The 130,748-nt window shown below is 40.8% G+C and overlaps 2 protein-coding genes across 4 annotated transcripts; both read right to left on the reverse strand.

The window, feature by feature from the left end:
• Positions 1–1,006: 1,006 nt before the first annotated feature.
• On the reverse strand, positions 1,007–104,770 carry LOC126416378 (probable peroxisomal membrane protein PEX13). Of its 3 annotated transcripts, XM_050084057.1 has the most exons (7): positions 104,720–104,770; positions 97,480–97,627; positions 21,314–21,625; positions 20,936–21,183; positions 20,589–20,780; positions 10,288–10,581; positions 1,007–1,584 (listed from the first exon to the last, which is right to left on the reverse strand). In XM_050084057.1, exons 2-7 carry the CDS (start codon positions 97,560–97,562, stop codon positions 1,304–1,306), a joined length of 1,410 nt encoding a protein of 469 aa, XP_049940014.1. In that variant the 5' UTR covers positions 97,563–97,627; positions 104,720–104,770; the 3' UTR covers positions 1,007–1,303. The 3 variants fall into 3 exon arrangements, with proteins under 3 accessions (XP_049940014.1, XP_049940013.1, XP_049940015.1); XM_050084056.1 differs by lacking the exon at positions 104,720–104,770 and having other exon boundaries at positions 97,480–97,684; XM_050084058.1 differs by lacking the exon at positions 104,720–104,770 and having other exon boundaries at positions 1,008–1,584; positions 21,314–21,622; positions 97,480–97,684.
• Positions 104,771–122,964: 18,194 nt separating this feature from the next.
• LOC126416968 (uncharacterized) lies at positions 122,965–123,804 on the reverse strand. Its single transcript, XM_050084849.1, has 2 exons — positions 123,260–123,804; positions 122,965–123,097 (listed from the first exon to the last, which is right to left on the reverse strand). The coding sequence occupies exons 1-2, from the start codon at positions 123,802–123,804 to the stop codon at positions 122,965–122,967; spliced, it is 678 nt and encodes a 225-aa protein (XP_049940806.1).
• Positions 123,805–130,748: the final 6,944 nt, after the last annotated feature.

Raw genomic sequence — 130,748 nt, forward strand, 5'->3', positions numbered from 1 at the left:
TAGTTGCTATAAAACGTTATTTTCATACACGACTGATGATAGTGGACCAGTTGTTACAATCTTTACTAATTTTACTACATTTGTTTTGAGGCTTTTTTGTTACTTTCTTTTTCATCTTATTCATTCTACGTTGTTTTAAATTTTGTTCAGATAACCACTAGAAAATAACCTTGGTGACCAAAACTGGTCATAGTAGTCAAAAACAAAAGTGCAATTGGTGCTGTCATTTGATACCAAGTAATCTAAAGTTACACAACTTGCACCACCATGCTCCATATGCTGAACATGAAATCTTACTATTGTCTATTGTGTATTCATATGTAAGAGGCAAAAAATGTGTTTGTAGTTTAGTTTTCTACTGGTGATGAATTGTTACACCATAACTTGTTACTGAAACCATTTATGTGGCCTTAGGCTGAAATTATATCGCATATACATTTCCATTTGTATATGACAGCCTCACTGGGTAAGCTTCTACTCATTCTCTGTGTGCCATGTACATTAAACATGTGCTTATATTTTCACACAACATTCTTTATGTGAAAACTGGTATGTTTCCGAGTCATTTGGCCTAATTTCGCATCCCTACATGTTGCTCTTCACTTGACAACATTTTCACAATTCGAGAACAGAATCAATTCCGTGATGTGTCGACTGACGGTACTAAAATAGTTTCCTTTACTTGCTGCTTCATTTCAGTTACTAAGCACATTCACACACCACTGTGCTTGCTGGTCTAGCCTCTTCTTGATTGTATTTTGTAAGATGGTATAAAACTGCACAATTCACCCAAAACCACTGGCTTTTTTTTATTATTTTTTTAGTGAGTTATCATTTTTCATTGTCACAATTTGAGAATTTTGATTTACTGCTGAAAAGAAATCAAGTTGAAAAGCTCAATGAAATAAGAAATACTAGTACACAGAAAAACAAGTACTTTGTGCTTTATAAATGTGAATATATTATAAATGTGAATGTATTATACAGCTCTGAGTAGCTGTAGAAAAGATGGTTCAAAATGTACATAAAAACTGTTTATATTTCAGTTACTGTACATTACAAACATATGAAAAACAAAACACAACCAAAGTCAACATAAAAAAAACACAAGGTTTGTGAATGGCAGTTTCACAAAACATGGAATTGGAGTTGTTCCCAACATATTAAAATTCTTTACAATTATTTAATGACACATTATGATCAGTGATCAGTAGATCTATCTCACTTTGATGGCAGCACACTGACATTTGTCAACACTTTATAGTCCATTTTTGCAAATACGTATTGCAATGACAACATTTATTCAGGAATGATTAATGGGACTTTGTTGTTGTTGTTGTTGTTGTTGTTGTTGATCCTGCTGCTGCTGCTGCTGCTGCTGCTGTAGCAGTTGTGGTTCGTCCTGGATTTGTTTGGGTGGTAGTGGCATTGGCATTTCTAATTCGGTCCTATTAGACAAAGAAGTGGTGCCTTCATTTACCAAGGTGTGCACTGAAGCTGCATCAGTGTGAACAGATGTGATATCAGTGGCTGGCTGCCATGCCATTTCAGGTGTTTCAGGTGTCTCTGGAAATTCAGCAGCCACTGGAAGGTGAGAAGGATAATCTTATTTGTACATGTTAATCACATAATCAAACACTACAAAACACTGTACCAGCATCACTATGCAACACTGTACTAGCACAATCGAGATCATTATTTTCAAAAGCCCTAAAAAATACTAGTCCAGACATTCTTAAAACCTTTAACTAAATGGATAAAAGAGGAAACAGTGGTATAAAAACTGGTGGTTAAGCCCAGTGTTTGAAAGCATAAGGAAACTAAGAAAGGAAAAGGAAAAGAACGAAAATCTCAACCCATACAAATCATGATTATTCTTCCGAACATGAAGCAAAGGAACTGAGGTAATATGATTAAGAAAACATGCATGGTCATACAAGAAATGAGGCAAACATGAAAGGGAAAATGTTTCTGCAGGTCTCATGTGACAGGAAATCCCCATTCCTTTAGTGTCGGGAGAGGAACCAAGTCATTCTAGATTAAAAAGTAAAGGACCAGACAGAAGCGTGACCATGCTGTTCATGTCCCCTCTCTGCAATGACTCCTGCCAACCATACTGCATGTTGAAGTCACCTACAAGTCATTCTTAATTTATTATCATGTCCTATTTAATACATCCACTGCCTTCCAATCTCACCATGATCTTTCCATCTGTGTCCAACTTTTTTTAAAAAAAAAAAAAAATAAATAAATAAATAAATAAATAAATAAATAAATAAATAAATAAATAAATAAATAAATAAATAGATTTACTTACTAGCTTTGTGTCCACATCTACAAGAATATTCTGCACACCACTGACGAGCATGGCAGAGGGGTACTGCCCGTTGCACCTCGTATTAGAGTTTCTCCCATTTGATTCATGTATCATGTGGGAAGAAAGAGCACTTTAATGCCTCTGTGCACACTGTAATTAACCTAATCATGTTTTCAGGGTCACTACAGAAGTGACACATAGGAGTCCCATTAGTCTGACAACACTTTGACCTTTTGTAATGTTGTTCTTCGTATATGTTCTATACCCCGTGTTATGCCTGTACTTATATGGCATGTGTATCACACATTTGAGCAATGTTTTATAACTGATCACATGATCTGCCATCTGCTTTCCACTTTGAAATATTATCAGAATCCGACTGAATTTTTGTGCAGCTTTTTTCAAACAGTAAATTATTGTAAGTATCTGCTTCATCTGTAAAAAGTCTGATGATGTTATTCATTTTCTCTCCCAGGACACTAAGACAAAAACAAGGAGCACTCATTAATGTACCATCTAAGGAATGCTCCAGGGCCCAACAGAATCCCCGTAAGATTCTATACTCAATATGAGCTAGCCTCTCTTTTGAATACAATCAACGGATAGATCCTTTGAACAAAACCCCTCATCCAGTAATTGAAAGAAAGCACAAGCCACACCTGTTTACAAGAAGGGTAGTAGAAGCAACCCACAACTCTTACATCCAGTATCCTTGACGTCAATTTGTTGAAGAATCTTAGAACATATTCCCAGCTCAAACATAATGAGATATCTGAAACAGAATGGCTTCCTCCGTGTCAACCAGCCTGAATTCTGAAAACAATGACTGTGTGAAACCCAACTCTCCCTTCTCTCATACGACATACTGAAAGCTTTGGAACAGGGCAGTGAGGTAGGTGCCATGTTTCTTGAATACTTATTGTCAAATCATATGGAGTATAAGAGAAATTTCTGACTAGATTAAGGTTTGTGTGTGTGTGTGTGTGTGTGTGTGTGTGTGTGTGTGTGTGTGTGTGTGTGTGTAGGACACAGCAGGTTATCTTGGATGGAGAGTCATTGACAGATGTAGAAATAATGTTGAGTCTATCCCAGGGAAATGTGTTGGGACCCTTTCCATTCATGTTGTATATTAATGGATCTTGCAGACAATACTAACAGTAACCTCAAACTTTTGCAGATTACATAGTTATCTATAATGAAGTAATATCCGAAAGAAGCTGCATAAATATTCAGTCAGATCTTGATAAGATTTCAACGTGATGTAAAGATTGGTGACTTGCATTAAATGTTCAGAAATTTAAAACTGTGCACTTCGCAAAACGAAAAAATGCAGTATGTTTTGGCTATATCATGAGTCACAGCTACCATCCGTCAACTCATAGCTGGGTGTAGTGCTTTGTAGAGATATGAAGGGGAATGATCTCATAACGCTCAGTTGTGGTTAAAGCAGGTGATCAGTTTACTCGTAGAATACTAGGGAAGTGCAATTGACTAAACAGAAGATTTATGACAAATCACTCGTGCAACCCATCCAAAAATACTGCCTAAGTGTGTGGGATCTTTAAGAAGTTGGACTAACAGGGGATATTGAATGTATACAGAGAAGAGCAGCATGACTGGTCACAGGTTTCTTTGATGCACAGGAGTGTGCCACAGAGATTCTGACGAAACCAAACTAACAGACACTTGAAGATAGACACCTATCATCAGAAAGCCTTATCACAAAGTTTCAAGAACAGGCTTTAAATTATGACTTTGAGTATACTCCAACCCTCTACAGACCACTATCACTCCCACAGGAATCATGATGACAAGATTAGATTAATTACAGCATGCTCAGAAGCTTTTAAACAATCGTCCTTCCTGCACTCCACACATGAATGGAACAAGAAAAATCCAAATAACTGGTTCAGTGGGCTGTACCCTCTGGCATGCACTTTTTTGTGGAGTATACATGTAGATATAGAATACAAGCAGTAATTTTGAGCTAAACTGTGATGGACCACAATAGAGGCCCATTCTTGATTGAAACAAGAGTATGGTGATGAATGTATTACAGATGTTTAAACAGTTGAAAGAGGGACGAGAAGGGATTGAAGATGGTAACATTTACAGTGACCTTCCATGTCAGCAAAAGGCAGAAACATTTAATATAAAAAGACAGTCAGAAGGGTATTCATATGATTGCTGATATTATAAGAAGAAGCAAAGAAAGAGTTCAGAAAATTTTACACAAACATTTTCACACGAGGAAAATGTTTTAAAAAATAGTCCTCAAGAACCTGCTGCCTGCCATATTGTTTTTGGCTAAGTATGGGATCACTGTGTAGCAACAACCGTCTTAATAACTAGATCTTGCTCTGTGTGAAATTTTTTATGTCACTGAAAGTGAAATCTGCACTGTATGGAACAAGACTTATGATAGTTCAAGGTTTGAAAGAAAAAGTGGCAGAAACCATGAGCAAGCTTTCAGAAAACAATGTCAAACACCGATTTGAGCAATGGGAATTTCAATGAGGGGATTAATTACAGTGGAGTATTTTGAAGAGGCTAACGAAAAAGTTGTGAAGAAGTACAAATAAAGAATGTTGTATCCCTAATCCATATATATATATATATATATATATATATGATGTCTGCTTGTGTCTGTATATGTGTGGATGGATATGTGTGTGTGTGTGTGCGAGTGTATACCCGTCCTTTTTTCCCCCTAAGGTAAGTCTTTCCGCTCCCGGGATTGGAATGACTCCTTACCCTCTCCCTTAAAACCCACTTCCTTTCGTCTTTCCCTCTCCTTCCCTCTTTCCTGATGAGGCAACAGTTTGTTGCAAAAGCTTGAATTTTGTGTGTATGTTTGTGTTTGTTTGTGTGTCTGTCGACCTGCCAGCACTTTCATTTGGTAAGTCACATCATCTTTGTTTTTAGATATATATTTCCTACGTGGAATGTTTCCCTCTACAGCATGCTGCATCCCCCTAAGAGAAATCCTCAAAGCCATAAATTTTAGTTGATTTCCCACACAATTGTACTTTTTGATAATAAGCTTAAGTGTTGCACTGTGTCAAAATTTTTTTTGGAAGTCAATAAATATTGTACTTAACACAATACCTATATCCACAACTTTCAGGATACATGTGAGAAAAGCATGAGTTTGGTTCCACATGACACGTTTTTGAAAGCCATGCTGGATGGCATGGAGGTCATTCTACTTGAGATAACTCACTATGTTTGAGAACAGAATATCTTCTAAAATTCTACAACAGATCGTCAGCAATGATACTGGACAATAGTTTTACGGATCATTTATGCTACCCTTGGCCATAATGTGACAGTTTACTGACACTATCACGCTTTATGCTTTTCTCCTGCTGCACTTTCACATGTCTCTTTCTTACAACCCCTCTCAACTGTGTATTTTATTAAGACATCCTTTTCAACAAAGAACCATTATATGCATCTACTCTGCAAAAGAAGGAAAAATCAGGGTTCAAGTTCCATCGACAATTTGGTAGTTAAAGGCTGAGAAGAAGTTCTGATTGGAGGAGGACGGAAAAGAAAAATGACCCTGTGTTTGAAAGGAGCATTATTAGATTTTTTTTAAATTTAAAGAACACAGTTAAAAGTTTACACATTGATACCCAGAAAGTTAATTGAACACTTCTCCTTCTGAATGAAAGTCCAGCATCTTCACAACTTACCTGTCTCACTTGATACTTGGTTGAACTAAATGATTGGTGGCTACTTGTTTTAGTCTGTATTAGTACTTTTGTAAAGAGTTGCACTGTTCAGAGGGTCTAATGGTTAAAAAGATTTTTGAATTTGCTTTTCTCCCTTGAGCACAAAAACAACCATCTCCACAGTAAAGGAGATACAGAAGGCATGCCCCCTTCACATGCACTCCTGTCACACTTCCCTACTGATCCCTGAATAGCCCCATTCCCACTAAGCCCTTGTAAATTTTTTCACTGATCATTATGGCTACGGCTTTTTGTCTCCTCCTGTTCGTAGAGGTGAGTGGCTACTTTGTTAGTTAGTAGCAGCTATTTTATCTTGTTACATCATTTTAAAAAATCAAACAGAACAACTATGATATGTAGAGAAACTACTGGCCAACAAGTACGAGGGTCACTCCAAAAGAAATGCACAAAATCCATCTTTTATTCTACATGTTTGAAAGTTTTATGGTGTGTAGATACATCCTTTAGGAACAATATTTTCATTTCTCCACATAATTTCCATTCCTCTCAACTGCCTTATGCCATCGTGGAACCAGCGCGGTAAAATTCTGGACCAACCTGTTAGAGCCACTGTTTGGCAGCGTGCACAAGGGAGTCATCATCTTCAAACCTTGTTCCACGAAGAGTGTATTTCAGTTTCCCAAAGAGATGATAGTCACATGGAGCCAGGTCAGGACTGTAAGGCGGCTGTTTCAGTGTTGTCCATCCGCGTTTTGTGATCGCTTCCATGGATTTTTGACTGACATGTGGCCGTGCATTGTCGTGCAACAGCAAAACATCCTGCTTTTGCTGATGTGGTCTAACACTTGAAGTTTCTTCAGTGTCGTCACATATGCATCAGAATTTATGTTGGTTCCACTTGGCATGATGTCCACAAGCAAGAGTCCTTCGGAATCGAGAAACATTGTAGCCATAACTTTTCCAGCAGAAGGTGTGGTTTTGAATTTTTTTTTGTCTTGGGTGAATTTGCATGATGCCACTCCATTGATTGCCTCTTCGTCTCTGGTGAAAAGTGATGGAGCCATGTTTCATCACCTGTCACAATTCTTCTAAGAAATTCATCTCCACCATTCTCATACTGTTCCAAAAGTTCACTGCATACTGTTTTTCTCGTTTCTTTTTGAGACACTGTCAACATCCTGTGAACCCGCTTGGCACAAACCTTTTTTACCGCCTACACTTTCAATATTCTGCAAACACTTCCTTCCCCTATCCCAATGTAGCATGATAATTCATTCACTGTGATGAGTTCGTCAGCAGTCACCAATTCGTTAAATCTCTCTGCACATTGTGTGTGCAGTACGAGGCCTGCCGCTACGAGGAGAATCCTCAATATTGCAGTGCCCGCTTTCATCACGTAACCTGCTTGCCCACCGACTAACTGTACTGCAATCAACACCAGCATCTCCATACACCGTTTTCAACCTCTTGTGGATGTTTCCCACCGTCTCGTTTTCACAGCGCAGGAATTATATGACAGCACGTTGCTTCTGACGAACGCCAAGTGTAGCAGCCAGCTTGAAGACATGCTGTGACAGCGCCACTCACAGGAACAGGTTGAACTAAGTTTGAAAACAAGCGAGAAGGATGTGTCTACACACTGTAAAACTTTCAAACATGCAGAATGAAAATTGCATTTTTACAAAAATAGTGTGCATCTCTTTTGGAGTGACCCTCGTATTAAAAAGGTTATTAATACATTCTTATTATTTGCGAATGATTTAGAAGAGCCATGAAACTTATTGTGTCACTTTTAAGAGCTGCATGAAGGATCCACTACAGTACCACATGGGGACCTTATTTAAGACTCATTTTGAGAACAAAGTGCTTCCTATTACAACAGGGTTGCAGCTGGAAAATACTAAGAAATTACTATTCACAGAACCTTATCCTTATTCCAATTTAGTTTGCTACGGTCAAACAAGGAAACAGGTTTCAAACAGAGGGGACTAGAGAGAAAACTTGTCCACTATCAAAACAGCCTCAACTTGGATACAGAACCTCAGATAAAGAAAGAGACAAGGTTAGTGAGCCGGTAAGTCTCACTATTTATTTTTTTTATTTTTAAATCACCCGCCTTCTCAGTATTCACCACGATGTCAAGATCAAGATCGGACTGGAGTCTCTGGTCGCCACATATCTTTGTGAGTTGGCTTCCCGAGTGCTGTGAGGCAGGAGAACAAGGAAGAAGGGGGGGTTGCGGGTAGTTAGCTCTGGACTGTGCATGAGGACAGATGTAGGTGTTGGAGGCCAAGGCCGCTTGGTCAGTGGGCCCAGCGAAAGCAGTCGGTTGGGGACAGAATGCTGTAGATTTGAGGATCCTAGTGTGGAGGGCCAGTGTTGTCCCGATGGCGATCATCGTATGGTCATTCGAGGGCTGAGCAGTGATTTCTTGGTTCTGCCCTTGGATTCTGATGAATAATTACCGCAGGTTTGGTGTATGAGGTGAACATCAGAATTCTAAGAAGGTGCACACTGGCAGCGTGTATATCAGACTTGTGAGTAATGTAAGCTTTGGTACTGCAGTCTCCAGTTAGAGCGATGCTTGGCAGGAGAGTGTTGAGATCAGCATTGTAATCTATTTAAATGTTTTAAAGTAAATTACTGTTTTGGATCGAAGGTGGATCCAAGTGAGGGACCAAAACATTGCTTGTCTTATTAAGTAACCAACGTTGGCCCCCAGCAAGTTAAACAGTTATTTACAGTTATAATGGGTAATTGACACTCTGGTAGTGTCCATGAGAGAACTTTGGAGATACTGTTAAGTGTCTGTAGTAAGGGAAAGATTGACTGTGGAGCTTTTCAGTTGGACACTTATGAATCGTGGTAATTGCAGTTCACTTCTTATGATATTTTCCAGTTCTACTTGTTGTAGCAAAATCACCAATAGTATCTACATAATTTAGCTTAAGACATCATTCTATGGTTTGGTGTGGCCCTCCCAAGAGTTTAAAGTCCCAAATATTCTCTTACTGTTGATGAGGTTGCTGTGCAACAGTCGTTGATTTGTCTCTTGTCTACCCCCTGCTGTCTGGTGCGGTCCGGTATAGTCGAAGTGTTCATCTACTCCCTCGCCTGTTTTAAGATCTGCGAGCCACATCCACATTGACGTATAATCCCAGTATGCAATTTGTGTAAGTTCATTGCATCCTGTTAACATTTTGTACATTGTGAAAAAATCTTTCCCGTGCCGCAAGTGATCCTGAAGGAGATATGGTGCACAACAGCGCATGACCATGACGAAATCATAACATATGTATTTTAATTTTTTTTTAATGGATGTAACCATTGAGCTCAAGAGTTGATTTCTGCATTTTTTCGATTTATTCTGAAAATAAAAGATCTACATACCTGGTTAATTACAACATTTATGCTTGATTATTTGTCATAATTTGTTGGGTGTAGAATGCATCACATGTAGGGAGGTTTATGGTGTAACGTGTTGAAAAGGAAGTAAAGTATTTTGTGATATGGTGCGCATCATAGAGGCTACGGGGTTTGAGTGTACGTTGATATTAATCAGCTTTTATTGCATTTAAGTTGTTGTTTTAATTAAAATTTTGTGATCAATATTTTATTGCCTTAAGAGTTCATAGGTGATATCTAGGAAAATTTTAGTATTCCATGGGGTGTTAGAACCTTTTATTTAACCTTCAATAATGCATGTGGCATCAGAACCTTTTATTTAACCTTGCATAATGCAATTTGCATTTTTTTCCTTTGCTTAAAAAGGGATTTTGAGTTTTAAGCATCGGAAACTGATTTTGACAGCTGTCCTTTGATCTGTTAAAATAATGCTTCAGAAACTTTCATTAAGAAACTGTATTGAGGATATTACTGTTCATGATAGTGAATGTTCACTTGCTATTTAAAAGCACGTTAATAAAGTTGTAAAACTTTAAAGATAAAAAAAAAGAAACTTTTACTAGAGAAACTGTGCCTGCCCGTACTCACCACAACTTCCACATATTCAAGGTATTGGCCTTTGGGCATTGTCTGTTTTCCCTGGTATCTATCCTAGCTTACGCCAGCCGGGGCCATGTCAGTTAGGAAAAAAATCAGAAGTAACAATAAAAAGCTAACTTCTCCTTTGAAGTTATCAGGTATACAGTTCAAGTATGAAATAGTCACCATCCCCCTCCATCAGATGTTAATTTATTAACAGGTTATGAAATAGTGGTTTTGTAAAAAATATAAGTACAAAAAAAAAAAGAAAAACAGAGGAACACTCACTGGCATTCTGCTGTTTTTGTGGTGGCACCTTGACAGGCACAGCACGGTTATAATGCATTTTTCCAGTTATCCTCAAATAGTTGAGTGGTACAAATCCAGCCTTCTGTCCATCAACAGTAGCTAGAACCCACCCACTCTGCTGTGCATTGGGTGCCTGGAAGTTCATAGGTGCTACAAGAACTCTGTCACCAGCACAGACAGAAAGTTCCTCCTCGTTTGCTGCCTTGAAATCATATTCCGCAACAGCAAGTGTTACAGGCTGCTTACTCTTCTTCCATTCAGCAAGGCTAAAACCTGGATAAGGAAAAGATATGTATTAGCTCCTGCTATAAGTAATCATTCATCCATATATATGTTATGGAGTAAAACATTTTTTGAGCATCAAATACAATTAGAAACTAATTTGTTTTCATGGCATTGAATTCATGTATACTGTTTTAATTTTTCACAAATTAGCATATGAAGTGAGCTCATAATAGAGTTTTCTTACAACTTACACACGGGTACACATCAGTTCAGTGGAACTGCTCAGCAGAGCGAGCATGACCTGTAATTAGCCATACTGTTGCTAGTTGTGCTCTGTGTACATACTGGAATATCTTCTCTGTTGTGTAACAGGTCTTTCCAATTCTCATTTTCACTTTGAAGCATAAGCTACTCTACATGATTTTTCCTAAATGGATCTGTAATAGAAGGTGGTGGAACTGGAGATTAATGTGTATATCTTCAATTCTCTTACTTCTGCCATCGGCCTGGCAGATATTTCAGCAACTTTGATGCTGAAGGCCCAGTCATAAAGGTTACTGTGCATCAAATTTGTGGTACTGGGTGACTCAGTATCAGTCCGTTGATGTAGACCTTAGTAGACTACATAAAAATGTCGGCCAGTGCCACAATTGTATGCTGTGGATACCATCTCATATTGGGATTTATGGTAATGACACGATAGACCATCTCGCCAATATAGGTACTTCAATACAAAAAACGCAACATCAAGCACTATCATCCACCCATGCAAAAAATAATAAAAAAGAGGAGTCAAACATAAATAATATTCAGGTATAAGGTATACTAAACATTTATGTATCAGAGCAGATGTGGTTTGCTATTAATCAATCTCACAGAATGTAATTTAAAGAAAATTTTTATTTATGAGCACCACCTATTACAAATAAGGAAGATTGAAATTTCAACCATTTCTACATCAACCAGCACATCGGTGTCCAACACTATGCTTAATATTTCTTTTATAAATAGAAAAAAGTGCACCACATTTCTTGCCAGGTCCTGTCAAAATTGCACAATAGACATAATCTATCACATCTCATTATCTGACACCCCACCATGCACTATGGTCTCCTGCCAACAAGTACTGAAATCTACATGAGTTTGTTCTCTTATATTCATCCTTGATTCGTAGCCACTTGCTTGCAGTAATGGTGTAAACCTGTACTATGAAACTGCAGAGGAACCATATACTTTGCAATAGCAGTTATCACTAATATGGACTTTCATAATTAAGTGACATGGCAATCATATGAAACTAAAGAGACTCCACCTGAACAGGCTTTGGAAGGCCCAGGCTGACCACCATGTCATCCTCAGCCAACAGCTCCCACTGGATATGGGTATGTAGGAGCATGTGGTCAGCACACCATTCCCCCCTCCATTGTCAGCTGCTACTCATCAATCAAGAAGCACCTCAACTGGCCTTGTGTGGGCTAAGTGCATCCCACTTGCTGGCAGTGGTAAGCAGACCCAGACATCACGCATCCTAGTGCTAGCCAAGCACAACAGTACTTAACTTTGCTGATTGGACGGGAACTGGTGTTACCATTGTGGCAGGCATAAACAATCTGCTCATGTTACGATCACTTGGCTCCAACATAGTGCACTCAGAACCACACAGAACACTGCTCTGACACTTGCAACATATCGAAGGCAGTGAACAGGTGCCATTCATGGACAAATAGAACAGCACCACTTGTGGGCTTGGATAGCGTATGCGTTTATGTTCATGATGCATTTTGCACAGTGTTCCTACATGCTGTGTCTAAAAAGTTCGGTGAATGCTATCTGACAACAAACAAAACAACAAATACAAACAAATGTTTTTATTGCCCTTCAAAATAGTCGCCACCTGCTACAACACACTTTCGACAACGTTCATACAGCTTCAGGAAACTATCAGCAAAGGCCTCCTGTGTAATCGGTCTCAGAACGGCTGTCACACGATCTTTGATGGCATTTATGTCCGCACAACATTCACCTTTCATGGGTGCCTTCGAGTGGAGAAATAGGAAGAAGTCTTCAGGAGCCAGATCAACAGAGTACAGAGGGTGTTCGAGAACATTTACCATCTTCTGCACCAGGAATTGGCACACATGGATCGAACAGTGTGTAGAAGCATTGTCATGGAGCAGAATCCATTTTCCAGTCCTGTGCAGCTCTGGCCAAACCTGCTTGATATGCTGTAGCAATCAATTCAAAACAGACTAGTAAAATGCTGAATTAATGGTTTGGCCTGCAGGACAAATTCCTTGTGGATGATGGCATTGCTGTCAAAGAAGGAGATCAACAGTGTTTTCACCTTGCATTTTGGCAGGCAGCTTTTTCTATTGGTTATGGGGAAGACTGTGAACACCATGACATTGATTTCCGTTTTGATTCCAGATCGAACTGGTATCACCAGGTCTCGTCTCCCACGACGATGGTGTTCAGAAGCAAGGATCCCGGTCATACATAGAAATAAAATCACCAGCAGGAGATGAAGAAGCTTGCACAGGACAGAGTAGCATGGAGAGCTGCATCAAACCAGTCTCAGGACTGAAGACCACAACAACAACAACAGTTTCCATCCATTTTGCTTTCTGCTTGTCAGTGAGCTTGTGCGGCACAAATTGGAGGCAGATTTTACACTTACCCAAATCATCGTAGACAATAGTGTGCTCTGTGTCCTTGCTAATGCCCAATTCCTCCGAAATCAATATGAGAGTCCGTCCCAATATTGTGCTACTATTTGTCGCACCTTCTCAATCTTTTCTGGTGTTCTGCTTGTTGATGGCCAACCTGAACATGGCTCAACTTCAGTTGTTTCCTTCCCTTCATGGAAGTGTTTAAACCATTTGTAAACACATTTTCTGCTCACGGCTTCCCTCCTGTACACCTGCACCAACATTCCATGTGTCTCCGTTACAGTCTTCCCCAGTTTGTAGCAGAACTTTATGTTTACACGTTGCTCCATTGTGCTGTGACACTTCCTCTCACACTGACTGCATTCAACTGGTTGCACTCTAATTACACAACCAGTAACATGCAGTGCACACTGTGTATCGATTCTCCTCAAGTCTCAGAAGACCCCTGTGCATGCACTCACACATGCGCCAAGTTGCCATTCGTACATGACAACATCCAACAAACTTTTTATACATAACACGTATATTTTTGTCCAGCTCCCATAGCTGTATAAGACTACCTTGGCATAAACACCACAATAAACACCACATGAAGTCACAAGTAGTTCATTTTTAAAAATGAACTGGTGTGCCAGACTTCCAGTACTTAAGGGTTGTAACTTTGCAAAATGGTTTCACTTTTCAAACAAGTAACGCCTTTTAAGCGTTTACAAATGACCATTAGATGTGTTACTAAGCTATGACATTACTATCTTTTTAAATTTGTCATCTACTGTTGTTAAAACAATATCAGCTCTGAAATTTGTAAGCAGCTGGTTTAGAGTAGCACTTAAAGAAACTGTCATACAAATTGCAAATTCGAGGCAAGATTTTGTCATACAAAAATTGCAAATTCAAGGCAAGATTTATGAGTATACTGATACAGTGTTACTCTAGCTTACATTTTCATTCTGTTGGTAATGTTTCCAATTTGTTGTTGTTGTTGTGGTCTTCAGTCCTGAGACTGGTTTGATGCAGCTCTCCATGCTACTCTATCCTGTGCAAGCTTTTTCATCTCCCAGTACCTACTGCAACCTACATCCTTCTGAATCTGCTTAGTGTATTCATCTCTTGGTCTCCCTCTACGATTTTTACCCTCCACGCTGCCCTCCAATACTAAATTGGTGATCCCTTGATGCCTCAAAACATGTCCTACCAACCGATCCCTTCTTCTGGTCAAGTTGTGCCACAAACGTCTCTTCTCCCCAATCCTATTCAATACCTCCTCATTAGTTATGTGATCTACCCATCTAATCTTCAACATTCTTCTGTAGCACCACATTTCGAAAGCTTCTATTCTCTTCTTGTCTAAACTATTTATCGTCCATGTTTCACTTCCATACATGGCTACACTCCATACGAATACTTTCAGAAATGACTTCCTGACACTTAAATCAATACTGGATGTTAACAAATTTCTCTTCTTCAGAAACGGTTTCCTTGCCATTGCCAGTCTACATTTTATATCCTCTCTACTTCGACCATCATCAGTTATTTTGCTCCCCAAATAGCAAAACTCCTTTACTACTTTAAGTGCCTCATTTCCTAATCTAATTCCCTCAGCATCACCCGACTTAATTAGACTACATTCCATTATCCTTGTTTTGCTTTTGTTGATGTTCATCTTATATCCTCCTTTCAAGACACTGTCCATTCCATTCAACTGCTCTTCCAAGTCCTTTGCTGTCTCTGACAGAATTACAATGTCATCGGCGAACCTCAAAGTTTTTATTTCTTCTCCATGAATTTTAATACCTACCCCGAATTTTTCTTTTGTTTCCTTTACTGCTTGCTCAATATACAGATTGAACAACATCGGGAAGAGGCTACAACCCTGTCTTACTCCCTTCCCAACCACTGCTTCCCTTTCATGTCCCTCGACTCTTATAACTGCCATCTGGTTTCTGTACAAATTGTAAATAGCCTTTCGCTCCCTGTACTTTACCCCTGCCACCTTCAGACTTTGAAAGAGAGTATTCCAGTCAACATTGTCAAAAGCTTTCTCTAAGTCTACAAATGCTAGAAACGTAGGTTTGCCTTTCCTTAATCTTTCTTCTAAGATAAGTCGTAAGGTCAGTATTGCCTCACGTGTTCCAGTGTTTCTACGGAATCCAAACTGATCTTCCCCGAGGTTGGCTTCTACTAGTTTTTCCATTCGTCTGTAAAGAATTCGTGTTAGTATTTTGCAGCTGTGACTTATTAAACTGATAGTTCGGTAATTTTCACATCTGTCGACACCTGCTTTCTTTGGGATTGGAATTATTATATTCTTCTTGAAGTCTGAGGGTATTTCGCCAGATTCATACATCTTGCTCACCAGATGGTAGAGTTTTGTCAGGACTGGCTCTCCCACGGCCGTCAGTAGTTCCAATGGAATATTGTCTACTCCGGGGGCCTTGTTACGACTCAGGTCTTTCAGTGCTCTGTCAAACTCTTCACGCAGTATCGTATCTCCCATTTCATCTTCATCTACATCCTCTTCCATTTCCATAATATTGTCCTCAAGTACATCGCCCTTGTATAGACCCTCTATATACTCCTTCCACCTTTCTGCTTTCCCTTCTTTGCTTAGAACTGGGTTTCCATCTGAGCTCTTGATATTCATACAAGTCGTTCTCTTATCTCCAAAGGTCTCTTTAATTTTCCTGTAGGCGGTATCTATCTTACCCCTAGTGAGATAGGCCTCTACATCCTTACATTTGTCCTCTAGCCATCCCTGCTTAGCCATTTTGCACTTCCTGTCGATCTCATTTTTGAGACATTTGTATTCCTTTTTGCCTGTTTCACTTACTGCATTTTTATATTTTCTCCTTTCATCAATTAAATTCAATATTTCTTCTGTTACCCAAGGATTTCTACTAGCCCTCGTCTTTTTACCTACTTGATCCTCTGCTGCCTTCACTACTTCATCCCTCAAAGCTAGCCATTCTTCTTCTACTGTATTTATTTCCCCCATTCCTGTCAATTGCTCCCTTATGCTCTCCCTGAATCTCTGTACAACCTCTGGTTCTTTTGGTTTATCCAGGTCCCATCTCCTTAAATTCCCACCTTTTTGCAGTTTCTTCAGTTTTAATCTACAGGTCATAACCAATAGATTGTGGTCAGAGTCCACATCTGCCCCTGGAAATGTCTTACAATTTAAAACCTGGTTCCTAAATCTCTGTCTTACCATTATATAATCTATCTGATACCTTTTAGTATCTCCAGGGTTCTTCCATGTATACAACCTTCTTTCATGATTCTTAAACCAAGTGTTAGTTATTATTATGTTGTGCTCTGTGCAAAATTCGACCAGGCGGCTTCCTCTTTCATTTCTGTCCCCCAATCCATATTCACCTACTACGTTTCCTTCTCTCCCTGTTCCTACACTCGAATTCCAGTCACCCATGACTATTAAATTTTCGTCTCCCTTCACAATCTGAATAATTTCTTTTATTTCATCATACATTTCTTCAATTTCTTCGTCATCTGCAGAGCTAGTTGGCATATAAACTTGTACTACTGTAGTAGGTGTGGGCTTCGTATCTATCTTGGCCACAATAATGCGTTCACTATGCTGTTTGTAGTAGCTTACCCGCATTCCTATTTTCCTATTCATTATTAAACCTACTCCTGCGTTACCCCTATTTGATTTTGTGTTTATAACCCTGTAGTCACCTGACCAGAAGTCTTGTTCCTCCTGCCACCGAACTTCACTAATTCCCACTATATCTAACTTCAACCTATCCATTTCCCTTTTTAAATTTTCTAACCTACCTGCCCGATTAAGGGATCTGACATTCCACGCTCCGATCCGTAGAATGCCAGTTTTCTTTCTCCTGATAACGACGTCCTCCTGAGTAGTTCCCGCCCGGAGATCCGAATGGGGGACTATTTTACCTCCGGAATATTTTACCCAAGAGGACGCCATCATCATGTAATCATACAGTAAAGCTGCATGCCCTCGGGAAAAATTACGGCTGTAGTTTCCCCTTGCTTTCAGCCGTTCGCAGTACCAGCACAGCAAGGCCGTTTTGGTTATTGTTACAAGGCCAGATCAGTCAATCATCCAGACTGTTGCCCTTGCAACTACTGAAAAGGCTGCTGCCCCTCTTCAGGAACCACACGTTTGTCTGGCCTCTCAACAGATACCCCTCCGTTGTGGTTGCACCTACGGTACAGCTATCTGTATCGCTGAGGCACGCAAGCCTCCCCACCAACGGCAAGGTCCATGGTTCATTGGGGGGGGGGGGGTTCTAATTTAATTAGTGAAAACACTGCTTGGTGTGGTGAACAGTTAATGTCAAACATAAATTCTCTATTCAATCCCAATCCAGTCCAGCAAGAAATTAAGAAACCTGTAGGAGAATTCCCAGTATGTTTTAAGAGCTCAAATAATATTTTACATTTGCTTTATTTCTGAGTCCAGCAGGAGTGATCAAACAGCAGATATTCAGACCTTTCTGGATAAAACTAATAATTGCTGCATACTGATCTAACTTGGTATTCTCTCTGTTATACGCTTTTGGTGACCTTTAATTCAATTTGCAACTGGTTCTGTCTCCAGTCTTGCTGAAACTGAGCTGGTATTTTCAATGATCTCACAGCCCATCTGTCGCTGTACCTTAAACCTTTGAATGTCAAGGTAACGCTCAAAGTGCCGATGCCAGGACTGTTAAAGTGCTGATTCTTTGGTACTCTGTTTACTTTCATTCAGTTTATAAAATTCAATGCTATGTAGCAACAAGCTTGGTATTGATGTTCAATGTTTAGATTTACATGTACACTGATAGTTATCAGCTTTAGAGCATCGCTGAAGTGAAATATCGACAATCGATAATGCTGTTACTATGCTGTTTGTCTGTTGGTGTTGTGATTTGTAATACTCATTTACATTTTGTCATTTCATCTGATGTTGTTGTCTTTGTGCATTGTTGTTGTTTAACATTATTTCTGAGCTACTTTTCTTTGTGTTAATGTTTGAATTTTTTTATTTAATTTGCTTTTGTGACTTTTTTATGAAAATGTGTCCAACAATTAAATTTGTGTGTTACTGGAAAACACTATTAATACAGAGTATTTTGGTGAAAGCAGTTGCAGTTTGCTGATACACTGATTGAAAGTGAAGGCAGAATGGAAAAAACACAGTAACAGTACGTTCAAACGATTGCACCTGAAACACTACAGCTGTTACCACAACCATATCATGAGGTGCCTGGACCACAGCATTCGCCACTAGTGGAATCTTCGGCAAGAGAATATTTCAATTTGGTTCTCACTGCAGCATTAAAAGAAAAAAAAAATACTGCCGCCAAAACAAAAACAATTGCTCAGTTAGCCAATTTTTATCCAAACATGCTGCTACTTTGTCCAGCCCATACAAAAAAGTGGTTGTATGTCACAATAGCTGAGGTAAGAAGTTTTATAGCAGGCTTACTGAATTGGGACTTAACAAAAGACCTACATTTTTATACTGAAGTACAAAAACATCTAAGGTCTTTCCACAGTTTGGCAAAACATATTCTGTTACAAAAAACAAATGTCAGATGACACAGAACTGCATACATCCAACAGACTAATGTACTGTATAATTATTATAATTATTCTCCATTTCATTTTTTTACGTCGTTTATTCACAAATTTGCATAAATTTTGTGAACATTAGTGAGCTTTCTTGAAATCAAGAGTACTGTTAATTATATGGACACAAAATCAAATTTATATTATGTTTTAAAATAATTTTTATTTCTTCACTTATAAACAATTTAACAAGAAGAAGTGTGACAATCTGCAAACTAAAGCGATAAAGTATGACAATCTGGGTATGTCATAATAAACTACCTACTTTTGTGGGTAGGTGGTATTTTTTCATATTTTTAACCTGAGTGCAGTATGATATATGGCAGTTTAAATAGAACACTGTTTGGAATATAAAAACAAATGACATTTTTAGCATTCATCACTCATGCTCAAAATGGCTGACTGCAAAAGGGTTAAAACTACCTACTGGGAGCCAGAATAGTAACACCAGTAAAATAGCAAAGATTCCACAAACGTACTCTAGCAGTCTTTCAAAATTGATGATGATATAAAACCTACTTTAATAGGGAAAGCAGAAGGGACCCTGACTCCAGGAACTACAATTTTGTTTTTCTGAACTGTTGGAATGGGGAAGAGGCAATGATATAAATCTGAAAAGAACCAAAACTCTACAAGACGTAGCATGCATGTCACGAGCCCACTGACACTGTGAGGTAACCTTTACCAGTGAGGCAGGCTCTCACCACATATTACGCTCCAGCCCATTCCTTGGATTCTGGCAGCTGGTATATCGCTTTTGGCCCAACTAGATGAGCCAGGGATGGCTTTGGAAGTAAGTCTGAGAAATACGTTGCACTATTCAGTACTTCATATTAAAGTGTGAGTAACATCTTCTTACATATACATGCGCAAAGTCTTATAGAAACCCTACAAAGTAATGGCAGTAAATCAAGTGACCAACTGAGAGTCTGTTGCTTGACTTCAGTACTACAACTGGCTATTGCTGTCTCTGCATAATGGAGAGGCTGATCCTGAAACAAAGAGTTTTTGACAGTAGGCCTATCCTAATACTGATGGTTCAAAAAAAGCCACAACGTTGCTATACATTGCACACATACCTATCAGAAGTTATAGTTTATTGGAAAAAGTTCAGTCCAGTGATTCACATCGCACTAAATGCATGCAGCACTGCTATGTCCCTCCCCCCTCCCCCCCCCTCCACATCATGCAGAGGCTCTTGAAGTAAATGACTAGGATTTCGAAGTAAATGACTAAATGACTAGGATTTTTCAGAATTTCAACATAAATTGTTCTGCAAAATAACTTACCTCAATAAATGCAGCAATGATTCACCAGGACAAGGAGTTTGGCGAGGATGGTAGGGGACTGGGAATTTCAGGATTAACTCTCTCTCTCTCTCTCTCTCTCTCTCTCTCTCTCTCTCTCTCTCTCTCTCTCTCAAGCATACACGGCAACAGCCAGTTGCAGTACTGGCTTTGAGTAACAGAATCTGAACTGGTCCGTCGCTGCACTTCCGTTACTTTGTAAGATTTCAGTTTGAGCACGCCAAAATAATTTTATCAGGCTTGTTTCCAAGGCTACTCTTAACTCTTCTAGTTCTCCTGAAACTGATATACTACCTATCAGTGTCTGAGAATAGCTGATCATGTACAATGCCAGACACAACAGTTGTGTAGTTGTGTCATACGTGAAACACTGTATTTAAAAATATTGAGTAATTAGATGTAAGAGACACTCCTAAAACATTTTCAGGGTATGCTACTTAGACATATCACAGTTATAGAACTACTTTTATTTCAGTATTACCTGAACCAACAGATTCATTCAGTGTACTAAGCAGCTTCCACATCAAATAAGGGCCACTAAGCATAATGCCCATGAGAACAAGAACAGGCCAAGAAAATCGCGACTGGCCAGCAGCTGCTTCCTGTTGCTCTTCTGCCCTCGATGCAGCTTGGAGCCATATATCATCTTGACTAGGATCACACTTCAGCACACCTGGAACATCACTCATCTGTAACATTACAGCACTAAGCCTTATCTTTCTATAGGAAAATATTATTTTGTGCAATGATTAATAAGTATTAAGCTATATATGTGGCTGTAACAACTGAATTTTCAAAGGTTTGAAAAATAATGTGTCAAATACATACCTAATAAATAGAGGCATTTTTTATAAAGCCATTGTAGTGTGCGAAAAATTGTGAAAGCTGAGAATAGTTGACTAAAAACAGAACGTAGCCTCCCCATATTTTCTGCAACACTAAGTACAGCCCTGAATGAATTGTGTATTGCACCAAATGTTGATTCCAACATGAAAGTTACAGAACTGAATGCCTGGACCAAAGATTCTATAGACTGGAAAGCAGGCCGTGTACTTTCTTCTGCCACGCGTATGAACCTAAAAAAAAAAAATAGGAGCATGTATTAGAAAATTAACAAATGTGAAATGCAAAAACCTTTTTTCCTACTTACAAACATAAAAATATAGCAAACAGAACTACATACGAAATACAAAATGTAGAACTGACCTGCTTTCCAATTCTGGTCTTTGTAGGTATCCTCCATACCTATTCATACCAACACCATATCCTCCATAACCATATCCACCTCCGTAACCCCCATATCCCGAGTAGCCACCATAACCACCATAACCTCCATAGCTTCCATAGCCGGATAATCCAGAGTATCCTCCATATGAACCATAGGATGGATATGTACTTGACGTCATTGGTGCATAAGTTGATTGCCTATATGTGCGAGATGGAACAGGTGGAGGTTGTTGCTGCACATTTCTTGTAGGCAAATTAGATGGTATAGATGTAGAAGGTACTGGAGCCCTGCTGTTGTGAAAAGAGATTTATCATTAATACTTACATGAACTGAATTTACAAGCATAGAAGTTTGTTGCAGTTAACAGAATATATTAAGAGGAAAACTTTTAAAGTAGAAAAAAAAACTCTGTGTTTACTAACATTCTACTGCACACGTTATGTTCCCATGATTATGCCATTCTCACAGTGGTTCAAATCTCTCGAGCATGTTCTTCCTACGTGATTCCATTCAACAAAAAATAACAATGGAATGTGAATTTAAAAATATGTTTATGGTTACTTAAAACTTTTTGTGCTTCCTTTAACTGAATAATGCAACTTCCCCCTTTTAGATGTAAAAGAGGACCTGATGGCCTTAAACTTGGCAAGTTAAATAAATCAGTAAATAAATAAACATTAAATTTAAATTGGTGGCTACTCAACTCTGATGAATCTCTCTCCACAGAAGTGAACAAAATAAGTTTTAGTTTGTAAATTGAGTTGTTCAATGAAACCTAATTGAGCACCTGAGGTGCATTATCATTTTGGTAAAGTTATCTTACTGTATCTAAAATACAGCTACAAAAATGAATTATTTAGATGTCAGTAGCAAAAAGTTTCTGAAATTGCTAGCCTGGTGTAACCATTGGTATGATCTATGTCAAGTGCATAATTAACGTGTTTATCGTAGCTGCCAAACAATGTATAATTTCTACACACTTTTACAAAAGGCACACATGACTGCTTTTGCAATAAAGCTGTACTTCAACAAAAGAAAACCACGAAGCTTCAACCCATCCTCAACTGTAAAAATGTGACACTTCCATACAGTAAGGAGTTCCCAGTTTTAATAAACTAGTTTTGTTCATAATTTGTATCAATGAATTACCACACCGAAAATATGTCTAGTCTTGTACTGTAGACAGATGTATAGCTTGTGGTCATTATTGTTCACTACTTCGGTGAGATGCTGAAACTCCATAATGATTGTTTGTCAGACGCCTTCCTCCACATTCACAACACCAGCTGACATCCTACTACAAAATAAGCAACTGTTAGCAGTGGATACATGATGCAAGTGGGTTGCATGAGGTAGTTTGGTGCAGCAGTTAGAACAATATCTACTGTTGCGTCAGCTGCTTTGAGTTTTCTCCCAAGTCATTCCTGATTAAGTTACTTTTCACTAATTTATCTCAATCATAGTATTAATGGGAGGCAATTTGAAACACTGAATTCTTCTACATCTACATTTATACTCTGTGAAGCACTGAGGTGCATGGCAGGGGGTACATCCCATTGCACCAGTTATTATGGGTTTCTTCCTGTTCCATTCACATATGAATCGCCGGAAGAATGATTGTTTGGATGTCTCTGTGCATGCAGTAATTAGCCTAATCTTATCTTCAAGACCTCTATGTGAATGATACATAGGGGGGTTGTAGTATATTCCTGGAGTAATCATTTAAAGCCAGTTCTTGAAGCTTTGGTAATAGATTTTCTCAGGATAGTTTACGCATATCTTCTTAGTCTCACTATTCTACAGTAGAAGGGTTACAGTGTGAATATTCAAACCCTTCTTCCTGCTTATGAAATGGAGCAAATTGGATCGTTCTCTTTGCATTTGATGTTGATGTGGTCTACAGTGGGATTCTCAAGGCACCATTACTTCACAAACAGTTCCTCAGAAAACCCCACAAGGTTTTTTTTCACTATTTTTCGCCATTACAAAATCCAGCAGAGGATTTCAAGACTGCCACGCATAGCAAATGGCTAAATTTTTTACAGTATGTTCCCAAGATCCTGATCTCGAACAACCTTGAAAATTTTCGTGATATCTGTATCAGTTTTCAAGATACAGAGGGTCAACGTTACTCTATTTATAAACGTAAAATCTGATAGGAGGCGAAATCTAAACAATAAATATTCACAGCAAGTTGCTAAAATTGTGACAGTATTTTATTTACGCATTCACCTCGAAAAGGCATCTCCTTGTCTGGAAAAATTTTCATCCGTTACTGAGAAGCGCTCCAAAACCCAGCCGCAGTTACCAAGATGACTACGCACAGTAAAAGGCTGCAATTTTCACGATGTATTTTTAAAATCCCAATCTCTAACAACCTTCCAAATTTTCTTCGTATCTTTATCTGTTTCCAAGATGCACATGTTCCAAGTTATCTTACTTGTACATATAAAACACACACGTAAAATCAAGTGTCAGGAAGAAACTTGGTTTATAAAGCAACATAGCACAGAGAAATATGCTCTAAAGTGTCTCCATTATCATCTGAGAAAACCATGCTGTAGTACCGACACGTGAGACTCCACCCCTACCCCACATAAAATCCAGTTTGAGGTGTAAAATTAGTTTTATGTTATTCTGCAGCAGGGAACCAGCAAAAAAGGGTCCTATCGGAGTACAAAAAATGCGGGTATGTTCCCAGTTATTTAAAAGACTAACCACAAATTGGGGTACCAGGACAGAACAAATGGGACTGTGGCTGTGACTAGGTGTCAATGACAGAGAAACAAAGAGATAATGACAATGAGTTGGGCTGGATGTGTGAGTGAGAAAGGGCAACAGAGAGTAGATAGGTATGAGCGATTTACAGCGATGGACTAGTGGATTTTATTGCAGATCTAGATTTCAGCTAAAAGGGTAGCTATCATCAGTGCGTTACAGGTAGTCATGTAGACACAGTGTAGTTATAACGACAACTTTTTTTGTTTTTGTTTCCTATGGGCCCAAATTGCCAAGGTCATCGGTCCCTAGACTTCCACACTACTTAAAACAACTTACACTAAGGACAACATACACACACATGCCCGAGGGCGGACTCGAACCTCCGATGGGGAGAGCCGCGCGAACCTTGGCAAGATGACTAAGATAGCGCGGTTACGCCGCGCAGCACGACACACATTACGAAATAACTTCGGCATGTACATGCATGAATCAGTCTGACTGATGCTGAGTCTACATGACTACCTGCAAACCACTGACAATGGCTGCGCTGTTAGCTGAAATCTAGATCTGCAATAAAATACAGATGACATTACGACCAAGGCTGACGTTCTTTCTTTCCTGGATTACGTCGCGGTCATTGGGCAAATCATTCCAATAGAATCGAACCTGATGACCTTTAGTAATGTTACATCTCAAGTATAACAATCACGGGTGAACCAAGAATGAGTGCCGAAATTGAAGGAAGATCGGAAAGTCTTTCACTCCAATAAACAGGCTACAAAGAAAACATCAGAGCGTGTATTATTTGTGGATAACATTCAAACGACACAGAGAAGGAGCTAATCGTGCGACGAGCAAAATGTGTGTCCACACCAAACGCGCAGCAATGCGGCGAAGGATCGATGTCGATAGTCAAATGCTCCAAACTACATGGAGTGCCGGCCCACACAGGAACAGTCGGCACTTCAAATGGAGTGGTTGCTTGGTTACTGAGTCTAGAATGTGTGAGGTGATATTTAACACGCTGACCGCCGCGAGTCCGCCGTCGGACGCAGCAGAGATCCAAGCCTGGCGCCATGTGCCCGACAGCGACCACACGCGACACCATGTTCAGAAAAGTATATAGTGCAGAACATGTATTAATTTCTATTACTAGAGTGATCTGATGTGGGTATACAGAAAATCGGGTACAATATATTGTCCAACGTTATAACTGTTTTTTGTGGCGTGTAGACTCAGCATCAGTCAGACTGATTCATGCATATACATGCCGAAGTTATTTCGTAATGTGTGTCGTGCTGCGCGGCGTAACCGCGCTATCTTAGCCATCTTGCCAAGGTTCGCGCGGCTCTCCCCATCGGAGGTTCGAGTCCGCCCTCGGGCATGTGTGTGTATGTTGTCCTTAGTGTAAGTTGTTTTAAGTAGTGTGGAAGTCTAGGGACCGATGACCTTGGCAATTTGGGCCCATAGGAAACAAAAACAAACAAAAAGTTGTCGTTATAACTACACTGTGTCTACGTGACTACCTGTAACGCACTGATGATAGCTACCCCTTTAGCTGAAATCTAGATCTGCAATAAAATCCACTAGTCCATCGCTGTAAATCGCTCATACTTATCTACTCTCTGTTGCCCTTTCTCACTCACACATCCAGCCCAACTCATTGTCACTATCTCTTTGTTTCTCTGTCATTGACACCTAGTCACAGCCACAGTCCCATTTGTTCTGTCCTGGTACCCCAATTTGTGGTTAGTCTTTTAAATAACTGGGAACATACCCGCATTTTTTTGTACTCCGATAGGACCCTTTTTTGCTGGTTCCCTGCTGCAGAATAACATAAAACTAATTTTACACCTCAAACTGAATTTTATGTGGGGTAGGGGTGGAGTCTCACGTGTCGGTACTACAGCATGGTTTTCTCAGATGATAATGGAGACACTTTAGAGCATATTTCTCTGTGCTATGTTGCTTTATAAATCAAGTTACTTCCTGACACTGGATTTTACGTGTGTGTTTTATATGTACAAGTAAGATAACTTGGAACATGTGCGTCTTGGAAAGAGATAAAGATATGAAGAAAATTTGGAAGGTTGTTAGAGATTGGGATCTTAAAAATACATCGTGAAAATTGCAGCCTTTTACTGTGCGTAGTCATCTTGGTAACTGCGGCTGGGTTTTGGAGTGCTTCTCAGTAACGGATGAAAATTTTTCCAGACAAGGAGATGCCTTTTCGAGGTGAATGCGTAAATAAAATACTTTCACAATTTTAGCAATTTGCTGTCAATATTTATTGTTTAGATTTCGCCTCCTATCAGATTTTACGTTTATAAATAGAGTAACTTTGACCCTCTGTATCTTGAAAACTGATACAGATATCACGAAAATTTTCAAGGTTGTTCGAGATCAGGATCTTGGGAACATACTGTAAAAAATTTAGCCATTTGCTATGCGTGGCAGTCTTGAAATCCTCTGCTGGATTTTGTAATGGCGAAAAATAGTGAAAAAAAAACTTGTGGGGTTTTCTGAAGAACTGTTTGTGAAGTACTGGTGCCTTGAGAATCCCACTGTAGACCACATCAACATCAAATGCAAAGAGAACGATCCAATTTGCTCCATTTCATAAGCAGAAAGAAGGGTTTGAATATTCACACTGTAACCCTCTACTGTAGAATAGTGAGACTAAGAAGATAGGCGTAAACTATCCTGAGAAAATCTATTACCAAAGCTTCAAGAACTGGCTTTAAATGATTACTCCAGGAATATACTACAACCCCCCTATGTATCATTCACATAGAGGTCTTGAAGATAAGATTAGACTAATTACTGCATGCACAGAGACATCCAAACAATCATTCTTCGGGCGATTCATATGTGAATGGAACAGGAAGAAACCCATAATAACTGGTACAATGGGATGTACCCCCTGCCATGCACCTCAGTGCTTCACAGAGTATAAATGTAGATGTAGAAGAATTCAGTGTTTCAAATTGCCTCCCATTAATACTATGATTGAGATAAATTAGTGAAAAGTAACTTAATCAGGAATGACTTGGGAGAAAACTCAAAGCAGCTGACGCAACAGTAGATATTGTTCTAACTGCTGCACCAAACTACCTCATGCAACCCACTTGCATCATGTATCCACTGCTAACAGTTGCTTATTTTGTAGTAGGATGTCAGCTGGTGTTGTGAATGTGGAGGAAGGCGCCTGACAAACCATCATTTACGGAGTTTCAGCATCTCAAAGTAGTGAACAATAATGACCACGAGCTATACATCTGTCTACAGTACAATTCTAATTTATTTAAAAGGATGTTGTGGTTCACACAATCAAATGCCTTAGACAAATCACAGAAAATACCTGCTGCTTGTAATTTGTTATTTAATGAATTAAGTACATTTTCACTGTAGGTGTAAATAGCCTTCTCGATATCAGAAATCCAAACTGTGTTCTTTATAATATGTTATTTGTGGTCAAATGGTTGAGAAGCTGCCTGTACATTACTTTTTCTAAAATTTTTGAGAATGCTGGCAAAAGTGAAATCGGTCTGTAGTTTAGAGCCCAGTCACTGGAACTGAAACTGAAACTAGAAGTAGCATAGCAAAAGCAGAAAAGCTCAACTCCCTTCTCAAACGCAAAGGAAAATCCAGGAGAATTACCCCAATTTAATCCTCGTACCACTGAAAAGATGAGGGAAATAAGTTTAAGTGTCAGTGGTGTTGAAAAACAGCTGAAATCGTTAAAACTGAACAAATCTCCAGGGGCCGATGGAATCCTTACTAACGAATTTGGGGCTGAGTTATTTACTATAATCTATCGTAATTCCTCAACTAAAAACTCGTGTCCAGTAGTTGGAAGAAAGCACAGGTCACACGCGTTACAAGAATAGCGGAAGTGATTCACACAACTACTGTCCAATATCGTTGACAGCGATTTATTGTAAAATCTTGCATATTCTGAGCTCGAACATAATGATGTACCTCAAAGATTATGACCTCTACCATGTTAAGATGTGTGAATTTTGAAGACATCTATCATATGAAACCCAACTCTCACTTTTTTCATACAACACACTGAAAACTTTGAACCAAGACAGTCAGATAGATCCAGTGTTTCCTGATCTTCGAAAAGCATTTCACTCAGAACTAAATACAAGCCTATTCTCAAAAGCATGATAATATGGGGCATCTAGCGAAATTTGTGAATGGACTGAGATATATTGGTAGCGAGGACGTATCATGTCATCTTGGATGGAAAGTGACTGTCGGTTGCAGAAGTACTTTGGGTGTGCCCCAGGGAAGTGTGTTGGGCCTCTTGCTGTTCATGTTGTTTATTAATAACCTTGCGGGATATATCAATAGTAACCTCAGACTTTTTGCACATAATGCAGTTATTTACAATGAAGTACCGCCGGAAAGAATCTGCATGAATGTTCATTCAAATCTTGATGAGACTTCAAAATGATGCGAAAACTGGCAACAAGCTTTAAATGTTCAGAAATGTAAAACTGTGCACTTCACAAACTAAAAAAAAAGTAGTATCCTAAGACTATAGCACCAATCAGTCACAGTTGGAATCGGCCGACTCATACAAATATCTAGATGTAACACTTTGCGCGAATATGAAATGGAATGGTCACTTAAGTTCAGTCGTGGGTAAAGAAGGTGATAGACTTCGTTTTATTAGTAGAATACCGGGGAAATACAGAATACTGGGGAAATGCAGTCAATCTGCAAAGGAGGTTGCTTACAAATCACTGGTACGACCCATTCTGGAATACCGCTCAAGTGTGAGGACCCGTACCAAATAGTACTAAGAGGGGACATTGAACGTACACAGAGAAGGGCAGCACGAATGGTCACACGTTTGTATAGTAGGAGAGTGTCACAGAGATGCCGGAGAAACTGAAGATAGACGTAAACTATTCCGTGACAGTTTCAAGAACCGGCATTAAATGATGATCTTAGGAATATATTACAACTCCCCACGTGTCGCTGGCAACGGGATCGTGAGGATAAGATTAGATGAATTACATCACGCAAAAAGGCATTTAAACAACCATTCTTCCCACGCTACATACATGAATGGAACGGTTATAAAACCCTAATATATGGTAGAATGAGACGTACCCTCTGCCTTGTACTTCACAATGGTTTGCCGAATGTAGTAGAAGATCGAACGACAACGGAGCATGTGGTCGCTGGCGGACGCACGGCGTCTTTCGTGAAAAACCCTGCTATGTCCGCCGGCAGCCTCGCGGATTCGCTACCCATCGTTGGATGGTGATTGTATCGTATGCGAACTATGTGCATTGTATAGTGTTTGTGGTCTAAAAAACCTTTCAGATTGAAGATTAGAATTTCAGTTTTATTTTACTCTGAGGTGACATATGTCGCGATATAGCGATACGCTGCTTTGGCGGAGCTGTCGTTTGCACTCAGGTGATTCACGTGAAACTGTTTCCGACGTGATTACGGCCGCACGACGGGAATTAACCGACTTTGAACGCGGAATGGTAGTTGGAGCTAGACGCATTGAACATTACATTTCGGGGATCTAAAAAATATTCAATATTCCGAAATCCACAGTGTCAATAGCGTGCAGAGAACACCAAATTTCAGGTATTTTCTTTCGCCGCGGAGAACGCAGTGGCCGATCGTCTTCACTTAACGACCGAGAGCAGCGCCGTTTGCGTAGTGCTGTGTGCTAAAAGACAAGCAACCCTGCGTGAAATTACAGCAGAAATCAACGTGGGACGTATTCGTTACGAAGGTGCGGCGAAATCTGGCGTTAATGTGCTACGGCAGCAGACGAGTGCAGCGCCTCTCCTGGGTTCGTGGCCAGATCGGTTGGACCCTATATGACTGGGAAATCTTGGCCTGGTCAGATGGGTCCAGACTTCAGTTGATACGAGCTGATGGTGGTGTTTGACTGTGGCGCAGACGCCACGAATCCATGGACCCAAATTGTCAACAAGGTGCTTTGCAAGCAGGTGGCGTGGCTGTGTTTACATGGAAAGGACTGGATCCTCTGGTCCAACTGAACCGATCACTGACTAGAAATGGTTATGTTCGACTACCTGGAGACCATTTGCAGCCATCCATGGGCTTCATGTTTCCAACCAACGATCGAAATTTTATGAATGACAATGCGCCATGTCACCGGGTCACAATTGTTCGCAATAGGTTTGAAGAACATTCTGGACAATTCGAGCGAACGATTTGGCCACCAAGGTCGCCCAATGTGAATCCCATAGAACACTTCGTGACATAATCGGGATGTCAGTTCGTGCACAAAATCATGCACCGGCAACACATTTGCATTTTGGACGGCTAAAAAGGCAGCAAGGCTCAATATTTCTGCGGGGGGCTTCCAACAACACATTGCGTCAATGCCCTGTCGAGTTGCTGCACTACGCTGTGGAAAAGGAGGTCCGACACGACATCAGGAGTCACCGTGTGTACTCACAACATACTCATATGTCATATACCGTCGCAAATGGAGTAATCATTCTGTGTCACTAATCTGTTGCAGCCACCTGTAAACTATTACTGCGTCCATGTTTTCAGCCTGTTCCTTTAACCTCTATGAGCTCACAGTACTAACAGCTTTGTAATGACAATTTTTCACATCGATGCTTCCATATATAGTCAATAAAAAGTAATAGACGACTTTCAATCATTAAGAGACATGCACTGAGAATTGTTTCTATTCTTGGACGATTCCAACAGATTTATCAAGCTCTTACGTGCAATCCCCAATAGCCAAAAAGTATATAGTAATGTCAACTAGTGAAACTTCCTGGCAGATTAAAACTGTGTGCCGGACCGAGACTCGAACTCGGGACCTTTGCCTTTCGCGGGCAAGCGCTCTACCAACTGAGCTACCCAAGCGCGACTCACGCCCCGTCCTCACAGCTTTAATTCCGTCAGTACCTCGTCTCCTACTTTCCAAACTTCACAGAAGCTCTGCTGCGAACCTTGCAGAACTGCCACTCCTGGAAGAAAGGATATTGCGGAGACATGGCTTAGTCACAGCCTGGGGGTTGTTTCTAGAATGAAATTTTCACTCTACAGCGGAGTGTGCGCTGGTATGAAAGTTCCTGGCAGATTAAAACTGTGTGCCGGACGGAGACTCGAACTCGAGTTCGAGTCCCGTTCTGGCACACAGTTTTAATCTGCCAGGAACTTTCATACCAGCGCACACTCCGCTGTAGAGTGAAAATTTCATTCTATGTCAACTAGTCTCTGAAATGTAATTTTCCAGTAATTTGCGTCCTTTTTATTTCCTTCTGATTTACAGTCATACGATGTTCAAAATCTTAATCGAATGATACTCCATGAAAATTTTCGAGCACTCCATTACGGTCTGCGAGTGGTTCACCGATATTTCCGCAGTATATTTAATAACTTCTTAAAATTGTGTAACCAACTACCGACGTTTCTTCTCCTTTTGTATGGATGGTGTAGCACAACGAACAGCAACACTTGCAATTTTGCCTCGACCCATCTTCGAATGTACGAGCGCTACAACTGAAATTAACCTCGCAGGCCACTTGGCTCTGTGCTGTGGATCGATCTTAAGGAAAACAAGAGCTACTTCAGTCCCCACTCACTCCAGGGAATAACTATAAAATTGAGCAAAATTTATTTCGAGATCTACAAATTGTTTCAAGTGTGAACTCTGAAAATATTTAGCTGCCATTGCAATTGTGCCTTTGCAGCAATTACGAAAACACGTTACGAGGGAACTACTTTATTTTTTTATCCGGTAGTGTAACAGTTATCTTGTTTCGTTAACGGGTCCGTTCACTCGGTCGAGGGCACAGCCGATACGCTCACACGAGCCGAAACCTATCATGTAATTAGGCGGGCGGATATCGCTTCAAGATTGGTGTGGGTAAAAAAAACCAGTGTCTCGCTGGGTGATGCAAAAACAAATTTTAAAAAAAGTGTCTGTGCCTTTATTGGAAGAACCCAAGTGATTTTGTGTGCTGCTGTGTTACAGTGGGTAGGACATGGTCATCGCTTCATCTCAGAAGCGAAAAGTCAAAGCAGTTGGTCGCAGCCACGGCCCTCCACTACCAACACACTCGTGTTCATCTGCTGAAAAGAATATAGCCTGTAATATGAATGCGTGCGTGTACGTTATTTCGGACATGTCCGAAAGAACAGACACTACGCACTCATGTAACTGATTCGCCTCGACGGTCAATGAATCCACCACCAGCAGGGCGGATGCACAACTACGTTCGACCTCTTACGGGAATCTCAAACGAGCGAGCATAGCGGACATGGACGTGGACTACGGACAACTTGCGCCAGGTGGGAATGTGGGTCGGACGAGAGGCGTGCTGAAATAGTGTTTATCGCAATTGTGCGGACTATGTCCGAGTGGCACAGAGGTTAACGCAACTACCAAGTAAGCGGGAGACCCCGGGTTCGATTCCTGGCACACATTTTCACTCGTCGCCGCTGATTTCGCATAAATTCCCAATGCAGCTGACACCAATAGTTCCTTCCAATTCCTTTCTTTCTCTCTCCAGCTTCAATTTGCATATTGTTGTCTGTTTCTGCAGGGCCATAAAGTGAGTTCTCTTACGGAATCGGTCAACTCTTACACACAACTGTGTATAACAATTTGTTGGGATAAGAAATCGAATGATCACATAGGCTCACTCGTGGGTGAAGCAGATGGCAGAGTGCTGTTCATTGGTAGAATACTGGAGAAATCCAAACAGTCTACAATGAAAACTGCATACAAAACACTCGTGCGATTCATTCTAGAGTATTGCGCAAATGTGAGGAGCCCGTATTAACACGCGACATTGAAAGGATACAAAGATGGACAGCACGAATGATCACAAGTTTGTTCGAACCATGGGAAAGTGTCACGACGATGCTGAAAGAAATGATCTAGCAGACGCTTGAAAATGAGGTAAGTATCCCGCAAGAACCAACTTAGAACATTTCTAGAGTATAGGAATGGGCTACAACCCCGTACATACCACACACACAGCGATCGCAAATACAAGATTACACTAATTACACCACGCACAGAAGCGTTTAAGCAACTATGCTTCCCGTAATCCATACGGCAATGGAACGGTTAAAAGCCTTAACAACTGATACAATGGGACGTATCCTTTGCCGTGCACTTCACAGTGGTTTCCAGAGTATAGATGTAGATGCAGATGGATTACCATGCAAAGGGAGAAATACAAGTTGAGTGTTCAGGACTAACTGAACGAAAAATTCGTGAGAGAGTCCCGAATTGCAAAAGAAACTAATGTGGTTGCAGGACAATGAGTTTGTCCACAGCAATCTTTTAACAGCGAGAGTTTAATGTTCTGTCGACGAAGTCATTAGAGACTAAGCACACTGCCAGTTTGGGGAACGGAGGCAAAGAAAATATTCACATCCTCTTACAGGAACCGACGTCACATACATATATTAAGCCAATTTGTATACGACTAATATGGAAAAGCCAATTATGACAAAAGTTCACAAAAAAAGCAACGAACTCCATTCAAATTGTCAGAAAAAGTCCATACCTAGCAGAATGTGGGGTAGACGATTTAATTCATTTAACTTCTTCATATTTCAAAGTTTGTGCACAGTGGCAAAATACCAAGTTTTTTAGCACTTTTATTTCAGTTTCTTTTTCTATACACTACATGCCATTAAAATTTGTACACCACGAAGATGACGTGCTACAGACGCGAAATTTAACCGACAGGAAGAAAATGCTGTGATGTGCAAATGATTAACTTTTCAGAGCATTCACAAAGGTTGGCGCCGGTGGCGACACCTACAACGTGCTGACATGAGGAAAGTTTCCAACCGATTTCTCATACACAAACAGCAGTTGACCGGCGTTGCCTGGTGAAACGTTGTTGTGATGCCTCGTGTAAGGAGGAGAAGTGCGTACCATCACGTTTCCGACTTTGATAAAGGTCGGATTGTAGCCTATCGCGATTGCGCTTTATCGTATCGCGACATTGCTGCTCGCGTTGGTCGAGATCCAATGACTGTTACCAGAATAAGGAATCGGTGGGTTCAGAAGGGTAATACGGAACGCCGTGCTGGATCCCAACGGCCTCGTATCACTAGCAGTCGAGATGACAGGCGTGTTATCCGCATGGCTATAACGGATCGTGCAGCCACGTCTCGATCCCTGAGCCAACAGATGGGGACGTTTGCAAGACAACAACCATCTGCACGAACAGTTGACGACGTTTGAAGCACCAAGGATTATCAGCTCGGAGACCATGGCTGCGGTTACCCTTGACGCTGCATCACAGATAGGAGCGCCTGCGATGGTGTACTCAACGACCGACCTGGGTGCACGAATGGCAAAACGTCATTTTTTCGGATGAATCCAGGTTCTGTTTACAGCATCATGATGGTCGCATTCGTGTTTGGCGACATCGCGGTGAACGCACATTGGAAGCGTGTATTCGTCATCGCCATACTGGGGTATCACCCGGCGCGATGGTATGGGGTGCCATTGGTTACAAGTCTCGGTCACCTCTTGTTCGCACTGACGGCACTTTGAACAGTGGACGTTATATTTCAGATGTGTTACGACCCGTGGCTCTACCCTTCATTCGATCCCTGCGAAACTCTATATTTCAGCAGGATAATGCACGACCGCATGCTGCAGGTCGCGTACGGGCCTTTCTGGATACAGAAAATGTTCGACTGCTGCCCTGGCCAGCACATTCTCCAGATCTCTCACCAACTGAAAACGTCTGGTCAATGGTGGCCGAGCAACTGGATCGTCACAATACGCCAGTCACTACTCTTGATGAACTGTGGTATCGTGTTGAAGCTGCATGGGCAGCTGTACCTGTACACGCCGTCCAAGCTCTGTTTGACTCAATGCCCAGGCGTATCAAGGCCGTTATTACGGCCAGAGGTGATTGTTCTGGGTACTGATTTCTCAGGATCTTTGCACCCAAATTGAGTGAAAATGTAATCACATGTCATTTCTAGTATAATAATTTGTCCAATGACTACCCGTTTATCATCTGCATTTCTTCTTGGTGTAGCAATTTTAATGGCCAGTAGTGTAGTAGAAATATACACTGATCAGCCAAAACATTTGGAAGCCTCCTGGTGGCGTTACGGGCACGTGTCGCGATAACAAAAGTATAAGCGGGGCAGACACGGATGGGAGATCACCCTAGCGAAGAGCGGGCTGCAAATGGGGAAATCGATTGAGATAATCAACTTTGACAAATGGAAGATCATTATTACGCAGAGCGTGTGAACGAGTACCTCGAAAACGGCGATGCTGTTCAAACGTTCAAGTGCTACTGTTGATTGGCTTTCAAAAGAACCATCCCGGCATTTGCCTGAAGCGATTTAGGAAACTCACGAAAAACCTAACTCAGGATGGCAGGATGCGGGTCAAACCCGTCCTCCCGCATGCAAGTCCTGTGTGCTAACCAATGCGCCACCTCGCACGGCGTGCTATAGTCTTGAACATCTACGGAAAGAGGTAGGACAGTGAAACCACTACTTAGCGTTAAATGGTTGGACGTCCACGACTCTTCACAGAACGTGGGGTTCGGAGGCCTGTCTGCTCTGTAAAGGAGGACAGATGGTGGCGTCTCTGCCGAAAGAACACAATGTTGGTGCACGCGTAAGTGTTTTGCTGGACACCGTTCATCGCACACTGTTGAAGATCGAGATCCGCAGCACACCACCCCTACGCGCTCACATGTTGACCCAACGACATTGTTAATTACGATTACACAGGGCACGCGACCATCGGAATTCGACCGTCGATCAATGGAAACGTGTCGGATCTTCAGGTGAATCACATTTTTGCTACACCAGTTCGATGGTCGTCTTCACAAAGGCTGTCATCGAGATGAACGGCGGCTCGAACCGTGCAGTGCGCTACAGACGCAGGCTGTTGGGAGTGGTATTGTGCTATGAGAGACATTCTCCTGCGCTTGCAAGGGCCCTGGGACCTGAGGTGGTAACTGAAAAAAACGACGCATCTCTTCATGCTTGGAGTCTTCCCCGACACTGATGTTACCTTTCAGCAGCATGGAACCAAAATAGGTCGCTATCGGGCGCTAACACGGCGTACGCAAATCTACGGCCCGCTATTTTCACGAATTATATGACCTGTGCGTAGACATTTAATGCTACGTACCTCCACAAACCTACCAACAAACTAATGGATCCCTGACACAGAATCAGTGATGTATTTCGTTCCGGAGACGGGCAAACAAACTATTAAGCAGGTGGTCACAATGTTTTGGCTCATCAGTATATGTTATACATTGGAACTGAACATCTCACTTTGCCGTACGGCCAGTATATACAAGGTGGCCAGACACAGTCTCAAAAGCTTGTAACAGTGTTGCAGAATAGGTTGTGCTGAGAAATCATTGCCGGCCGTGGTGACCGTGCGGTTCTAGGCGCTGCAGTCCGGATCCGCGGGACTGCTAAGGTCGCAGGTTCGAATCCTGCCTCGGGAATGGATGTGTGTGATGTCCTTACGTTAGTTAGGTTTAAATAGTTCTAAGTTCTAGGGGACTGATGACCTAAGATGTTAAGTCCCATGGTGCTCAGAGCCATTTGAACCATTTTTGAGAAATCCTTGTTAACAAAAAGGTCGACACGTTGCGCTGTTTCAGAGTTAATTAGCACTGAAGTTAGCCAGTCAGGCCGTTGTGCGACAAATTCAAGCGGCCTGCCATATACAAGATGATGATGATGATAATGATGATGATGATGATGATGATGATTGGTTTGTGGGGCGCTCAACTGCACGGTTATCAGCGCCCGTAAGAATTTCAAATCATTACACAGTCCATCTCGCCACTTTTAAGAATACTGATGAAATGATGAGGACAACACAAACATCCATTCCAGGGCAGAGAAAATCCCCAACCCGGCCGTAATCGAACCCGGGACCCTGTGATCCAGAGGCAGCAACGCTAGCCACTAGACCACGAGCTACGGACCGCCAGATACAGTTAGTGACATCTGTTCTCATAGCGTAGATAACAGCGCACGAGGCTGCTCAGTCTTTAGCCCAGGTTCGATCCTTACTAACGCCCCATATGCATGTTTGTGTAGCTCTCTCGTTCGCTTTTAAGAAACCGAAAGAAGAACACGTTTGACGACACCGTCTCTGCAGGGCCGCCTGAATTTACAAGCGCTACGGCCTGGCTGGATACTTCAACTTCGGTAACGGAGCAACGTATCGAAAGCTTTTCTTAACAATTAATTACCAGCACAACCTACCCCGCAACATCGTTACAATCTTTTCTGGCTGTTTCTGACCACCCACCCTATACAGCATGTGAAATTGCTATTGTACGAGGGTAAGTCAATTAAATTATATTTTTTATTTATATTTTTGTTTATTTTGGTAGTACTGTCGTTTTACGTTGATGACGCATGCTTTGTTTATTTGTTGTTATATCTTTGCAATTTTCAAGCTGCTAGGTTAGTTTCGTTATCGCTGCCGTGCTGTTAATCATAGCTGCTCTGCTGTCTATTTGCACCTAAGAAGAGCAATGTTCAGTGATCCGTTTCTTGTGGTCGGAAGGCGTATCAGGGATCGAAATTCATCGAAGACTTTCGGTACAGCAAGGGAACAGTGTATTGTCACAACGGAATGTCTACGAATGGATTGAAAAACTCCGAAATTGTCGCACAAGTGTTACGCATGATGACAGAGCCGGACGACCGTTTACCATCACAAATGAAGAAACCATTGAGCGTTCACGTGAAATGATTCTCTTAGACGGACGATTAACTATTGACGAAGTGGCACATCGTCTGCATATTAATCGCTGTTCTGCCTACGAAATCATCCACAACAGACTTGGGTTTCATAAAGTTTGTGCAAGATGAGTCCCAAACAACTCACACAGTTGCATAAACAAACGTACTTGGACATCTGCAAAAAACATTCAGATCGCTATCATAACAATAAGGACAACTTCTTAGACAGGATCATTACTGGTGACGCGACATGGATCCATCGTTACGAGACGGAGAGTAAACGGCAGAGTATGGAAAGGAAACATCCAAATTCGCCGAGCAAGAAAAAGTTGAAGACCCAACCGTCCGCAGGAAAACATGCTTACGGTTTTTTGGGACGCCGAAGGTCCAGTATTGGAACATTATGGGGAAAGTGGCAAACAATAAACAGAGTACGTTACAGTGAGATGCTTACTGCCAGGCTAAAGCCGAGGATTGCTGTCAAAAGGTGGTGTATTGTTGCACGACAATGCCCGTCCGCATACTGCTGCCCACACTGCTGAAACGGTCCAGAAACTCAGATTTGAAGTACTGGATAATCCTCCACATAGCCCCGATCTTGCCCCTCCTGATTATCACTTGTTTGGTCCACTCAAACAGGCATGAAGGACCCGTCGATTTGCCTCGGACGAAGCAGTGAAAGAAACGGTGCACTCCTGGTTCGCAACTCAACCGAGAACCTTCTTTTATGAGGGCATCAGAAAGCTTTTGGTGCCCCTGTTCGTCTGTCTAAGAGAATCATTTCACGTGAACGCTCAATGGTTTCTTCATTTGTGATGATAAACGGTCGCTCTTTCATCATGTGTGACACTTGTGCGACCATTTCGGAATTTTTCAATCCATTCGTAGACACTCCGTTGTGGCAAAACACTGTTCCTGTACTGTACCGAAAGTCTTCGATGTATTCCCGACATTTCATTACTCTACGTTAAATATTTTTTAGTGTTACGATTTCTTCCGTAACTGCATGTGAACAGCAATGAGCAAATGATGTTTATATATAATAATGAGTTAGTGCTGAACTCCACTTGAGCTTAACTACAACTAGTGACGTGTGAATCACAATAAATGGATGCCCAGGAATCACCAGATTGCACACAAAGTACGTGACTGAATAACGCATAGTGAAATGTTCTAGAACGTATTTTATACTATATAAACAGAAACTTGAAATAACAGTGTCCAAAAACTAGGTACTTTGCCACTTGGCACAAAATTTGAAAACCTGCGTATGGAAAAAAGTGGTAGTAATCAAATATGTAGAGAATTTTGTGCGCTCTTGAAAAGGAAACACACGCCAAAGTGCTTGGAGCACAGAAACGGATTTTTTGAAAAAACGAAATCTCCAAAATTTTCAAAGATTTTGACCAAAGAAAAGTATAACCAACGTAACTTTTGTTGGCAAAGCTTTGTTCTTCAATCTTTCCAATCATATGAACAAATTGTAGAAATAATCTTCTACGCCACCTTTTGCAAAGTACGAGGGATGATCCGAAAAGCAACGCGCAATAATTTTTCTCTCTCCTGGTATTGCAACTGGAGTGATGAAATTTCACAAGGATATAATCTGAAGTGTGTACTACCGAAGGTACTTTATTTTCATGTGCAGCTCTGGCGAGAGAATGCTGGAATACGAAACAAACATGGTGCGCATGTTACTGTCGTCAAATTATGAAGATCAGAGAAATATATATCAGTATTTGTGGGCTAAAGGGCATCAACTGAGTAAAATTCCCAGAGACTTGCGTGGCATGTATGGGGACGACTCTATGGACAGTAGCAGTGTCTCCAGGTGGTGTGCATTCTTCCAAGAGGGCCGTGTAAACCTTAGTGATTCGCCATTCTCCGGGTGCCCTGTAACAGTTGCAACCCCGCAAAAAGTCGGCCCATTGAGGCAGCAATTCTGAACGACCGGCCTGTGCAACTGCTAATCTTATAGCAGCAGTTCCTATGATGCGATGTACGACACTGTTCACGACACACTGAAATTTCGTAAATTTAGTTCTCGCTGGGTCCCTGAGAACATGAGGGCCAGTAAATGATAATGGAGTTGGATCACTTCACGTGTTACACCGCATATATGCATGACTTTCTGAAAGGATTCCTCACTGGCGAAGAGTCTTGGGCGTACCACTACATGCCCGAAACCAAGCGGGCCTCTGAGTCGAAACATGCTAGTTTCCCTGTACGAAAAAAATTGAAAGTGACTGGATATGCTAGGTAAGTGCTTGTGACAGTGTTCTGGGATATGAAGGTGTATTATTGGCGGACTCCGCTGAACACAGGACCACTGTGAATAATGCAGCCTATATTAAAGAACTTTGGTAAAGTTGCGTCGTGCCCTTTGTGACAAATCCCGTAATATTAATGTTGGCGGTGTCGAACTTTTCACCGATAATGCTCGCCTCCATTTTGGTGCTCCTGTTCGTCAGAAAATCATCAAATTTGGGTGGGAAGTGATTCAGCATCCATCATACAGTCCATACCTTGCACCGTCGGACTTTCATCTGTTTCACCCCTTAAAGAAATTCCTGGATAGCCAATGCTTTGCGACAGTTGCAAAAGTGAAATCAGCAGTCCGCAGATGGTTATAATCGAACCAAATGGACTTCTAAGAACAGGGCATACTGTAACTGGTGCCACGGTGGGAGAAATGTGCTTAGAACGTTGGTGACTATGGAGAAAAGCAGGTAAATTATGTAAATTCATTTGTGATTTTTTTGTTTTGTCATCTATTAAACTTTTTGGTAATAAAATTATTGTGCTTTACCTTCTGAGATTCCATAGTATATCTACTGGACTAACAGGTTTAATCGATTTACGGAACTATGAAGAATTTAAATCTGGATGGCTGGACGGGGAACTGAACCGATGTCCTCCCGTATGCGAATCCGGGCCACTCTGTCCTATAACAACGGAAGAAATCTATTTGCTTACAAATTGTAACATCCGCCTTATTCGCCACATCTGACAGCCTCTGACTGCAATTTGAATCTAGTTCAGTCAAATCGAATTTGCAGAAAATTGGGGCTACCAGTTTACAAAATCGTCAGGGCAAGGATCTAAGACAGGACACACAAAAAGAAGCACGTAGCATTTCCATACCTACCAACTTTCGAAAGAGACTACCAATAAAATTCACGCGCGACAACAACAACAAAGAAATAAAAAACTAACAATTTTCAACATACTCCGGCTTGACGAAAATAATAATACTCCTGGGCTACAAAATACAATAATTCATGCTTTAAACAGCATACTTCAATGAAATCACATCTACTTACATCATAGGCCAATGATATGTGTATGAACATAACATGAGAGACGAAATCCATGTTTTAGCAGCAGGCTTGGTGAATGTTGGTTTGGAGCATACGTAACAGGGCTTCCTTGATAAATTGAGCAGATATACGATAGCTGAATAAGGGTTTACACAATAAAACTTGTTTTAACTTAGAAATGCAGGAAATAATATAATACACACTGCAAATTACATGTTAGTTCAATTTTAAAGTTATAGTTGTGGTCTTTTTAGCTCCCTGCAGAAAGTCTTGAGAAAATGTTTTGCCGTAACAGGGATCATAACTCCTGGTTTTCAAAACAAAAATACGCTCCAGAGATTCACTGGAGATGGATGATGTGAACTCTGTTCTGTTTCTCTTCACAATACTGAAAACACGTTCACATCCTGGATTGAGTCGGGGTATGGTAAGAATAGAGTGACTGCATTACTATAGAAATTCAGGTTTACTTAAGAAGCCCGTCGGCTCCACGAATTCTTCATATTTATACCCAACTAGAATCACTCGCGACATCTTGATTTGCGGCCAAAGTGTGATTGAAGAGCTGTGAACTGCCTCTAAAGCTCATTCACCACCTCATCTGTAGTTTCATTCTCTTCCTTGCATAACATGGTAGGAAACTTTTCGAAGAAACAACGAATAGATGAAAACTGTGGATCTTCAATTTTGTCCAACCTAAGAACTTGAGCATGCTTTAACACATCATCCTTGAGTGGAAACTTGTTAATGGTATAGTCACAGGCAGAACAAAAGTAGTTTCTCACTGATGAAAAGAAATTTATCCGTATCCTGGAGATCATTCTAACTCATCACTTCTTTGATTTTGAATCAAGTTGTACCCACCTTCAAGCAATGAGGAGCTTTTGACAATTTTGGGCTTAATAAACTTGGTGAACAACGGCTTTAGCAAATCCATTAGAAGTTCTAATAAAAAGTGAACTTGTGGAGAAGAAGTCTGAAGGGCAACATACTATTTGTCACACACAGGAATAGTCACACGAAGGGAAGTGTAAAACGCCTTGTTCACGTTTGAGAACAGAAAATTTTTTCTCACGTGTTGTAGCAAAAGTCTTACTTTTTAGAATGGGTTTGTCACATTTGGAAGAATAAGCTATTCTTTTGGAGGCATGTGTAGTAGCAGAATCAAGAATACTCTTCTTCTGATACGCTTTGGACCCACTTTGTTCAACTCTAAGTATTCTGAAAGATGTCAAGCTTGTGAAAATGTTTTGGGTACATAATATTACCTTGTCCTTGAAGAAAGAAAAAGCAGATCCAACTGGTCCAGTAATGTATCCAAACATGTGCCTTAAGACAATCACATAGTGCATAAATGCTTCAGAATTTTCTTTGCCTCTTTACTGTGCAAGTTCTGAAATTTTTGAAGGCGTTCTTTTCTTCTGACAACCTTCTCTAAGAAATAAAATATATCAACAAGGATCCCACCCACTGAAAGAGGTGATCTTCCAGCTCCTTTTTCAGCCGCTAAATTAATCAGGTGTCAAAATATGATGGCAATACCTTGTTGAACTTCCTTCAGAACTGCTGAAAACCCATTTTTTGTGTCCTATCATAACACAAGCATTGTCGGAGCAGAAAGCCACACAGTTTTCAATTGGTATGTCATGAGAATTCTGCTGCGATAACATCATCAGGTTACCTATGTTTCGTTCTGCTGAGTCCAGGTCTAACTCTGGTATTGGTAGCATAGCGTTCAATGCTTTTTCACGCGGGAATATCATAGAATGTAACAACAACAGGATACAACTTGGCATTCGTGTCACTGCTTCCAACCGTTGCCAAAGAAAACGGTCCGTTCTGAAGGCACTTAAACAACTTCAGATGATGCATTTTTTGCCATTTTATTTATAATGCATGTCGTCTCCGTGCAACCACTGCCAAATTTAAATTTGCAACTGATGTGGGCACAATCTACTTAAATAAACCACCAGGGGGATCATCCGCACTTAAGGGCACATTGTGTTCCACCAACGCACCAAAAGGGAAGTAAACAGACACTCGGCCCTAATATCGTCACTGTCAAAATTACCAGTTTGGGCAACAACAAAAAAATGTGTGGATTTTCTTGCTACCTTCCTTCGATTTAACATAACTTACGTGTTTACCGCACTTCACATGATTACTCAAATCGTTTCTTCCACTAATTTGTAAATATGTGGTAAGATCTTATGGGACCAAACTGCTTAGGTCATCGGTCCCTAAGCTTACACACTACTTAATCTAAACTTAAACTAACTTACGGTATGGACGACACACAAACCCATGCCTAGGGGATGACTAACCTCCGACGGGGCGGGGGGTGTTATAACACATACCGTGCAAAAGGTAAATTTTTCTCCCTTTCTTGATTTTAGTATTCACGGAAAATCGACAGAAAATGATTCTTTAAATGTCTGGAAGTACTGTTTCTTGTTGTCAAAAGGAATATAGCGTATGAAAACGTCGGAGAACAAACGTCTCGATATGTACTGAAACACCGAAAGGAACCTGGATCACTGGATGTCACATAAAATTATGACAAACACTCAAGGCAGTCAGTTCAATGAAACATGTCAAAGCACACAAAGGTTTAATCTACTAAATGAACACGACGCCAACCTTGTAGACGAAGAATATCCACATGGTAATAAACACATAAACACACACACACACACACACACACACACACACACACACACACACACGGAATGAATGTAATTAGTCTACATGTGGTCAAAAAATATGGATTAAATGTCAACATGCGAACGGAACGGAACAAAGGGTATTCACATGGAATAACTGCTATCCCGGGTATAAATTCAAGTGACAACACAAACATCGCACGGTTAAAAGTACCGATATCAAAGAACGAGTTATCGACTATTGCAGATTTGCCTACGATCCACAGTAGCAATAGATTGTACAGATGTGGCATGATTATCGAATGTTAACGTTTCTATTTTTTGTCCGCGGAGTCGTAAAATGACATCGCCCATTTGCAAAACCGTAAAACGCTGCAATTTACGTAAATATAACGGATAAGCCATAAAAGTTGGCAGGTTTGCATTTCTGTCATCAGACAAATATTCCCCTATAATTTATGACGACCAAAGTTGGTTTAATGCAATGATTTGAGTTTGTTAATACTACTAATGCGCCGTTTTTCTACAACTTCCCTGCTTGGCGCCGCCAAGCGGTTGATACGTATAAACACTCTCCGAAATGTTGTGTATTGTGAAGCACATTCAACATGTAAATCAGGCCATATTTTTTAACTGATTGTGGCGCCGTAAAAAAAGAAAGGCGTTTTGTAATGTCGGATAAAAAACTGAAAATAACAGGTTTTCCATTTTTAGACGTAAGATATCGATAACAAAGCAGACCAGAAAGTCTGTACAGACACATTTGTATAAGAAGTCAAAACAAGGAAAGGTGTACGACACGTTCATTCTCACTACTGCTGTTTATCTGTTTGTTGAAAGGGGGAGAGTAAAGGCCATTCGTTGTTTAAGGGCAGAAAATTAGCAGAATCCGATTCATTTATGATGCAGCAGTTGTAGCCGAAAGAGAGTAGCAACTTCGTTTTGTTCTAGATGCAACGGAACATATTCTAGCTGTAGGTTAAGATATGCACAAGAAGAATGCATCACAGGTGGACACGCTGAAGGACTAAAATGTTACAGCCGGGAAAGGGACTCAGGAAGTAATATATACATTTTGACCCCTTAAAAGAAGAATAAACATTGTAGGTAAACGCAAGGCACAGAACAAGGACAAAAGGGCTTTTACAACAATAAATAGCGGCTAGTATCCAACAACTTAAAAATCGTTCGTAATTTTGAATGTTGTTGTTGTTGTGGTCTTCAGTCCTGAGACTGGTTTGATGCAGCTCTCCATCCTACCCTATCCTGTGCAAGCTTCTTTATCTCCCAGTACCTACTGCAACCTAAATCCTTCTGAATCTGCTTAGTGCATTCATCTCTTGGTCTCCCTCTACGATTTTTACCCTCCACGCTGCCCTCCAATGCTAAATTTGTGATCCCTTGATGCCTCAGGACATGTCCTACCAACCGGTCCCTTCTTCTCGTCAAGTTGCGCCACAAACTCCTCTTCTCCCCAATTCCATTCGATACCTCCTCATTAGTTATGTGATCTACCCATCTAATCTTCAGCATTCTTCAGTAGCACCACATTTTGAAAGCTTCTATTCAATTCCTGTCCAAACTAGTTATCGTCCATGTTTCACTTCCATACATGGCTACACTCCATACAAATACTTTCAGAAACGACTTCCTGACACTTAAATCTATACCCGATGTTAATAAATTTCTCTTCTTCAGAAACGATTTCCTTGCCATTGCCAGTCTACATTTTATATCCTCTCTACTTCGACCATCATCAGTTATTTTACTCCCTAAATAGCAAAACTCCTTTACTACTTTAAGTGTCTCATTTCCTAATCTAATTCCCTCAGCATCACCCGTTTTAATTTGACTACATTCCTTTATCCTCGTTTTGCTTTTGTTGATGTTCATCTTATACCCTCCTTTCAAGACACTGTCCATTCCGTTCAACTGCTCTTCCAAGTCCTTTGCTGTCTCTGATAGAATTACAATGTCATCGGCGAACCTCAAAGTTTTTACTTCTTCTCCATGAATTTTAATACCTACTCCGAATTTTTCTTTGGTTTCCTTTACTGCTTGTTCAATATACAGATTGAATAACATCGGGGAGAGGCTACAACCCTGTCTCACTCCTTTCCCAACCACTGCTTCCCTTTCATGCCCCTCGACTCTTATAACTGCCATCTGGTTTCTGTACAAATAGTAAATAGCCTTTCGCTCCCTGTATTTTACCCCTGCCACCTTCAGAATTTGAAAGAGAGTATTCCAATTAACATTGTCAAAAGCTTTCTCTAAGTCTACAAATGCTAGAAACGTAGGTTTGCCTTTTCTTAATCTTTCTTCTAAGATAAGTCGTAAGGTTAGTATTGCCTCACGTGTTCCAACATTTCTACGGAATCCAAACTGATCTTCCCCGAGGTCCGCTTCTACCAATTTTTCCATTCGTCTGTAAAGAGTTCGCGTTAGTATTTTGCAGCTGTGACTTATTAAACTGATAGTTCGGTAATTTTCACATCTGTCAACACCTGCTTTCTTTGGGATTGGTATGGGTATCTATCTTACACCTAGTGAAATAAGCCTCTACACATCCTTACATTTGTCCTCTAGCCATGCCTGCTTAGCCATTTTGCACTTCCTGTCGATCTCATTTTTGAGACGTTTGTATTCCTTTTTGCCTGCTTCATTTACTGCATTTTTATATTTTCTCCTTTCAATTAAATTCAATATTTCTTCTGTTACCCAAGGATTTCTACTAGCCCTCGTCTTTTTACCTACTTGATCCTCTGCTGCCTTCACTACTTCATCCCTCAGAGCTACCCATTCTTCTTCTACTGTATTTCTTTCCCCCCATTCCTATCAATTGTTCCCTTATGCTGTCCCTGAAACTCTGTACAACCTCTGGTCTACTCAGTTTATCCAGGTCCCATCTCCTTAAATTCCCACCTTTTTGCAGTTTCTTCAGTTTTAATCTACAATTCATAACCAATAGATTGTGGTCAGAGTCCACATCTGCCCCTGGAAATGTCTTACAATTTAAAACCTGGTTCCTAAATCTCTGTCTATAATCTATCTGATACCTTTTAGTATCTCCGGGATTCTTCCATGTATACAACCTTCTTTTATGATTCTTGAACCAAGTGTTAGCTGTGATTAAGTTATGCTCTGTGCAAAATTCTACCAAGACGGCTTCCTCTTTCATTTCTTAGCCCCAATCCATATTCACCTACTATGTTTCCTTCTCTCCCTTTTCCTACTCTCGAATTCCAGTCTCCCATGACTATTAAATTTTCGTCCCCCTTCACTACCTGAATAATTTCTTTTATCTCATCATACATTTCATCAAATTCATCATCATCTGCAGAGCTAATTGGCATATAAACTTGTACTATTGTAGTAGGCCTGGGCTTCGTGTCTATCTTGGCCACAATAATGCGTTCACTATGCTGTACTGGAAAATAATTCAAGTGAAGCTACTCACAGAGATCCAGTGTGTGCTGTAATTATCGTATGACAGCGAAACTTGATAGAGATTGTAATGCGTTAATGTGGAACCGCTTTACATTTGAGAAATATTAGTTCCGATTTTGGACATCAGGTGCTAATCTGGCGCTGTGAATGTAAGAAAGACGTATAGAAATATTTCCATTTGTAATAGATTGGAGATGGAACGTGTGCATTAAGGTCAAACATGAGAGAAAGGCGCACCGGAGACGTCCACGAGATGCAGTCCGGCGCTGAATTTGCATCTGGTGGCCAAAATTAGAACCGATTTTGTTCCAATATACATCGGTTCCGCATTGACGCGCTAGTAGAATATCTACAGAGCCCCGCTGCCATACAATAATTACGGACCACACTGCAGCTGCGTGATAGCTGCGCTTTAACTATGGCCTCCCGCTATTAAAAGGAGTCCGATATCTGTAAAGACACTCGCGAAACTAACTCCAATACGTGCAAAGCATCAGAAAGTATGCAGTAGGCATGCTAATATACACATATTCAGTTCCTTTTGAACTTAAACACATCAAGTCACAATTCACTTCTCATGTTAAAGGATTTTCGATGACAGGATTAGGTCTCTGCTACTGAACCGCATGTATTACATAGCATTCAGATTTTATTATTACTTGTTAACATTAGCAGGAATTGGAGTATTAGTTTAATTACATTTTCTACTGATACTGTATAAATCACCGCCACGTTTAGTGGGTGGAAAATACGGAAATACAGCACTGAAGATAGCAGTTTCTCAACTGACATCATGCCATTCCTGTGTTAGTACATGCCAGCCGCGCAGAGTCCTACCGTCGCCGTAGGTGTCAAAAGGTTGCATTTTTTACACTACAGTGTTTCGCGACTGTTTGTTGCAGACTGTGATCAAACGACGACGAAAACAAACTGTGCTACATCTTACGAATTCAGCTATTTATGACTCGTGCCGATGCAAAGACAACGCCATAATTGCCGATTTTGATCCCCCCAATACTTCCCCCTCGACTAGTAATACATTTCACTTACCTGCTTCTGTTTCTCGCGATACAACCCAAAATCCCTTGACAATACAGCGATACTGTAGACATCAATCACGAACGCGTTAGGTTTTCATTGGCCCTCTCAGTGAGCGAACAACTGACTGGCAAAACAATGAACGGCAAGCTAGGCGGCAACTCTATGGGTAACTCGACCTCTCTGTAGCACTATCTATGGAGTAGGCATTCAGATACTCAGAATTATTGCCGCCAACGTAAATTGCCTCCAACAGTCACGTACCTTTATGGTACTTTATTATGATAAAAAAACTCTTCGCCCTTTCACGTATTTCAATTTTCATCCGTAGCTGTTACAATCACTCTCTATTGCTGTTACAACGAACGTGAAAAAACTTCATATGCGCCTAATATTAAAGTTTCGATCACAGCGCGAAATGCAGACAGGATTTCCCACAAGTTACGTGACATTTACCGTTGGATTTTGGCGACATGCGTAGTACAATATAGGCTCTCTCCACACATACATTAAATGTATTCGCAGTTGCGAATACGGATAGCCATCAGCTGTATAGGGGAATTAGGACAACGAAAATTTGTGCTGGACTGGGACCCGAACCCGGATTTCCCGCTTTACGCAAGCGGTCGCCTTGATCGCTTTTGGCTATCCGTGCATGACTCACAACCAGACCCAAACCTCTACATGTCGTCGTTCATGCGTCACAACATGCACTCGTACAGTTATAGTAATTCAAATGGCTCTGAGCACTATGGGACTTAACATCTGAGGTCATTAGTCCCCTAGAACTTAGAACTACTTAAACCTAACTAACCTAAAGACATCACATACATCCATGCCCGAGGCAGGAGTCGAACCAGACTTAAGCGACTAGAACCGCTCGGCCACACCGGCCGGCAGTTATAGTAATTCCTTCCCGTACGGGAAGAGGGAGGGGGGCATTTTAAGTGAAAGTCGCTATTTGGTATCGGCGGATAAATAAGATATTGAAGTGCCTGTGTCCTTATGAAGCGCTATGCAACATTTCTTTGGACATGCCAGAAGAAAAAGTATACCTGAAAGATGACGTCGACTTTGATCTGAGGGACTGACAGCAGATGTACTGAATAATGGTTTCTGCGTCGTACGACAACAGGTAGCGTAATGGCATAGCTACCATAACTACCAAAGCACTTCCTTTAATACGGAGTACTCACAGCCAGAAGGCTCAGTGTGGTGCAAACATGTGAAGCAAGAAGATAACCATGTTACAGAGACGCACTCGTGCTGCCTGCAGCCAACTGAGCGTGTTTGAAAGGGGGTCAATTTGTGGCCATCCGAGTGGCGGGGTGATACCTTTTGAAGAATTGTCACACAAGTTGAGCGCACTGTGTCAGTTGTGCAACAACGCTGATATCAGTGGTCACATGCAAAATCTCACACTTATAGATGAGGTCGGGACGTCCATGCAGCACAGCCCCCCCCGCCCCCCCCCCGGACAGAATCGTCGTATTGTAAGGTCAGCAATGGAGCAATGGCAGATCGTACAACTAGCTACCACAGCACAGATAACAGGTCTTGTCGAGAACCAGTTATTAGCAGTGGGACTACGGGAACACACACCTGCACTCCGTCCTCCCCCCACAGCACTGCATCGACGTGAACGGCTCAGAGGGTCACTTGAAGACGGAATGGCGCGCTGTGATCTTCCGTGATGAAAGCAGATTCTGCTTGCATGCTAGTAATGGTCGTTTGTTAAAATGATGCAGACCTAGTGAGTGCTGTCAAGTTGTGTGCATTCGTCCAAGACCCCACTGCAGACTCCTAACTAAGGTACGAGCATATGGGATTGGTTCCCAAATATGTGAGCGGCTTGAAGACTTCTTAAGTAATAGAACCCAGTACGTTGTCCTCGATGATGAGTGTTCATCGTAGGTGAGGGTATCATCTGGACTGCCCAGCGAAGTGTGGTAGGTCCGCTGTTGTTTTCTATCTACATAAATGATGTTTCGGATAGGGTGGATAGCAATGTGCGGCTGTTTGCTGATGATGCTGTGGTGTACGGGAAGGTGTCATCGTTGAGTGACTGTAGGAGGATACAAGATGACTTGGACAGGATTTGTGATTGATCTAAAGAATGGGAGCTAACTCTAAATATAGATAAATGTAAATTAATGCAGATGAATAGGAAAAAGAATCCCGTAATGTTTGAATACTCCATTAGTAGTGTTGCGCATGACACAGTCACGTCGATTAAATATTTGGGCGTAACAGTGCAGAGCGATATGAAGTGGGACAAGCATGTAATGGCAGTTGTGGGGAAGGCGGATAGTCGTCTTCGGTTCATTGGTAGAATTTTGGGAAGATGTGGTTCATCTGTAAAGGAGGCCGCTTATAAACACTAACACGGCCTATTCTTGAGTACTGATCGAGCGTTTGGGATCCCTATCAGGTCGGATTGAGGGAGGACACAGAAGCAAATCAGAGGCGGGCTGCTAGATTTGTTACTGGTAGGTTTGATCATCACGCGAGTGTTACGGAAATGCTTCAGGAACTCGGGTGGGAGTCTCTGGAGGAAAGGAGGCGTTCTTTTCATGAATCACTATTGAGGAAATTTAGAGAACCAGCATTTGAGGCTGACTGCAGTACAATTTTACTTCCACCAACTTATATTTCGTGGAAAGACCACAAAGGTAAGATAAGAGAGATTAGGGCTCGTACAGAGGCATACAGGCAGTCATTTTTCCCTCGTTCTGTTTGGGAGTGGAACAGGGAGAGAAGATGCTAGTTGTGGTACGAGGTACCCTCCGCCACGCACCGTATGGTGGATTGCGGAGTATGTATGTATGTATGTAGATGTAGACACAATGGTCCCACCCCAGGCCACAAGGCCTGGGGAACTTCTCTGGCTAGTGTGATCTGCAGACCTTTCTCCAATCGAACGCATTTGGGATACGATGGGTTGAGAAGTTATTGGTGCGATTTGTCAACACACAACTATTACAGAACTACATGAACAGGTCGAATAGGCATAGCATAACGTATCCCATGACAGTATTCACCATCTGTACAATCTACTGGACACCAGAGTCAGTGGCTGCTTTGCTGCCTGTGGAGGCTACACGACGTACTAATATCAGTGTTTCAGCGTGCGTCGATACCTGGTACCTCAGAGCTGCTTATGACATTGATCTGTGAATGTAATCATTTCGTGTAATCCACATGCACTGTTACAACAGTAGGTCTTCAGTGAATTGGGAACCTCTAAAACGGTGTACTAATTTTTTTCCCTGCAATGTACATGAAATGTATTTGCCGTTGAGAATACAGGCAACCACCAGCTTTGGTTGTCCATATTTGCAATTGCAAATACATTTCGTGTATTGCATGACAGCTGTGGTCACCACCGTGCCTGTTCCTTCGAACAAGCAAGCATAACTGAAGTAATATTGCATCGTGCTTCTTAACAACTTAGTCACTGCAATGTCGTCTTTATCGCTGACACCAGGCAGCTAATGGTAATTAACCATTTCGCTACGGTGAGCTTCTGTAGAAGTCGAGTACAGCCCGTGCCGCCCAGCAGGTGGACTGCTGTAGCAATTCTGCCTCGCGTCATACACTACTGGCCATTAAAATTGCTACACCACGAAGGTGACGTGCTACAGATGCGAAATTTAACCGACAGGAATAAGATGCTGTGATACGCAAACGATTAGCTTTTCAGAGCTTTTACACAAGGTTGGCGCCGGTGGCGACACCTACAACGTGCTCACGTGAGGAAAGTTTCCAACCGATTTCTCATACACAAACAGCAGTTGACCGGCGTTGCCTGGTGAAACGTTGTGATGCCTCGTGTAAGGAGGAGAAATGCGTACCATCACGTTTCCGACTTTGATAAAGGTCGGATTGTAGCCTATCGCGACTGCGGTTTATCGTATCGCGCTCGACATTGCTGCTCGCGTTGGTCGAGATCCAATGTCTGTTAGCAGAATATGGAATCGGTGGGTTCAGGAGGGTAATACGGAACGCCGTGCTGGATCCCAACGGCCTCTTATCACCAGCAGTCGAGATGACAGGCATCTTATCCGCATGGCTGTAACGGATCGTGCAGCCTCGTCTCGATCCATGAGAACATATTGGGTCGATTGGAAGACAACAACCATCTGCACGAACAGTTCGACGACGTTTGCAGCAGCATGGACTATCAGCTCGGAGACCATGGCTGCGGTTACCCTTGACGCTGCATCACAGACAGGAGCGCCTGCGATGGTGTAGTCAACGACGGACCTGGGTGCACGAATGGCAAAACGTCATTTTTCGGATGAATCCAGGTTCTGTTTACAGCATCATGATGGTCGCATCCGTGTTTGGCGACATCGCAGAGAACGCGCACTGGAAGCGTGTATTCGTCATCGCCATACTGGCGTATCACCCGGCGTGATGGTATGGGGTGCCATTGGTTACAAGTCTTTGTCACCTCTTGTTCGCACTGACGGCGCTTTGGACAGTGGACGTTACATTTCAGATGTGGCTCTACCTTTCATTCGATCCCTGCAAAACCCTACATTTCAGCAGGATAATGCACGACCGCATGTTGCAGGTGTTGTACGGGTCTTTCTGGATACAGAAAATGTTCGACTGCTGCCCTGGCCAGCACATTCTCCAGATCTCTCACCAACTGAAAACGTCTGGTCAATGGTGGCCGAGCAACTGGCTGGTCACAATACGCCAGTCACTACTCTTGATGAACTGTGGTATCGTGTTGAAGCTGCATGGGCAGCTGTACCTGTACACGTCATCCAAGCTCTGTTTGACTCAATGCCCAGGCCTATCAAGGCCGTTATTACGGCCAGAGGTGGTTGTTCTGGGTACTGATTTCTCAGGATCTTTGCACCCAAATTGCGTGAAAATGTAATCACATGTCAGTTCTAGTATATTTGTCCAATGAATACCCGTTTATCATCTGCATTTCTTCTTGGTGTAGCAATTTTAAGGGCCAGTAGTGTATTTTTCCACTTCACTACGCTCGACTTGTGTGGAAGTCTGACCTATGCACCATCTCGCGGCTTTGTTCAAAGTCTGTAATTAACAACAGTCATTGAAATGACGTGTGTTAACCTCAATTAGTTTCTACTAAAAGTGATATGGCAGATAAGCGATATACTGTGGAGAAACCTCTCTCTCTCATACTGGGTAGTGACTTTGAAGATGAAAGCGACTCATCGTCCGAATCTGACGATGAACATGAAACACCTATTGTAGCTGCTCCTACAACAGGTACACGTGCTACTCCAGGTGTTCCACTGACATCCCCAGACTTGAATTTGTGCACAGACACGATACAATATCAAAAACTTGTGTGATTTGTATAAATATTTTCCCGAATAAATGTATAGTATAAAGTCCAATAATAGCGACAACACCACTAGTGGGAAAGGAAGACAGAGTTGCGCCGCGGGGAGCGGGGAAATTGCGCCGTAAAGCGGGCACGGCCGGGCGGGACTGGCGTGAAAGGGTTAAAATGGTCCCTTTGTTCCCATTTCCTGCATGAGTTGCTAGCAGTGAATATGGAGAATGTAGTATGGGTTGACGAAACACGGGTCAGGAATTACAGGTTGCAACGCATTGACGACAACATATAGAAGTTTGGGTCTGGCTGTGACTCGTGCACAGAGAGCCAATGCTGTTAACCCGGCGGTGCGCGCACCTGGAAACAGGACGGCAGTACACGCAGCTGGTCTCACAGACCCTTGCAGTTCCTATCTTCCTGAATTTGCATGTAGATGTATGTTATTGAGGGAAGCGTGATTAAATGGAGTAATATCATTAAAAAACAGTTTAGTAAATATGTTTAAGGAATAAATTTAATATTTTGGTCAAAAACATTTACACAAATGGAGATACATAAAATTTATCTGTTATCAAAATAATGCATGTATTCAATCAGATATTTTGTCGATACAGTCTTGGCACACAGTAACAGAATGTTCAAGGCAAATGTATACCTTGCAGTTCTTACAAATACAGGGTGTTAGAAAAAGGTACGGCCAAACTTTCAGGAAACATTCCTCACACACAAATAAAGAAAAGATGTTATGTGGACATGTGTCCGGAAACAATTTCCATGTTAGAGCTCATTTTAGTTTCGTCAGTATGTACTGTACTTCCTCGACTCACCGCCAGTTGGCACAATTGAAGGAAAGTAATGTTGACTTCGGTGCTTGTGTTGACATGCGACTCATTGCTCTACATTACTAGCATTAAACACATCAGTACGTAGCATCAACAGGTTAGTGTTCATCACAAACGTGGTTTTGCAGTCAGTGCAATGTTTACAAATGTGGAGTTGGCAGATGCCCATTTGATGTATGGATTAGCACGGGGCAATAGCCGTGGCGCGGTACGTTTGTATCGAGACAGATTTCCAGAACGAAGGTGTCCCGACAGGAAGACGTTCGAAGCAATTGATCGGTGTCTTAGGGAGCACGGAACATTCCAGCCTATGACTCGCCACTGGGGAAAACCTAGAACGACGAGGACACCTGCAATGAACGAGGCAATTCTTCGTGCAGTTGATGATAACCCTAATGTCAGCGTCAGGGAAGTTGCTGCTGTACAAGGTAACGTTGACCACGTCACTGTAGAGTGCTACGGGAGAACCAGTTGTTTCCGTACCATGTACAGCGTGTGCAGGCACTATCAGCAGCAGATTGGCCTCCACGGGTACACTTCTGCGAATGGTTCATCCAACAATGTGTCAATCGTCATTTCTGTGCAAATGTTCTCTTTACGGATGAGGCTTCATTCCAACGTGATCAAATTGTAAATTTTCACAATCTACATGTGTGGGCTGACGAGAATCCGCACGCAATTGTGCAATCACGCCATCAACACAGATTTTCTGTGAATGTTTGGGCAGGCATTGTTGGTGATGTCTTGATTGGGCCCCATGTTCTTCCACCTACGCTCAATGGAGCACGTTATCATGATTTCATACGGGATACTCCACCTGTGCTGCTAGAACATGTGCCTTTACAAGTACGACACAACATGTGGTTCATGCACGATGGAGCTCCTGCACATTTCAGTCCAAGTGTTCGTACGCTTCTCAACAACAGATTCGGTGACCGATGGATTGGTAGAGGCGGACCAATTCCATGGCCTCCACGCTCTCCTGACCTCAACCCTCTTGACTTTCATTTATGGGAGCATTTGAAAGCTCTTGTCTACGCAATCCCGGTACCAAATGTACAGACTCTTCGTGCTCGTATTGTGGACGGCTGTGATACAATACGCCATTCTCCAGGGCTGCATCAGCGCATCAGGGATTCCATGCGACGGAGGGTGGATGCATGTATCCTCACTAACGGAGGACATTTTGAACACGAAGTCACGCTGATACGTTCTGTTGCTGTGTGTTTCCATTCCATGATTAATGTGATTTGAAGAGAAGTAATAAAATGAGTTCTAACATGGAAAGTAAGCGTTTCCGGACACATGTCCACATAACATATTTTCTTTCTTTGTGTGTGAGGAATGTTTCCTGAAAGTTTGGCCGTACCTTTTTGTAACACCCTGTATATCTTATTTTTCTGTTTTTGCTTCTGCAGTCCACACACCGTCCTCTTGAAGTCGCAGTTGATTTCACTTCAGAAATTTTCACACTGCAAAGGTCTCCAGTTCTCTCAGTTATCTTCCTTGGCAATATTTTTGACATTACTCTTTGCTGAAGATGATCATGCAGAAGCGCAAAAGAAAGCTGCCTCAAAAACTCTCTTCTTCTCAGTTGTTCTTTCTGATTTGAGTTGAAAATAATAGCAGCATTTATCGCAGCTGTGTTCATGATGCTATAAAAACAACCTTTTGCCATCTTCTTGTATTTCTAGCCACATTATATGTTACACTCATTGCGTCTACAACGTCAACTCCACCCTTGTTCCGTCTTTACCGACAAACACATCACTGTCAGCACCACAATCACTGTCTTCTGATTCATCACACGACGTTTTTTGTTCGGTGCCGGAATCACTTTTCCACTCTGGGTCCTGGATTTCTTCAAAGTCGATTTCTCCATCTTCAGAATCATCAGCGTCACTTTCAGCCATTACTTCTTCAATTAAGTTCCGAATTCTCTCCTCCTGTGCCTCGTAAGAATAGGCCATGATGCAGTTACAACACACTAAAATAAGGTACAAAGCACGAAAAAATCTGTTCTACTATTAAACTAAGCAGATACCGCGAATATGTGCACGCGTGAATAACTTTGGCGGAGCTAACAATACACTGACACCAGTACACGCGGCTGGCCTGTGAGACCCTATACCTCTTCGTTGTGAGCTAACCGGAAGTGCTCACTTAAAGGTACTAAGAAGATAGCTTCTTGGAAACAACTTTCAGACATTGCATTAATGTGAAAATATTCTCCTTGGTCTGACAGACCACCTGCGTGTACTGACGGGTTACGGAGACCACTCATGTAAAACGGGAATCAGGGTTTGAGTCCCGGTCCAGCACAAATTTTCAAAGTCGTAATTCCTTTACACTGTTGACGGTTGTTCGTGTTCACAACTGTGAATACATTTCATGTATTTCACAATGGCTATAGTCGCCGCATCATTCTTCTTAACCACACAGGCACTTCAGTATTGCATAAATCGTATACCTTTGTGGCCATGGCTCTCTGCTGACATGTCAGTTACATACTGCATCTTCTGTGGCTTGTATCGTTTCACTAATTCCATAAGTTCTGCTGGTCACATGTTCTGTTCAAAGCCAATTTTATTGTCTTTCAACCAGCTGACTATTTAGTCTATCCTTGCAGCTCCCGCTGATGCCCTACTTAATTGTACAGAATGACACCGCGCGTTGTCCATTACAAAAACACTACCAGAACTGACATCTGGTAACAAGCGAATACTGAGCCAGTATTTTAAATGTATCTCCATTCGTTTCCCCACAGTAAACGACAATTTTTTTTACTGCAACAAAATCTTAGAATAGGGCACAAAACCGTTCGTAGAGCCAGCATGAACAATAATTAGTCGCTCTCCTTTACAAGTTGGCACATTCATAGCTCCATGCCACGTGTCATCTGTCCACGCTACGGGACCACGCATAATGCACACCGATCCGTGTTTCGTCAATCCATACTGCATTCTCCACATTCACTGCTAGCAACTCATGCAGGAAATGGGAAACGACATCCCCATGCCACAATGTCTCTGTGTTCCATTAGTACACTTTTTCCACCGGAAACCGATTTTTCTTAAAACAATAGAGAGACTTGCAATTCTGTCTGCGAACAAACCACTATCCCACGGTGATGCCATCAGCCTTTTAAATGTCAGGTACCACTTCCTGCTGTAAAATGCGTATACATGTTGCCTGATAACTCTTTCTTCAAATTTGTACGTTTCAGTCACACGACACGATCTCTTCCTTGACTTTCCATGCAGCCCAATCAGGTGATTTGGTAGCTTCTTTATAATTTGGTGCTCTATTCACTGTCGCTGTAGAGATGTTCAAAGGTTCTGCCACCCTGTCAATCACTTTACTCGCTGGTATCAAAGGCCCATTACTGCCATTTTCTCTTTCACAGTAAACACCCAAACTGCGTATAAATTCGCGTGCTTGAAGTTTCAGCGTAGTTCCTTTTCTTAAGTCCTCTTGTCTGCAATACAGGAAGCCATTTTCCACATGCATACGGCAAGAAACTCACATAATTAGTGAAATACCCACAAAATCCTGAACGAAGCACGCAACACCACTGGTTGAAGGCAGGGATCGCCATGTGCTACGGCAAAATTGATGTGTTGGCACAGTAATGTAAACAAAATCTCATGATCTGATTGGCTGTCATAGACGTGTGAAGCACCTGCGCCCATGCCACTTCTTCTGTTAGAGCTCTTCTATCGCCATATGGAGTTAGCCAGTAATCAGTTGCTTGGGGTCCAGTTGCTTGGGGTCCCCGTGTCCTCATTCAAAGTGGGCACACACTCATTGGCATGGGGAATTTCCAGCTCAGGGACCAACAACGCGATTCCTGTGTGATCAGGGGACTACCCCCACCCCCACCCACACCACCAGGAGGGCTACTGTGCTGGGTCTTAGGCATACTACCTTATTACAAAGTTAAGTGTCCTAAAGTGAAAAGTCGCAAAGATGGAACATACACCACATTGGGCGACCTTCCCTGCACGATCCACACTGCAGAATAATTTTGAAAAGTGGTGGCAGGTCAAACCCAACCATGTATTAATTAATGTGAAGATGTAGAGAGCGGCAGAAGTGAAATGGAAAACTAGGGTCCTACATCATGTACCTGGTCCAAGTGGGATCTGCACCAGGAAGACCATCTGTTGAACAGGCAGAGGAGGAAAGTGATAATGGTAACATAGGCTTGTGGCGCAGGATGGGAAGTTTTGCTGCAAGGGCTGGGGCCCCATGGTAGCCAAGCATATACTCATGAAAGAGTTGTGGACCCCCTGAAGGGAATTTGTATCGAGTACCTATAAAATAACACACATAAACCTTCCTTGCGAATCAGTCTATTAGTGGAAACAGTATCAAAATCCCGACAGTACTTCCTGATATTAGCCCAAACATACAGACAGAAACCGCTACAGGGGCCTTCAGTAGATAGATAGAACATACAGGAAGTGTAAAACGGCAAAGCAGGAATGGCTTGACCAAAAATGCAAGGCTGCTGAAACATGCGTAACTTGCAGACAGATGTTGGATATAGGAAAATTAACGAGACCTTTGGAGAAAAGATAACCCCATTTATGAATATCATGAGCTCAGGTTGCAAGCCAGTATTAAATAAAAAAGGGAAAGGTGGAACGAAGAGGCTGAACAAGGAAAATGACTACGTAGTATTATAGGAAGGGAAAACGAATAAATGAGAATGAGTGGGAGGTATAATATTGCAAGAAGAATTTGACATACCACTTAAAGACTTAAGTCAAAAGAAGACACCTGGAGCAGACAATATACCACCATAATTGTTGAGCTACTTGGGAGAGCCAGCTATGACAAAAAGATTACATCTGGAGTGCAAGATATATGAGTCAAGAGAAATATCCTGAGACATCAAGACGAAAGTAGTAATTCCAATTTCAAAGAAGGTAAGTGCTGACAGTTGTGAAGACTAATGAACCATCACTTTAATATGTTGTTCTTGCAAAACACTGACCCTAGTTATATACAGAAGAGTGGAAAAGCTGATATAAGCCAAGCTTGGGATAGACCAGTTTGGTTTCCGGAGAAATTTAGGATTGTGTGAGGCAATTTTGACCCAAGAACTCATCTTAGCAGATGGACTAAGGAGAGGCAAACCAATTTGTAGAGCATTTGTAGATTCGGTGAAGGCTTTTGACAATGTTGAATAGAATACACTCTTTGAAATTATGAAGTTAGCAGGAGTTAAATGCACGGAGCGAAATATTATTTACAATTTTTACAGAAATACGGCAGTTATAAGAGTCGAAGGGCATGAAACAGAAGCAGCAGTTGAGTGAGACAGGGTTGAAGCCAATCCCTGACGTTATTCAATCTGTACACTAAATAAGCAATAAAATAAACCAACGACGAATTTGGAAAAGGAGTGGAAGTTCTGGAAGAAGAATACAAGCTTCGAGGTTTTGGATATGACACTGGGATTCTGTCAGAGACGGCAAAAGACTTGGAAGAGCCCTTGAACTTAATGGACAGCGTCATGGAAAGATGTTATAAGATTTACATCAACGAAAATAAAACAAGTTTAATGAAATGTATACCAATTATATGACGACGTTGAGGGAATTAGATTAGGAAGTGTGCAACTAAAAATAGTAGATGAATTTTGCTATCTGGCCGGTAAAACAACTGATGATGGCCTAAGTAGAGGATTTAAAGTGCAGCTGGAAATAATGAGGAAAGCATTTCTTAAAATGTGGAATTTGTTAAACATGTAATTTCAATTTGAGTGCCAGGAAGCCTTTTCTGGAGGTATTTGTCTGGAATATAGTCTTGTTCAGACAAAAAGAGAAAAGAAGCTTTTGGAATGCGGTACTACAGAAGAATGCTGGAGATAAAGATAGGTAGACCAAGTTACTAATGAGGAGGTGGTGTTGTTGTTGTTGCGGTCTTCAGTCCTGAGACTGGTTTGATGCAGCTCTCCATGCTAATCTATCCTACAAGCTCCTTCATCTCCCAGTGCCTACTGCAACCTACATCCTTCTGAATCTGCTTAGTGTATTCATCTCTTGGTCTCCCTCTACGATTTTTACCCACCACGCTGTCCTCCAATGCTAAATTTGTGATCCCTTGATGCCTCAGGACATGTCCTACCAACTGATCCCTTCTTCTAGTCAAGTTGGGCCACAAACTTCTCTTCTCCCCAAGCCTATTCAATACCTCGTCATTAGTTATGTGATCTACCCACCTAATCTTCAACATTCTTCTGTAGCACCACATTTCGAACGCTTCTATTCTCTTCTTGTCCAAACTATTTATTGTCCATGTTTCACTTCCATACATGGCTACACTCCACACAAATACTTTCAGAAATGACTTCCTGACACTTAAATCTATACTCGATGTTAACAAATTTCTCTTCTTCAGAAACTCTTTCCTTGCCATTGCCAGTCTACATTTTATATCCTCTCTACTTCGACCATCATCAGTTATTTTGCTCCCCCAATAGCAAACCTCCTTTACCACTAAGTGTCTCATTTCCTAATCTAATACCCTCAGCATCTCCCGACTTAATACGACTACATTCGATTATCCTCGTTTTGCTTTTGTTGATGTTCAACTTATATCCTCCTTTCAAGACGCTATCCATTCCGTTCAACTGCTCTTCCAAGTCCTTTGTTGTCTCTGACAGAATTACAATGTCATCGGCGAACCGCAAAGTTTTTATTTCTTCTCCGTGGATTTTAATATCTACTCCGAATTTTTCTTTTGTTTCCTTTACTGCTTGCTCAATATACAGATTGAATAACACCGGGGAGAGGCTACAACCCTGTCTCACTCCCTTCCAAACCACTGCTTCCCTTTCATGCCCCTCGACTCTTATAACTGCCATGTGGTTTCTGTAAAAATTATAAATAGCCTTTCGTTCCCTGTATTTTACCCCTGCCACCTTTAGAATTTGAAAGAGAGTATTCCAGTCAACACTGCCAAAAGCTTTCTCTAAGTCTACAAATGCTAGAAACGTAGGTTTGCCTTTCCTTAATCTTTCTTATAAGGTAAGTCGTAAGGTCAGTATTGCCTCACGTGTTCCAACATTTCTACGGAATCCAAACTGATCTTCCTCGAGGTCGGCTTCTACCAGTTTTTCCATTCGTCTGTAAATAATTCGCGTTAGTATTTTGCAGCTGTGGCTTATTAAACTGATAGTTCGGTAATTTTCACATCTGTCAACACCTGCTTTCTTTGGTATTGGAATTATTATATTCTTCTTGAAGTCTGAGGGTATTTCGCCTGTCTCGTCCATCTTGCTCACCAGATGGTAGAGTTTTGTCTGGACTGGCTCTCCCAAGGCCGTCAGTAGTTCTAATGGAATGTTGTCTACTCCCGGGGCCCTGTTTCGACTCAGGTTTTTCAGTGCTCTGTCAAACTCTTCGCGCAGTATCGTATCTCCCACTTCATCTTCATCTATATCCTCTTCCATTTCCATAATATTGTCCTCAAGTACATCGCCCTTGTATAGACCCTCTATATACTCCTTCCACCTTTCTGCTTTCCCCTGTTTGCTGCCTTCACTACTTCATCCCTCAGAGCTACCCATTCGTCTTCTACTGTATTTCTTTCCCCATTCCTGTCAATTGTTCCCTTATGCTGTCCCTGAAACTCTGTACAACCTCTGGTTTACTCAGTTTATCCAGGTCCCATCTCCTTAAATTCCCACCTTTTTGCAATTTCTTCAGTTTTAATCTACAGTTCATAACTAATAGATTGTGGTCAGCGTCCACATCTGCCCCTGGAAATGTCCTTCAATTTAAAACCTGGTTCCTAAATCTCTGCCTTACCATATAATCTATCTGATACCTTTTAGTATCTCCAGGATTCTTCCATGTATACAACCTTCTTTTATGATTCTTGAACCAAGAGTTAGCTATGATTAAGTTATGCTCTGTGCAAAATTCTACCAGACGGCTTCCTCTTTCATTTCTTAGCCCCAATCCATATTCACCTACTATGTTTCCTTCTCTCCCTTTTCCTACTGTCGAATTCCAGTCACCCATGACTATTAAATTTTCGTCTCCCTTCACTGCCTGAATAATTTCTTTTATCTCATCATACATTTCTTCAATTTCTTCGTCATCTGCAGAGCTAGTTGGCATATAAACTTGTACTACTGTAGTAGGCATGGGCTTCGTGTCTATCTTGGCCACTATAATACGTTCACTGTGCTGTTTGTAGTAGCTTACCCGCACTCCTATTTTTTTATTCATTATTAAACCTACTCCTGCATTATCCCTATTTGATTTTGTATTTATAACCCTGTATTCACCTGACCAGAAGTCTTGTTCCTCCTGCCATCGAATTTCACTAATTCCCACTATATCTAACTTTAACCTATCCATTTCCCTTTTTAAATTTTCTAACCTACCTGCCCGTTTAAGAGATCTGATATTCCACGTTCCAATCCGTAGAACGCAAGTTTTCTTTCTCCTGATAACGACGTCCTCCAGAGTAGTCCCCGCCCGGGGATCCGAATGGGGGACTATTTTACCTCCGGAATATTTTACCCAAGAGGACGCCATCATCATTTAACCATACAGTAAAGCTGCATGCTCTCGGGAAAAAATACGGCTGTAGTTTCCCCTTGCTTTCAGCCGTTCGCAGTACCACAACAGCAAGGCCGTTTAGGTTAGTGTTACAAGGCCAGATCAGTCAATCATCCAGACAGTTGCCCCTGCAACTACTGGAAAGGCTGCTACCCCTCTTCAGGAACCACACGTTTGTCTGGCCTCTCAACAGATACCCCTCCGTTGTGGTTGCACCTACGATACGGCTATCTGTATCGCTGAAGCACGCAAGCCTCCCCACCAACGGCAAGGTCCATGGTTAATGGGGGGAGGAATGAGGAGGTACTGAATCGAATTTACAAACACGAAATTTTTGACAACTTCTTCAATAAATAGTTTGATAGGACACATCCTAAGGCACAAAGAAATCCTCAGTTTGGTAGTAAAATGAAGTGCAGAGGCAAAAATTGTGAATGGAGAACATAGCTTGAACAAGCTGGTTCAGTTGGTTGTAAGTTGTGATAGTTATTTGGATATGCGGATGCTTGCATAGAGTGGAATAGTGTGTGAGTTGCATCAAAACAGTCTCTGGCTGAAGACCATGACAACATCGTGGTATATTTACATGTTTTTATATTATTTTATATTGATTTATTTGCTTGCACTAGGAAGCATACACCTGTCTTGGGAAACCAAATCATAAATGAAAGAAGCCATTCCTTATCCAAATGAACCATCATCTGTTATACACACTATATTTCATGGATCTGGTATTTCTGTGCATTCACTCCAAGAAACATTAGATCCCCCTGAAATCTCTGAACCATAGCTCGGATTCTTGTCAGGGCTTTTAACGGTACTGAATGCAATAATGAACTGGTGATATTAACTGAGACTGAACTGGATTATTTAGTTGGAGACTTCTATTTTTGCAAGCATTTATCTCAAACGACATCATCGCCCACGGGACGCCAAGGAACGTGCAAGTCCTAATCTTCCCTTCTTTTCCTAGAGTTCTACTGAGTAGCGTTCCTTTCCATTATTGCAATCGACTTTTAACACAGGGTGGGAATGTCATATGAACCACGTTTCTGAATCGTGTGTACTTCGTTCTGTACGCATGCGCACTTTAATAGTTTTTTTTTCAGTCACAGGCAGACAAATGGCTCAGCATTTTCAGTGGAAGGTGTGGAAAATCGCCGAAGAACCAAGCTCATGGTGGTCGGTCTACCAGACCAAATGTCTTTGATCTGGTACGCTAGTTCGATCCGGATTCGGCTCATATTCGTATCTCACGAACTACTACGCTGCCGATACTGCTGTACAAATAGCCGCATCTCGCTCGTAACATTATTAGGAAGATAACCGCACGAGCTAACTTTTTTAGAATTTCATCATCGCTCTTTAGTTATAAAAGTAAATAGCCAAATACGAGTTGTGTTAGAAAAGTAATGAGACTTATTTTTATCTATCAACTATTTTTTCAAACAACAATATTGTCCCCATCACAGTAGTTTCTTGTGGAAGCTATATACCGGCGCTGAGGAGGAGGAGGAGGAGGAGATTAGTGTTTAACGTCCCATCGACAACGAGGTCATTAGAGACGGAGCACAAGCCCGGGTTAGGGAAGGATGGGGAAGGAAATCGGCCGTGCCCTTTCAAAGGAACCATCCCGGCATTTGCCTGAAGTGATATAGGGAAATCACGGAAAACCTAAATCAGGATGGCCGGACGCGGGATTGAACCGTCGTCCTTCCGAATGCGAGTCCAGTGTGCTAACCACTGCGCCACCTCGCTCGGTATACCGGCGCTGAAAGGCTTCAACTGGTAGGGCCTTTAATATGTCGGTAACATACTTTGAATGTCCTCCAGAATCCCAAAATTACAACCTTTTAAGGCATTTTTCAATTTCGGAAAAAGAAAAAATTCACTAGACCTCACGCCATGTGAATAGGGGGGCTATGGAACAACAGGAATGCCTTTTGAGGTCAAAAATTCCTCGATGAAAGTGGCCGTGTGACACGGGGCGTTGTCATTATGCAGCGTTCAATTGTGTGCAGTGTCTGGTCTCACTCGATTAACCTTTTCTTCTGAGCCTTTCAAAGACATTTTTGTAAAACACTTGGTTGACAGTTTGTTCTAGAGGAAATTTCACAAGAGCACGCACACGTTCGGGGTTTTAGTCGGTTTTTGAAGTTGAAGGTCTCCATGAGCGAGGCTCATCTTCAATGTGTTCTCGGTCTTCCAAAAATGATTTGTGGCATTGAAAAACTTGTGCTCTTGATAAGGGATGTTCCCGATAGCCCTGTTTCAACTTTCCAATGGTCATGTTCGCGGATTCCCCAACTTTACCACGAAACTTGATGACCTAACGTTGCTCTGAATTCCGCTATTCTATTTTCGCAGCACTCAACTTCAGTGATGGTGCGCGCTCTCAAAAAACCACGTGATGGCTGTACGGAGCTGAAACTCCGAGCGTGCACCTGAAAGGGACGAACACACCTGTCTATACAAACAGAACAGCACAGCGTTGCCGAATGGCTCGCAATGTTGTTAGTCTCACTACTTTATCACACCCCTCGAGTACCATACATTCTCTACAGCAGTACGACACAATAAAAAAAAGACATTGATCGCCTTCGATTATTTCCAAGACTAATTATTATGAAATGAAAATGTTAATTTATTGACTCGAGTCACGAGCACACACATAGGATTCTGAAAATTTACGATTTCAGGTTATGAAACAGAAGGAATTTATAGCTTAAACACGTACAAAATGGAAATAAAATAGTCTCTGCCCAAAAGCGAGTACGGCCCCAACGTTTCTTGTGCCTTGAACACTTCTCGTTGCAACAAACAGGGCAACATAAACAATGACACTGATGTTTCGTTGTCTGCACCTCTCCATGTCCTCACGGTTTTGATGCTTTTAAGTATCCTTGTTTCGTTAGGTTGTCCTTAGATTTGTCAAAACCCGTTCGTAACCTGTTCAGTGGCCTCCACAAGGTTCAGTCTAAGTTGTATCCGACTGGTAAGCATTCTGCTGACTTTACCTCTGCTTGGAAATTACTTATTTTGGTTGCCTAGTTTTTCTCTGACTTTCTTGGTTGATGTATTTAGTACAGATGTAGATTGTAAAAAGATCTTCCTAGACTTCAACCTAGATCTTGATAATGTCCATGAAATGGGTGGAATTCTCTTTCTTCCTTTCGGTGTTTGCGGCTACTTCCCAGTGTATATCAGAAGAGCGATGCTATCATGCAATACAATTTATCAACAGGAGTTTGTTTCGGACATCTAATAATTAGCGAGACATCTAATAATTAGCGTCGGAGTTTTATTACGGGCTACACCTGCTTCTTTCGTGTGGGCTGATTTATACCACAATGGGCAAGCATATTCCACCAGCTAGATACAGAGCCACAGAAGAAGTATGGTTCACATGTGGTTGGCATCCCAATTACTGTCAACAAGTTTCCAGGTGATGTGTAGGACTGATACCTTATATTTGGAACCATGGCGGTGCCGTCAATGAATGAATGAATGGAGTGAGAGTGATCTGTCTAAAACAGGGGTTACCAAACATTTACCCTAACAGAACACACTGATAATCCTGCTACTTTGATGGAACGCCTTGTTTATTTTGAAGGTTAATCAAATTTTTAAAAAATGAGAAAAACTTGTTTTATTCAGTGATTACTTCAATTCCGAATCGTAACTACAGAGCCGGCCGCGGTGGCCGTGCGGTTCTAGGCGCTGCGGTCCGGAACCGCGGGACTGCTACGGTCGCAGGTTCGAATCCTGCCTCGGGCATGGATGTGTGTGATGTCCTTAGGTTAGTTAGGTTTAAGTAGTTCTAAGTTCTAGGGGACTGATGACCTAAGATGTTAAGTCCCATAGTGCTCAGAGCCATTTGAACCATTTGAGCCATAACTACAGAAGCAAATAATGATCAACTTTTTAAAAATAATTAGTATCGTCAAAATGTCGAAAAACCGCCATGTTATTAAGTTTTTCGCGGAACCCTTATTCACTACCAGCGGAACACTAGTGTTCTGTGGAATGGTTTTACTGGGGTAATTACAAGGTATCTCGGTGTAAAACTATACTCTAGTTCGATGTATTTCCAAATAACTTTCAATTTTCTTCCTGCCTCTGTTTTGTAGGTGGAAAGCGCAGACCTGAGTTTTGTATGGGTCTCACTTCAGGTGGCTTTTGTCATAGCAATCGAAAAATGTTCCCAGAGTATCAGCATCTATTCTGCTTCTCCGAAATCATTTGTTCGTTCTGTCAAAGCAAGGTCGTGAGCATATATGAAACTGTTGTTGGATTAGCTCTTAGCTGATCATTTGAATTCTATATTTATTAGCAAACAGTAACGTTAGCAAATACGTAATCAGTTTTAATATAAATAATGTCTTATTTTTAGTTATTAACTGCAGGGAAATATATATATTTGCATTTTTATGCCAACTTTTAATTCTTTCTTTTGACAGTAAGACTTTTGCGTTTTTATACCAAATGGAAATAATATTTAACAAATACTGAATCAAATTTTTGTAATAAAAGCGACGATTTATATTTCTATAAATTAAAATTTGATTATAAATATGGAATTCAAATAAAGGTGGAATAAAGTTATTACCAGCGCGAATCAAACCAGCGTCTTAGTGATTACAGGTTTATATGCTAGGCACTCACTCACCAGCAGCTCTGCTAAAATGCTCTAAATCTCTTTTGCTTCCATTTCTCGCAAATCTTCATATCCTCAAAGGCGAGAGTTTTTTGTTTTGAAATGCTTTAGGAAACTTATGTCCGGGCATTGCCCATCAAATCTTCGCATCTAAGCACATTCGCGTGAGTCATCTGTACAAAGTAATACAACAAAGGAATGCTATGGTTAACGTAACGCCGACATTGAGGTCAACAGAGGGGGAGAACATGCTCAGATTGTTTCAGCGATGGGGAAGGAGAAAAGCCGTGCCCTTTCGAAGGAGCCACCCGGCATTTGGGTGGAACTATTCGGGGAAAACCTAAAACAGGATGGCCGGACGCGGTTTTGAACTGTCGTCCTGACTGCGAGTCCATTGTGCTAACCACTGCAGTACAATGCAAAAATGGAAATAAGGAAATCTCGTCCAATGTTAAGGGTTAGATTCTCTTGAACATAAACACCAAGATTACGGGAGATTCGCGACCCACCTAGATCATGTGAAATAAAGTATTCGCTCAAGGGTTTGGTATTCAGCTGGCTCCTTTATATCTCGTTACGGAACAACTGGGGACATAGCGATTTCCGTCTGTATCAACTCAGTATTCCGATAAGGAGACAATTACGATCGTGGATACTACAAGTGTGTTAGACGTTGCCGGGCACATTTACCTGAGTCCGAAGTCTGAAAAACGAAAGATAACATCACAGGGAAGGGAAAAGTTCACGGAGCTAGTTGCAGACTGCTCAGCAATCTACAAGGGCACTTACACGCGCCAAGAAAAGCCACATTTTCCGCCTGGCCATGCAGCTAAGAAAGTAGCCCCAACAGCAGTCTTGGTAGAGGTGGTGATAGTTGAACGTAACGTTAACAGCGGCAGTCATGAACAGGGCAAATGACGAGAAATGAGCTCTCAATATGTAACATGCAGTGTAAAAAAATGGCCACCAGTAATATTTCAAAACGCTGTAGAAATATCTAACGATATTTTCCACAAGTGACGCTTCGCACAGGTATCGAAGCGACTAGGTTCCAATACAAACGTGACGACAACACATCGTAGAATTATTCAAGGGCGATATAAAGCTTATTAATGTTTGAAACTTAACTTTTTCCTTTATAATTCGAAAAATTTAACATAAATGTTAATATGAAGACTAGCAGAAGAGTGCTTTTCCGGTTCATTCCCGCGCAAGAATAGAATAATGGATCTTGACACTGAAATTTAAGGGTAGTCCCAACCTTCACATTTATCACATCTCTCGTTTGCTTTGGTGAGCAATTTCACTGCACACATTAATATGCGTTATTTCGTCGTGCTACTGTATTCACGAGCAACCGAATGCTACGAAGAAAGTATGCAGTTCCTGACAAAATTAAACATACGTGCTTCAGTACTCGAGAGCATTAACCACACTCCAAAATACTCACCCCGAGCATTAACCACACTCCAAATCACTCAACCTTTTTGTATTATCAGCTGATGGAAAATTTGTTTTGGTGTATCTGGCGGTACCTGACGTACTATGACTCAGCTTTAAAAGGCTCTTTGCATAATTATAGCACTCAACAAATCGGGAGGAGGTTTGACAGCTCATTGTTTTAAGTCACGGTCCTATCCGACGTTAAATAACTTCCTAGATCTGAGAATAAGTATATCCATGAGGTTGCTTACAGTTTAAGGTGGAAACCTAAGCACAATACACCTTACGATGCGTCACATATGAAGACTGTAGTTAATTGTGAATGGTGTGATAATTGCCGGAATTACTAGTACTAATCAGTTATCAAACCTCTTAAACCTTTGGTTTTGTAAGCTGTTAATACGCAGCAAAGTGGCGTTTGATAATACGGAACCAAAGCAATACTTTTTTCATGCACATCTGCTGATAACTGGATGTTGTGTTGTCTTCATTATTATCATTGCCTAGTCGGCGGTGCGGACCTCCTGCATCGTCCCCTACGCTCCTCGGAATATGGGACCTTCATGATTCTTTAAAGAATGTAACACATATTCAGAGTGATCAGAAACAGTCTGAGACGGTGTCGCTGAACGTGTTCTTTTTATTTCCTGAAGCCGGACAAGAGAACGATACAACAGTGGGGCATGGGACGTTAGTGAAGATCGAATCCGAGTCAAAGGCCGAGTAACACTCTGAAGTTCAATGCTAGTTAACTCGGAAAGGCGCAAAGTACAGAATTTTTTTCCTTAACAATTATTTCTCAGTATACGTTACACTGCAACACCCTTATAAACTTTTCAGACTGCTTCTAACCACACTATCTTCAGATGTCTGATCAGTTTAAGTTCTGAAGTTTTACTGCAAGAACAGCGAATATGTAGAAAGTGTTTTTTTTTTCGTGATTTTGTGGGAGTATCAGCGAAAAAAGTTTCGTAATGGTATGAAATTGTGTGTAAACTTTGTTGGAAGTCGCGGCTTACTCTCATTTTCTAACACTGGACGAGTGCAGTTAGAGTATTTGCGCGTCGTCAGTTACGTTGTCTCAAGACAAACACAGTTTCTACACGTAACACTTGTCCTAAGGCGCTCAACTTTTAACATAAGTTTATACCTGTTAATGAGTTGGTCATGACAGCATTTTAAATTTTTAAACTCAATAACTACGAGAAATATTGACATTTTTTTATTTTTTATTTATTTGCCCCTACGCAGCAACTGGTACCATGCACCATATTTCGGGATTGCGTTTTAGTAACAGCGTTTGTCTCCCGGCTACGGACAGCTTCCCGAGCACAACCATCGAAATATGATGATTTAAAACCGTAACAAGCTAATGTGAATAATACGAGGGTTCGCTAAATTTCCATGAAAGAAAGGAACATATCTTGCGTCTTCATGGTTGGTGAGCTTTATTATTCCAAGAATAGTCCAAAGAATTTCAGCAAAGTACAGCGCACAGTTCATTGTTGATGTTTGTGGCGTAGAAAGACAGCCACGCCACGGAAGTAGCCGAAAGGCACGCGTTTAGCAGGCAAGAGATAGGTCTGTAACAGGATACGTAATGAATGCTATAAAGAAAAGTACGTAGCTTCTGTAATACTTAACTTTAATCCATCCTTGGTACATCGCTATTGGCGATATAAGTGAGACTCCATAGATACATGCAATGTTACTAATGGCGCCTTGCTAGGTCGTAGCCATGGACTTAGCTGAAGGCTATTCTAACTATCTGCTCGGCAAATGAGCGAGGCTTCGTCAGTGAAGTCGCTAGCAAAGTCGTCCGTACAACTGGGGCGAGTGCTATTCCGTATCTCGAGACCTGCCTTGTGGTGGCGCTCGGTCTGCGATCACACAGTGGCGACACGCGGGTCCGACATGTACTAATGGACCGCGGCCGATTTAAAGCTACCACCTAGCAAGTGTGGTGTCTGGCGGTGACACCACAGTTGACACCCGTATCAACTGGTTAATGTATCCACTGCGATTAGAAACAAAGACGACGAGTTTCGTGCAGTTATTAAACGTCTTTATTTAAAGGTTTGGACTGCCACACAAACCAAAACAGAACTGGATGAAGTTCATGCGGACTCTGTATCATCACTGAAGAACAATTACTCTAAGATTGATGAATTTAAACGTGGTCGGACAAGCGTCGAAGACGGAGCGCACTCCGGCCGTCCAACTTAGGCACCACACAGAAAACCATTCACAAACTCCATGATAAGGAACTGCAAGACCGCCGAATAAAAATCCGTGACACTGCTGAGACTTTAGGTATCTCACACTGGACGAGTGCACGATATCCTGCTCGAATTGGCTACGAAGAAGCTATGTGCGAGGTGGGTGCCGCGACTGCTCACAGCCGACAAAAAAACGCATCCGGCACATTATTACAACACAACATCTGGTGGTGTTTAACCGCAATCCGCAAGACTTTCTGCGCCGATTTGTGACTGTTAATGTAACCTGGATCCATCATTACACGCCAGTGCCAAATGGCACTCCAAACAATGGACAAAGGCTGATGGAAGCGCACCGAAGAAGGCAAATCCTATTTGGTCATCTGGTAAAGTAATCGCCACTGTTTTTGGGATTCCCAGGGCATAATCGGTCAAATGATTTGGGAAGAGAGAGAATTCTAACTGGACCCTTTGTGCTTCATTGTTGGATCGTCTGAAGCTTGCGTTGGCTGAAAAAAGACCTAGATCGACACTCAAAAAAGCGCTTTTTCACCAGGGTGATGCACATCAATGATAACAATGGAGAAAGTGCATGAACTGGGCTTTGAATTGGTTCCTCATCCACCCTATAGACCAGACTTGACCCGATATGACTTGTGCCTATGCGGTAACTTGTAACTTTGGCTTGTTGGGAACAAATTTTCATGAAATGGAGTGATAGTTTCAGTCACCGAGTATTGTGCAGAGTTTAACAGAACCTATGTTTCCGATGGGATGAAAAAGCTGGAGGATCGCTGACCAAGTGTATATATCCCTCAAAGGTGACTACTCGAGAAGTAAGATAAGTAGTTTACGAAACATTTTTTCTTGCTTTTTAATCAAACATTAAACCACTCTCGTACAGCGCTTAGTAGCTTGTGCTGCTTAAAAAAGGGTAACTTGGCAGTTACACATGTCTGAATCGTTAGAAAACAAATCTTGTGTCCGGCAAGGCGACCAACTACTCATTTTCTGCTGTGTCTCGGTAAACAAAATGATTCGGCAGTGGTGAAAGTACGGGGGTAAGAAGAAAACTAATTTATATCGGTATATGTGAAAGTTGTATCTGGTCTTTGCAATTACCTAACGAGTAAGTAATCGTGAAGCACAACCTGTTGAAGGGCGTAGGAGAATTGTACGAGAGATTTCTTTCAACAAAACAAAAAGTGTAACAAAGTTTAAAGATGGACTTGCATGAACTGTCACTTATAGGACGATCACACGGGTTAAGAAAACTGAATCCATATTAATCCATGCTATAACAGGAAGCTATCAAACGCAGGCTCCAAAATAAGACCTGCTCTGGCATCTGAATAACCAGTCAGTTGGTAAGGCGAGAAAGCAAGATACTGAGCAAGTATAGAAAATTTAATATTCTAGAAATAATGCAAAAGAACAGATGAGTTGATATGAGGTACAACCATGGGAAATCGTACATGAAGATTACGAGGTGTGGCTAGAAAAAAACCGGACTAGTACTGGTGAAACAATAAAACGAATGCAATAAGGCTGAAAGTCGCGTGGCCTTTCACGTGACTCTCGCTCCGCCTACTGCTCGAGTTTCATCTGCCTCCTGCACTCAGTCTGCCCGTGGCGTCTGTTTTAAGTAGTTGACGTTTTGTCTGTGCGTCGGAAAATGTTGAGTGTGCAAAAAGAACAGCGTGTTAACATCAAATTTTGTTTCAAACGAGGAAAATCTGCAAGTGAAACGTTTGTAATGTTACAACAAGTGTACGGCGATGATTGTTTATCGCGAACACAAGTGTTTGAGTGGTTTAAACGATTTAAAGATGGCCGCGAAGACACCAGTGATGACACTCGCACTGGCAGACCATTGTCAGCAAAAACTGATGCAAACATTGAAAAAATCGGTAAACTTGTTCGACAAGATCGCCGTTTAACAATCAGAGCATTGTCTGAGTTAACAGGAGTTGACAAGGAAAGTGTTAGGCAGATTCTTCATGAAAGTTTCAACATGAACAAAGTGTGTTCAAAAATGGTTCCAAAGTGTCTCACAATTGAACAGAAGGAACGCCGATGAATGATTTGTTCTGACATCCTGGAAAACATTGAAAGTGATCCCACCTTCTTACAAAATCTTATTACTTGCGATGAATCGTGGTTTTTTACTTACGATCCCGAAACTAAACGCCAATCGATGCATTGGAAAACTCCTGGTTCTCCACGACAAAAAAAAGCACGAACGTCAAAATCGAAATTCAAGGCAATGATGATTGTTTTTTTTTGACATCAAAGGGATTGTGTACATTGATTGGGTACCAGAGGGACAAACAGTGAATCAGCATTACTACATTAGCGTCCTGGCTACCCTACGTGAGCGAGTACGGAGAAAACGGAACGATTTGTGGAGAAAAAAGTCATGGATCCTTCACCAAGACAATGCCCCAGCTCACAGTGCGTTGTCAGTGAAGACGTTTTTGGCAAAATACAACATTCCCATCTTAGATCATCCACCCTACTCACCTGATTTAGCCCCCTGTGACTTTTTTCTTTTCCCTAAAGTCAAGTCAGCTTTGAAAGGAACTAGATTTGAGACTGTTGAAGCAGTAAAAGAAAAAGCGACGGAAGTAATGTATGGACTTACCGAAAATGATCTGCAGCATTGCTATGAACAGTGGAAAATTCGTATGGAGCGGTGTAGAGACCGAGGAGGAGAGTACATTGAAGGAGATAACATGAAATTGTAAATAATTGTAAATAAATGTTTTTTCCAGCATGAGTCCGGTTTTTTTCTAGCCGCACCTCGTATATCGAAAATATCGGTTACAAAGACTGCAACAAATGTATATGATTGTTAATCGTCGACATGTTAACATTCGGAAGCACTGTAAAAAGCTCTGAAGTTTGAACGTAGGGCCTAGACCTAGTCCCATGACGTTCCGACCACTGATGGCACTGGCCCATGAGCTTATGGAATACTCGCACGACGAGAAAGCTGCCAATTACGCAAAACCTAAAAATTATATCAGTCGTTGACAGGCAGAGCTAGAGTTTCAACTAAAATGCCAAAACAGAAACAAAATCGAGAAACAACGTAGTCAGGTGACTTGGCTGTGAATTGTGTTTCGGAATAACACTAATATGCGGAAAGTGTGGGTTGTGGTGAAAAATGAGTTAGATTGGATGACAGACTTATTTTCCGTCTTTCGATTGCGGTTTTCATTATTTCAAACTGACAGCTTTCTGGAAGTGTCGTCGCTCTTCAGATCATCCCGGTAGTTATGGAGAGAAATGATCAGGACAGAGGAGAGACTGCACGAAACCGGTCAATTTGAAATAATAAAAATAGCTACTGATAGACGGTAAATAAGTCTATATTCCACAAATAAGGATAGTAGGAACTCCCTGTGACAAGTATGTGCAGTTTATAAGATGTATGTCAAGTCAAGAAACGACACTGGTAGACTCGCATTACTGGAAAACCCTTTTAAACAAGAAATTTATAGACTGGTCGGCTGACGGCGAAACTGCAATTGGCAGCCTGTCTGTAAAACGTATTGAACGAAATTGAATATTATAGAGCCAATGGACACACAACATAATATACCCACACTACATATATCAGATAACAGAATCGCAAAAATGCTCTGAAAGATGACTCTAGGAATGTAATCCCCCTTCGTATCGCTCATATACGGAGCATTTGGATAATATTAGAATAATTATTGCACGCACAAAGGAATTCAATCATTCTTCCCGCGCTCCATACGTGAAAGGAAGGGGAAGAAATTCTAATAACTGGTACAATGGGACGTACCCTCTGCCATGCACCTCTCGGTGGTTTGCCGAGTATAGCTGTACATGTAACACAATCGCAAAAATAAAAACGATTATTTAAGTCGAAACAGCAATAAATAACTAGAAAACATTAATCATAAAACTTGGAATATATTAAGCGTGCATAAATATATGATCAGACTCATAAATGAATCCTGCTGAACAGAAAACAGCCAATTCAACGCAATGAAAGTCACCTTACTGTAAACAGCACAAAATTGCTCGAAAGATAATACCGAGTCAATACTTCAAGGACAAGATAAATGCCAGCTCCCTAAGAAAGAAAGTTGTGTGCACTGTATTCTATCAAAGGAGATATAGACACAAAACTGATCAAAGACAAGTAGGAACGGAATCTGTAAAACTAACTGGAAAGGGTGAGTTCTGATAGTAGTTTTATCATACGTTAATAGACAGGGACAAAGCGTGCGTCAGGAAATTATAGTAGTTGCAAACAGAAAAGGGTGTTTTAGCATATCTGTTAGATTTGGTGTAGAGACGCTGCAATATAAGAAAGTTTTTGCGACAATATTTCTTGAGGACGGACAGTTGCTCTTTCGTCAGGTATAAGTATCCTCACGTTTTGTGTGTGTGTGTGTGTGTGTGTGTGTGTGTGTGTGGACATAGACAACTACGCTTTTGCAAGCTAGCAAGAAATGACAAGCAAACTCAGGTGCAAAGGCCAGCAAGGTCGATTTATGTGTTAAGGTCCAGATCATGCTGATTGGAGATAAACAAGTCAACACGGCCGCTATCAGCTGGATACACGACAAAGTGATATGAACAATTCAGCCGGCCGCGGTGGTCTCGCGGTTCTAGGCGCGCAGTCCGGAACCGTGCGACTGCTACGGTCGCAGGTTCGAATCCTGCCTCGGGCATGGATGTGTGTGATGTCCTTAGGTTAGTTAGGTTTAAGTAGTTCTAAGTTCTAGGGGACTAATGACCACAGCAGTTGAGTCCCATAGTGCTCAGAGTCATTTGAACCATTTTTTTGAACAATTCATTTAGTTCGGCATCACAACCAAGGTACAACAAAAGCTGTAACACTTAGAACCTAGGTGACATATTGTGAGGTATAATCCCTTTGTGGATAACAGCAGCCATTATCATCACTATCACTGACTTTCATCGTTCCCATACTCGTCATACACACTCCTCCGGATTCCGGACATTTCGCGCCAACGTGGCTGGACATGAACGTTCTTCATCAGCATTACCTTAGGAGACTCCTTTCCATCTGCATCCATTTCCGAAGGAACAGGCACTGAGGCGAATACAGTCGTTGTGAAATACGTGAAATGTGCCTGCATTGTACTTCTGAACAACGAAGGCATTGAACACAGAATGAAGGGCCGGCCGGAGTGGCCGTGCGGTTCTGGGCCCTACAGTCTGGAGCCGAGCGACCGCTACGGTCGCAGGTTCGAATCCTGCCTCGGGCATGGATGTGTGTGATGTCCTTAGGTTAGTTAGGTTTAATTAGTTCTAAGTTCTAGGCGACTGATGACCACAGATGTTAAGTCGCATAGTGCTCAGAGCCATTTGAACCATTTGAGCCACAGAATAAAGGCTTTCACGACCGCATGATATAGCTGCTGGTAAACCTTTCGGGATGTGCTGTCTTGGATCACAACCTCATATCCCGAAAGGTTTACCAGCAGCTATGACACAAGCACTGCAATATCGTATTTACCCGCCGACATCGGGCAGGCGACTTTCAATTAAAATGTCTCACCTATACGGGAATATACATAGTGAATGTACGAGTGCAGGTTGTAGACATTCGGTTGACGACATATGGAAGTTTGGATCTGGGCGTGAGTTGTGTTTGGATAGCCTAATGGTAAGGCGACCGCTCGCGACAAGCGGGAAATCTGAGTCGAGTCTCGGCTCGGCACAAGCTTTCACTGTCGTCATTCCATTACACATCTGACGGTTGTCCATATTCGCAAATGCGAATGCGTTTCATGTATTTTGCAATGGCTGTGGTCGCCGCAGTGTGGATGACCGAAGGAACTTTGCCTCGTACTTCTGAACTGGACAGGCACTGCAATGTCATATGGTAAGGGATGGATGATTATGGTTTTAATTTGCTTGCTGTGTACTTACTCCGTATTACAAAATTCATTTTAGTCATATGTATCATTCTTGGTTCTGCATCTTCACCAATGTTATGTACTTCAGCGAAAGGAATGATTTTTCCATGTGTGTGATTCCCTTCAAAATTTCTGTCCTGATACGTGATATGTTATCACCATCCACTTCAATTAAGTGCGGCAGTACTTGGAAGGTAAAGAAAACAAACACATTGTCTCGAATGTAAATGGCGCCAGAGAATTGCTAATAAAACGTGTATCTGCAATATGACTCTTCGTTCACTTATTATGTCCAGTGCAGGAAGTCTGAATGCACTGCCTGATTTTATAATAATTATTTTTCAGAAGGTAACATAAAAAGTAATTCTTCAAGGAAATATGATTCAGAAACTATATTGTAAACTGACACCCTTAACTATATATAATTATTTACAGCAATTTTATCGTTTCTGGGTCACCACACGAAAATAAATATGTCTGAGTAGGAAACACATTAAATTTACTTCCACTCAGTTTCCTCTGATCTCCCTTTGCTACACGAATATTTGATGAGAACGGGAAAAATATTTTTTGTCTGAAACAGTTCTCCAGCACAGAGAACAGTCGCAGACTTCGCATGTGGACTTACAAACTGTCCCAGTTGCATTATACAAAAGAAAAAAAAAACGATTAGGTTCTGGATCAATACATAGCGCATAAATGTTTCAGAAAACAAACCACAGGCCCAATTTTTAGGTGGTGTGGGAATATAGCCGCTTGGAGATGCTGCATAGTTTCTAAGTCCATGAGTTACATTTAAACAAGTGAGATGACTTAATAATAGGGTCTGCAGTCTTAATCTGAGTGTTGGTGATATCAAGTGCTTAAAACAATAGCGCCGTTAACACTCATTCTCCAAATTGCCGGTTCTACTCTGGAGTGACACTAAGAGGAGTCCCCTTTCGACGGGAGTGCGGGGAGTAATGGTACGACACTGACGGCCGCGGGGCGAGGAAACGTACGGAGAGACAGTTCTATGCAGTGACAGCAACTTTAGCGTGACTTATTCTTCATTTCTATAGTAGGAACGAAGCACGGTATTGTTCGCCTATGTTGGCTGTAGCTCCAACAAGGACGGCTTGTGACTGCTACGACAAATATCGATCGGAGGCAGGACGCGTGGCTAGCCGCTACTGATTTCAGCTGCGATCGGTAATATTCAGCTACTGACAAGGGGATCTCGCCAATCGGGACACGCCGATTTCACCCAAATTGCGTGTGTAGAAGAAGGTGCGTCTCCACATCACGTGCCTTAAATATTTCGCCTGGGTGGGCCTTAGGAAAGTAGAAAATGCTCTCTAGAAAGATTTTCCCATATAGCACGATATACCTTATTCAGCGCTCTGTCCGTCGCTACCGGCTTTGTTGAAAATCATCTACAGGCGTATTTCATGGGTCACGCTAAGGCAAAAGATCTTCATCAAAACCTTGTTTCCGCCGGAGATTTAGCAAGGCTTCCTTTAAACAATTTGCTGATAGTTGTGATGGCCCAAATGTGAATAAGGCAGTATTAAAATTAATGAACGAAAGAGTCCTAGCAGTATGCAGCAAATCTTTGCTTGATATGGAACATACAGTCTGCATAAAATCCATAATACATTCTTGTGTGGCCTTGAAAATTTTGGATCTGACTATGTAAATCTTATTATTGCAATATTTCACTATTTTCATGGCTGGCCTGCCAGATGGGAGGATTTTGAACTATGGCAGGAGAAACTTGTACACACTAAGCATCGTTTCTTAAAACATGTGCCATCATGTTGGCTTAACTGTAACCCCTGCAGTCCAAAGGATTTTCGACCAGTGGTGTGCTATCAATAGGTATTTCCTCACAGTTTTATCTTCAAAATCTACTTCGGTTTCAGACAAGTCGAAAGAAATAGGCTTATAAAGCAACCTGACATCAAAGCGCAACTTATGGTTGCTACTGAAAGGGCCGACATCTTTTCGTACTACTTGCAGTTCTTTCAAAAGGAAGGATCGTTAATTCACCTTTAGTATGAACATGCAAGTTAACTTCTAATAAAGTTGAGGAGTAGGGCTTACAGGTCTAACACTGTACGTAATTTCTCTGTTGCGAAAGAAAACTTCTTGCCAGTGAATAATATTTCTTGCAGTGAAGTACTCATCACGGAACCGAATGAAATGAAGAAGAAAGATGCTGCCTCTTTTCGTAGAGGCATGGAATGCCATAAAGTGCTTGTCAGAATGAATAAGGCTTCTCACTACGACAGTGTGTTCTTTAATGCACGTTGCTTGAAGGTTGGAGATTTTTGAATCATTTCCTCTCAGGCCAAAATTGTAATTTTAGTTAATGCTTTACCCTTTGATGTGGATGCACCTCTACTGTTGGATGAGTGGAAACTCCTGAAATTTGAAATAGAAATTCCTGGAGGTGCATAGTCAATTGAAAAATGCTGCTACTATATTTTTAATTTAAGGTCTGCTTCAAACTGTTTAAAATATCCCATTGTACAGAGTGTACATAAAGTACAGGAACAAGAACCAAACATTATATAGATATCATAAATGTCACTTTGAAGAGAAACCCTGAATTTTTTTTTTTTTTTTTTTTTTCGTATACCGCCACAGCGTAGTTTGGTAATTTGCCAATAGCCTGCGCTGGTCGCAAACATGGCGAGTTCAGATGCGGAGCGAGCTTTCTGTGTGTTGGAGTTCGACAAGAACACGTGTGCTACAGCTCTTCAACGGACGTTTAGAACCAAGTACGATAAGAAGCCGCCAACAAGGAAGGCCATTTACCACTGGCACAACAAATTCGTTACGACGGGTTGTTTGTGCCTTGTCACGTCGAAAACTGTACAGGCCATTCTTCTTGCCGAGAGCACAGTCACTGGATATTCCTACTTGGACTTGTTGCAGCAATGGCTGATGCCTCAAATGCAATCGGACTCTCCGTTCATCTTTCAGCAGTATGGGGCTCCACCCCATTTTCATCGTGAAGTTCGTGGGTACCTGAACACGGAGCTGCCGCATTGGTGGATCGGCCGTGCTACAGAAGGTTACAGCTGTTTCATGAAATGGCCTCCCCTATCACCAGATCTCACTCCGTGTGACTTTTTTCTGTGGAAACACATTACACATCTGGTGTATGTACCGCCTCTACCATGCGATGTAGCAGAGCTCCAGGTGAGAATACGGGAAGCGACTGCCACAGTCGACGATGCCATGCTGGGACGGGTATGGCAAGAATTCGATTACCGTATTGACGTCTGCCGGGTCACTCATGGTTAGCATATCGAATGTTTGTAAAAAGAACCTTCAGAGTCTCTCTTCAAAATGCAATAAGAATGAAATCTGTAGAATGTTTAGTTCTTGTGCAATAAATAATTGAAAGAGTTCCGGGACTTTATGTACGCCCTATACTTTGTCTCGTGGTAGTGCTAAGGTAGAAAGAAAATCTTCTCTTTCTGGGCATATTTTAACAAGTGATATGGTAAAAACGAATGAACGTGGTTTAAATTCAAGATTGAATATTTTATCTAGCACAAAACAGTACAGCAATTTTATATAGCACGTAACTGTACAGCCGTAAGGCACACTTGTTCCGTATTACAGACGAACTTTTGCTGTTGGCTACAAATGCATAACAAGCTACAGGGTACGGCAGAACCGATTAAGCAGGTTTAAGGAGCAATAGAAAGTAAATTCAAGATGGCGCCGTTAGCATCAACACATTGTTTTAGACGATCCCTGAAGTTTCGAGCAGCTCTTGCACGCGTATCGCGAGGTATGGCATTCACTTTGCCAATAGCCCGCTCTTTTAACTCTGGTAGGATGTGAGGGCAGATTTTGAAAACCTTTTCCTTCAGATACCCCTTCAAAAAAGTAGTCACAAATGCTCAAATCTGGTGACCGTGCAGGCCACATGTCATCACCACTCACAGAGACGAGGCGCCCTGGAAACATTTCTCTCAAAACATCAACAGAAATTCGAGATGTGTGAGCAGTAGCTCCATCCTGTTGGAACCTCAAGTCTCCAAGTCCATATTCTTCAACAATCTAGTCCATTCTGGGTTGCAGAAAATTTTGCAAAACTGAAACATAACGTGTGGAATTCACTGTCACTCCTTCCTAATCGAAAAAGTAAGAGCCTACCATACCAAATTGTGATATGGCACACCACACTGTCACTTTAGGAGAATGTTGCGGTCTTTCGTGAATAATTCGGGGGTTATTTTCAGCCTAGTAGAGAAAGTTTTGCTTATTCACGCACCCACTAAGATGAAAATGTGCCTCGTCACAACTGAAGAAAGCTGCATTCGGAGGGATCTGAGCAAGCATTTGCTCACGCAGATTTTGACAGTTGGCGTAGTCTTCTGGGCGTAATTCTTGAGCAATCATTATTTTGAAAGGATGAAACTTCAAATCGCACTGCAGAATCTTCCTCAAACTGCGGTCTGAAATCCCCAGTGCAACATCATGTCGTCGAGTAGAACGTTGCGGCGATTGTTGAACTGCTGTTATCGCCCGCTACACATTTTCTGGCGTTCTGATGGATCTACGTCGGCCATGTGTATCTATTCTTAGTGTGCTACCAGTTTCCTCCAACTGCCAAACCCAGGACCGAATTGTGTTTGCATTAGGAACGGCATTGTTGTGTGAAATGTTGAACTGTCGTCGAAAAGCTATCACAGATCTGTTGTTTTCATAATAAGCGCGAACAGCAAAACTACGATGTGTACCGGTCCAGATCATGTTGGCTACTGAAATGCGGTCAACGACTGGACAAAGGCTGACCACGTGCAACTGCCTACCCCCCACGACAGCCCAGCGGTAATCGATAGGAACTGCCGCACCCTGTACAAAAGCTACTTAGAAGAAAAATTAAGTACGAAAAGATGTTGAAGGAAACTGAAGAAAGACGAGCATTGGAAAACAGAATAGAAAACTTGATGGCTAAAACTGCTGCTGATCTGAATGAATTGTCAAAAACTTTATTGCAGAAAAATGATTAAAAGGAAATCCAAGGAAAAGCTGCTGATCAACTGCCCGAAGAAGCCACTAAGCACCTTGAAGAAGAAATTGAACGTAAGGATTATGGCGAATTCACTCTTGTTCAAGGTACGCTAACTAGAGTTAAAAGAACTACAAGTGGAAAAGCAAAAAAATTGGATCAAGTGGATACAATTGCAGAAGAGATTAAACGAAAAACAAGTAAAATATCATCCTACTTTAAGAAAAAGTAAATTATGTCTTCGTAATTGCAAAAGTCGTTGATATGTAGAGACGGTGGTGATACTAACATTGTTGAAGTTTGATTTATAATTTGATTTTTTATTTGATTTCTAATACCAATATTATCATGTACAAAAGAACGATAAGAAAGAAAATAAAACTGTAAATGAAACGAGGGTAAAACGTTATCAAAGAGATTATTTGAGAAAGTTGTTTTCTTATAGTACCTAATTTCAAATGGTCTAATATTTTTGTTGTGTATATATTCCCCTACTCGATACTGGCTGAAGCAAGCAACTGTGATAATGATTAGCAAATTAAAAACAACCTTGACTGTACTTCATTTATATACTGCTAACTCGTTTCACCCTTTTTGGTCATCTTCGGAACAATAAGTACGTGTCTGTTGATGTGTATAAATCTCACACACATAAAGAAAGTTTTGCGTCACCCCGGTTCCCAGAACTCCTTAAGACAAACGTTGACTGTGGATATTGTATCGCATACACAGTCCCTTTGACTGTTCAGAGATGTCACTAAACCCGCCCCAGCAACTATGCATGAGCAGCGCCTATTAGACGGAGGGGGTCCGACAGCCGATCACTTCGAGTCATTCCAACAGGCAGGAGATACACGGCTCGTGTTGTCTGTAGTTCAACCATGCCTAGACGGTCAATACCGCGATTTGATCGCGTCCGCATTGTTACTTTGTGCCAGGAAATGCTCTCAAAAAGGGAAGTGCCCAGGCGTCTCGGAGTGAACAAAAGCAATGTTGATCGGAGCCGGCCGAAGTGGCCGCGCGGTTCTAGGCGCTGCAGTCTAGAACCGCGAGACCGCTACGGTCGCAGGTTCGAATCCTGCCTCGGGCATGGATGTGTATGATGTCCTTAGGTTAGTTAGGTTTAACTAGTTCTAAGTTCTAGGGGACTAATGACCTGAGAAGTTGAGTCCCATAGTGCTCAGAGCCACTTACTGCAGTGGATGACCGCTTCCCTGACAGCAACGCCACCATGTTGAATTATGTTTCTCGTGTAGCCACAGGACGTCGTGTTACGACTCAAACTATGCGCAATAGGCTGCATGATGCGCAACTTCCCTCCCGACGCCCATGGCAAGGTCCATCTTTGCAACCACGACACCATGCAGTGCGGTACAGATGGGCCCAACAACATGCCGCATGGACCACTTAGGGGTTGCCACCAAGTTCTCTTCACCGAAGAGTGTCGCAAATGCCTTCAACCAGACAATCATTGGAGACGTGTTTGGAGGCAACCCGGTCAGGCTGAACGCCTTAAACACACTCCAGGGAGTGCAGCAAGGTGTAGGTTCCCTACTGTTTTGGGGTGGCATTATGTGGGGCCAACGTACGCCACTGGTGGTCATGGAAGGCGCCGTAACGGCTGTACGATGCGCAAATGCCATCCTCCAACCGATAGTGCAACCATATCGGCAGCATATTGGCGAGGCATTCATCTTCATGGATGACAATTCGTGCCCCCAAAGTGCACATCTTGTGAATTACTTCCTTCAGGATTACATCGTTCGACTAGAGTGGCGAGCCTACTCTCCAGACCTGAACCCTATCAAACATGCCTGGGATATTTCCAGAATGAGATTTTCACTCTGCAGCGGAGTGTGAACTGATATGAAACTTCCTGGCAGATTAAAACTGTGTGCCCGGCCGAGACTCGAATTCGGGACCTTTGCCTTTCGCGGGCAGGTGCTCTACCATCTGAGCTACCGAAGCACGACTCACGATCGGTACTCACAGCTTTACTTCTGCCAGTTTTGAAGGTAAGAGACGAGATACTGGCAGAAGTAAAGCTGTGAGTACCGGGCGTGAGTCGTGCTTCGGTAGCTCAGATGGTAGAGCACCTGCCCGCGAAAGGCAAAGGTCCCGAGTTCGAGTCTCGGTCGGGCACACAGTTTTAATCTGCCAGGAAGTTTCATGCCTGGGATAGATTGAAAACGGCTGTTTGTGGACGGCGTGACCCACCAGCCACTCTGAGGGATCTACGCCGAATCGCCATTGAGGAGTGGGACAATCTGGACCAACAGTGCCTTGATGAATTTGTGGAAAGTATGCCACGACGAATACAGGCATGCATCAATGCTACTGTGTATTAGAGGTACCGGTGTGTACAGCAATATGGACCACCACCTCTTAAGGTCTCGCTGTACGGTGGCACAACATGCAATGTGTGGTTTTCATAAGCAATAAGAAGGGCGGAAATGAAGTTTATGTTGATATCTATTCCAATTTTCTGAATAGGTTCCGAAACTCTCCGAACCGAGGTGATGCAAAACTTTTTTTGATGTGTGTATTATTAAGTCAAAATATTCAAGGCCTACGACTTACGCATGAAATACTAGCTTTGTGTATATATTATTCTGAAGATGTCTCAAACAGGAGAAACACGTTAGCAGTAAAGAAATAAAGTACAATCAAGACTGTTCTTTATTGCAATTTTTTGTTTGCTTTCTTTTTTAAATCTCTCATCAAGCTCATTTGGCGGGGTACTTCATTAAAAAGTTTACTGATGTCTCGTATTTTGTTTCCCTTTTGGTCCCTTAAAAATTCATTACGTCTCTTAAAAAAAATGTAATGTTGGTCCCTTAAGTCCATATTTGTTTTTAGATTTCTGCTAAAAACGCTGAGTCACTTCAAGCCAAAGTTCTGAACTTCAATTTCTGCAACATCATTGTGTTACGTAATAGTACAAACGCTAAACGGAGAGCGTGAAAAGATTTGTAGGGCCATTTATTTGCAAGAAATCCAAACTACAAGTAAATAATTCACATTCATTTAAAAAATAGATCTTTTGCCAATAGTGATTACAATTTTTACACACTATTTACACTTCAGTCTTTGGTTGCATCCGGATATGTCACGTACTATTTTGACTCAGTACATTTACACTTATTATGAGAAGTACTACTGTTAGGGGGGGGGGGGTATCTAGTGAAATTTGTGACTGATGATGTCTGCATTGGGGGGATGCAACAAGTTATCTTGGATGGAGAGTCATTGACAGATGTAGAAGAAATTTCGGATCTGCTCCAGGGAAGTGTGTTGGGACGCTTGCTGTTTACGTTGCAATATTAATAGTAATCTCTCTGACATTTACAGATGATGCACCGTCTGAAAGAAGCTGCATAAATATTCAGTCAGATCTTGACAAAATTTCAAATTGGTGCAAAGACTGAAGAATTGGTAAATTGTTCACTTCACAAACGGAAAAAAGTAGTATTCTATTAGTGTACTATCAGTGAGTCACAAATGGAATCAGTAAACTCATACAAATATACTTGGGTGTAACAATTCGTAGGGACATGAGATGGAGCGATCACATAGCCACAGTCATGGGTAAAGCAGGTAGCCGACTTCAGTTTACTGGTAGAACATTGGGGAAATGCAATTAGTCTATAAAGGAAATTGCTCACAAATCACTCTTGAGGCTCGTTCTAGAATACTGATTAAGCACATGGGACCCGCACCAAATAGGACTAACTGGGGATATTGAATGTATACAGAGAAGGGTAGCACGAATAGTCACAGGTTGTCTGACCTGCGGGCCTTTGCTGACGAAACTGAACTGGCAGATTCTTGAACACAGACGAAGTATCGCGAGATATAGAATGTAACGGCAAACTGTGAATACGGTATCACCACAGCTATAAAATTTACTGAAAACAAATGAAAATTTTTGCCTAACTGGAACTCGAACCCCGATTTCCTGCTCTACGTGAGCGGTTGACTTAACAACTTCGGCTATCTGAGTACGTTTCACGGACAGACCCAAACTTCCAATGTCCCAATGTCTGCTACCCAAAGTTGATTTCTGCATTGGGAAAGACCATTCAGTATTCTCCTCAGATTGTCTTGGCTTTGGCAGAAAATACATTAGTGCAATGTTTGTATTGACAGTGTAAGTAAAGTTTGATGCAATGTTCCTTCGGACATGCACGGACACTGCTCACGATTTACAGCCGCATTAAATCATTAAATGTATTCGCAAGTTGCGAATACGGTACCACTACCGATACACAATTCGTGATTTAATAAGGCTATAAATCGTCAGTGCTGTCTGTTCCTTCGGACATGCAGGCATACACTGCACCGAACTTTACAGACACTGCACAAATGCATCCCGAGAGAGCCTACTTTCGAAATTTCAGGAGCCAGCTATGAATGATGACCAGGAATATACTACAAACCCCCTACGTTTCGCTTTTGTAGGGATTGTGAATGATACTGGAGGAAGCCGTAACAATTGGTACAATGGAACGTCCTCTGTCATGCACTTCACAGTGGTTTGCAGAGTATGGGTGTAGATGTAATTATATAGTAGTGTTACAGACATCAGTCAACTGCTGGTACACTCAATTTTTGAGATCTCTGTTTTTCGTACTCGTCCCATTTTACCCTCCACATCATGGATAACTTTTAAATAATTTTACAAATCTTTGCCGATTATCATTTTCTGAACCATTTTAACCCATAAACATTCCGGAGCACTATAGTGTTCAAACGGAATCCTCGACAGTGTACGGTGCACCTGTGTCAAAATCGTGCACCTGGTATGCTCTGCATTGCATTTACACACACGGTAGTGGCATGGGCGCTTGGCATGTATGCGCCAAAAGAGTCGTAAAAACCATTCGTGTAAACGAGGCTAACACTCGTAAAGCATGTGTTTATACTCTGACATGACATTTATTTACGGAATTTGTAATGAAAATGTTATTGTTACTTGTGAAGAATACTGGAGATGGTTTTCTAATCTTTGAGCATCAGATTGTTTATTCATGTTTTCAACATTTTTCTAACATTTTTTTCTCAGTACACATGTTCATTCTGAACGTGCAGCTGAAAAAAATGTGAATGAAACAAAAGCAATTCCTCAGTGCCTAGAACAAGCAGCAAACACAAATGTATAGTGAACATTACATCAATGTGGCCGGCCAGGGTGGTCGAGCGGTTCTAGGTGCAAGTCCCATAGTGCTCAGAGCCATTTGAACCAAACATCATTGTGAATATTGTTTTTATAATCAGCAGCTGCAACACCTTCAAACCAAACAGCCAAAGAATCAAAACAATCAGAATAATTTATTCAGTTCATACTATATACCAATGAAGTTACATCCAAAAACTTAAACCCAAATTGCATTGTGGAGCTATTTTCGACAGAGCGTCACTGTATGTGTCAGGCACCCTGTTATCGACAGTCAACTGAATGGGTGTGCTTTACAGACTCCAGTTTAGGACATGATACATAAAACAAGATGAGTTCCCCTGTTTTGGTATTATATTGCTAAAATTATAGAAGACCAAGCTTTGTATACAGTAGGCAAATTCTAATGAATGTAGAGTACACAAAACTTTTTTCTTTCTTATGAAATACTTTCACAAGACAGAATAACAGAATATCACGGAGAGCTGTAGTTCTCTTAATATAGGATCGTCCAACTGCCAAATAAATTATTACTGCAGCAGGAAATTTGTTAAGTCAAGCAAAGAAAATATTTTGTGTCCCCATTAGTTGTGGACAGGACTTGGATGAAACTGAACTGTGGGCTGGCACGTTTGAGAACATCGTAAGAAGTGAGAGGGTGTAGAAGCCTTCTTCAGTTACTTAGAGCTGGTTAGTGGAAAGGAGATGATTGTTATCATACTAGTAGGTATTCTGGATTAAAAACATATTGTTTAAACAGTCCAACAATTTATCTCACATGTGTAGCTTACTGAGAAAGGTGTCTTACAGTAGCTTTACACTTAATAGCTCAGTGGCCTAACGCCTTCAAAACACAGAAGTGTTGATCCAAGGATAGAGCATTTAAGGAACACTCACTCAGGCACAGACAAAACACTGTAAGTACAGATATGCTGAGGCTCAGCACTGCCCACGAGTCTCATGAAACTCGTTTGATCTGGCAGGCTAGAGTTTCATTGGTGGTACTGGTGGAAGTCCTACGCAAGTGGAACATACTGCAACGTGGGCATTTCAGCCTGGGTTTCAGAACATCGGAGTCGCAGACTTGAATTGAGGTGTCGCACGCTCACACTCAAGCGGCCTGCCAGGGGCAGTGTTGCCCAACGAGTGCTTTGTCTCGTTAGCTGAAACTTGAATTTACGCACGTGACAATCTGATTGGCTAACTTCAATGCTAAATAACTCAGAAACGGCGCAACTTATCACATTTTTTTCTTAACATTTATGTCTCAGTACAATCTGCCCTACAACATCACGACAAGCGTTTCAGACATTTTATGACCACCCTGTATATTACGTCATACAGAGGAAATTCACTAAAGGCTAGAAAAATACTGCAGCTGTCAATATCAAATATATGCACATGAGAATAATATAAGATTAGTGCAAAACTGGAGAACTAATTATATGCAACACAACTACATACCTCACCTTGACATGAGCCAATTAACTACCTTTCGTTGTCAGTGATGTACTAACTGAGCCAATTAAGAACACGATTGATACAAATAAACTTCAGGGCCATCTCTCGTTTGTTGAATTTATAAAGTATTAGAGAGACTGAGCCTTAAGTGCATTTCAATCTATGCAAATCAATTTATTATTAGAGAACAAGTATGCTTTCACCTTGACAAGTCACGCTGCCATCAAATCCCGAACCTCATGCAACATATAGAAGACAGCTTCCAACAAGTGTGGCTGCCACTGCTCTCACAGCAGTCTATGATACAATCAACAATAAGAAACTGATTAAAAAAGTATACAGTACCATTAAGGCTTACATATTGCCACATTTCATCCTGACTGCTTATTATAAAATAGACAATTATCACCCTAAAAACAAAAGGAGTGCCTGGCAGACCAGAAAAATGGCCTCCAAGGAAGAAGGAGGTGTTTCTGCTCCACTGTTGTTTACACACACACACACACACACACACACACACACACACACACACACACACAAACAAACAAACAAACCAATGACCTGCTGATCATACTAGACATCTGCTCCTATATCCATGTAGCTGATACACTGATCACCATTCAAGACAAGATTTTCAAAGGGGTGGAAAAGAAACTATTAACAGTACTCGAGAACTTTGCTGTTTATTACAATAATAATCCTCCTCACCTAAGCCCAAGCCTGGAAAAACAAGACTGTTTGCTTTCCATTTACACAAAGAAAGAACTTAATGTAACATTGAATGGATATTGCCTCTCACGTTGTGCTAACTTGAAATACCTGGGAGCCAAGCTCTATCATACCATTCCCTAAAAGGTATACAATATGAGTACAAAAATAAAAGTATGTACCCAGAACAATAGAATATGAAAGCTGAGAACCAGCTAATGGGGTGCACAACCCACAATCCTTCACACATCTGCTCTATCCTTGTGTTTTTCCAGTACGGTTTAGGTTGCCCCAGTCTGGTGAAACTCTATTCCTGCGGAAAAAGTAGCTGTAGCCCTGAACGACAAATGACATAGCCCAATCATTACAGTATATTTTTTCCCTAGCCATATAAAATAGATATATCAGCTTAAGGGTATAGATCCTCCAGGAGTAAGGATAAGAACAGCAACACAGGTTGAGAAACAAAAAGTAAGAGAATTCGAGAAATCCTATGTTTGGACATAATCCTCAGCCACAGAGATTAAAATCAAGAAAAATGTTTTTACAAGTAGCCAAATCAAGCCCATTGTCACCCAATAAATGTCAAGTAGAGCTGTGGTGGCACTCTTTTCCATGGCACAACCTGAAGGGGGAAATTTCTGGGTGTTTCAAACTCTTTTATACAACATGGAAAGTCCTGAATCATCTAAGGATGGACATACCACAATATACAGAAAATCTGAAGAAACAACAGTATATTAGTACTGATGAACATCCTCAATGTAGCGAACTACATGATCCACCACATTGCTAATCTGCAAACAGGTGGAATGACATGTGGAATGACATTGTTACACTGAACAACAAGGCTATTCAAGGTTGCTATTTTATGGATTAATTGTGGAATCTGAACACCAGAAAACCCTGCTGGACACCATTTTCATTACCACGTGACACATTCGAATGAAATTTACTACATATGTTTTTAACGTGTTGACTTGGTTATACGAGTGTTAAGTGAGGTTGATTTAACATTCTACCATAAATTATAATTCTACTTAATGATTTTATTCTTCCTATTGTATGATGTCTTTGACAAGAAAAAATAAAATACCTCATCGACAGGCATCCCCTGATGACTTCATCATTAACAGTATGGTAACATTCTTCAACAGAGATTACACAAAGTCCCTGAAAATGGTATTATCCCAATGATATAATAAAACAGATTCTGCAGAATTTGCAAGGTAGAGAAAGGAGCCAGTAGTAAGATCACAGAATTTGCTTGGATGGCTAAACTGTTATGGGAAAAGTTGAAATCCATGTTTACCACCAGTCCAGTACACAGTTTTAGCTTGCCACATATAATAAATACGGTAAATAATCTGCAAGGAGTACAATAATTCCACCACACAAACTCTGTCTCTTTCACATAAATATCTGTAACATAATGTTAAAACATAATACAAAGTGGAATAAAAGTTCAAATTATTTGTACTGTAACTTCCTGGCAGATTAAAACTGTGTGCCCGACCGAGACTCGAACTTGGGACCTTTGCCTTTCGCGGGCAAGTGCTCTACCATCTGAGCTACCGAAGCACGACTCACACCCGGTACTCACAGCTTTACTTCTGCCAGTATCTCGTCTCCTACCTTCCAAACTTTACAGAAGCTCTCCTGCGAACCTTGCAGAACTAGCACTCCTGAAAGAAAGGATATAGCGGAGACATGGCTTAGCCACAGCCTGGGGGATGTTTCCAGAATGAGATTTTCACTCTGCAGCGGAGTGTGCGCCGATATGAAACTTCCTGGCAGATTAAAACTGTGTGCCCGGCCGAGACTCGAACTCGGGACCTTTGCCTTTTGCGGGCAAGTGCTCTACCATCTGAGCTACCGAAGCTTCATATCAGCGCACACTCCGCTGCAGAGTGAAAATCTCATTCTGGAAACATCCCCCAGGCTGTGGCTAAGCCATGTCTCCGCTATATCCTTTCTTTCAGGAGTGCTAGTTCTGCAAGGTTCGCAGGAGAGCTTCTGTAAAGTTTGGAAGGTAGGAGATGAGATACTGGCAGAAGTAAAGCTGTGAGTACCGGGCGTGAGTCGTGCTTCGGTAGCTCAGGTGGTAGAGCACCTGCCCGCGAAAGGCAAAGGTCCCGAGTTCGAGTCTCGGTCGGCACACAGTTTTAATCTGCCAGGAAGTTTCATATCAGCGCACACTCCGCTGCAGAGTGAAAATCTCATTCTATTTGTACCGTTTTGAAAAAGGTGATAGTATATTCACAATATTATAGAGATAGGTAGGTCAAGATTTAAGGTATTTTACATTACCCTCAGATTGATTTTGTTGGTGTACTGAGGTTGCAATACTGCCTTGGCCACTTCCTCTGCTCTTCTCCGCCCCTTTTTCTTAACAGTGGGGGGAGAATTAACTATACTATAGTCTGTGATCACACAAGGTGGGTCCTTATCCTGGGGCTATCTGTTCTTCCCTTTTAATCTCACCCAACCCATTCCTCTTTCGTACCCAATGAAAGAACTAGGAGTTTTGAAGGCTACAACAGTCTTGTGCACTTTTATAAGTGTGTATCAATAGAAATAATAATTTTACCTTTTCACACACACACACACAGTGCCTGTTCAAAGTTTGGTGTAGGGAGAGAGATTCTGAATACGGAGTACACAGGATGTATTCAGCACCTACCACATGGTGCACAGTGTCATAATCATCACCCAAAGAAAGGATGCCATGTCTCATATACATCAGCAACCACACAAATTTATTTTTCCACAATAGCTCGCCAAACAACTCACTGTTTTTTTTTAAACCATGAACACTTATCTGCAACAATTTAGTAGTTTCCTTCTTAAAAAAGTTGGCATGTAATCCCAGGAATTAGCATATTGCCATTTTAACTTTTTTATGACTTCTCAATGTACATCTAAAAACAGCCTGATGAGAGATCCAGCTGCAATTGCTATTCACTCGATCACTGTGCTCCGTAGATCAAGGAGGAGACTCTCAAAGAATGTGGGATGAGTTAAGGTATATTTACATTAATGTGAAACAAAGATATCGTAGAAACTTAATCTGTATAATGTATTAACAATAAATCGTCACTATACTACTTAAGCTATTCACATTTATGCCATCTAAATTTAATTGGGTAAAATTTTAGGAAAACTGCTACTTTGAAAAAAAGCTGCTGCCATGTCAGTTTTACTATTACCTTTTGCTGCTTGCTTCCTATTACATGCTGTAGACACTAAAGGCATAAACATTAACATAAACACAAAGGAGGACTTCAGACTGCCCAAGGGGACAGGAACGGTGCAGGGGAACAAGCCCTGCCTCCCTCTCACAGCAGCACTGAAAGTATGTCCATATTCTGTGCTTCTGTGAGAGCACAACTAATGTTGTCATAGTTATCATCGATCCATCTGGTACTGTAAGGGTCATACTTGAGCCCGTCACGGATCAGGAGTGGTCTCTCTATTAATTTGCAGATAATAAAAGAAAACAACAAGCAAGCTCAACACAAAGCATTTGGTAAGGGCTACAGCACAATTGTTTGCTGAGGTTGGCGCGCACGCTCCCCCTCCCCAGTAACTGCTACATTAGAATGTCCTAATAATAGTAGATAAATATTTACTTTATTAGTGTGGTACTCACAAACCTCTGATTGTTTAAAGAACTGAGCTCTCATATGCATAAAAAAGCTTCTAACTCTTCAAAATTCTGTTTACTTCACAAATGACTTAGTGTATTAAGTACTTGGGATTGATGAAGTTAGTGAGAAAAAGTTTAGAAAAGATCAAACTAAGTTTCAAATTTGTTGGAAGTCATTGAACGCACTAATTATAAACTACTGCACAACTATAGTCTGAGTAACTTGTACTTAAAAGAAGCTAATTTCTCATGTATCTTACTGTTTATGAAGTCAAGTCTACTGAGGTATGTGCTGTACAGTGATATAATTTTGCAGCTACATTCAGTGCTACATGTGGACACTGTCTGCAAAATCTGTTTCAAATTCAGTTACTGGTGAAAAAGTAATAAATTAAATCATCATCCCCCGATGCTGAAGTTTCACTGCATATACAGCAAAAACGTAATAAGCAATGAACTTTTTTCGTTCCACTATTTTGTGGAAAGTGTTAGAGAGAAAAAAATGTTTTGAAAGGTCTGAAATTGTGTAAAGTTTGTTGGAAGTCACTAAAAGTTCTCATTCTCAAATACCGGATACCTCTGGGTAATTTGAGTGCCGTGAGAGAACTGCCGCCAGATGTATACACAGTTTCTCACTTTAATACTTCACTTATTGTGTTAAGCCCTTAGTGAAAGATTATACTTCTTAATAAACAGATTAGGACATAACCCTAATTCTAAAAATGAAATTTTTACTGCCGTGGAAGCTATTAAACAGACAACCTCTGGCTAGGGCTATGCACCGTGAATTTGATCAGGTGTTTAGTAATACAGATGTCACAGAGAAAATAGTTGACATCTCTAAATACCAAGTGCTACTTACAGTACATTTCTACTAGTCATGCAGCTGTATAACAAACACTACTACTTGCCATGTAGCGAACAGAACTTTTCAATCTCTGAATCTAGATATTCAGATGATTTCAAGAAAAAGTTTTTTCTGAATTAGATAGGATTTCTAACGTCTTGCTTTTACTGACAAGATACAGTTGCACAATAATAAATCTCACAACAGGTGTTAGTGAAACTCAGTGTGGTTAGCACTTAGTGTTCAAGAGAACTACAGAACATTGCTATTTACACTGGACGGTATCTGTTCATTACCAGAAGACAGAGACTGCTTCAAATATGTTGTTGGGTTCACAAGAAACATCCAAGACTAGCTGTCAGATTTGAGCAGAGACAATGTTAATGAATGCTGTGGTGTCATCTTTTGGTGTGTACCTTGACCATTTGGTTTTTAGTTGGTGGAGTCAATGAATGTGGAAGCAAAAAGCCTTCTTGTGGTGACAGCCTGATCTATAGCTTAGCCCGAGGTCTAGGTTAAGTTGAAAGGTGACAGTCTGGATGCAAGCCAGCGAAACCAACAAATGTGAAAGCAAAAAACCAGCTAATCTCTAGCTTGGCCCATTTTATAAGATTGGGACTGATATATCATTATAGCCTCCATCTCGTTTACAATATTTGTCGCATCTTTCCTATGTTAGTGGTCAAAGCTCATAACTGAGGAGGAGGAGGTGGTAACTAGTGTTTGATGTATCATACACAATGAGGTCATTAGACGTGGAGCACAAGCTTGGATTAGGGAAGGAGAGAGTAGGAAAGTGGCCATGCTCAACCAAAGGAACCAGCCCGGCATTTGCCTTAAGCGATTTAAGGAAATCATGGAAAACCTAAACCAGGGTGGCTGGACACTGGTTTGAATTGCTCTGAATGGGAGTCCAGTGTGCTAACCACTGCGTTGTCACACTTGGTCAAATGTTCCTCTTTATCCTGTTATTTCAGTTTTTCCACAGCCACTAATGCATTTCTTTAGATTCATAAATAACTTTGCCAATTTTGGAACAAGTAATACAATCAGTTCAAAACTACTTCTTGATTACATAAGTCCACTTTCCAATCAATAATTTCTAATTATTCAGTTCAGTTTAAAAAATAGAGTTCCCAACACCAAAGACTGGTTCAAACACTGCAGTGTATGACTAGGAACAGTCTTACTGGAGGTGGTCCATGGTATGCCTTGCTTTCCTATGACTGCTGAACAGGACAAGAGAGCCAGTTTAGCACGGACTCTGAACCACAGTACGACAGAGTGGTTTCTTTATTACCAGTACCCACAGCGAAAAATAGTAAACATCCTAGGAATGACTGAGGATTGATCTTTGGACCTTTCAATTTTTAGTCTGTCACTCTATTACTGAAATACATCTATCTAATTTTACTGAAACCAGATAGAAACCATACTTCAGAAATTAACTTAAAGAAACTATATTAAACCTAAGAAATAAACATCTGGATTCTCATATAAATTTATCCGGACTAGTGCTTTACAACTGTCAAGGAGCCTCCCGATTTGTCACAAAATAATTTTTTTTAAATTGTTACCAGTAGCAATTTAGCAAAAAATAATATTATGGAGTGTGTGTCAACCTAAAGTTGACTTTTTGTTAGCCAATACACACTTGAGGATTAGTTAACAACACTGTACTGCACCGTCAGAACAATATATCATTGATACAGCTGACATACAAGCCTTAAGAAACTACAAATGGTTAACATCACAAACAAGGCTCTACAGAAGTACAGAGTAATAACCACATCATTAACACCTTCGACCATGTTAAAAATCTGAAAAGTGCAGATCAAATGTGAATATAGATAATTTATTAAAAAAGGAAGTAGCCTATGGTTCATAGTGCACACCAGATCAATTTGTCATCAAAAGCTCTGTTTAACCGAAACAGCTTTTTGTCATCACATTCAACTCACAACTAAACACCACCTTCCAATCTAAATTAGACATCGGGCTACGCAACAGTTCATTAGAATATGAAAATTCAAAATATTATTCTCCTCGACGGATCACCATCTCCACAATATGATTTAAGCCACCATCCACAAGATGTAAACAACACTGTAAACAAAATGTACAACTGACATCTATAACAAACATATAAACAAAAACATTGCTGACATCCTACACATAACATATGACATCACATTTCATCAATACACTGATTGCTTGTGTTGTTCACTAAACATGATGTCTTAATTTGTGACAGTGTTTAAGTGTCTAGCCTATCTCACATAACAAAGATGAAACGGATAGGTTGCTACTCACTGTAAAGATGACACACTGAGTTGCAGATGAGCATGACGAAAAGACTCTTACACACTGAGCTTTCAGTCAAAGCCTTCTTCAGAAAAGAAAGGAACAGACACATTCACGCAAGCAGGCACATCTCACATACACATCACTGCTATCTGACTATGATGAGGAAAGATCTCTTAAGCTAAAGAGCAAGTCACAACAGACTGGTATATAATTGATAGTATCATATACAATTTTTTTAAAAATTGCAGAAAAATACCTGAAATCAAGAGGTCTGACAAAGAAGATAATAGGCCTGTTACATAACAGCAAGCACCTCTAAACCATTCTGAAGAACTACTGTAATTATTAGCTACAAATTTTTAAGGAATAAACTTTGATGGAAGTAATTGAACATCTAACCTCTTAAGCAGCAACCTATAATAAGTTTGTAAACTATCGTCGGTCATTTGAATATCCCTTTCACGCAAGGATTATCCTTCGTGGTCACAGAGAGATGCCAGAATACATCATAGGACAAAGAGGTGTGAAATTACAATGTTAATAACAGAAGAGGGAAATGCTAATTCTGTTGATGAAGCTAGCTGCACTCTGTTTCCGCAATACGTAACTTCCAAGAAAGTATCCATGCTAACCTAAACGGATTACTTGACCCATTCACATTAACTTGATCTTCTCTCACGATGGTTCATTGTTGACAACAACCTCCAGAAACTACTACACACATCGTGGTTCTTATGCATAAATGACAGGTTCTTAGAATTGCTTAGAATAAGAATTGGTGAGATAGTGAAAAACCTGTTTTCTACATCATCTCCAAAGTGTACTGCTGCCTATAATGCAAAAGCTGTCCTGCCTAGACAAAGTCTGTAACAAGTAACTACAAGTCCCAGTCCTTATAAACAAAAATAATCAGGGCGAAAAAAAAAGTCTCTTTTTCAAGTTACCAACGAACAACTCCGTATGCAGCAGAAAAGTATAAACACACAAGACAAATTTGGGATACAGAAAAGTATAAAATACTCGCCTGAATCCTGGTGGATTCGGGAAATTTGAGGCAATCCTGTAGTTTGCACCGGCACTTTCCCACGGTTTTGGTGGCGCAGCCATTTCAGAAAGTTAACACACGACGATACATTAAAAACGTCAAACACATACACATGACACGAACATAATGATAACAGCACAGGCGTCTAAAGCTAGCAAAATGAGGGATGCTCAACTACCGGACCTACCGATAGATGGCTCTACCAGCTGATTACAGTCGTCTGTATTGCCCGCCATATTCGAATTTGGCAAGAAGTTACTCTCGGTCTGTACGGTGTAAATAAGGAATTACGGACTATCGAAATGGTGATTTCTTGTTCCGATTTCAATTGTACGAAGCGATGGAGTAAGGAGAGTGACTTACCATTTCACAGGTAATACGACTACCGATACAATACGATAAAAATACAGACTTAGTGCGTTTGCTAATTCGATGTTTTTGAACAGGTTTCCTCTAAAGCACCCAGAGCTACTAAAGACATGGATCACTTCCGTGAAGCGGAAAGATTTTAATCCTACGTCTTGCAGTTTTCTTTGCGGAAACCGTTTCCGACAAGATGATTACGTAGTGAGCCCTGGAACGTGGGAGAAACGTTTCAAACCAGAAGCAGTGCCATAGTTTCTGACTTTCCGACACATTTGATGCACCAAATAAACAGTCACGACGACATGTTGTTAGGATTTTGAGTGAAAACGATTATTCTCCATTTGAGGTAGCTAATTACTTTCCTTGCTGTGTGTGCGCTTTTTACTTTTGTAAATTTATTTCGTACGCTACATAGGTCTAAGCAATGTTGTAATACAGGTCCATATTTTTGTTTTTAGCGTTCTGTCATGGAATCCGTGCTCGATTTGCCCATTGCAGACGCTGCTGATTGCGTGGAGAATGTTGTCAATGAGAATTCTTCCGTGGAAAGCATGTCCCACTTATCCAATGCAGAAGCTGCGAATTGTGTCGAAAACGTTAGTATAAGGATGTTTTCACACCCCCAACGTTTTCTTATAATATTTTTTCATCAAACCTTGAGTTATTTCAATCGTATATAACGAAATTATTTCCTTATTTAGAGTGCAGTTGGTTCTTCAGTAATTGATTGTGGTATACAGTCGAAAGTATAAATGGAAGACAAGGCGACCGAAACTTGCATTTTTTTTCCTCAGACATTGTGCACGAATTAAAACGTAAACTGAAGTGTGTTCGTGAAAAAATTCGAAGAAGAAAGTGTTTTCCGTGGATGACATGATAAGTTCATTGAAGGAGAAGGGGCATCTTCCTGAGAAGTTACATAACTTCCTCAATCATCAGAAAGGAACACAAGTGGAATTAGTGTGCAATTTAGTGAACAACTCTCTCTCATCAAAGGGTAATAGATACACAACAAATGTGAAAATGTTTGCGATGACTGTGTACTTTTATTCACCAGCAGCATATGAATACCTGAAAAAAATTAATGCCTCTGCCCCATTGATTTCAAAATGGGTGGCAAGTGTAGACTGTGAACCTGGCGTCTTAAAAGATGTTTTCAAGTACATTGTAAGGGACCAGTTCAGCGATTCATGTCTAATTGTAGACAGTGTGGCAATTAGGAAGCAAGTAGTTTGGGACCAAGGAACTAAGCACAGGTTTTTTAGACTTTGGTGGGGAAGTGCCTCAGTAAAAGAAGTAGTAGAGCCATCTGAGGCTCTGGTTTTCATGCTTGTCTCTATTAAAGGCAAATTTAAATGCCTGATTGCATATTTCTTTATCAACGGTGTACAGGCAAATAATCAGGCCACACTGATAAAATCTGCTTTAGAGAGGCTGCATAGTTCTAGCATTAGGGTTTGGTGTGTTACATGTGATGGCTGTAAGGTAAATATAAGCACTTTACGTTCACTTGGCTGTACTTTAAATTTTTACAAGGGTGATTTTAAAAGCTACTTTCCTCATCCTGTGGAAAAATACAATGTTTAATGTATCTTGGACATGTGCCATATGATTAAGTTTGCCAGAAATGCTCTAGCAGAAGTATCTGCTATTGAGTCTCCAACTGGCATTATTAGATGGCATTTCATTGAGCAATTGAACAAGGTACAACAAGAAGAAGGTATGACATTTGCGAACAAACTATCAGGACAACATATAAGTAGTGTAAATAGAAAAATGAATGTTTCATTAGCTGCACAGACTTTGAGTTCTAGCGTGGCAGATAGTATAGAGTTTTTGAGGAGGGTTTGTGATCCAAATTTTAAAGGAAGTGAAGCAACAGTAGAATTTTTGTATTTTATTGATAGGATGTTTGATATTCTGAACTCTAGAAATCCATTAGGTAAAGGGTATAAGAGCCCCCTGAGACTTGACAACAAATCTTATTGTCTTGGTATTTGGGTCTAGTGTAGCAGGGGATACAACCCGTCGGCTTTGGACAATGACGTCACAAGTCGCCAGATAGCAGTTTACCATTTTCGCTTTTGCTGTTATGTTTCAGTTTCGTTTTTTTACTGATTGCTTAATAAAGCGGATCTGTTTATTCTATCTCGTGAGATTTTTTTTTAAAAAAGCCAAAAAACACTTATCAGTCACTGAAGGGAGCTACAACACTAAGAAGAATCGCTTCTCGATTGGCGACTTGTGACGTCAATGTCCAAAGCCGACGGGTTGTATCCCCTGCTACACTAGTCCTTGGTATTTTCAGACACTGAAAATTATATCAAAAGCTTAAAAATCATTGGTGTTCCATTGCTGCTCCATGCAAGAAATGTTAAATCTGCATTAGAATGTATTTATCTCTATGCTTTTCCCAATATGGCCAATAAAAATGCATTTGTAAATTTTGTTAACTGGGGAAAACTGTTTAAAACAAGTGACTGCGTGTACTCTGTTGTAGAATACTCAGAAACTGTTTCAGATGTTTGTGATTGCTGGGGATATGCGACAGAAATATATACAGGCCAAGATTTTGCATTGTGTTAAAATTAAATTTGTAGATTACCCATTTCCTGCTCCTGCTCTTCGTCATGATTACCATTATGAAATTGGGATTGATGATTTACTTCAGACTCAACTTGTTTGTAAGATTGCATCCCTGTACTCCTGCACATGCTTAAAAACATATGGAAAAAAAAGCCCGCTGAGAAAATTTTAAACAACAAATCACGTATAAGGCAGAAGTTAAATAAACTCATATTGTTTAATCATGTATAGTGCTCAAATTGGAAAAGATTATGTATTGGGACATTTCATGCAGATGGGTGTGACATTTTGACAGATTTTTTAAAACTATTTTGTCCATAGATTTGTTGTTGTACAATGATGAACTTCAAACGATGAATCACATTGAAGTAAAATTAACTCTTTACATCCTGTGTAGATATTGTAACAAAATTATAATTGTTGTGTCTAGACAAGACAGCCTAGACACAATGAGAGGAAGCCGAAAGGCACGCACTAAGCTAAAGCAGGATGGCGTGAGGTCTGAAACAGGATACGTAATGAATGCTATAAAGAAAAGTACGTAGCTTCTGGAATACTTAACTTTAATCCATCCTTTTGGTACATCTGGAGATTGTGGCGATACAAGTGAGACTCTTTAGATACATGCAATGTTACTAATGGCGCCTTGCTAGGTCGTAGCCATTGACTTAGCTGAAGGCTATTCTAACTATCTGCTCTGCAAATGAGCGAGGCTTCGTCAGTGTGCATCGCTAACTACGTCGTCCGTACAACTGGGGCGAGTGCTAGTCCGTATCTCGAGACCTGCCTTGTGGTGGCGCTCGGTCTGCGATCCCTGACAGTGGCGACACGCGGGTCCGACATGTATTAGTGGACCGCGGCCGATTTAAAGCTACCACCTAGCAAGTGTGGTGTCTGACGGTGACACCACAATAATTATTTATTATATAAGCTTATTTTAAGATGTTAGGTGTTACAAAATATGCACTTGCATTAAGAACAGGTGATTTGTGTGAAATTAATGAAAAAAAGTTCTGAGACTTATTTGAGAGATAGCTTTTAGTGTGAGAAAATATTTCCCTCAATAACTATGTTAATTGAATTTTTCACTTTAAGAAAGCAGTTTAATCACAGAATGGGTGTTATCTAATGGAGTATGCAGTGGCCCTATGTTTCAAACAGTAATGTTTGTGGATACTCTGCAACATAAGAGCAATAAAATTGTTACTCTCTTAATTCTTGTTTTAATACTTCTTATAATGAACACAATGTTCCAAATGATCGTAAGCATTCTTGTTACTTTAGAACCATTCTAGAATAAGGGGGCCTGATTCAGGCAAAACCTAATTTTCTTAATTTTGTTAGGAGGTCTTTCTGTTATATTTTCCTGTGTTGGGGGGGGGGGGGGGGGGGGAGAATGCAAATAATCAACATTTACCTTCATTATACGGTTACACTTTTTGCTGATTGGTAATAAAAGCATTTCATTTTTTTAGTTCATATGTCCCATATGGAACTGAAATTATCAAGTTATGATGACAAAGGAAGGAATAAGGAATCTTACTTCACAGAAATTATGTAACAATGGTTACACTTTTTGCTAGTTAGCTTTAACATAAACCGTTTAGTTTTCCATTAAGAGTGAAAGCAGTTGCACGAGTCACGTGAAGAACAAAGTTTCCCATAGGGAACAAAAGTATTTTACGTTTGAGTTATTGCTGACCCAAAGTATTGTGATCTTCATATTTCAATTTAAAAAAGTTCGTAACTCTAATTCACAGACATTTTGGAATCTGTACATACATGTGTGAAGCAAGGTACTTTTCATGTGCCATGTGGAACCTTTAATTTTCTGGTTTAAATATAATTTATTTCATGAATTACCTTTAATACCAACAATGTCTGAATGCAATATTTACAATTTAGAAGAGGAAATCTTACTGTACAGAATAACAAACCTCATGAAAAATGTGAGAGATTGTTCTGTACAGAACTTGGAATGGCTGTCTATCAATAGCAGGTAAAAAGAAGGCTTCTATTAAATGTTCATGGAAACCAGTCAGTACCTCTTAATTCACCATAGAGGTGATACAGTAATAAAAGAATTTCTGCTAAGTATTAAATGTGTAAGACCTATTCAATAAGTATTTGCTTTACCAATAACCTGTAGTACAAGCACATGTATAAGCAGGTAATTATGGGAGTCAAGAGTTATGTTAATATTAAAGATACTGACTGGTATTACTTGCTCACAAAACATTGTAGTTGCTGTACAGTTTATGCTGTAAGTGGTGTACCCAATGTGATTCCTGGAGGATATAATATTCTGTTATCCTATGGGAGTGCACTGCTAACACACCTATTGAAAGTAAGTTTTGCTGTGGAATAGTTGTATCAGACCTCTGTACCAGAAAACAAATCTCCACTGTGACACCCTCGTGTTCTTGGTATGCTATTAGCTGTTATTACAGGAATACTCTTCACATGGAGGAGGGAGGGGGGAGAGAGAGAGAGAGAGAGAGAGAGAGATTGGAGAACATCATGTTCTTAGGAGGAGCAAGCTTTACAGCAGCATATGCTGTTAAAAGCATGGTGAGATTTTCTTTTTCGTCATTTCCAACATTGTACACAACTTTCTTGCACTTTTATGTTATCACATTTTTCCCTTGAAAATGGAGAAGAGAGAGGAAAAAAAATAATTAAGCAAGCTCTCATAATAACTGAAAACTCTACTTGCGTCATTTGTTATATTCAAAATGTTACTCTCTTTCCAAATACTGTTCTATTTCTTCAAATCAATTCTGAATTTCTCAGGTTATTACATATTATTTACTGTACATTGTCCAGCAATACTTCTGTTGTTACTGGATAGTTTGTAATTTGGCACTGCCTTTGTGCCACTGGTATTGGCTGGTGTACTTTTGCAGGTAAGAAAATCGACTGGACTAGAATGTCCTGTCATTAAAGGACAAATTCAGACAATATGGAACTTTTTACACTAAATTTGAAATATAATGTCACCCTTGTCTCTCACAGATTGTAGCAGCCATTGGGGTGCCAACTTCTGCAGCTTTTGCTTTCAGGTTTGTTTTTTGCTTGGGCCCTATACTGACAACCAGTCATTTCAGTGATCGACACCATGTCAAAGACTGGAATCAAGATTCACAGAAATAAGATTCCATGGTTGTAATTCATAGTGTAATAATTTTTTCTCACTGACATGTTTTGAATTCAATTTTAAAATAAAACCATGGTACCAGTCATTGTTTGGGTGTCGGACTGGAAAATTACAGTTTTAAGACACCCCAACCTTAAAATTAACAGCTGTGAACGATGTTATTTTCAACAAGTTCCTTCACTTCCTACATCATCATGGATCAGTCCAATATAATATTATTAATAGACTTAACTTCCAAATGATACAAGTCATGCATTTAAGAGGAGCCTTAACGTTGGTTTTTGTGTTTCTCTCATTTAAATGTATTTCTTGTCTCGTATCAAAGACTGAAGCACTTTCAAAAACTAGTACTTCTACCTTATCACTCAGTTAAAATACACCGTGTCATGTACAGGCGTTAATAATATCATGGTATTTAAATTTCTGATCAAAGAGTGAGCCAAATTCGTAAGTGCATGTTGCAATTACAGTGTCAGCGTATAAGCAGATCGGTAATGCATCACTACAGATAAAGAAAAATTTTTTCCGTTTATACGAAAGTAATACTTTAATAGTTCAGTTGTAATTTCTGTTGTCAGTAAAGATACCCCTAAGCAAACGATGTCAACTTCTCTTTAAGGGACGTCTTCACTCTTTTCCAGACTTGATTTTCCGAATTATACCTGTAGTTAAAAGCTTTGGCAAGCAAGGTAATTTGTTGACCTCCATTGAATCTTAAATAGTGTTTTAAAACGGGCAAATAAGTAAAGCACTCATAAAATTAATAGTAAACAATTTATAGGTCAGCTTGTCAAACTTCCAAAACACACTCGAATTTAGGAATTTCATAGCAGAACAGTCACTGTTTTTTCTCGCTAGATTAGAAACACTTCATTATGTTGATGTGTAGATATCTAGAACATAGAATATAAAAGACTTATGAGGGCGCAGAACGAAAAACATTTTCATCCGTGTTTTGACACTTCGCTTTTTGCCAAATTCAGATATGGCGGACACCAGTGATCTCTGGCGGACACTCAATGATATGATGTTTGGCCGGCACGCGCTAGGGCCATCTATCGGTAGGTCCAGTAGTTGAGCATCCCTCATTTCGCTAGCTTTAGACGCCTGTGATAACAGCTACCTGCGATGTTAAGTTTGAGAACCTACTTGCGATGCAATGTCATCTGTGGCAAAGCCGCTGTGGTGGTATGTAATCTGCGAGCGAAAATGACGACACAGTTTTGACAACAGGTTAACAACCAACGGGCAGGGACGCTGGGACCGAGCGCGCAAGACGTATGCCGCACACGGGTGGGCACCTACAGGGGCAGCAAATTCAGCCGACTCGTTATGTTCAGACTTATTTTAATGTGTGCATATCTGCATGTTACAATTATTATTATTTCAATTACGTCATAAAACGCAATGTATTTCTTGATCTTGGAATTAAAATACAAAATGTCTGCAAATTCGAATCACATCGTCAACAGCAGGTAATTCCTTTGTAGGAAGAAGGAGAGCCAGCAGCCAGGTGTCAGTTACTTGCGCAGGGGAATTCTCTTGACATCTCGCCCTGTGCATTTGTCTGACGAGATTTTGTTCTCTATGCACTTGTTGTGGGCTTTCTTCACGCGACGCAAGTCACAAATTGACCGTTGATTTCAGAATGCGATTTTCATTCTGCAGCGGAGTGTGTGCTGATATGAAACTTCCTGGTAGATTAAAACTGTGTGCCGGACCGAGACTCGAACGCGGGACCTTTGCCTTTCGCGGGCAAGTGCTATACCAACTGAGCTACCCAAGCACGACTCACGCCCCGTCTCCACAGCTTTACTTCTGCCAGTACTTCGTCTCCTACCTTCCAAACTTTACATCCCGCAGGCTGTGGCTAGGCCATGTCTCTGCAATATCCTTTCTTCAGGAGTGCTAGTTCTGCAAGGTTCGCAGGAGAGCTTCTGTAAAGTTTTGAAGGTAGGAGACGAGGTACTGGCAGAAGTATAGCTGTGGAGACAGGACGTGAGTCGTGCTTGGGTAGCTCAGTTCGTAGAATGAACACAAAGCTCTTGGAATGGCATTGACAACGTCCCTTTTAAAAATGATAGCAATAAATTGGCGGGAGGTGGCAAGAAAAATCAAAGGAACTTTGATTGAAAACTGTCAACGTAGCATAGACCAGTTCCAGAGAATACTGTTTATCAACACGTATATTTTGTCCAAGGCCTACTACATAGCACAGGTTCTCCCCATTCCATCAATGGTGGCGAAGACGATCATGTCCACCTTAGCAAAGTTCTTGTGGAAAGGGGAATTATTTCGAGTGCCGGTGAAGACAGCAGTTTTGGGTCCAAGCAATGGAGGAATGGGTCTAACCGACATCAAGTCTAAAGCGATGGCATTGTATGTCAAACGAACATGGAGCATAATGTGTAATGATCCAGGGTGCATTACAGCAAAACTATACGATATTGTCAGGCCAGAAAGTGTAGAGCCGCCGATAAATATACAAAAAATAAGTTTTAAGCTGAAACACATTAGGGAGTATTATCTTGAACTAAGTTATCTCAGCAAAAAGATTTTAAACTCCAAAAACGTTACAGCAAAGGCGATTTTAGCTGAAAGACGGAAACATGAAAGGAAAAATAACATAGAAACCAAATATGCTGGAATAGCATGGAATGTGGTCTGGAAAAACATTAGTAGTGATGTTCTTTCGTCTGACGTGAGAACAGCGTGGTAGAAGGTAGTCAATAACATCATCAGCACTAATGAGCGTCTCTTTGCCATCGGTTTAAGTGACACAAACCTCTGCAGCAAATGCAACCTCGTTGATAGTGTGCCTCATCGTTACACTTGTGGAGATCGGATTATCAACTGGAGGTGGACCAGGGAGAAAATTGCTCAAATAACAAGAACTTCAGCAAACAATGTACCGACTAATATTTTCTTCAGACCAGAGGAAAGTTACTACCCTCAGGCGAAAAATAACGCAGTGATTTGGTTAATGGGCAAATATACAAGTTATGTCTTTAACAATGTTGGGAGCGATGAACATATTGAATACAAGATGTATATGGAAAATGAATTCGAGAAAATACTCAAATATCAGAATCACAATAAGAAATATGGTAACATGCTCCGAATTGTCTTCAACCGAATGGGTATAGGTTAGGAACTGGATTCCTAGTAGAGAGGGAATGGATTGGGTCACGTTCCCGACCCTAACCTCACCTGCAAGTCACACATGAAAAATAAATCAGCAGTACAGCAGATACAAGAATATGGCGAGAAACATCTGGTGTCTGATATAAAGGAAGATCTTGAACTCCCTATAGATGCGTTTAGAAGGCTGGAACTGACAAAAATAACAAGGCAGTGAAATATTTTGCGATGTCGCTGTTCGGGACTTCTCTTCTGTCCATGTAATTTACCCTGGAAGGAACACACATCAAGGATTTATTGAATGACTAATTTTGGTCTGGGAAATGATGATTAGGAACCGGCTGCAGAAGAAGAAAATGTGCGTGCTGATCTGCCACCAGTTGAGGGTGACAGTGAAGGTGCTAAATTGTGCTACTGCTAAAGACTCATTTTTTGAATGCTGTAATTTATGACTGCAATTATCTGTCACCTTATTTATGTCATTTCATTGTAGCCATTTTTGTTACTGTTTTTGGTGAATAAAAAAAAACAAAAGTTGGTAGAGCACTCGCTCGCGAAAGGCAAAGGTCCCGAGTTCGAGTCTCGATCCGGCACACAGTTTTAATCTGCCAGAAAGTTTCGTTGATACGAGCTAGTCAAGCATCTGAGATGTAACTCGTTTATCAGTGCCAGTACTTCATTCTATTTCAACTAATTAATTAAGGTCATAAGCTTACTATCACTGATTAGTTCATAAGTTTTATAAAATACAGCAGAAGAAAGAAGCATAAATATGGTATGTACAGTTTTCTTTTTCCGTTTCGCTAATTGATAATACTATATAGTACCTGTTTTAACAGATTACTTGTTGTTAACAGTATGCATACAATCAATTATTCCTTTAGACAACCCTCGGCTAGGTGCAATACATATCCCATCATGTTTGAGTACAGCTCACATGCAAGATTAAAATTTAACTCATCACTCAAGACCTCTTCACAGTGATCATATCTTTAAAATTGATGTTAGCTGGGATGTGTCATTTACACCCCAATGAGTCACAGTTTCAAAGAAGTAATTTTACACATCAATAACACAGCTAATTTTTAAAATAATGTAGCCACCTTGTTCTCATTTTAAAGAAGAAGGCTGAAACATTGTGCCAGTAACCATTCAACATTTTTGGCAAACCAGTATCATTAAATTCACAGGCAAAATATAACCAAGGATTTCCTACTTTTCAAACTAGATCTCTGTCCATAAATAGGATAATATATCCAACCCACTCATACAGTGCTTAGAATCAGAATGCATTCACTGCTCATCGACCACCTCATTTTATGCGATCTTATAATGTATACAGTAGTAATGAGAGATAGATGGTTTAAAGGTGGCTTAGTGATTTTGTAATTATATCCCATCGATTTGTGTCGAAATGTGATGTACACAAAGATAATTACTGAAAGTGTACCACCACATAATGTAACAATTTGTCATTATTACTGTCTCTTTTCCTTCAATTTAGCATGTACTTTGTCGAAATGTGATGTACACAAAGATAATTACTGAAAGTGTACCACCACATAATGTAACAATTTGTCATTATTACTGTCTCTTTTCCTTTAATTTAGCATGCACTGTGTTTTAAATAAATGATTTTATCGAGCATAGTCTATTTTCTCAGATAAATGTAAGTAATAATCTGCTCATAATATTCGTTATAAGATACTGACACAGCTCCGCAAGGTTATTTCAACATTACAGAATTTTTTTCCATGTAATAATAAAGAAAATCACTGGGGGGATGACAATTTTGAGAGAGTTTGTTGTGGTTCGCTATTATTGGGAAACAAATTAGTATCACATTCAATATGACAATTCAGTGCTTCAGTCATGGAACTGGCAACCCCACAGACAAATCCTGCAGGCACTGTATTGCATTGCACTTCACATAGGTTAGATCAAACAGGAGGAGAGCGACCACACCAATTTACTCTTGTCCACAGCGGAAGCAGACAGCTTGTGATTTGCTGCTAATTACACTTTGTGCATGTGTGTACTACAATATACATTCATGTTACAACACCTTCAATTTCTTTTCTCAGAAATGGAAACAGATAGAAACATTTTGTTTTAAAACAGTTTGCTTTATAACTCGGGCGCACTCACTGTAAATGTACAACAGAGATGGCAGTACTGTATGACACAGAGCTCTAGCAGCAACAGTGAGTGTGAGGGCGGTTTTGGATACTGAAAATGGGGCTTAGTTTCAGGGTTGAGAAAAGGCCTCCTGGACTCATCCACTGTCACAATTGATGAAAAGAAATTCCCATTCACGTCGTCGTTATTGCCTGGCAACATGCCACACACGCAACCTTCTGGTCGTCCATCAGCAGTCATGGCACCCAGCTGGAGGATACTGCAGATCTTCAAGCAGGATTGTGTACACACATCCAATGGCAACAACAACTCTGGATCAATGTGTTCCACACTCATTCAGTGATCGTACAAAACAACTTTCTTCACTCACTTGATCATGTCATCAAACACGTTGGCTTGTGACCGAAATTGTCTTGGTTTTTTGTCACATGATGCTCTGCTTTGAACTGTCGCACCTATGAATTCACATTAGACACGTCCATGACACCATCACCAAATGCCTCACTCAACTGACGATGAACTTCAATCTTTGTCACACCACTAAAATGGAGAAAATGAATGATTACATGTTGTTCTTGTAACGAAAACGCCACCATTTTAAATATCAAAAACAGTTCTTGCACTCGCCGCAGCCATTTGATTTCTGTGTGCTGTGCAGTGCTGCCATCTTTGTTATGTTCTCGCAACGAATGCGAACGTATTATAAAATAAACTGCATGTTTCTGTTTCCAGCCCTGAGAAAAAACCTGGAGGTGTTGCAGTTTGAATGAACCTCATATACGGCGAAAAAATCAAGTCCAGTGGTGTAATGGCTAAAGCAGTTGGCTGGAAATCTAAACATCATGCAGTCGAATCCTAATCAGACCATGAAAATTTATCAGTTAATCTTTGGACCTGCCCTTTATCTTTCAACGTTGTGGACAACCCCAGGAACAATCATCTTTCAAAATACACATTGAACTGTAGCTTCGCTTTCCCCTGGTAGTGTTACTGGGACCATGCAAGTCACCCAAGTCGTCCAGCTGAAAGACTTGCAGCAGCAGCCTCATGAGCCACACGACATTATTATTACTACTACTACTACTATTATTATTATTATTATTATTATTATTAAGGTGGATGAAACAGAAGGGCTCTTGGAGTTTGTGCATGGAAACGCTTTTTTTATGTGATGCATGTTGTCCAGACTACAAAAATGTGGTGAAACGGGAAGAAACTTGAAGAGATATATGCGCAGATTTAATTTTCTGGCAGAATAGCCAAAACAATAAGGACTGAAGGAAGATCTCGTTGTTGTTTTAACGATATACAGAGCAAAGAATGTAACAATACATAAATTCCCTAGCTCGACCATAGAGACAATTTGTTTTTGAGCTACTTTCTTCTTCTTTTTTCTTCTTTTTCTTGTGCCTTTAATCCACATCAGCGCAGCATAGGCATGGTTATCATGGATTTAGCATGCTTAATTTAAGGAGTGGTCGGATGCCCTTCTTATCGTCACCCTGTTATCCCTTGTGACAGAACATACATACCACAACTGTATGTGTGTGGTGTTATTCATGTGAAGTGAGTGAAAGTTTTTCTATATGTTTGTGAATCGTGCAACTGAGATGGGACTTGGGTACGAGCCCAGTGTTCATATAGTGGGCTGTGGTAAAACGCTAAAAACCACATCCAGGCTAACGGGAATGCCGATTCTAGTCATTAATCCACCTTGCGGATTCGATCTGTTGCCAGCATACCTACCTGTGCTGGATGCAGCACTCTAACATGCATGTCTATGTCAGTAAGTGGTTTTGAGTTGCGTTCATACGTTTAAAATGTTTACTTCACGACACAGACACTTTTAAAAAATACTTGGAAATGTAAAGCTCACATCATTAGATGATTATATCACAGAGTTCAGTGGAATCATAACACAGAAATAATGTATAGAGTGTTTAAATGAACTCAGACAAATGCTTGTGGAATTTTCTTGTGTCACACATGTTTATGAATCACCAACTCGGTGCTTCAATGACTGAACCAGTTCTTGTGCACATTTGTCACGCAGTTTTCAGTCCAGTTCACAAGTAAAGATATGTCTTCTGATATTAAAAGATAGGCCTATATTTTCGAGAAATCATAAAATGAATTAAAATTCTAGCAAATAAGATGGTAGCCTCAGACAAATTGTTATCTTGACCACGATACAAGGCACTTTCCCCAGTTTCTTTTATTTATTCTAATATTTGGTTCAGTAAAGGTGTGAATTATTAGAAACTGCTTGCGAGATATTCGAAAATAACTGAATAAACGGTCTTTGCATGGCCATAGCACTTTATTGCAAAGGCAGTTAAATTTGGCAAAGTGTTCTTGTTAATTTCATGTTTCCTATTTCATCACTTAGTTGAAGCAGGTGCAAAGCAAAGCAGTTGTTCGTCCTGATCTGAACTACTGCTCTTCATTTGAGGGACTCACTACAAGCCTCATTTAACTGGTGGTCCTGGCCACAATCTGTTTGACTGTCATTCACATCAGGTGTGAGAGTGTTCTGCAAATGTGTGCAACCTTCTCTGTTGGACTGAGCTTTTAAAAATTCATGTGCCCTGTGCATGTGATATTAAAATTCACAATAAGTTCGACTGCAGGAATAAATTCAAAGTGTACCAACACATCAAATTCCTAAAAAAGCCTTCACACTTTAAATCTATGGTTTTTGCAGTGGAACATGCCAATTTTATGATTATGTATTGCATTCCCCTGAATATAACTTCACTGTACGTCCACACATAAACGTTTATTCATCCGTACACTCGTAAATGCTACAGCCAGAAATCTAACATTTACTGATTTTTGGCAACAATTGAGATTTTAGCTGTTGCTTTAAATATTGACTTATTCAGGTGAGCTGAACTTAGTAGCAGACCCTCATAACAGCAAAGGAAGAAGTATTGATTGTGTAGTGTTTCTAAAGTTTTGAATTAGTGTATGACAAATTTCAATAATTTTACTATCGTGAGATAAGAGTAAAATACACTTAAGGTATTCCTTTCTCACTGAAAATAACACAAGGTATGTCAGTGAGCTGCACAATGGTAGGGGATGAAGTATACTTGCTACTAACAATCACTGGGCAGGATTCACAGAGAAAACACAGTTGGTTGCCACAGTACTTGAATGAATTTGAAATATCAGTTCCTGTTGACAGAAAATTAGGTTTCATGTCACTTTCTTTTCTGTGTTCATTTGAGTCTGATGAAAACTTTCTCTCCAGTGTCACCTTCAAGATCACAACCATGCCACAGCTCACTTTCTTGTGACACAAGTACACAAAGCAAGAAGTACTTGGTACTTACATTGTGGAATGATGATACGAGAGACATCAGAGTACACTGTATTCAATTTACTATCGAATTTATAAATAATGTAAAAGACTCCTTCTGCAAATAATTATAACTGGCAAGTTCACAGTTGTCGATTAATGTCACATCACAGCTCCACGCTTAGTCTGAAACCATCATTAAACAGATCACTGTGCCGAACAGAATACCTTATCATATAATTTGGCGGCACGTCTTCCTTTCATTCTCAGCAAGTCTTCCTCATTGAAAGTATTCCCATTCACATCTGAGACATGATTAGTCAGTAGTAAGTCATTCACCAGCGACCCTACAGGAAAATCTCCTTATACTGCCAGCGCAAAATACACTGCAGATGCTTTGAAAGAGTCGGCAAAAACTTACACAAGGATCACAAGAACAATTTACTCCTTGTGTGTGTTTATCCAGTAATCACAGGCATGTAAGGGTGGTTTTTCCATTGCATATCCTGTGTTGTGTTTAGTCAGTAAAGAGTGGGGACAGCTAGCCTGCCAACTACTGTCAGGCCTCTATACATCTCTTATGTGGCACCATAAGCGAACGTCAATGACTGCATTTTGATGTGGCCGACTATGTCAACACACTAAGATTTGACAGTGGTGTGGAATCATTACTCATGTGTGGTCTGCCTAAAAGACTATAGTAACACGAAGTGTAGTTGTATAGAACAGAGGAAAGTGCTCGATTTATTTCAATTGTAAGTATGTTCAACCAAACACTAAAAAATTATCTCGAGAACTTTGGGGGAAAAACTTTCTGAGGCTCAATTTTGTCATCAGAATTGAGAGAAGAAAAGACAGAAAGAAAGACTGACAGGTTTTACTTTGAAATTTTTATCCAAGACTGATAAAGAGTTCTTGGCTTCGATATATTGTCAGTGTCAGGATTCAAACATATGGAATCACCTCAAGACAAAAGACATATTGCAGTAACAGTCTTTCAGGTGCTCTTAATGATAACTGTGTCACAAATGACGATACTCCTGATGAATTTTCAATCAGTACAAAAGCAGTTTGTAGCAGTTTGACAATTAGTGCTGATCAAGGGTTCTGATAGTATTAATAGTGATGTTGTCAATATTTTAATTCACTGTGGACATGTTCAGGTGTATAAGCACAACTTTCCAATTAATAATGATGGAAGAAAATTTACTGACATTTACTATTACATAAACCTTTCTAAAGGTGGAAAAATTAATAGAGACTGGCTTTTTTACTCTTTTTCAAAAGTTCAGTTTATTGTCTTTGTTGTAAAAGGTTTGGCAAAAGTGTAAGGAGACTGTCTTCAATGAACAGCTTTTCGTATTGACAACATTTATCTTTAAGCCTGAAAAGATATGATTTTCTGAATGGAAATGTGAAGTCATGGATGGGACTGAATAATAGGTCCAAAACAAACTCTAGTCTAAATCAAATGCAGCTTGGGCTATTAGAGCTGCAGAAAAGCACTGATGTTATGTATTGGCAAAGATTGTTGCTATGATCAAGTTTTTACGATGCCAATGTCTGGTATTTCAAGATTCATCGAAATATCTTTGAACATGATACAGGAACATATTTGGAGAACTAAATCCAAATCTGATTTAGGTCGAATGGGTATGACCCAGTGTTTATGAGATCATATTCAAAACGAAATTATTTATTTGCTCACGACAATGATAAAAATTATATTTTGAACAAAGTAAGGGAATCAAAACATTTTTCCATCATATTAGATCTCGTAACAGGCATAAGCCACACAGAACTGTAATGTACATAGATTACACAAATAAAAATGTACAGGTATGTGAACACTTTGCTAGATTTGTATAATTATTAATTCAGTTTTGCTTTGAATTAATTTTCTCAATTAAAGCTCATCATGCAAAATTAGTATGGGCAAGGCTATGATAATAGCTCGAAACAGTGTGGAAAATGCAACAAATTATAGAAAAAAATTTTGGATGTCAACATGCATACATTTTATGTTCTATGCTCCGTTCATAGTTGAAAATTTGTAGTAAATGATATAGCAAATATTTCTCACAGAGCAAACAATTTCTTTGATGTAGTTTAAGAAATTTCTGTTTTTCTTTCATTGTCAACAATTCGATGTTCAGTCACATAAAAATATTTACCAGACTTAAAAATAAAAAGCTCTAAATGCTACATGATGCTCCAACGGAACTGTTACAATATCACACTGAAAAAATATTTCACACACTATTGGAAATATCAGAAAAATCGTGAGCACTTAATTTTTGACGATGTTAGCAATACTGTCCAGGAAAAGAAGAATTTAGGAGTCTGAATTTATAAGAAAGCTTGTTGATAGCGCAGCACCAACTTTCCTAAGCATTGTTCCAAAACTCTGCACACACGTCAACGACACGTTTCGTTGGCTTCTCATTACAATTGAGAAGGAAATTTAAAAGCAGAAGACTCTTTGCAGATGACCAACATAGCTTGAATAAAGGGAAGCGTTTACACTCTGTTTATTAACGACTTGAGACATTGAAGGGCATCACGCATGCGAGCAACGAATTGCAGCAGTCTGTCATATGGTTATGTGATTGCAGCGATCGCTTACTCTATGAAAGTGCCAAGTTGTCTGATAAATTGCATGCAGTGATTCCTTGAATAAAGGGAAGCGTTTACACTCTGTTTATTAACGACTTGAGACATTGAAGGGCATCACGCATGCGAGCAACGAATTGCAGCAGTCTGTCATATGGTTATGTGATTGCAGCGATCGCTTACTCTATGAAAGTGCCAAGTTGTCTGATAAATTGCATGCAGTGATTCCTGACCACATGATCTATATAGCAGTATGGCTGCCTGGCTGTGACTTGCATGTTTAGTTATTAAGCATAGTTCTGGAGTTTTGTTTCATTTCGTTTTGTCAATGTTGAGTAAGATATTTACTTTAGAATTTTTAGTTATTCAGGGACCTTACACCACTCTGAGAAGTGAAGTTGCAGCCAGAGTGGTCATTTATGTTAAGAAGATATACCAAACGCTCTTTCCAGTTGGCAGTGATTAGAATTTTGAAGCTTGTGCTGTAGCCTACAAGTGAATTGATGGGAAGTTCTTTGTAATAGTCACAATACACAGGGTCTATCTGATGATTGTGAGTTATTTATAAAACAAGTAAATTGATTATTAGAGTTTTCAACTTCTGAATGGGATCACATACTATAATATTATGTGGACATTTTAATTGAGATGTTCAGGTCAAATCTACTATACAGTTATACTTAAGACCCCTGTCAATATACACATCTCATAGAGTGGAACCTCCATTAATAAATCACAATTCGTGTAACGTGCAAAACAAATTGTAAAAAAATGACTTGCTTAACAAGCGATATTTCGCGTAAAGAGTGACGGAGGATTTAGTGTGACGTCACCAGCTGTCCCCCGCTGTGAGGAAACGTTCAGCAATATGAACATCTTTCATTGTCGGCAGCGGCCTATGAACAAGATCTTTAGTGCGTACGATAGAGCCGATATCTCTGGAGTGAGCATTCACATGCGCAGAACAGATTTTGTGTTGTCAACATACATTGCCGGCCTGGTCACGTGTTCTCGGGACGTTGTGTGTTTGTCCGTATAGCTCCCTGTATATTTAGAATGTCACTACATCCCTAATACAGACGGATTCTTTTCGTACGTGTCGTGGATTATTTATATATGTTGCGCAGCCATTTTAACAGTTTCCATTAGATACCGGGAACTAACCAGCTACGTAACTTTTAAGGGCAAGTGATATTACATCCTGCTTCTTTGCGATAGGTGTCACAGTTCAGATACACTTGAGTGTTACGGAGCCTGACGTACATTTTAGCAGTGATAGTCTTGCAAAACGACTTCACAGTACGCTAATACTTTTGCAAGTGTCCGAAAAACACCGAATTTGCCACACATTAGCGAATATATCCCTGCTATTTCGTCCTTTTTTTCTGCTATTTCTGCGTATTTATTTTCTCGTTTTTGCGACCTAAAGCACAATTTTTCTTACTGGTGACACTCCTGAGTATTTATTTAACGCATTTTACGCACTTGCTCCCAGTTTATTAAATAAATAGTAGACTGAGTAATCTATATACATAATCGACAAGTCACTGATAAATGCAAGGTGGATAGTATTTGCTGAAACAACCATTCCCTTTCCTGTTCCACTATCAAATTTACGAGAGGAAGCGATTGTTTGTAAGCTTTTGTATGAGCCGTAATATCTATCACATAGTCATAAAATGGTAGAAAAATAGGTCTACAGAATCAAACCTTAATTATAATGCATTTCGAAATTTTTAAACTTATACAGTGTGTCTTACTAATATGATAACTATAATTAGAGCAACATGGTATGTACCCATGAAAAGTTACTATCCCTCCTTTCACACATTTTTCTTTGCATCCATAGCAACAAGAGTAATTCACCATGGCTATTACACTACCAACAAACGGTGAAACACAACAAAAACTCTTGATACTATAAACTTCAAACGCTGCAGAAAGCACACACGCACGGCAAAGTCCCGAAAACACGTGACAATCGTGGTGTAATGTTGACAACATGCGCAGAACGCAATGTTCACTAGAGAGATATTTGCTCTATGGTGCGTACTGCTGTCTGGGTTAACCACTCTTTCTGTTACCGTCTTCGTGCAGCTTGTGATCGCACATTTTTCTAAACTCGTGTACGCACAGAGTTTTTTGTGTGCAAATTTTAATAACTTTCGTAAAAATGTCCCTGAAGATATAGTCACAAGAAGACGACCATAAGAGAAAGAAAATGACTTTAGAAATGAAATGTAAAATCAGTGAAAAACGCGAATGTGGTTCGAGAGTTGCTCATTTAGCACGTACATACAATCGGTGTAAATCAACTATTTGCACTATCCTCAAGAGTAAGGATAAGATTAAGAGGATTGGAACTTGAAAGGGAGTGACAAGAGTATCTGAACAACGGTTTCGTATTCCAGACGATGCCGAGAGGTTGCTCCTTATATTGATAAATGAAACGTAATTACAATGTGACACTATCATCAATAACATGATTTGTGAGAAGGCGAGAATGATTTTCGCCGTCCTCGTTACGAAGACTTCAGGATCATCAGCGCCCGAAGAAGTGTTTGAGGGAAGCCGTGGATGGTTCAAGAAGTTTAACAGAAGAACCGACATCCATAGTTTTGTTAGGAGTGGCGAAGTAGCCAGCTCCAACACAAAGGCAGCAGAGAACTTTATGAGCAACTTCAAGATGCAACAGGTTTTTAATCGTGACAAGACAGGTCTACTCTGGAAAAAGATGACGAAGCATACCTTTGTAACAGCAGACGAGAATTCATTGCCAGGTCACAAGCCAACGAAATACACAGCAATGCTGTGCTAATGCAAGTGGCGATTTGAAGATTAAGTTGCTGTTTATTTACCATTCAGAATCTCCACGAGACTTCAAGAAGTGTAGTCTACAAGAGCAGGTTAAATATGATGTGGAGGTCCAACAACAAGACTTGGGTGACACACGATATTTTTTGTGATTGGATCAATGAAGTGTTTGGTCCTCTGATGAAAAAGCATTTGCTTGAGATGAATTTGCCATTCCATATCTCGCTTGTTATGGACAATGTCCTTGTCCGTTCTCCAGGCCTACAATACCACATCCTTGAAAAATTTCAGTTCATCAAGATCCCATTTCTGCCTACCAACACCACTACGTTACTCCAGCCTATGGACCAGCAGATTATTTCTAACTTTAAGAAGTTATAAAGTAAAGCAGTCTTCGAGCATTGCTTTGAGTTCACTGAAGCTACCAATCTCACTCTCAGAGAGTTTTGGAAATACCACTTCAATGTCATTGACTGCATTAAGAGATCAAAAGGGGTTACCAAGAGGTTACCAAGGGGTTACTAAAAGAACTGTTACTTCTGCTTGGGAGAAGCTTTTTCCGCAGTACATTGTCGAGTGAGACTCTGAGGCATTTGAGTCAGTATCTGTGGAGCCTGTATCCAACGAGATTGTGTCTTCAGCCACGAGCTTGGAACTAAAAGAGGATAACAATGACATCGATGACTTTGTGGAAGATCACAGCCAAGAAATGACGACAGAAGAACTTATGGAGTCATGATGTGTTTCACAGCAGCAAGTTGTGAAGAGTTCTTCAGAGGAGGAGAAGGAGGCAGTGGCAGCAAAGCAGCAATCTTCTGTCGCAATGAGAGAAATGCTGAAAGCATGGGAGTCGGTTGCATCATATGTTGAAAATCATCACCCTAATAAAGCAGTGGCTATGTGCACTAGAAATTTATTTGACAATAATGCTGTATCGCATTTTCACCAAGTATTGAAGCATCAGCAGTAACTAATAATTATAGGTAGCTTCCTAGTAGAAAAGAATTAGTTATGTATCGTGAATAATAAAGTATATACTATTGTATGTGTAATTCTCATTGTATAAATCGCATGAATAAGATAAAAATTTGAGTATTTTTTCTGCATGGAACATATTATCGTATATTACATTAATCTGTATTGGATAAATTGTAATGCTCAAGGAGTGTTTCATACTATGAGTAAGATTCTGGAATGAATTATGCTCGCTATGCGAAGTTCCATTGTAAAGTAAGTATTATAACACGATAACTTATCTTCTTAATTACTATGTAAAGACAAGTCATTGTTACCAAAAATCTTGAAAAGTTCTTGCCTAATTTACTTCAGACTTTTACATGATAGTCTAATAACAACATAGGCTACGGTTTCTGTAATATAAATGATATACAAATGTATATACTTTATATATGGGAAAGTTTGTTAGCAAAAATCTCGAAAAGTTCTTGACCGATTTAATTCAAATTTTTAGCTGATAATCTAATAAACGTATGGACACATTTCATAATTTTGTTAGCCAGCTTACTTCAAATTTTTTCACAGTTCCCTGATAAACATTTGGAAAATCATAGAAAAATATTTTTAGCAGATTTAATACATATGTGTATATCATATAACGGGGAAATGTTGTTGGCAAAAATCGAAAAATCTTGAAAACTTCCTGACCACTTTACTTCAAAATTTTATGCAATACCCTAATAAACATTGATACATGTTGGCTTAATTTTTTTAAAACAAAAATGCACACTTTTTCTGTTAAAACGAACTGTGAGATAGAAAATGCAGCAAAGTGCTGTGAAAATGTGCAATTTCGATTTATTTCTCGCCATCAGGTTCAACTAGGTTAGGAGGACATGTAAACCATGAGACAAATTGTTTCTACCATGATATTGTTTCTCTTTATATCTTGTTTTCAGACGAAAATTGAATACACAACAATATGCTGTATTATTTTCTTCCTTGTCAGCAATTTTACATAAAGCAGAAAAGTTATATTTAAGGCTTATTGGGTTATGATTAGAGTACTACTGCGGAATCTGAATTATCCGAAATTTTGTAATCCTAGCCATTAACAGATTACATTTCGACCCAAGTACACTGGAATGGCGCTCTGGAACCTCCTAGGGAGTTTTATTTGCACTCACTGGAACAGGTCGCCACCGGAGATTTAAAATCGTACATGCACTGGGTGGTTATAATTAAACTTTCCCTGTTTAATACGTTATTACACGAAGACTACACTGAAGAGCCAAAGAATCTAGTATAGGCATTAGTATTCAAATGCAGATATATGTAAACAAGCAGAATACGGTGTGGTTGGCAACGCCTATATAGGACGACAAGGGTCTTGTGCAGTTGTTAGATCGGTTACTGCTGCTATGATGACAGGTTATCAAGATTTAAGTCAGTTTGAACGTGGTGTTATAGTCGTGGCACGAGCGATGGGGCACAGCATCTACAAGGTATAGTCTGTCGGTAAACTGAAGAGCGAGCGAGCGAGTCCCCACTCTGCCTACCCTGGTACGTCACAGGGCGCTTCTACAGCCGGTTTCACAACGCAGTACCGGCCCTGCCGCGGCGCGCGCTTTAAATCTGTGGCGACGCCGCCTGTGTTTATTTTTAGACAAACGCGTTAAGAGTATAAGAAAAACAAAAAGACGATAGCTTCTTCGAAACAAAACATTATAGAGTAAATAGTATTAACATAAGAACGGAAGTCAGAATTTTACTACAAACATACACTCCTGGAAATTGAAATAAGAACACCGTGAATTCATTGTCCCAGGAAGGGGAAACTTTATTGACACATTCATGGGGTCAGATACATCACATGATCACACAGACACAGGCAACAGAGCATGCACAATGTCGGCACTAGTACAGTGTATATCCACCTTTCGCAGCAATGCAGGCTGCCATTCTCCCATGGAGACGATCGTAGAGATGCTGGATGTAGTCCTGTGGAACGGCTTGCCATGCCATTTCCACCTGGCGCCTCAGTTGGACCAGCGTTCGTGCTGGACATGCAGACCGCGTGAGACGACGCTTCATCCAGTCCCAAACATGCTCAATGGGGGACAGATCCGGAGATCTTGCTGGCCAGGGTAGTTGACTTACACCTTCTAGAGCACGTTGGGTGGCACGGGATACATGCGGACGTGCATTGTCCTGTTGGAACAGCAAGTTCCCTTGCCGGTCTAGGAATGGTAGAACGATGGGTTCGATGACGGTTTGGATGTACTGTGCACTATTCAGTGTCCCCTCGACGATCACCAGTGGTGTACGGCCAGTGTAGGAGATCGCTCCCCACACCATGATGCCGGGTGTTGGCCCTGTGTACCTCGGTCGTATGCAGTCCTGATTGTGGCGCTCACCTGCACGGCGCCAAACACGCATACGACCATCATTGGCACCAAGGCAGAAGCGACTTTCATCGCTGAAGACGACACGTCTCCATTCGTCCCTCCATTCACGCCTGTCGCGACACCACTGGAGGCGGGCTGCACGATGTTGGGGCGTGAGCGGAAGACGGCCTAACGGTGTGCGGGACCGTAGCCCAGCTTCATGGAGACGGTTGCGAATGGTCCTCGCCGATACCCCAGGAGCAACAGTGTCCCTAATTTGCTGGGAAGTGGCGGTGCAGTCCCCTACGGCACTGCATAGGATCCTACGGTCTTGGCGTGCATCCGTGCGTCGCTGCGGTCCGGTCCCAGGTCGACGGGCACGTGCACCTTCCGCCGACCACTGGCGACAACATCGATGTACTGTGGAGACCTCACGCCCCACGTGTTGAGCAATTCGGCGGTACGTCCACCCGGCCTCCCGCATGCCCACTATACGCCCTCGCTCAAAGTCCATCAACTGCACATATGGTTCACGTCCATGCTGTCGCAGCATGCTACCAGTGTTAAAGACTGCGATGGAGCTCCGTATGCCACGGCAAACTGGCTGACACTGACGGCGGCGGTGCACAAATGCTGCGCAACTAGCGCCATTCGACGGCCAACACCGCGGTTCCTGGTGTGTCCGCTGTGCCGTGCGTGTGATCATTGCTTGTACAGCCCTCTCGCAGTGTCCGGAGCAAGTATGGTGGGTCTGACACACCGGTGTCAATGTGTTCTTTTTTCCATTTCCAGGAGTGTAGAACCGAATGCCTATTCATGTGAATGTATGTTCCTCTATTCGCAAGACGAACCATATATAGTGCAATCAATCTGTAGAATTTAACGCTTGTTCTTACTTTGTGTTTCTAATAAAAGGTAGAAGTTTTCTTTAAAGTGTTGCATTGAAACTTAACAATTCTTGAAACACAATGAGTGTTTAAAAAGTAAGCAGAAATTTATAATTCCATGTTTTGTACTAGTTCGATTCGCAGCGATTTTTTTTGTCACTGTCTTCGTAAACATGTCTGAAAAGTATCTGTGCAATGTTTTGCATATTGGGCATTTACCCTGTTGTCAGTTGTCAAAAAATTGTATGTAATTTGGTAGCATCAACTATTATTTGTTTTGTATAAAAATAGATTAGAGAATCTGTACTAAATTTTGTTATAAGAATGGGATAAAGTGTATCAAATTTTTAGGAATGTTAAATATTGCTTTTGGTGACACTCTTATGAGTAAACCAAGAGCATACAAGTGGTATAAACATTTAAAAGCGGGTCTTAAAGAACAGCAGTTTCACAAGAATGGATGAGATTAAAAATGCAGTCAAAAGGTGTATGAACTATCCTGAGGAAACAATTTCTAAAGTGTTTTGGGAATTGGAAAAAGCACTGGCATAAGCGTATAGCATGTACTGGGGAATATTTTGAATAGGATAACATTGTTGTACATTAACAAGTAAAGTTCTTACCAAAAAATAAAAATTAATATGTGAATGTACCTTTTATATCAAGCTTTATACATAGAAGTCCAGAATCGGTATACATGTTTCGGAAGAAATTTCAGCAGTGTTTAGAATAGCTATTGCACACGTGTTTTAAGCAATATTCCTTAGAATTATGTGAATAGTAACCGAGATAGAGTTTTAGTGACAGAATACATTCAAATGCTGCTGTTCTCTAAGCATCAAATGTTTTACGAGATTGAATCACGTTCTACTAGCGAAAAGGTAATTGATTTTACTATAAAATTCTCAAGTTATTCCTGGTTTTGTACAAGTGATAATGGTATTTAATGCTTTGGACCACATTTGACTCTATTTATCTTGGAAAATCTTTTACTACCATGTAGTACATTTCTACGAAAAGAAACTTCGTAGTGTATGAGGAGAGTCAGGCTTGAAAGGAGACACAACACATTTTTCAAAAGAATATTCATTGCCTCTTTACATACATCGTATTTTAGAGGTCATCATCAACATTGTCACTGTCATTACCGTCGTCGTCGTCCTCGTCGTCGTCGTCATCACTTTCTAAATTAGTAACTATAGCGTCTATTATGTCTTCCATAACTCCATCCTTAACCCAGTACTCTCTTTCAAGTTTCTCCACGTGGAGACAGTATGCACTCTAGTCATCTTGAGTTATCGTTTCAAAACCTGTAATAATTGGGACAAGTGTTTGTATACGCTGCCTTTCGGTTACAGCAAAATTTAGTTCGGAATAAAAAATGGAAGCTCAGAAAATGGCTACATACCTTTTTTTCACCAACTGCAGCAACTTCGTCATGCAAATATCTCGAAGAATATGTCTTCCTCTGACGAAATTCTTGGGCTTTGCCCACGCCATTTCAATTGGATTTAAGTCGCAGTTGTATGGTGGAAGTCGCAGCACAGTGTGTCCATGAGCTTCAAGTATTTTATTAATTTCAAATACCTTGTCTTCCGGCTTATGTTGTTTAATTAAATCAAATAATTTTGTTTTTCTCATTGTCAAATCAGCTTCCACCTTATATTTTAATAACCATTCAATCATTTCGCTTTTATTTGAGGACCTAGTTGGAGCTTTGTTGCGCTCCTTATTGTGATATGAAGCATTGTCTATAACAATAACACAGTTCGGTCGCAGATTCGGAATTACTTTATTCGATATCCAATTAGAAAAATTTTCGTAGTTCATTTGCCCATGGTAGTCTCCTGTTGCACATCCCGCTTTATAAAACAACTGTGCGTTGCGTAAGAACCCATCTTTTGATCCAATATTGACCACTATAATCCTACTGCTTCCGCTAACATTGTCCATAATGCCATCAACGCCAGGGCCCTGCCAACATTTTCTGTAAGTAATGTTGTTGTGCACCTAAGTTTCATCAATATAAAAGAATTTTCTGCCTAGCTCCCTTAATTTCCTCACTTGGGTCAGGTACTTACATCGCCAGTTAATTATATCCGTTCTTCCTACGAGAATCTTTCGTTTACTTACAGATCTTTTCCAGGTAAATCCCATTTCACGCAATGTCTTGTGTAAAACATCTTTCTGCCAAGGAAAGTATATTTTTTGTTTCACAGCAGTAATTTCCGTAATGTCGGCACTATTTTTTGGTTTATGTAAATGTCCTCCATCGTTTGTCGAAGGACTGATTTTGTGAAACTGTCTATAACGATGGGTTTCCTCCCTAAATTATTACTTTTCCGTCGCGGCGATTCCAGTAAACCATGTGGCTTGTTTTCATGTTCCTCCCTTATGAGTCCTATTGCGGCGAGGCTGACGCTTGCATATACTGCAGCCCTTTGATTGGGACTGTTAATATTAGCCAACAGTTCTTTTTGTGTCGCCTCCTTAACACACGCTGTAGTAACGTTAGAGACGATCGAACGCTCGTTACTCCGCAAATACCTCCTCTTCTTCGTATTCTGCATGTTTTCTTGCAATGCAGGGCGATTATCCATCACTTCGGGATACTGAAGTATATCAGTGAGTACACAAAGTCAACTGACTGACACTGATTTTGGGTGGCCCTGTAGGCCAGTGGCAGGGTTCTTCCAGGAAAGGCCACTTCCCCCACCAAAGGCGCTGCTCGCTCTTCAGTTTACAGACAGACTATAGCGATGAAGTGGGGATTTTCCCGTACGACCGTTTCACAAGTGTACCGTGAACATTGGGAATCCGGTAAAATATCAGATCTCCAACATCGCTGTGGTCAGAAAAAGATCGTGCAAGAACAGGATCAACGACGACTGTAGGGAATCGTTCTATGTGACAGAAGCGCAACCCTTCCGTAAATTGCTGCAGATTTCAACGCTGGACAATCAACAAGTGTCAACATGAGAACCATTCAATGAAACATCATCGACATTGGCTTTCGGAGTCGAAGGCCCACTCATGTACCCTTAATGACTGCACGACACACAGATATATGCTTCCCTGAGCCCGTCAACACCGACATAGGACTGTTGATGTCTGGAAACTCGTTCGGACGAGTCTCGTTTCAATTTGTATCGAACGGATTGACGTGTACAGGTATGGAGATAACCTCATGAATCCATGGACGCTGCATGACAGCAGGGGGATGTTTAAACTGGTGGAGGCTCTGTAATGGTGTGGGGCATGTGCAGTTGGAGTGATATGGAACCCCCTGATGAGCATAGATACGACAGGTGACACGTAAATAAGCACCCTGTCTGATCACTTGCACCCATTCATGTCCATTGCGCATTTCGACGGACTTGGGCAATTCCAGCAGAATTGCTACAGAGTGGCTCCAGGAACACTCTTCTGAATTTAAACACTTCGGCTGGCCACCAAACTCCCCAGACATGAAAATTATTGAACATATATGGGATGCCTTGCACGTGGAGTTCAGAAGAGATCTCCACTCCCTTGTACTCTTACAGATTTACGGACAGCTCTGCAGGATTCATGGTGACAATTCCCTCCAGCACTACTTCAGACATTAGTCGAGTCCATGCCACGTCGTGTTGCGGCCTTCTGCATGCTCGCGGAGGCCCTATACGATATTAGGCAGATGTATTAGTTTCTTTGGCTCTTCAGTGTAATTATCGTACGAGTACCAATCTTGGTAGCATTAAAGTTCAGAGTATGGGTTGCATGATTTCCGTACGTCACATCGCCACAGTCCAGTTCCAGCTATGACCACCAGGTGCCGTGATCAGTCACCATGATTCGTAGTATCACACACCTGACCAGTCGCAGTGCACTTGTTGACATGTCGACATGAGCTTGGACAAAAGGAGCAGGGCATAATTAGTGAAGCTCTATTATCAAAACAACAGTAATGCTGCAGCTGCACTTCGAGACTATCGCTAGCTGAAAGGATTATAGAAGGGTTCTCTTTCTCCACCTGCTGTGTGGAGCATGATGAAGAAGCGAATCAGCTGGAGAACTGGGCGTGGCTCTGGGAAGAGGCCCACGACCTGTTGCACCACAGCTGATTGATGAAATCACTGTTGCTATAGCAGACAACGCTGCGCGCAATTCCCGATCATCAGGCAGTGCGCGTGGTGTGTCATGACAATTCAACATCCTATGGTCCACGTACAGAGGTTCCTTTGAACCATTCTCACATGGTAGCCGAACAAGATCAATATCTTACAGCAGCTTGCACCACAGGATGCACAACGACATGTTGACTTCGCTCTCCAGTTTTTCGCATGGATTGAAGTTGAAGAGGGTTGGCCCTGGACCAACTTGTGGACAGACGATGCTCATTTTTCTCTGACAGGTGGGGTGAACACGGAATTTCGGAATGTGGGGATATTCATCTCCAGTCACTGTGCATGAAGTTCCTCTGTATGGTGAACGTGTCACCATATGGTGTGGCTTTCCAGCTACGTTCATCATTGGCCTGTTCTCTTTTGAATTGGTTGGCACTCGAGAATCAAAGACATGCTGTGTGACTAGCCAGAGTTACTGAAATATGCCTCGCCAGCATGTCATACCCGTCCTACAGGAGAGAGAAGCCTCAACAGTTTTCATGCAAGTCCCACTGCACATCACTCGTGAAGTACACATGATTCTCTAAAACACATTTGGAAACGATCGAATTATCAGCCGATCGTTTCCATATGTTTGGCCAGCACGATCACCTGATCTCACTCCATGTGATTTCTGGTTGTGGGGCTACACGAGGGACAGGGTTTACCAGGGGAACATCACAAATGTGCTGATATGAAGCACAACATACTAAGAGAGGTAGCCGGCATACCTGGGACATGCTTCGTTCTGCTGTGCAGAATGCAACTCTGCGCACTCAGATTCTTCTGGACACTGATGGGCACCATATTGAGCCCCTATCGTAGGATTAATGGTACCAGTATGTAATAGTATGATGTACCGTAGCAACACATTAAAAGTGTTTCAATTGAATTGATTCTGCATTATTTCTCTTCCCCATGTCCTTGACATTAATGCTACCAAGTTTGGTACTCATGCCGAAATTAGTTTCTGTGCTGTAATTTGTTAAATAGGGAAAGTTTAATTATAACTACCTGGGATATTAAATCGCAACATAACTATAATTTTCCAGCCGACTTTGTGATCGTTACATGCTAATCTCCGTGTCTACTGTGTTTTGTTTCCAGCAACCACAGAGATCCACAATGTAACCAAGATATGTTGAGATTCATTCCACAGTTGTGATCAGCAAGTATCGCTTTTTGTTTACGTGTGCCTGCTACCTTAGCGACCTAGTAGCATGGCGATGTTTCATGTTATAAGTGGCAATGAGAAATAAATAATGTAATGAGTGTTTAAACATAAGCATGTATATAATGTGCTTTCATGAAACCTTGTTGCTCCATGCTCTAATTTATGCAATAGCAGGTGATCAACTACACACATAGCGCATGTATGGCTAAAAGGTGGCAGCCTCTCGAGTCGATGTTAACATCATTCCCTTCACAGGCGTCCGCAAAAGGGAGAGCAATAGGTAGCCCCACCCATCACCCCTACCTGGAATGAAGAGTACAGAGTTTTTATTCACTGCAGAATTCTCATACACTTCTGGAAGTGACTTCCAGTGTGATTCTACAACATCTCTCGCTTAGCCAATTGTAGCATTATGTGGCTGATAACAGTGAGACAATACTATCGCAATTACTATACTGTCTTCTATATGTGCAACACTCGATTATGGAGCACATACTTCATTCATTTGTGAGTCCTTCTCCATTCCATAATAATGAGTACGCTGTTGTGCAGCCGATCAAACAGACAGAAACAAAGCCAATCTTGTGTGTAATGCCGACTTCCTTTATGGACTTCTTCGAAGTACTGTTGTGAAACTGTCTATGAGGCATACACCATCTGCAGCAGAGTCAAATTTCCAATCACATTCTCCAACAATAGCTAAACACCTCGGTTTGTGGAACATTGTTTGGTTACACAGAACTGCTCGTCTGGTACCATGTGCACTGCGCTATAATGGTCGCTTTCAGAACAGCTTTGTCGTTTTCATCATGAGAAAGCATCCAAAAGCAGGTTTCACCATTTTTTAAAATTTATAGGCTTTCGGAATGTGCCCATACAGTAATCGCAGGACTGGGAATGTTTTAATACAGAATGCTTTGACAATTCTGAGTATTACAGGATTGTGTTCTGAATATTACAGGATTACGAGAATTTCATCGTTTGTACGAGGTACCAGGTGAAAGCATCCATGAATTTTGTATAAGGCCTAAGTTTTTACAAAACATACAATGTACACATTTGTTGGGAAAATAATGAATTTGCTGGTATATTTATTGATATGCACATGAGTTGTTTCAGATTTATGGTTAAGCATAATGCAGTCTCCATCAATCAACAACTCCAGAGAGCGAGACTAAGACCAAACCATTGACCCTGCCTAACAAAGTCAGGAATGAGGCTTCAAAGATGGACCCTGGAAAAAAATTTAAAAACCTGACAGTAACAAATCACTTTGTTTTGTATAACTTTTTACACTCAGTTTTGATCATAAAATTTCAGAAACAGAGCGCCAACAAGAATCACAAAACGTCAAAATGTCATTTCAAACTATATTCTTATATAATTGAAAAACAATTGATAGTAATTTACCCTACGATATTCTGGAGTCCCTAGTGGAATTGTTAAATACAATCAATTCTAATAGTAATAACTTTAGAATTACTCTTAATCAGATGGTTTGTTTTCGACTTCAACAAACAATACTCTTAACAATAAGTGTTTCACATTCTCAGTCCACTCAGTTGCATTCATTTACTGTTCAGTTTGAACACATGCTTCATGTCATTGCGTTTTGCTATGAAAAAATACAAAAATGGAAAGTGAAAGTGAAATTGAATAAAATCCAAGCACCTCCAGCTCACGCACATTGGGAAGAAAAAAATATGTAAAGAGAGGCGAGGTCTCTAAGACCGAACATCCTGTAGGTCGATTTCAGGAGGAATTGGCTGGTTTGCGACAGTGATCCATATAGGACATGATGCAGGTGATGTAATACAAGTATGGTTTCTGAACTTCAAAATATTAAGAGCCATTCAAAAAGTAAGAAGCACATTAACACAGTGCAGTCTGTTACTGTATGTTAACCTTTAGTTTCTCTCAATTCGTCTGAAACATACAACCACTTAAGAGTAAGGTTGCTAATATTGAAATTAAATTATCAATATTATTCGCAAGACATAGTTTGGCATTTTTAGCAGCTGATCATTTATCTGATATGTTGAAAGGAATATTTCCAGACTCAGTTACTGTACTGCCCCTGAGTCCATGGCTCTTAAACAACACCAAGCATGGGCCATTGGAGTGTCACACGAAGAAGTGATTGTGAAACAGCTACAACATGCTAATTTAGCTAATGACAAATGAGCTTCCTGATATTGGAACTGTAAAAAATGCCTGTATGGTGATCCGTTTTTATGACAAAGATTCATGTGAGGAATAATAAGAGTTCCTCATGAAATAAAAATCATCTAAATTGTAAAATAAAATTATCTCTTGAGTTATAATGTTTTGTATCACTTCTCATTTTACAGGCGGCATCGGAAGTGGATTTTTGGAGTTATATAAAGTTCACAGTAATGCAGATGTAAACACTGAGAAAGCTTCTACTACAGAGAATCTCTAATATGATCTAGTAAAAAAATTCCAGCAGCAGAGTATTCCTTCTGAAAGTGATATTTGCTTTAGAGCAGATGACTGCAGTTCCATGGTAGGAGTTAATAAGCAGCTTCCTAGATAATTGCCCGGGAAATTTTATAACAAAGAGTATTTGCCAGTCAGGGCATATATGTGCAAGTAAAGCATACAAAGCCCGCCCGGTTGGCCGTGCGGTCTAACACACGGCTTTCCGGGTGGGAAGGAGTGCGTGGTCCCCGGCACGAACCCGCCTGGCGGATTTGTGTCGAGGTCCGGTGAACCAGCCAGTCTGTGGTTGGTTTTTAGGCGGTTTTCCATCTGCCTCAGCGAATGCGGGCTGGTTCCCCTTATTCCGCCTCAGTTACACTATATCGACGATTGCTGCGCAAACAAGTTCTCCACGTATGCGTCCACCACCATTACTCTACCACGCAAACATAGGGGTTATCCTCGTCTGATGTGAGACGTTCCCTGAGAGGGGGGGTCCACCGGGGGTCGAACCGCACAATAACCCTGGGTTCGGTGTTGGGCGGCGGAGGGGTGAAGTGGTCTGCGGTAGTCATCGTGGGGTTGTGGACCACTGTGGTTGAAGCAGGGATGGAGTCTCTCCATCGTTTCTAGGTCCCTGGTTAACATACAAATACATACAAGGCATACAAAAGCCTTCCAATGGCTTGTGAAGACCTTGAGAAGAGAACTTGAGGTTTCTTCAAACTCAGTGCAAAACGGCAGGTGAAGTTCAAGGAATTTCAGGTATGGTATCACTTCATATATCATATGTTTTATTTTATGACATACTGAGTGGAAAAAAGGTGAACATAATGCTTTATTCTATGTTCTTTTCAATTTGGAACCATATAAATTGCTTCATCTTGTGCAGACACATTGGTTGTCAATGACTGCAGTAGTTAGGATAGTGCTGCAAAATTGGGATGCTCCATTGCCATTTCTTTTTTTTTATTTTAATTTTTTAATATAAAGTAGCTTTTTAAGCGAGTTTTAGATGCAGAATGAGTTTTTAACTATTTACACAACCTCTTTACATATACAGCATGTTCTTAAGAGTCGATTCTACGAAAATTTACTGCTTTCAAAGAGTATTTAGAGTCTAAAAAAGTACTAAT

This window comes from Schistocerca serialis, chromosome 8 (genome assembly GCF_023864345.2).
Source record: "Schistocerca serialis cubense isolate TAMUIC-IGC-003099 chromosome 8, iqSchSeri2.2, whole genome shotgun sequence".
Classification (NCBI taxonomy): domain Eukaryota; kingdom Metazoa; phylum Arthropoda; class Insecta; order Orthoptera; family Acrididae; genus Schistocerca; species Schistocerca serialis.

Excerpts from the sequence above, each read along its gene's own strand:
- LOC126416378 (XM_050084057.1), bottom strand. The coding sequence starts at position 97,562 with ATGGCTGCGCCACCAAAACCGTGGGAAAGTGCCGGTGCAAACTACAGG. Across the intron at positions 20,781-20,935 it reads AAAATGCCTCTATTTATTAG|GTGTGCTGAAGTGTGATCCT; the intron begins GTATGTATTTGA and ends GTGATGTTCCAG. Across the intron at positions 10,582-20,588 it reads GAATGAATCTGTTGGTTCAG|GTTTTAGCCTTGCTGAATGG; the intron begins GTAATACTGAAA and ends TTCCTTATCCAG.
- LOC126416968 (XM_050084849.1), bottom strand. The coding sequence starts at position 123,804 with ATGGACAATGTTAGCGGAAGCAGTAGGATTATAGTGGTCAATATTGGA. Across the intron at positions 123,098-123,259 it reads CTGCAGTTGGTGAAAAAAAG|AGAGTACTGGGTTAAGGATG; the intron begins GTATGTAGCCAT and ends GAAACTTGAAAG.